At 51.4% G+C, this 122,899-nt stretch overlaps 1 protein-coding gene across 4 annotated transcripts; it reads right to left on the bottom strand.

The window, feature by feature from the left end:
• Positions 1 to 9,303: 9,303 nt before the first annotated feature.
• BICRA (BRD4 interacting chromatin remodeling complex associated protein) lies at positions 9,304 to 107,246 on the bottom strand. Of its 4 annotated transcripts, none has more exons than XM_003316479.5 (15): positions 107,066 to 107,246; positions 41,787 to 41,888; positions 38,878 to 38,923; positions 38,731 to 38,773; positions 36,576 to 36,641; positions 31,222 to 33,177; positions 30,347 to 30,523; positions 17,781 to 18,392; positions 17,427 to 17,607; positions 17,033 to 17,142; positions 15,995 to 16,056; positions 13,725 to 13,873; positions 13,448 to 13,542; positions 13,098 to 13,200; positions 9,304 to 11,252 (listed from the first exon to the last, which is right to left on the bottom strand). In XM_003316479.5, exons 3-15 carry the CDS (start codon positions 38,916 to 38,918, stop codon positions 10,165 to 10,167), a joined length of 4,683 nt encoding a protein of 1,560 aa, XP_003316527.1. In that variant the 5' UTR covers positions 38,919 to 38,923; positions 41,787 to 41,888; positions 107,066 to 107,246; the 3' UTR covers positions 9,304 to 10,164. The 4 variants fall into 4 exon arrangements, with proteins under 4 accessions (XP_003316527.1, XP_009434213.1, XP_009434215.1 ...); XM_009435938.5 differs by lacking the exon at positions 107,066 to 107,246 and adding an exon at positions 106,185 to 106,368; XM_009435940.4 differs by lacking the exons at positions 36,576 to 36,641; positions 107,066 to 107,246 and adding an exon at positions 106,185 to 106,369.
• Positions 107,247 to 122,899: the final 15,653 nt, after the last annotated feature.

The following is a 122,899-nucleotide window of genomic DNA, read 5'->3' as shown; positions in this document are numbered from 1 at the left end:
AGACTCCATCTCAAAAATAAATAAATAAACAAAAATTAGCTGGATGCAGGCACGCACCTGTAGTCCTAGCTACTTGGGAGGCTGAGGCTCCCAAGTTCCAGAATCACTGGAACCCAGGAGGCAGAGGTTGCAGTGAGCCAAGATCACGCCACTGCACTCCAGCCTGGGTGACAGAGTGAGAATCCATCGCAAATAAATAAATAAATATAATATTAATATTAAAACTTAAGGGAGTTGATGAAACTTCTCAGCTGACAACCCTCCCTGGCTCTCCTCTCTCTCAGAGTAAAAGCCGAAGTCCACACCAAGGCCCACAAAGCCTAGCATGATCCACCTACATCTCCCCTGTCCCCCTTCCTCAGGTGGCTCCAACCACCGTGGCCTCCTCACCATTCTTCAGACACACCCCCAACCCTCCAAGTTCATGGCCTTTGCACTTGCTGACTCCTCTCCATGGAGTACTTTCCCCATAGGGATCTGAATGCCTCACTCTCTCCCCTCCTTCAGGTCCCTGCTCAAATGTCACCTCCTCAGAGAAGTCCTCCAGGATCACCCTGGCTAAGGTAGAACCCACTCTCTACCTCTTATCACTGCCCTATTTTTCTCCACAGCCCTCCCAACCACTCTGCATATTCCACATTTCTCTGCCTAAGGGACTGTCTTTGCCCGGAGAACATAAGCCCCGTGAGGGCTTTGCACAATGCCCAACTCCCTGCAGGGGCTCAGTAAACATTTGTAGAAACAATCCCTAATGTTGACTGAGCCATTCCTATGTGCAGGCACCGCTCTGAGCTCTTTGCATGCATGTATTAGCTCATCGAACCCTCATCATATCTCCAAGAAACAGGAGTTTTGGGGTTTTTGTTTTTGTTTTTGAGACAGTCTTACTCTATCGCCCAGGCTGGAGTGCAGTGGCACGATCTCAGCTCACTGCAACCTCCGCCTCCTGGGTTCAAACTATTCTCCTCCCTCAATCTCCCCAGTAGCTGGGATTACAGGTGCATGCCACCACACTTGGCTAATTTTTTTTTGTTTTGTTTTTTTGAGTCAGAGTCTCGCTCTGTCGCACAGGCTGGAGTGCAGTGGCACGATCTCGGCTCACTGCAAGCTCCGCCTCCCGGGTTCACGCCATTCTCCTGCCCCAGCCTCCCGAGTAGCTGGGATTACAGGCGCCCACCACCATTCCCGGCTAATTTTTTGTATTTTTAGTACAGACAGGGTTTCACCATGTTAGCCAAGATGGTCTCGATCTCCTGACCTCGTGATCTGCCCGCCTCGGCCTCCCAAAGTGCTGGGATTATAGGCATGAGCCACTGCGCCCGGCCTAATTTTGTGTTTTTAGCAGACAAGGGGTTTCACCATGTTGGCCTGGCTGGTCTCGAACTTCTGACGTCAAGTGATTTACCCACCTCAGCTTCCCAAAGTGCTGGGATTATAGGCATGAGCCACCATGCCCAACTGAATTGTATGCTTTAAATGGGTGAATTGCATGGCTTCTGAATTATATCTCAATAAAACTGATATTATATATTATATTATTATAATATAATTATAACATATTATTTATTTTTATTTATTTTTTCTATTTTTTTTGGAGGTAGACTCTTGCTCTGTCACCCAGGCTGGAGTGCAGTGGCGCGATCTTGGCTCACTGCAACCTCTGCCTCCGGGGCTCAAGCGATTCTCATGCCTCAGCCTCCCGAGTAGCTGGGATTACAGGCATGCACCAGCAGGCCCAGCCAATAACATGTTACTATAATATTACTATTATATATATAATATATAAAAGGTCTGGAGCTTAATGATAACTTACGTTAATGTTGTTACTGCTAGGAGACAGGCCCTGTTCCAAAAGCATCACCTAAATCATCTCCCTTCCCCCAGAAGGGCAAGTCCTGTTATTATTGTTATTATTATTATTATTGCTATGTCTCAGATGGGAAAGTTGAAATACAAGGAAGTAAAGTCTCAGAGCTGGGTGCAGTGGCTCATGCCTGTAATCCCAGAACTTTGGGAGGCTGGGGCAGGGGATTGCTTGAGGCTAGGAGTTCAAGACCAGCCTGGGCAACATAGTGAGACCCCATCTCTGCAAGATAAAAAAAATCTAAAAATTAGCCAAGTGTGGTGGTGCACACCTGTGGTCCCAGCTACTCGGGAGGCTGAGGTGGGAGGATTACTGGAGCCTAGGAGGCCGAGGCTGCAGTGAGCTGTGATCACGCCACTGCATTCCAGCCTGGGTGAAAGAAGAAGACCCTGTCTCAAAAAAAAAGAAAGTAGAGTTTGGCCTGCCAAGGTGTGGAAGAACTCGGAGTTGAGCCAGAGTTGTCTGATGGGAGAGTCTTGTTTCACTTCTACCCCAGGGCTTCTCAACCTGTTGCAAAACATTCTGGAGGATCGGCTGGGCGCGGTGGCTCACACCCGTAATCTCAGCACTTTGGGAGGCCGAGGCGGGCGGATCACAAGATCAGGAGATCGAGACCATCCTGGCTAACACGGTGAAACCCTGTCTCTACTAAAAATACAAAAAAATTAGCCAGGCGTGATGGCGGGCGCCTATAGTCCCAGCTACTCTGGGGGCTGAGGCAGGAGAATGGCGTGAACCCGGGAGGCGGAGCTTGCAGTGAGCTGAGATTGTGCCACTGCACTCCAGCCTGGGCGACAGAGTGAGACTCCGTCTCAAAAAAAAAAAAAAAAAAAAAAAAAAAAAAAAAAAAAAAAATTCCAGAGGATCTGTGAACTTAGATGTTGGGGGAAAAAGACAGCTGGAGTTTTCACTAAAATTCAGAGTTTCTGTCAACCACAAATGTTAGCAGCAAAGCACAGCGTCATCAGCAGGACCTGGGTCCCCGCCACCCAGAGGCATCACTGATGCGTTCATCGGTTTGCAGTTGTGGATCTTTTTTTCTTTTTTCTTTTTTTTTTGGAAACAGAGTCTCACACTCTTTCCCAGGCTGGAGTGCAGTGGTGCGATCTCAGCTCCCTGCAACCTCTGCCTCCCAGGTTCAAGCGATTCTCATGCCTCAGCCTCCCCAGTAGCTGGGACCACAGGTGCCTACCAACAAGCCTGGCTAATTTTTTGTATTTTTTAGTAGAGACGGGGTTTCACCATGTTGCCCAGGCTGGTCTTGAACTCCTGAGCTCAGGCAATTCACCCGCCTTGGCCTCCCAAAGTGCTAGGATTACAGGCATGAGCCACCGCACCCAGCCCAGTTGTGGATATTTTCAGCGATTGTATACACTCATCGCTCACTGGCCCCACAGCCAGCTCTCTCTAATGAATGCATTGAGGCAGGTTGGCTCACAGCCCAGTCTGCCATGTACTACATCTTTGGGGCCTCAGTTTCCTCACCTGCAAGCTGGGCCTATTAGTTCCCACGCTGGGGCTGCTGTGAGGACCAGATATGCTAACCCATGCGGTTCCCTGTTTAGTAAAGGTTGGTCACTGCTGTTCTGTTCTTCCGCTCACCTGCAGGCAGTCAGCCTTGCAGAACCGAGTCCCGGAGCCCGTGGAAATTGTGGACGAGTCCTTGTGAGTAATCAGGAGGGGTCTTTCAGGAGAGTCTCTCCGAGAGTTTTGTGATCCAAGGATGTTAAGAAACAGCCATTTAGGCTGGGCGCAGTGGCTCACACTTATAATCCCAGCACTTTGGGAGGCCGAGGAGGGTGGATCGCTTGAGCCCAGGAGTTTAAGACCAGCCTGGGCAATATGGTGAAACCCTGTCTCTACCAAAAGTACAAAAAAATTAGCCAGGCGTGGTGGCGCATGCCTGTAATTCCAGCTACTTGGGAGGCTGAGGCAGGAGAATGGCTTGAACTCAGGAGGCGGAGGTTGCAGCGAGCCAAGATTGTGCCACTGCACTCCAGCCTGGGCGACAGAGTGAGACTCCATCTCAAAAAAAAATTATCTATTTATTTATTATTTATTTATTTTTTGAGACAGAGTCTCACTCCGTCGCCTAGGCTGGAGTGCAGTGGTGGGATCTCAGCTCACTGCAAGCTCCGCCTCCCGGGTTCACACCATTCTCCTGCCTCAGCCTCCTGAGTAGCTGGGACTACAGGCACCAGTCACCAAGCCCGGCTAATTTTTTTGTATTTTTAGTAGAGACGGGTTTTCACCGTGTTAGCTAGGATGGTCTCGATCTCCTGACCTCGTGATCCACCTGCCTCGGCCTCCCAAAGTGCTGGGATTACAGGCATGAGCCACCCCGCCCAGCCAAAATTTTTTTTTTTTTAAGAAACAGCTGTTTTCCTATAGTGCTTTATTTCACACGTGGAGGGAGTAGTTCTAGAGCTAGGAAAGGGGATGGTCCATCCCTCTGAGACCCCAGATATCAATTTCCCACCCACATACAACCCCAGGGGGCCCATTGCCATGGCTCATGCCTGTAATCCCACCACTTTGGGAGGCTGATGCGGGAGGACTGCTATAGGCCAGTGAGACCCCTGTCTCTACAAAAAATAAAAATAAAACAATAAAAATTCGCCAAGTGAGGTGGTATGCACCTACTCAGAAGGCTGTGCCAGGAGGATCCTTTGAGCCCAGGAGTTCGAGGCTTTAGTGAGCTGTGATTGCACCACTGCACTCCAGCCTGGGTGACCCAGTGAGACCTTCTCTCTGTCTGTCTGTCTCTCTCTCTCTCTAAGACAAGGTCTGGCTGTATCGCCCAGGCTGAAGTGCAAGCAGTGGTGCAATCTCAGCTCACTACAACCTCCATCTCCTGGGCTCAAGCAATCCTCTCATCTCAGCCTCCCCAGTAGTTGGGATCACAGACGCACACCACCACACCCAGCTAATTTTTTTTTTTTTGTAAAGACCGGATTTCGACATTTTGGCCAGGCTAGTCTCGAACTTCTGACCTTAGGTGATCCACCTGCCTCTGCCTCCCAAAGTGCTGGCATTACAGGAGCAAGCCACTGTGCTGGGCCGAGATCCTGTGTCTTAAAAACAACCAAAAAATAAACAAACAAAACACTTCCAGGGGCCTGCAGAGAAACAGGGTGCATCACCCCGGTCCAGCCGCCACAACCACCCACCTGGACTCACAGCAGTTGCCTCCTTGCTGCGCTTGGTTTCCACCCTTAGCCCTCGTCTATTCCCGCAAACAGCCACCAGAGGGTGCTGGGGAACCTAAGTTCGCTCAGGGCCCTCCTGAAGCTCCCGCCTCAGTGTAACAGCGAAATCATCCCCATGGAGGACACGGTCCCGCACGATGAGGTGCTCTTTGTTCCCCCTCGGACCTCACCTCCAGACCTCTCCCCATCACTTATGGGCTGCAGCCGCATTGGCTTTTTCGCTGTTCCTCGACACTCCAGGCAGGCTCCTGCCACAGGGCCTTTGCACTGGCGGTTCCCTCTGCCTTGGATGCTCTTCCCTGAGAGCTCTCCTGTGGCTTCCTCCCTCTTTTCCTGCATGTCTCTGCTCAAATATCACCTCCTCAAAGAATCTTTCCCTTCCCACCTGATCCCAAGGGCCCTGATGTGCAGTTGGGCAGGTTGTTCAAGGCACTCACTGAATGGGTGAGAGGGGACTGGAGCCCAGCTCACGCTCTGCTCTTCAAATTCTGGGCCCAGGAGAGAGGGATGCCCTTTTCTAGTTCACACAAAGGCATACTAGGGCCTGACAGCTGTCTTGCCCACTTGCGGAGTCCTAATTAGGGAGAGTCAGGCTGCTGAGAATGCAGGAAAGCAAAAAGATAAAGCAGCTAAGTTACAGGTCTGCCTTTCTTTACTGTCCAGGACATAGCCCTCCTATACAAATAACTCAATCTTCCTGCGCCCAAGTATCACCAGACACCTGCAAGTGAGCTCACTGTAACCCTGGCATTATCAGTACTGCACAAAGCCCTCTTCAGCACACAACATGAACTCTCCTATATGCCGGGCATGGTGGCTCATGCCTGTAATCCCAGCACTTTGGGAGGCAGAGGCAGACGGATCACTTGAGGTCAGGAGTTCGAGACCAGCCTGGCCAACATGGTGAAACCCCATCTCGACTAAAAATACAAAAATTAGCTGGGCATGGTGATGGTTGCCTGTAATCCCAGCTACTCAGGAGGCTGAGGCAGGAGAATTGCTTGAACCCGAGATGCGGAGGTTGCAGTGAGCTGAGATCATGCCACTGCACTCCAGCCTGGGTGACAGAGTGAGACTCTATCTAAAAAACAAACGAAAAAACCAACTCCATCCTATACAACCCCCAGCAAGCCTTTGTTTCCTTGCAGTCAGCTTCTCCCTGGCTGTGTTACCCATTGCAACTTTGCAATATATTTTCCTACTTTATTTCATAAATCTGCCTCTTTTTTTTTGATGGAGTCTCACTCTGTTGCCCAGGCTGGAGTGCAGTGGTGCAGTCTTGGCTCACTGTAACCTCTGCCTCCTGGGCTGAAGTGATCCTCCCAGTTCCCAAGTAGCTGAGACTACAGGTGTGCATCACCACGCCCCGCTAATTTTGTATTTTTATTTATTTATTATTTTTTTGATGGAGTTTCACTCTTGTTACCCAGGCTGGAGTGCAATGACGCGATCTCAACTCACTGCAACCTCTGCCTCCTGGGTTCAAGTGATTCTCTTGCCTCAGCCTCCTGAGTAGCTGGGATTACGGGTGCCCGCCGCCACACCTGGCTAATTTTTGTATTTTTTAGTAGAGGCAGGGTTTTGCTAAGTTGGCCAGGCTGGTCTCAAGCTCCTGACCTCAGGTCATTTACCCACCTCAGCCTCCCAAAGTGCTGGGATTACAGGCGTGAGCCACTGCACCTAGCCAATTTTTGTATTTTTAGTAGAGATGGGGTTTCACTGTTAGTCAGGCTGGTCTTGAACTCCTGACCTCAAGTGATCCGCCCACCTCCCAAAGAGTTGGGATTACAGGTGTGAGCCCATAAATCTGCTTTTTTTTTTTTTTTTTTTAACCTACCACTGTCTTGGTAAATTCTTTTACCCCGACACCACCAGCCCAGATAATTGTCACTCACTTGTGACACCCACCTCCTTACCCTGCATTACGGATTGAGTTGTTCTGTCTTCTCAAAATATAGGCTGATGTCCTAACCCTAGTGCCTGTGAATGTAATTTTATTTGGAATCAGGGTCTGTGATCTGAAGAAAGCTAGAAGGGCTGGGCGCGGTGGTTCACGCCTGTAATACCAGCACTTTGGGAGGCTGAGGCAGGTGGATCATGCCATCAGGAGATTGAGACCATCCTGGCTAACACAGTGAAACTCCGTCTCTACTAAAAATACAAAAAATCAGCTGGGCGTGGTGGCACATGCTTGTAGTCCCAGTTACTCGGGAGGCTGAGGCAGGAGAATCACTTAAACCCTGGAGGCAGAGATTGCAGTGAGCCGAGATCGTGCCACTGCACTCCAGCCTGGGCGACAGAGCAAGACTTCCGTCTCAAAAAAAGAAAAAGAAAAAGAAAGCTAGAAGAAAAAAAAAAAAAGGAATCAGGATCTTTGCAGATATGATTAAGTTATGACAAGGGCATACTGGTAGGATGGGCAAAACTCCAATATGACTGATGCCCTTAGAAGAGAAGAGATACAGTGGGAAGTCAGCCGGAGATTGGACTGATTCAGCCACAAGCCAAGGAGAACCTGGGGCCACCAGAAACTGGCAGAGACAAGGAAGGATCCTTCCCTAGCACCTCTGGAGTGGGTATGGCCCTGATGCCACCTTGTTTTCAGACTTCAAGCCTCTAGGGCTGTGGGAGAATAAATATCTGTTGTTTTAAGCTGCCCTATTTGGGGCATTTTGTTATAGCAGCTTGAGGGGACTAATACACCTAGCATGATTTTTTTTCTTCTTTTTTTTTGTTGGTGGGGGGATAGAGTCTCACTCTGTTGCCCAGGCTGGAGTGTCAGTCTCGTCTCACTGCAACCTCCATCTCCTGGGTTCAGGCGATTCTCCTGCCTCATCCTCCGAAGAAGCTGGGACTACAGGCGTGTGCCACCATGCCAGCTAATTTTTGTATATATATATATATTTTTATAAGTAGAGACGGGGTTTCACTATGTTGGCCAGGCAGGTCTCGAACTCCTGACCTCAGGTGACCCGCTCGATTTGGCCTCCCAAAGTGCTGGGATTACAGGTGTGAGCCACCGTGCCTGGCCTGATTCTTCTTTATATGGGCATCTGACACTGTATACATTTACAGTGGACCCTCACTATTTGCAAATGCCATATTTGTGCATTTATCTGCTCATCAAAACTTCTTTGTAACCCCCAAGTCAAGACTCTCAACACACACACGGCAGCAAAATATCAAGTTGCCCAACACAGACGTTCCCAGCTGAGGTTGAATAAGGCGACATTCTGCCCTCGTTTTGGCTCTTGTACCATAAACACGCGTCCTTTTCTTGGTTTATCTAGTCCCACGCTTTTCACATTTTTGTGCTTTTTGTTGGTGACTCATTGTTTAAAATGGGCCCAAGCGTACAGCTGAAGTGCGGTCTAGTGACCTTAAAGCGCCAAGAAGCTGTGATGTGCCTTTGGAGAAAAGATAAAATATATGTGTGAAATAGGCTTGCTCCAGGTTCCAGTTATAATGCTGTTGGCATGACTTCAATGTGAATGAATCAACAATATAAATGAAATAAGGTATCTTTAGGGCTGGGCGTGGTGGCTCACGTCTGTATTCCCAGCACTTTGAGAGGCCAAGGCCAGAGGATCACTCGAGCCGTGGAGTTCCAGACCAGCTTGGGCAACATAGTGAGATCCCATTGCTACAGAAAGATTAAAAAAAAAAAATAGCTAAGCGTGGTGGTGCGCCTATAATCCCAGCTACTCGGGAGGCTGAGGTGGGAGGATCACTTGAGCCTGGGAGATCAAGGCTGCAGTGAGCCACGATCGTGCCACTGCACTCCAGCCTGGGTGACAGAGTGAGCCCGTCTCAAAAATACATAAAGAAGTGTTTTTAAACAGCAACACATGTAAACTAAGGTGATGTATTGACTGAACTGTGGTGATCAGAGGCCCTTAGAAACCTAACCCTGTCTCCCTGGGGGCAATGGCTCAGTATTCACTAATTCTCAGAGCGTATGCAGAGATTATAGAACCTTACTGGAAATAAGAAGAACTGGCTTGATCTGGCTTAGCTGTTTACCACCCGCCTTCCCCACTAACAAGTCAGCTTACCGGCTTAGCAGGGACTCTTGTCTGCCTTGTTCATGTTGAACCCCCTGAGCCTAGAACGGGGCCTGGTACTCAGCAGGTGCTCAACAGATGCATGCGGAAGAAGGCCTCACAATCCCAGATCCAAACACTCCCCCACCCTCACAAACCCAAAAGCAATGGGCCAAGGGGGCATGAGTACAGTTTTAAAAAAAGGATCGGTTTTTAATTTACAAGAGTTCTAAATGTACAGAATTCTCCTTTAAAAAAATCGTTATACACAATAAATACAGTACAAAAAAATTTATCTTACAGTACTAGTTTTGTCTCCGAGATTTCAAAATCTGGCGCGGGCGGCTGGAGGCAGGAAGAACAGAGGGAAGACTAGCTGGGGAGAGGTTCGGGGGAGAGGAAGACCCCAGTTTCTTGTTTTGCTCAGATTTCAAAGTCGAGGGGTGGGCGTTCAAAATCTCTCACTCACTTGTGCACACACACACACACAGGTCACGGAGCTGGACGTGCAGATGTCACACGGGTGCCTGCGGGCACAGCACGCTGGGAGGCTGGCTCCCCCACCCCCTCTCCGGTTTTGTTTGACAGCCTGTTGGGGGCGGCGGGGAGAGGCTGAGACTGTCTGGAAGGACCCTGCCAGCTCCCAGCACCCTCCACCATCTGAGAAGCCACACAGACAAGACAGGCACCCGGAGCGTTGGCATCAACCCGGTGGCCCCATCCCTGGCAAACACACGCGCGTGTCCCCCGGACAGAGGGGCAGAGTGTGCCAGGAAACGGGAAGAAACAGGAACTGACACAGCACTTTGCCCCTCCTTTGGCAGGGGAGACGTTTTACATCACAGCCCCCTCCCCTAAATCCACGCCCACCCCCCAGCAACCCAGCTGAAGCAGGCGGCAGGGAAGGAGGCCTTTGTGACTCAAATAACTTAGGCAAGAAAAACCGTCAGGGGATCCCCGGCTCGAGTCCCCAGGAGGCTGAGGGCGGACACCCGGCTGTCCCGGCGTCTTCGGGAGGAGGGGACGGGGAAGGGGAGGCGGCCCGGTGTTATCTGGTCAACGTCCTGGCGCCGAGGCCACCGTTGTGACTGGAGGGTGGGTAGGCCTCGGGCCTGTGCAGGGGCGGCGGGGATGCGGGGGTGCCGGCCGGGGCAGCGTGGGGGTACGAGGGCGCGGGCGTCCGGCCGGGGGCCTGCTGCAGGTTCAGGATGCTGTCGATGGCGCTCTGCAGGTGCTCGGTGAGCGTGTCATCCTGCGGGCTGTCGCTGGAGAAGCTGGCCTGGTCCACGTCGGGCGACTCGGACTTGCGCCGCTTGGCAGGGGGCAGCCCGGGCGCCTCCCAGTCGGGGTCCCCGGTGCCTTGGGCGGCGCTGGCTGCGGGCTCTGGCGGGGCGCCCTTCAGCATACGCTGGTACAGCTCGTCCTCCACGGCCGCCAGCTCGCGGATGAGCCCGCTGGTGGCCTCGTCCACTTTGGCGGGCAGCGGCGCCGGGCTGCCTCCCCGCGCCCTGCCCGCGGGCGTCCCCTCCGGCGCGCCAGGGCCCCCCACGTTCTCGCGGTAGGTCTTGCGCAGTGGCAGGCGCGGGCAGTGCGGGGCGGTGCCCAGGGGCTTGCGCTCGGGGGCGGCAGGCGGCGGGTGGTCCACCGTGCCGTTCATCTGGCCCGTGGGCGGCGGTGGTGGCGGCGGCCGTGGCGGGGGCTCGGCCACCTTGAGGGCAGCGGGGGGTGGCGGGGGCTGGTGCACGGGGTCCAGGGCCGTGTTGTGCACGACCTTGCTGAGCCCGGCTTCCTGCTTGATCTTGAGCTTGAGCCCGATGCGGCTCCGGGCCTCGTAGGTCTTGATGGGCGGGCGGTTGCGGGAGGGCATGGGGCCGTCCTCGTCGGCGTCCAAGGAGGAGGCGGCAGAGGAGGAGGAGGAAGAGGAGGACAGGGAGGAGGACGCCCGGGCCCAGGTGACCGAAGGGGAGCCGCCTGCCCCGCCGTGCCGGATCACAAGCTTGGTGGGCAGGTGTGGAGGGGGCTGGGTGGAGGCCCCGGGAGCTGAAGACGACGGGGGGCCGTGGCCGGGAAGCCGATGACCCTCGGAAGAGGCTGCGATGGGGAGGCCGAGCGAGCGGGAGGAAGACACGTACTCGTCTGCAGAATCGGGGCAAGGAAAACCCGCGGGGTTAGGATGAGGCCCCGCCGACCGAGCTGGGAGGAGCTGTGTGCAGTGAGCACCTACCTGCCAGGCACCAGACTGCACCCTGGACCCTCCAATCCTCAGGATAGGCTTGGTGAGACCCTCTTCAGCAAGGCCCAAATTCCCCCAACTCTAAAACCACTGTGCCTGGCCCAGCGCCACGAGCCACGTGGGGCTCATTCAGACATAAGTAAATTAAGAGAATACAAAACAAGGCTCAGGCCTGTAATCCCAGCACTTTGGGAGGCCAAGGGAGGGGGATCGCTTGAGCCCAGGAGTTTGAGACCTGCCTGGCCACAGTAGTGAGACCCCTGTCTCTACAAACAAACAAACAAAAAAACAAATAAATAAAATATGAAGTTCTATTGGACAGCACTGCTCTAATTATATACATAACTTTTTAAAAATGGAGCTAAGGAGGTATCTAATTTCAAAATCTGGTCTGAAATGACATGAGGTTTTTTTTGTTTGTTTGTTTGTTTTTTTGAGACAGGCTCAATCTGTTGCCCAGGCTGGAGTGCAGTAGCGCCATCTCACCTCACTGCAACCTCCGCCTCCTGGGTTCAAGCGAGTCTCCTGCCTCAGCCTCCCAAGTAGCTGGGATTATAGGTGCCAGACACCACACCTGGCTAATTATTGTATTTTTAGTAGAGACAGGGTTTCGTCACGTTGCCCAGGCTGGTCTCGCACTCCTGACCACAGGTGATCGCCCGCCTCAGCCTCCCAAAGTGCTGGGATTACAGGTGTGAGCCACCACACCCGGCTACATGAGGTTATTTATGGTCATGATTTATCTCAATTACTCTGGATACCCATCGATTTCACTCCAGAAATACTAGTGTGTTTGATCACACAGTGCTTCCCCAAACCCACTGGGGGTAAATCAGAAGACAGCATTGAGGTAGCTCATTGCCTTTCTAAAAGCAAAAAGATTCCAGAACATATCAGGCCCCAAGGGTGTCAGATAAGAGATTGTAAGCTGATCATCATAACCCCCACTTTACAAAATGAGAATACAGAGACACAGAGAAGGTAAGTAACTTGCCCAAGGTCACACAGTTAGTAAGTGGCAGAGCCAGGATTTAAACCAAGACTCCAGCATCGAGCCCCTAACCACGGAACTACCCTTCCTCTCCTACCCTAGAGACTTCAGACTCGCTCCTGGCCCCTCCTTCACTATGGCCACCCCTTTGCACTCATTTAAGTACCAATGACTACTTTTTCAAAATTAAGGTCCAGAGCTCGAGGTGAAAAGCCTGGGCCTGGCAGCACAAAGCAGGGACCATGCTTTTATCCAGGGAAGCCCTGGAGTTGGAATGTGGGCAAAGGCTAAGGGAATATTCTGGAAACTCTGGCAGCTGGGATCTGCCTGTACCGTTTCCTGCAGACAGGAGACTAGAGTGAGGCCAGCGAGCCGCCTAAGGTGCAACACTTAAGGAGGTGCTCACTCTCAGGGTCCCCAAGCAAAGGACTGGCACCCAAGAGTGGGCGTTACCTTATATATTTTGCAACCTAGGCGCCTGCTCTCCTGTTTTCTGTCCCACGGGGGTGGCAGAAATATTCCCCCCATCCCAGAGTGGTGGGGGTGAAAGGGACACACAGGGATGGAGGAAGATGGATGTGGGCTATCTCGTCTGAGAGGCGGGAGGTCAGGGGAGGCACAGCTGCCAGCAGGAAGGTGGAGCTGGGGCACCGCCTAGTGGTGGAGTGAGGTAGGGCCACACACCCACTCCCCGCCCTGAATCTAACTCTTCTGCCCAGGTGGGGTGGGGGCACCTCTCCCTCCCCTCCCCTCTCACCCGGCTTCTCCTTGGCCAGCTGTTTATCCAAGGCAAGGGTGGTCTTCTCCTCCTGAATGAACATCCGGTCGATCATGACCATCTCCGCTGAGGGGCTCACCCTCTGGGGTGGGGGGAAAAGAAGACGTGCGAGTGAACCAGCAAGAAGGGGGAAGGGGCGCGAGCGAGGGGGACGATGCGTGCAAGGTCCAAACTGTCCTCCTTGTGATGGGAGCTCCCGCCTCCCTCCCAACCTCCCTCCCGGGGCTAGGAGGGGCGGGAGGCTCCACCTTGCCCAGAGCGGGTGAGGGAAAGGGGCAGTGTCCCAGCGGGGAGGAGCCCAGAGGCGAGGAAGGCGACTCTGACCCTACCCGGGACTCCTCCAGGAGCAGGAGCCGATATTTATTGAGCATGGCCTGGGTGCGTTTCAGCAGCTGCGTGGAGACCGTCTCAAACTCCTCGTCCACTGCGAGGAAGGGAAGAGAGGCAAGGGCGGAGATGTTGGGGGCGGCCGCGGATGCGCAGGAAGGAGGGCGGGGCAGGGTCAGCATAGCGCACCGTGCACCTGCGGCTCCACACTGGCGACGCCCCGCCCCACGGGCTGGGGTCCCCTGGGACATATAGGGCCGTGTCCTGGGGAGGCCTCACCTTTGTGGTAGTCATTGGGGGAGGGGAGGGCGCCCTGGTAGACATGGTAGGGCAGGAGGCGATGCAGGGCGTCCTCAAAGGAGGGGAAGGCCGTCTTGTAGTCGGGGTGCAGGACGGAGCCCTGGTGTTTGTGCAAATGCTCCAGGAAACTGCAGGTGGAAAGGGGAGAGACCACACACGGCGGAGGGTGGGGGGGACGGATGAGGGCCAGGGGAAGTCCCTGAACCCTCAGCCCCAGGCCGCAGCTGAACACGACAGCGGGAAGGGGAATACTTGGGCAGTGGTGTTCCCATGTACTGAACGTGCTTGTTCCATCTCACTGAGTCCCTGGGGCCGACCAAAGCAGTGCTATCGCTATCCCCATTTTACAGAAAGGGAAGGTGAGGTCGAGGAAGTGAAGTCACTCCTCTCCAAAGCACGTAAGGTAGGAAGAGCAGAGCAGGAGTGAGGCCAGAGCCTGGAAGCTGCTATTCTGCCTCCTGCCACCTGGAGCCAGTGTGGCTCCACCGTGCCTCCTCCAAAGTGCAGCCTTCGGGAAGAAGGGAGGGAGGCTGGATCCTGTCTTCTCACGGGCCGCTTTTGTAGCCCATGTTACAGTGGGTTTTGTCTGTTGGCCGTGTGACTGTCTCCCCCACCAGGCAGGCCCAACTCCACCCTCGGCTAAAAACCAGCAGCCTCTCTGCACTGTGGGGGCAGGGACTTTGTGTCACTTACTCCTGTGTTCCCAACATGGGGCTCAGGCCTGGGCACTGAGTGGGGACTTAATTCACACTCCTAGGCCAAGCACAGAGGCTCACGCCTGCAATCCCAGCGCTTTGCGGGGCCGAGGCAGAAGGATTGTCTGAGCCCAGGAGTTCAAGACCAGCCTGGGCAACACAGCAAGACCCTGTCTCTACAAAAATTATTTAAAAATTAGCCGAGTGTGGTGGCACGTGCCTGTAGTCCCAGCTACTCAGGAGACTGAGGTGGGAGGATCACTTGAGACTAGGAGTTTCAGACCAACCTAGGCCGGGCATGGTGGCTCACACTTGTACTCCCAGCACTTTGGGAGGCTGAGATGGGTGGGTCACCTGAGGCCAGAAGTTCAAGACCAGACTGGCCAACATAATGAAACCCCGTCTCTACTAAAAATACAAAAATTAGGCAGGTGTGGTGGCATGCACCTGTAATCTCAGCTACTCGGGAGACTGAGGTAGGAGAATCACTTGAACCCAGGAGGCAGAGGTTGCAGTGAGCCGAGATTGTACCACTGCACTCCAGCCTGGGTGACAGAATGAGACTTCATCTCCAAAAACAAAACAAAACAAAAACAAAACCAACCAGCCTGGGCAACATAGTAAGACCTTGTCTCCACAATATATATATTAAAAAAAAATTTTTTTTTGGGTGAGGGGATGCAGTCTTGCTCTGTCGCCTGGGCTGAAGTGCAATGGCATGATCTCGGCTCACTGCAACCTCTGCCCCCCGGACTTATATGTTTTTAAAAAAACACTCATGGTGGGCTGGGCATGGTAGCTCACACCTGTAATCCCAGCACCTTGGGAGGCCGAGGCAGGTGGATCACTTGAGGCCAACATGGTGAAACTCCATCTCTACTAAAAATACAAAAATTAGCCGAGCATGGAGGCGGACGCCTGTGGTCACAGCTACTTGAGAGGCTGGGGCAGGAGAATCACATGAACGGGGGAGGCGGAGGTTGCAGTGAGCCAATATTGTGCCATTGCACTCTAGCCTAGGTGACAGAGTGAGACTCTGGCTCAAAGAACCCCCCCTAAAACAAAACAAAAAACCCTGGTGGTGGAAGGAGGGCAGGAGAGAGGGCAGGCAGGCACCCAGCATTTACCCATCCATCCGCCCAGACTCCCATCCATCCATCCCCAAACACCCCCCCATCATCCTCCCAACAGCTATGTCCACCCACTCACTTCCCCCACCCATCACTTCACCCACCCAGTGGGGCTCAGCACCGACGCGGCCCAGCCGTGTGGGAGACGTGGAGGGCACAGCAACAACCAGGATGGACCAAACTGCCGCCCTCCTGAGCCCCAGCCTGGCGGAGCCACAGCCCACCCTCCCTCCACCACTCTCTGGTCACCCCATTTTCCAGAGGGGGAAACTGAGGGTCTATGAGGGAACTACATCGCTACCAAGAGGTGGAGCTGGGCTTGGCACTTGGGCCTGCCCAACTCTGCTTCTGGAGGGTGGCCCCATGCTCCCCCAGGTCTCTGGAAGGTACAGGGCAGGCATGCAAGGATGGGGTGTGGACTCACCAGGCTTCCTTGCTGGGCTGAAGCGTGGGGGGCTTCTTCAGGCCACTCAGTTTGCTCTCATACTGGGAGAAGAAAGGCGAGTGAGAGGCCTTTGCCTCCAGAAGCCTTCCCTCCCCCGACCCGCTTCCCCTCCAGCCTAGGATAAAGACGGGACAGGGGACCAGTGTCTCACCCAGGTGGGGGCCTGGCCCCAGCTGCAGGATCCCCCGCCCATCACAATGAACCCCAGGGGAAGACCTGGGCTGGGCTGGGGAGTGGACGGAGAGGGTGACAGGCAGGCTGGAGCCCTGGGCGTCCTCTGCCTGGGTTCCCTCCGTCCCCTCGCCCAGGGCTGCCTCTGTGTGACCTCCCTCCTCTGCCGGATGCCTGCTTCCCACATCACCGCCCAGCACCCAGTGCCCCTGCCTCGCACAGTCTCTCTCCCAATGTGGCTCCTGTCGTTTCGCCCCCCCGCCTCCCTTCCTGGCTTCCCCTCTTGTCCTCAGCGTCTGGCCTTCGTTCCGGCATCTCCATCTCTGTGCTTCTCCCGGCCTCTTGGGTCCTGGTCCTCCCACCTGCTCCTCTCCTTGTCTTCTGTCTCCCCCACGTCTTACATCTACAGGTGGCCTCGGCCTCAGCTGTCCCCACCCTCTCACCCTTTCATTCTCGGTCCCTGATCTGCTCCGTCTCCGGTCTGTCTCATCTAAACCCGCCTTTCCTGTCCTGAGCTCACATCTTGTCATCTCAGCCCTGTCCTTCCCGTCCTGTGTCCATATCACCTACTCTTTCCCCAGTCATAGTCCCTTACACTGTTGCCAGTAGTCTCGGTGCCGTCTCCGTCCCACCGTCTCCGTGTTTCTCCCTCATCTCTGGCTGCCTGTCTGGGTGTCATTCTGCCCTTCCTGTCCCTGCACGGCTGTTCGTGGTGTCTCAGCTGCCTGATGGTCCCAGCTTCATCCTGTCCGCGTCTTTCTGTGTCTCCCTGCCCCTGCCAGCCCCAGTTCCCAGTTCCCGAAGACTCCTGGTCCTGTCCTGACCCCTGCTCTGAGGGCCCCTTACCTGCAGCCCGGAGGGCTTCCCTGGCCCGGAGGAAGCGGCCTTGGCCACATTCAGGGTCGGGAGGTTGCTGGCAAAAGCCTTGTTCTCGGCTGGAAGCAGAGGAGGGAGGCCTGGGGGTGGGCGGGGTGGGGGAGACAGGGCCTGCGGTCACTGCATGAAGGCCCCCTCCTCAAACGGGAGCCCCACCCTGTACCCTACCGCTCTCCTCCTGGCCCTCCGGCCCTTCAAATCTGGGGCCAGCCCTGCCACCTCTGGCCTTCCTGGGTCCCTTGAGTTCTGGCTGATGCCCTGTGCTGAGTCCCATAGCCCTGCCCCAGCCCATTCTCCCTGCTCAGCCCCGCCCACCCATCTTCAGGCCCCGTCTCCCTGGGCACATAGGCGACCTCTCTCCTACCTGTGGTGGCCATAGGTGCCGGGGCGGGGGCGTGGCTGGGGGCAGTGGGGGTCCCAGATGGGGCCTGCCCACTGACCAGCACAGAAGCAGCGGGGCTGGTGAGGGGCCCCAGGCTGGTGGAGGTCTGCGGGGCGGCAGGGGCCCCCCCAGCCTTGTTCTGGAGGATGATTCCGGACGGCACCTGAGGAGGGGACAGGTGGATGAGGGGTGGGGAACATAGGCTAGGTGTAGGGGTGTCCAGACGCAGCAGGGCTGGGGAGGATCACAGAGCCGTAAGGCGGAGGGGCTCCCATCAGACTGAGGGGGTGGGATGGGATGGGGCTGATGGGGCGGGCAGTCCCTGCCTCCCGTTACCTGGTGAAATCTCTCGAGAAGAGCCTTCGGCTGGGGCAGCGCTGGGAAGGGGGTGGTCACCATCTGGAAGGTCCGAGGAGGCGGTAGGCGGGGTGCTGCCGGCTCAGGGACCAGGTGGAGAGTTGGAGGGGGAGTGGGGGACTTGTGGGGCCCCTGGCTGGGTGGGAACTGGAGCTGGAAGTCGGATGGTGTAGGGGCTGGCAACCTGGAGGACGTCTCAGAGGAGGAGGCCACAGCGGAGGAGGTGGAGGATGGAGGGAGGTGGGGGGCTGGGGGCAGCGGTCCCTCAGGCGGCTGGGATGGGGGGCGGAGAGGCGGCTGCGGCGGGCCTGGGGCAGTAGGGGCCGGGTTGCTGGCAGGCGGGGGAACGCCTAGCTGGTTTTGGATGACAAAGATGCCAGGCAGAGTTGGGGGGGCCTGGGGTGGGGGGCAAGGGTGCAAGGCTGGCTCTGAGGGAGGGCGGGACACACTCTGTGGCCGGGAGGGTGGGCGGGAAGGGGGCCGGGTGGGGTGTGGGGAGGGCAGGTGGGGGCTGTCCCCCAGAGGGGCCTGGTGAGGTAGTGACGGGGACGAAGAGGGGCCTGGGCCCTTCAGCGGAGCCGCTGCCGGGATCTGGGCAGGGGAGGGAGGGAGAGGGGAGGGGCGGGGGTCAGAACCAACCATAGCTCCTGTTGCCCCAAGACACTGGGGTCCCCAGCCATCCCCGCCAGAAGCCCCCTTCCTAGCCCACACCCATCCTGAGAGAGGAGCCCACCACGGCTGCCCTTCCCTCCCTCGCCTCTCATTCCCCACGGCACCCCCTCCACCTGCCCTCGACCTCTGTCCCCCACCCCAGCTCCTCCACATTTCTCTGGCCTCCGATCTCAACCCCCCTTCTGCCCCATTCCCCCCACCCCTCGCAGTTCCCCAGACAAAGGCGAGCCCTGCAGGGTTGGGGTGGCAGCAGCGGAGGAAGCAGAGGCAGTGGTGGCGGTGGCAGCAGGGGCACCACACCCGCTGCCCAGCAGGAGGCAGGAGGGCCGGGCGGCGAGCACAGCAGCGGGGAAGGAGGGCAGGCAGGGCAGCGTCCCAGCCGCCAGCCCCCACCAGCCCATCCAGCCAAGTCAAGGCAAAGAGACACCAGCATGATGCTGTGTACCATGGCTCGGGGTTGATGGCCACCGCATGGGGGCTGCCGAGAATACGGATGGCCACACAGGGACAGGCCTGGGTTCACAGCCACGTGTGGACCTCTGGATGCGGGCATGGGAAGGCCTGGACCCCCTTCTAAGTGTCCTGGGCACCTGCCTCTGTGTGCCTGTGTGTCCATGGCTGCAGGCCTACCTGGGTGCCACGTGAGCTTGCAGGTACAAGCGTGCGTGCGTGTGCACGATGTACCAGACTCTGATGAAGCCTGTGTCTGCAAGCACACACGATCTGGTGCTAGTTCTGTCACACGCACACAGCCACCTCGCCTAAAGCATGTGTCAGACGGAGCGCCTTGCCCTTCTGGACCCTCCTCCCAAAGAATCATAACCAGAGCAGCCACTGTGTAACCAGTGGGCACCAGCTGTGCACCCAACACTGGGCTGGCACCGTGACACTTGCTGTCACAGAATCTGCATCCTAGTAACAGCTCACGCTGATCTAACACGAATGGCCGGCCTCCCGCATCCATTTGTGTGATCTCTCCCTAGCCCTGAGGGCAGTGGTAACACTGGACCCATTTCACAGATAAGAAACTGAGGCCAAGGCTCCAAAACTGGTCCAGACTCTCCAGGCTGGTGAAGGCGGAACTGAGGCCTTTACACTGCTCAGTGACTTCTGAGCCGTTTCTCAAAGCTGACTGAGTTCAGGCTCAGAGGGCTCAGGAGATCTGCCCGAGGACAGCCAGCACCACCACACTCCAGAGCCGGGCCTCTCGGCATGACATCAGATTCACCACCAGCTTTGGCCTCTAAGTCCCAGGGCCCTTCCAGCATCCCTTCCAAGCTGGGCCCTGAGTAACTTCTGACAGTTAAAGAACCAAACCAAACCAATCAATCAATCAGTCTTCAAAAGGTTTGCCACCTCTAAGAAGAGATGAGAGGCGCAGTCCTTGGCGCTGTGTACAGCTGGTGGGACTGCCTCCTGGAAGGCAGCTTGGTCTGGGGACTTTGAAAGGGTCACGACTTTGACCTGGAAATTCCCCTCCAGGAATCTGTGATGAAGAATATTCGGCCGGGCACGGTGGCTCACGCCTGTAATCCCAGCACTTTGGGAGGCTGAGGCGGGCAGATAACCAGAGGTCAGGAGTTCGAGACCAGCCTGATCAATATGATGAAACCCTGTCTCTACTAAAAATACAAAAATAATTAGCCGGGCATGGTGGCATGCACCTGTAATCCCAGTTACTCAGGAGACTGAGGCTGGAGAATTGCTTGAACCCAGGAGGCGGAGGTTGTAGTGAACTGAGATCGCGCCACTGCACTCCAGCCTGGGCACAAGAGTGAAACTCCGTCTCAAAAAAAAAAAAAAAGAATATTCAAGTACTTGCTATGGGGTTGCCCACTTTGGGAGTATTTACAATAGAGGAAAAGGAGAAATGACTCAAATGGCCAATGGCAGGTGCGTCGCTGAGTCGGAGAAAAGAGAACTGGCCCACTCAATAGGTTCCAAGGGCTCAGGGAGGTGGCCCACACGCAGCGGCACTCCAATGCTACATGAAATAGGAGAATAATACAACATTACAGGATCCCTGGGCACCTGGTAAAGTTGGATTATGGACAGTGGATATGACAACAGTATCATGTCAATGCTGTCTGCTTTATTTCTTTGCAGTATGATGGTTAAGTAAGAGAATGTCCTTGTTCTCCAAGGCTGAAATATTATACTAAAATATTAAGGGGTAGGCTGGCCGCGGTGGCTCACGCTTGCAATCCCAGCACTTTGGGAGGCCAAGGCAGGTGGATCACTTGAGCCCAGGAGTTTGAGACCAGCCTAGTCAACATGGTGAAACCCCATCTGTACTAAAAACACAAAAATTAGCAGGGTGTGGTGTGTGCCTGTAATCCCAGCTACTCAGGAGGCTGAGGCAAGAGAATCGCTTGAACCTGGGAGGCAGAGGCTACAGTGAGCCAAGATTGTACCACTGCACTCCAGACTAGGCGAGAGAGTGAGACTCAGACTCAAAAATAAATAAATACATAAATAAATAAAATAAAATATTAAGGGGCAAACGGGTATAATGGTTGCAACTTACTCTCAACTGATTCAGAAAAAAGTGTACACAGAATGAGAATGCTAAGGTCAAGGCAGATGTAGCAAAAGGCTGACAATGGGTAGACGTGGGAGGCAGCCACCAACAATCCTCACCTCCTTGTGTTCAGTCCCCTCCCATATGCTGGTCTTTGTGGCCAATAGAATTTGGCAGAAGTGATTATATGACACTTCCAAGATTAGTTATAAAAAGCCTGCGGCTCCCATCCTGAGCATTCTGTCTGTTTCTATTGGGTCACTCACTTTGTGGGAAGCCAACCGCTGTGTGTCATGTGCTGCTCTTTGGAGAGGCCCACTGAGGAAGCAATTGAGGCCTCCTGCTAATAGCCACACAAGTGAGCGTGGGAGCAGGTTCTCCAGATCGGTGGGACCTTCAGATGACCACAACTTCATGGGAGATCCAGAGCTAGAACCTCCTAGCTAAGCTGCTTTCAGATTCCTGATGCTTAGAAACAGTGGGAGACACGTGAATACTTGTTGTTTGAAGCTGCTAAGTTTTGAGGATATTTTCCTGCATAGCAATAGATAACTAATACATCTAGTTGAGGAGTAAAGAACTCCTATGAGCTCTCTGTACTAATTCTGAAACTTTTTATGTGTTTGAAGTCATTTAAACATAAAAAGCTTAAAGATACCAAAAAATTAAAAAAATTTAATTTCATTCTCATCAAAAGTGCGCACACACACAATCCACAAATTAAGTCACATGCCAAATGACTTACTGGGGAAAACAGTTGCAACTCCAAATACAAAGTTCATCTCTCTCATATATAGATAGACTCTAGAAATCACTAAGAATTACAATTGGTGAAAAAGGGGCAAAGGATATGATCAGACAGTGCACAGAAAAGGAAAGACAAAAGGCTTAAGTATTTTCAGAGCTACTCAACCTCACTTGTAATAAGAGAAATGCACAGCAAAACGCACCCCGGGGCACTATTTTTCACCCTAGGGTACCATTTACCACCCATCGCATTAGGAATAAAGCCTATGTCTAGTAAAGATGCTTGTATATACTGCCCTTAGGGGTCTCAACTGGCACAATTTGCTACAACTCAAGAGGAACACAATTCAGCAGTAGCTATCCAAGTTATAAATGCACATTTGCTTTAGTCCAGCAAACAGGCTTCCAGGAAGTAAACAGACCTGCACACATGGGAAATAACAAGTGAACAAGTAGGCCGGGCGCGGTGGCTCACACCTGTAATCCCAGCACTTTGGGAGGCTGAGGTGGGTGAATCACCTGAGGTCAGGAGTTTGAGACCAGCCTGGCCAACATGGTGAAACCCCATCTCTATTAAAAATACAAAAATTAGCTGGGCATGGTGGTGTGCACCTGTAATCCCAGCTACTAGGGAGGCTGAGGCAGGAGAATGGCTTGAACCTGGGAGGCGGAGGTTGCAGTGAGCCAGTATCATGCCATTGCACTCCAGCCTGGGCAAAAAGAGCGAAACTCTGTCTCAAAAACAAAAACAAAAACAAAACAGGTGAACAAGTTGTTTCCTGCAGCTTCGTGTAGAACGCCAAAATCTGGATATGGTCTAAAGTGCATCAATATGGCATTTCCTGGGGAAATGAACTGTGGCTCTTCTGTACAAAGGAATACTTCAAGACTCTAACAGAAAACAAGCAAACTCTCTGTTGCTGCCACAGTAAGTACATAATGAGCTCCCTTTTGGGTACAAATGGGAGAGAAACGTAAACCATATTTGCACTAGGTTGTATATACACGAAGAACTGGAAAGGGATACAAAAATTAGGCCAGGTGGCCAGGCGTGGTGGCTCACACCTATAATCCCAGTACTTTGGGAGGCCAGGCAGGCGGATCACCTGAGGTCCAGGAGTTCAAGACCAGCCTGGCCAACATGGCGAAACCCTGTCTCTACTAAAAATACAGAAATTAGCCGGGCGGGATGGTGTGCACCTGTAATCCCAGCTACTCCGGAGGCTGAGGCAGGGAGAACTGCTTGAACCCAGCAGGCGTAGCTTGCAGTGAGCCAAGATCTTGCCACTGCACTCCAGCCTGGGCGACAGAGAGAGACTCAGTCTCAGAAAAAATAAATAAAATAAATTAGGCCAGGCTCAGTGGCTCATGCCTGTAATCCCAGCACTCTCGGAGGCCAAGGCAGGAGGACTGCTTGAGCCCAGGAGTTCAAGACCAGCCTGGGCAACAGAGCAAGACCCTGTCTCTGGAAAAAAAGAAAAAAAAGAAAAAAAAAACTTTTTGATGATCATACCATGTGAATAAAATGACTTATTTAAAAAATGTTTTAAATAAAATTGGGGTCGGGGGGTTAAACAGAAACTTCATACCAAAATATTACTTCTTCTACAATATTTATCTTAGAAAAAACAAAGCTAGGCCTGGCATAGTGGCTCACACCTGTAATCCCAGCACTTTGGGAGGCCGAGGCGGGTGGATCACTTGAGGTCAGGAGTCCAAGACCAGCCTGGCCAACATGGTGAAACCTCATCTCTCTAAAAATACAAAAATTAGCCGGGCATGGTGGCATGTGCCTGTAAATCCAAGTTACTTGGGAGGCTGAGGCAGGAGAATTGCTCCAATCCCAGAGACAGAGGTTGCCATGAACCGAGATCGCGCCACTGCACTCCAGCCTGGGCGAGAGAGAGAGAGAGACTCTGTCTCAAAAACAAAAAATAAAACAAAACAAAGAAAAAAAAATTTTTTTTTTTTTTGAGACGGAGTCTTGCTCTGTCACCCAGGCTGGAATGCAGTGGCTCAATCTCGGCTCGCTCGCTGCAACCTCCACCTCCCGGGTTCAAGCAATTCTCCTGCCTCAGCCTCCCTAGTAGCTGGGATTACAGGTGCACGCCACCATGCCCAGCTAATTTTTGTATTTTTAGTAGAGACGGGGTTTCACCATGTTGGCCAGGATGGTCTCGATATCTTGACCTTGTGATCCACACAACTCGGCTTCCCAAAATGTTGGGATTACAGGCGTGAGCCACTGTGCCTGGCCAGAAAAAAATTTTTTTTACCAACTGCTTGCACACAGTGGTATTACATGTGACTTATTTTTCTTCTTTGTTCTTTTCTGTATTTTCTACATTCTCTAAATGAGCACAAAATTATTATTATTATTTGGTCTTCAACTGCTAGCCTCAAGTGATCCCCCATCTTAGCTTCCCAAAGCAAAAAAACTAACATATGAGTGGATTGTTCACCAAGAGATTCCCTCCTTCTCTTCCTTCCATTTCTTTCTTCTTCAGAAATGAGATCTCGCTATGTTGCTCAGGCTGACCTCAAACTCCTGGGCTCAAGTGATCCTCCTGCCTCAGCCTCCCTCCTGAGTAGCTGGGACTACAGGCATGAGCCACCGCGCCCAGCTTCCAAGAGATTTCGAGAGCCCCATGTGGAGGCGGCAAGATGCTCAACTTCACACACAATTAGAGAGAAGCACAGGGGGTGTGTCACTTTCCAGCCTGGCAAAGAACAGGCCAGCTGCTAATCTCGTGTGTCGGTAAAGCTGCAGGACCAAGTGAAGCCATCACTGTCATGAACCTTTTCAAAAAGGTTTAGCACTTTCCACAAAATGGCTGGAAAGCTTATCATCTGCGTCTGGCAATTCTATTTCTAGAAATTTACCCTACAAGTACTTTCATACCTGTGTGCAAAGCATGGGTGCAAGAATTTTTTTTTTTTGAGGCAGAGTCTCACTCTGCTGCTTAGGCTAGAGTGTAGTGGCACGATCTCAGCTCACTGCAACCCTCTCTAGGCTCACTACAATCTCCGCCTCCCAGGTTCAAGGGATTCCCCTGCCTCAGCCTCCCAAGTAGCATAGCTGGGACTACAGGTGCCCGCCATCACGCCTGGCTCATTTTTGTATTTTTAGTAGAGATGGGGTTTCCCCATGTTGGCCAGGCTGGTCTCACACTCCTGACCTCAGGTGATTGCCCGCCTTGGCCTCCCAAAGTGCTGAGACTACAGGTGTGAGCCACCACGCTCAGCCAAGAATATCTTATAGGAGTTTTGTTTGTTAACAATGACAAATAAACCACCTGAAGTATTCCTGAAGAGGGGACTGAATAAAGAAATCATGGTATGTCCATATCACAAAACACAATAAAGACATCAAAAGAAAGAGGCAAACTATAGCCCAAAAGCCAAGAATAGTTTTTACAGTTTTAAACAGTTGAAGAAAAAAAATCGTAAGAATACTATTTCGTGACTTGCAAAAATTACATGAAATTCCAATTTCAGTGTCCTTAAATAAAGTTTTATTGGAACACTCCCGTGTTCATTCATTTACATACGGTCTGTGGCTGCTTTTGTGCTATAATAACAGAGACCATATGGCCCGCAAAAGCCTGAAACGTTTACTATTGCCTCTTTATAGAAAGTTGCCCAGAAAAATAAACAAATAAATGAATAAAAATCAAATAAGCAAAAAGAAAGTTTGCCTGGCTTCTTTCCCTTCATAGCTCTTTCAACATGCCCAACTCTGTTCTAAAACATTTTAATGTTAATATACATCTATTAATTTACAGATATTAGTTTATTTAACCCTCACAGCTCTACAAAGTAGCCGCTGTTCCTATCATTCTGATTCTGCAGGCAAGGACACCGTGGTACATCAGCGAGGCAAGCAGCCTGCTGAAGGTCACAGGGCCTGTAAGTGGCCAAGTCCTATTTCCTAACTCCCACATCACAGCAATCTTCCCAGATGGTAGCTTGCAAAAAAACCCCCAAAAATAAAAACACACCCCTACACATAGTAACCACTGGTAATGGCTCAAGTCATCTTAGGGAGTTGGAACCAGCACTTAAAAAGAACAGTAGAGGCTGGGCGCGGTGGCTCACGCCTGTAATCTCAGCACTTTGGGAGGCCAAGGTGGGCAGATCACCTGAGGTCAGGAGTTCGAGACCACCCTCGGCAACATGGTGAAACCTTGTCTCAACTAAAAATACAAAAATCAGCTTGGCATGGTGGGGCACTCCTGTAATCCCAGCTACTTGGGAAGCTGAGGCAGGAGAATTGCTTGAACCTGGGAGGTGGAGGTTGCAGTGAGCTGAGATAGTGCCACTACACTCCAGCCTGGGCAGCAGAGGGAGACTCCATGCCTCCCTGCTAACCCCAGAAAAAACAATGGAAACAAAATAGAAAATATTGATGTGTATCACACATTGTAATATAGGTAATATTTCATGAAACTTTTGTTTCAGTGATATGTGTATATATACAAATACATATATGTATGCATGTCCTGGGTGGTGACATAAAATGAAATTCTTGTGCCGGGCATGGTGGCTCATGCCTGTAATCCCAGGACTTTGGGAGGCCAAGGCAGACAGATCACCTGAGGTAAGGAGTTCAAGACCAGCCTGGCCAACATGGAGAAAACCTGTCTCTACTAAAAATACAAATATTAGCTGGATGCGGTGGCGTGCGCCTGTAGTCCCAGCTACTCGGGAGGCTGAGGCAGGAGAATCGCTTGAACCTGGGAGGTGAAGGTTGCAGTTAGCCAAGATCGTGCCACTGCACTCCAGCCTGGGTGACAGAGAAAAAAAAAAAAACGAATTCTTATCCCGGGTGGTGGGTCAAGGAAAAAAAAGGTCTGAAAGCCAGTGCTCCAAGATGCGTTGCTAAATAAGCAAAGCCAGATGCAGAACAGTCTTTGCATTTCTGTTTGTGTTAACACAAAGGGAAAATGTACGCATGCGCGCGCGCACACACACACACACACACGCACACACACACACACACACACACATAGAGGCTGCCAAATCCATCTGGGTAGAGAGAGCACAGAGTTCCTTCCGAGTGCAGGGGTTGGAGTTCGGACAGTAAGGGAACCACTATTCTTACAAACAGTAAGAATCACCCAGATTGGGAACTGCTATTCCGTGCATTCCTGCATATCCACAGGATAGCGGTTCCCAATCTGGATGATTCTGTCCCCACCAAGGGACACTTGGCCAATCACCCAGTCACACACCCACCCATGCCATCCATCCGTCCGTCTATTCAGCCATCCATCTGTCCATCCATTTGCTCACCCAACAAACATTCATGACCACCTTCTGTCATGCTGGGCACTGCTGCAGATACAGCTACTGCGGAGGGCCCTACCTTGTGCCGCCGAGCCTCTGTGTGTGACTAAGAATCAGCTCGTGTGCACACCTGCCTGTGCGCACTAAGCTTCCTTCTCAAAGGTCATCCGCGTGGCCAGGCACAGTGGCTCACCGCCATAATCCCAGCCCTGTGAGAAGCCAAGGTGGGAGGATTACTAAGCCTAGGAGTTCGAGACCAGCCTGGGCTGCATAGTGAGACCCCATATCTCCCCCACAAAACAAAATACAAAAAAAAAAAAAAAATTAGCTGTGCGTGGTGGCACATGCCTGTAGTCCCAGCTACTTCGGAGGCTGAGGTGGGAGGATCACTTAAGCATGGGAGGCGGAGGTTGTAGGAGTCAATATTGCACCAGTGTACTCCAGCCTGGACGACAGAACCAGACCCTGTTTCCAAAAAAATAAGTTCAGCTACAGCATCATTACTGCAACTGCTAACAGTAAGTGTCTGTTCACTGAGCGCTGGCTCTGTGCAGTGCCATCATGTCAGGTCACTGGCCTTATTCCCATTTTAGATGCAAAATCCATGCCTCAGAGAGCTCCACTAAGCAGAGCTGGATTCACACCCAGGTCTGGCTTTCTCAAGACTTCAGGTGTTTCCAGCAATAAGCCCCCAGGGTTTTTAATCCAGGCCCTACCATTTGCCAGCTGTGCAACCTTGGGCAAGCTAATTATTCTCCCTGTGCCTCTGTTTCCTCACCTGCAAAATGAGATGCTACCACCTACCTGGTGGAGGTTGTGAGGTTTAAATGAGAGTGCGCTAGGCCGGGCGCGGTGTCTCACACCTGTCATCCCAGCACTCTGGGAGGCTGAGGTGGGTGGATCACCTGAGGTCAGGAGTTTGAGACCAGCCTGGCCAACATGGCGAAACCCCATCTCTCTACTAAAAATACAGAAATTAGCCAGGCATGGTGGCGGGCGCCTGCAAATCCCAGCAATTTGGGAGGCCGAGGCAGGTGGTTCACCTGAGGTCAGGCGTTTGAGACCAGCTTGGCCAACATGGTGATACCCTATCTCTACTAAAAATATGAAAATTAGCCAAACGTGGTGGCAGGCACCTGTAATCCCAGCTACCCAGAAGCTGAGGCAGGAGAATCACTTGAACCCAGGAGGTGGAGATTGCAGCGAGCCGAGATCTTGCCACTGCACTGCAGCCTAGGCGACAGAGTGGGACTCTGTCCCCCTCAAAATAATAATAATAATAAAAGCAAACATTTATCAAGTGCTTACTTTGTGCTAAGCATATAGTAACTCGTTTACTCCACCTAAGTGCTCCCTCAGCCTGCCTAGGCACCTGCTGATGGAATGAAAAACTGGTTGCTGAAGGTTAAATGGTAAGTGGGAGAGCGTGCAAGTGAAACCATGGCTGTTCAAGGTCAAAGCCCGTGCTGACTTCTGCCATCCTGCCCTTGTCACTGTCACACTCTCCTCTTCCTACCTATCCACTGGTCTTTTTTGAATGAGTACCACATTCACTGCTCTAGAATAAGAAGGTAGGCCAGGTGCGGTGGCTCACGCCTATAATCCCAGCACTTTGGGAGGCTGAGGCGGGTGGATCACGAGGTTAGGAGATCGAAACCATCCTGGCTGACATGGTGAAACCCCGTCTCTACTAAAAATACAAAATTAGCCCAGCGTGGTAGCGGGAGCCTGTAGTCCCAGCTACTCGGGAGGCTGAGGCAGGAGAATGGCGTGAACCCGGGAGGCGGAGCTTGCAGTGAGCTGAGATCGCGCCACCGCACTCCAGCCTGGGCGACAGAGCGAGACTCCAACTCAAAAAAAAAAAAAAAAAAAAAAAAAAGAACGTAGCCCTCCCTAACCTGTTATGTTATGACTCATAAGCATAATGGTTATTACTTTAAGACAAAAGGCTAATTTTCCTAATATGTAAAGAGTTTCTACAAATCTACAGCAAAATGACAGCAACCCAGATTTTACAATGGCAAAGGCTATGAGCAATTTCATAGAACAGAAAGTACAAATGGCTCTTACTCTTATGAAAATCTGCCTGACCTCATTCACAATAAAAGAAATGCAAATGAAAACAAAACAAGATACTATTTTTCACCTATCTAGATTGGCCAAGTTCAACATACTGGTGAGGTTGCGGGGGGCGGGGGGAAAAAGGCACAACCACATATTGCTGATAAAGGTTAAACTAATTTACACTCCACAGGCGGCAATTTGGCAATGTCTGTCAGAGATAAAAATGCATATGCCTTTAGAGCCAGCAAATTCCTTTTGAAGAACTTACCCTACAAAACGACATACATACAAAGGCATTCTTTGCAGCCTTGTTCATAATAGCTAGAGATCAGAAGTGACCTAAAAACCTAACAACAATTTAGACTGGCTAAATAAATATCTGCACACCCACACAGTGGAATACTACGCAGTCATACAAGAGAATGAAGAATGGGGCCAGGCACAGTGGCCTACACATGTAATCTCAGCACTTTGGGAGGCTGAGGCGGGCGGATCACTTGAAGTCTGGAGTTCAAGACCAGCCTGGGCAACATGGTGAAACCCCGTCTCTATTAGAAATACAAAAATTAGCCCAGCATGGTGGCGGGCACCTGTAACCCCAGCTACTCGGGAGGTGGAGGCAGGAGAATCACTTAAACATGGGAGGCGGAGGTTGCAGTGAGCCAAGATCGCGCCACTGCACTCCAGCCTGGGTGATAGAGTGAGACTCCATTTAAAAAAAAAAAAAAGAGAGAGAATGAAGAATGGTCTCCAAGATCAATTTTTAAATAATAAAAGATGCAATACTGCAGGCAGAAGATGCTACCCTTTTTGTAAAAATTGAAGGAAAAGAATCCATATTTGATTCTGTTTCCCTATCCAGATAACAAATGCAAGAAACCACCTTGGGAGGACAACAGGAGGCCACGGTTCAGGAGACGGGGGCTTTCCACTATGCATCTTTTTGTACCGTTTGAAATGTGAATTATCTGAATGTATTACTTATTCAGATTTGAAAATTATAATTTTAGGAAAGAACAGATTTCCTTCCGTGTGTGTCTTGCATTCCTGCAGCGCGTGGGCTCCCCCAGGGCCGGCCCTGGTCTCAGGCATCCATGATCACTAGGAGACACTTGGGGGGTGAAGGAGAGCTCTGTGTTCCAAGTCAGCAGAACAGAGACGCAGGCAGGGCGGAGAGCGAGGAGCGGGAGAGCGGGCAGGAGGGGCGAGGCTGGGTCTGTGCTGCGGACACAGGCTGCTGGGGTCCCTCTACCTGGGGGGCCGGAGCCGGGGAAGCCTGGCTGTCGGGGGCCTGAGGGCCGAGGCCAGCTCCTTTGGCGACGGGGGTGGCTGGGGCTGGGTCTTGGGCGGGAGGCGGGGCGCTGACTATGACCGAGGCAGGCACGGAGAGGTGGGGGCCCTCTGCGGAGAGGGGCTGCTGGCTCCTCTCCTGCAACGGGCAGCCCGCACAGGATCAGAAAGCCGCCCCCACAGGCCCTCGACCTCCCCACCCGAGACCCCTGCCCCTATTGACGCTCCCAGGGTTCCAGAGAATGGGGTAGTGGGCAGCCTGGCAGGCAGGGTGCCAGGCACAGAGGCCGAAACCCAAGCAGCCTGCTCCATTCTGAGCTCCCATTGGCCCCTCTGCCAGCTCCACGTTGCCCTGCCTCTCTCCTGCCCCACCTGCCTGTCCCTCTGTCCCTGTCTCGTCCACTTTCTCTCTGAGATTCCTCTCCTTGTCTGTCAGCAGGCCAGCCAGTGCCTGCCCTTCTCTGTCCGTCAGGTAGTCCCTCTCCCTGCCGGTCCCTCTCCTCTCCATCTGTCAGCAGCCCAGCCAGTGCCTACCCTTCTGTCTGTTCGCTGGTCCCTCTCTTTGTCTGTCTGTCCGCCAGTCCCTCTCACTGCCTAACAGTTGTCCTGCCCCTCGTCTGTCAGTCAGCCAACCTGCCAATCCATCTTCCTGCCAGTTCAGCCAGGGCCCTCACCCTTCGGGCCTCCTCTTAGGGGCCACCTGTGCCATGACTGAGACCTTCCCCACCAGCTGCCACAGTGGCATCCACTTTTGGATCTTGGCGCCTCGCCCCAGGGCCCCTCTTCCTCCCAAACCCGCCTCCTCCGGTACCTGCTCCCTTGCCCCGCCCTGCTTACCTGGGGCAGGAACATCTGCAGGGAGTCCTGAGTGAGGATGGCCGTGGGGGTGGCAGAGGGCGGCTGCCCCAGGACGATCTTCTCCGGGCTAGACGCCAGGCCAGGGCTGGGCTGGGGGGTGGTGGCCTGAGGCGGGGCGGCGGCCTGTGGGGTGGGGGCCTGCGGGGGCTGCTGCGCCTGCGGCTGCTGGAGGCCCAGGGGCAGGGGTGTGCTGACCGCGGGGGGCGCCTGGGGGGCAGGCTGCACCGTGAGGACAGGCGCGGCCTCCCCGGTGGCAGCGGCAGGGGTGGCCGGCTGCACCAGGCCGTCGGGGGTGTTGAGCATGGCCACGGCGCTGGGGGGCAGGGTGACCCCCTGGAGGACAGTAGTGGCGGCCGGCCCGGCGGGCGCTGGCTGGCTCTGCGTGGGCAGGCTGCCCGCCGCCAGCGACACGGGCATCTGGAAGAGCGCAGGCTGGCCCACCTGGATGGGAGCGGCGGAGAGGATGTGCGCGCTGTGGGCCCCGGAGTGGGGGGCCAACACGGGGCCCAGGCTCAGTGGGCCCGCCAGGTTCTGGTTGGTGAGGATGGGGTTCGCGATGAGCTGTCCACCTGTGTGGGGGGCAGCGGCCGCCAGGATCTGCCCGCCCACGTTGGCCGGCAGGGCTGAGAGCTGCTGCGGGAGCTGGACCGCCGGGGCGCCAGGCAGTAGGAACTGGTTCTGGCCCGGCAGCATGTGCTGGGCGGGGATGACGATGCTGCTGCCTTGGTTCAGGAGGTGGACGCTCATGGGTTTGCTCAGGGCCCCGGGGGGCTGCGGCGGGGCCGCTCCGGTGGTGGTGGCCGGTGGCTGCTTGAAGACGTTCGCTTGCAGCGCAGGCGCGGGGAAGCCCGACAGCACCACGTTCTGGCCCGCCTTCCCCGCCGCCATGAACGTCAGGTTCTGCGGGGCCTTGGGCTGCTGCGGGAGCGCCCCCGGCTCGCCCTGGATGGTGAGCGTGGCGCCCGCGGGCGCGAACGGCTTGGGCGTCAGCTGGTAGAGCTTGGGCGGCAGCACCCCCGCGGGCTTGGGCTGGATGGGCGTGGGTGTGCGATGCAGGATCACGTTGGGCGCCGGGACCAGTGGCGACGAGCCGAGGCCTGGGGCCACCGCCAGCGGCTGTCCCGAGGGCGCCCCGGTGGGAGCCGAGGCGGCCCCCGCGCCTCCGAACACAGAGTTCCCATTGAGCGTGGTGGCCACAGCGGCCGAGAGGTTCTTCTGGATGACCAGGCCAGCCCCCTGTGGCGAGACACCGGCCGACGCCAGCGTCACGGGCTCCGAGGGGCCAGCCGCCGAGGCCAGGTAGCCGCTGACGGGCACCTGCTTGGCCAGGAGCTGGGAGGTGGGCGTGTTGAGCGCCATGACGGGCTGGCCCACCACCTGGATGGGCGCCAGGCCCAGCGTGGCCGCCGTGGCACCCCCAGGGCTGCCATTGGGCAGGCCTTGGAGGCCCGGGATGGGCTGCAGTGTCACATTGCCCAGGCCCACAGGCTGCAGGAAGGGCTGGACACTCAGGGCCTTGTTGACCACGTCCTGGGGCGGCACCAGGGCCTGGTGGGTCAGCACGGTGGGCGGGCCCTGCAGCCCCAGCAGGTCGGTGCTGCCTGGGAAGAGGGCTTGGGGCCCCGCAGCCACGGCCGCCGCCCCTCCAGCGCCCGTCGGGCCTGCCCCGCCATCCGCAGGCTGCAGGGTGGGCAGCTGGAAGGGACCCAGGTCCAGCTCAGCCTCAGCCTCCAGCGTCTGTTCCGTGATGTTGGCCTCTTGGAGACTCTGCTGGAGGATGTCACAGGGCTGGTCAGCGCCCCCACTGCCCCCGCCGCCGCCCCCTGTCGCAGGAGAGCCCAGGATGTCATCTTCCAGGAAGTCTAGGTCCACACTGGGGGCCGGCTGGTTGGGCTCTGGGTTCAGGTGGTTGCCGGAAGCTTCTTGCACATGGAGCTGCAGGCCAGGAAAGGTGGGAAGGAAAGAGCTGAGGTTAGCAAGGGGCTACGCTCAGGCCACAGCTGCCGCAAAGAATGCTGAGGTGACAGGGCAGCCACGTTCAAGAAAGAACATTCCCTCCTGGCATGGTGGTTCACGCTTGTAATCTCAGCACTTTGGGAGGCTGAGGTAGGAGGATGGATGGCTTGAGCCGAAGAGTTTGAGACCAGCCTGGGCAACGCAGTGAGAAAAAAATTTTTAAAAAGAAAAATTAGCCAGGGGTGGCAGCATGTGCCTGTGGTCTTAGCTACTTGGGAGGCTGAGGTGAGAGGATCACTGGAGCCCAGGAGTTTGAGGCTGCAGAGTGGAGCTACGAGCACTTCACTACACTCCAGCCTCGGTGACAGGGCAAGACTTTGAGAAGAAAAAAAAAAGAAGAAGAAAAAAGAAAAGAAAAAAGAACATTCCACCTGCAAGTGGCTGGACCCGGGATCAAATCCCAGCTCTGCCAAGGCTTAGCTGTGTAACCTAGGGCGTGCTTGATCTGACCTCAGATTCTTCATCTGTACCCATCAGTAAAATGTAATTTAAAAAACTACTGTTCAAGGCCACAGTGACTCACGCCTGTAATCTTAGCACTCTGGGAGCCTGAGGTGAGAGGATCTCTTAAGCCCAGGAGTTCCAGGCTACGGTGAGCTATGATTGTGTCACTGTACTCCAGCCTAAGTGACAAGAGTAAGACCCAGCGGGGCACCCTCAGGAAAGCCGCTGGTGGTGGCCCCGGGCCTCAGCTTGTCACCACTGGTCCCGGCGCCCAACGTGATCCTGCATCGCACGCCCATGCCCATCCAGCCCAAGCCCGCGGGGGTGCTGTCCCCCAATCTCTACCAGCTGACGCCCAAAAAACAAAAATAAAGTCTAGGCATGGTGGCTCACACCTGTAATCCCAGCACTTTGGGAGGCAGAGGCAGGCGGATCACTTGAGCCTAGGAGTTTGAGACCTGCCTGACCAACATGGTGAAACACCATCTCTACTAAAAATACGAAAATTAGCCAGGCGTGGTGGCATGTGCCTGCAGTCCCAGCTACTCGGGAGGCTGAGGCAGGAGAATGGCTTGAACCTGGGAGGTGGAGGCTGTAATGAGCTGAGATCCTACCACTGCACTCCAGCCTGGGTGACAGAGTGAGACTCCATCTCAAAACAAAACAAAACAAAAATAAATAAAAACAAGCAACTATTGTTTAAATAGTGATATAGGCCCACAACACTTATCTGTAATTACAAAACCCAAAAAGCTCTAAGAACTGAGACTGTTTTCATAGCTCTGTTGGCAGCAAAACCTGACCAGAACCAACATGGCACTTTAGGTGGGATCCATTTATCCACATGATGTGACATCCCAAGTTTGGCCGCCGAAAGGCAAGCGTGTGACATGACACACACCACACATATGGCACCACTTTTCCAGAATTGGAGAAATTCGAAATTCTGAAACACACCTGGCCCTAAAGGTTTCTGACAAGCAGTCGTAGTTCTGGTGGAGTAAAGCTCACATCAGCAGTGGCTCCCATTTGTGAACTTCTGTGCCAACCGCACTGTGAGTTCAATGCTTTTTGTTTCTTTGGGTTTTTTTTGAGACAGAGTTTCCACTCTTGTTGCCCAGGCTGGAGTGCAATGGTGTGATCCTGGCTCACCACAATCTCCGCCCACGGGTTCAAGCAATTCTCCTGCCTTAGCCTCCCAAGCAGCCGGGATTACAGGCGTGTGCCACCACGCCCGGCTAATTTTGTATTTTTGGTAGAGACAGGGTTTCTCCATGTTGGTCAGGCTGGTCTCGAACTCCCGACCTCAGGTGATCCGCCCACCTCGGCCTCCCAAAGTGCTGGGATTACAGGCGTGAGCCACCGTGCCCAGCCTCAATGCTTTTTAAGTGCTTTTCATGCTATCCTGGACTGCAACCCAGGACACGCATGGAAAAATATCTGCAGGCATATGTGTGGAAAGCCCCACAAACAATACCTATGATACAGATTTCCATCTCCACCAATACTGACCAGATAACCCATCAAAATCTGCAGCTTCCAGGATTCTCAGTAAATCCACATGGAGGGTTCACGGTAGCACCCGGCCCCTGGCAGGTGCTCGAGAAGCATCTATCATCATCACTCATTATTATTGTGATTCTCCATGCTGTTGTTGGTGACAGTCCCATGAGGCGGGTGCTGCTCCCTTCCTCATTTCACAGACGAGGGGACTGCCTGGGTCAACCACTGGTGAGTGGCGGGGAGTGGCAGGCAGACAGGGCTCTGGTTCAGCCTCCAACCGACTGAGGACCAGGCAGGCCACTGTAACCCCCTGAGCTCTTAACTGCCAGATGGTCACAACCAACCTGCCTCCTGGGATGCCTGTGAAAATTCACTGATGTCACGTGTGGAGAGTGTTTAGAACCTGAATGGGGATCTTAGGGTATACAAAAATGATGGTCGTGGTAAGAAGTGTGATCACAAAATAGTAACAGGATCACCACTGTTACTGGGCCTGTAAATAGACCAACGTTATATAATTACTGCATTTCCTCATCATTTATATTATGAAAGATAAGCTATTTGGAATATGATATTATAGCTGTGAGAACTAAATGAAGATGACAAGGAAGGGCTGGTCGTATATTAAGTGTTTGGTGAATGCGTGTTCTGATGATGAAGAGGGAAGGCGGGGAGGGTGAGGAGGGGGAAGGAGGAAGGGGAGGCGGGGAGGGGGGAGGCCGAAGGAAGGTGGGGGGAGGAAAAGGTGAAGGGGGGAAAGCAGCAACAGAAGAGGGAGAAGGAGGAAGGAGGTGCCCACCGTGGTGTGGACAACTGGCACTTAGTCATGGGACCGGCATAGTCAGGCACACGGTAGGTGCTCAATAAACGTCCTCTGCATTGGCCACTCTGGGCTTTTCTCAGCACCCATATTCACTGCCCAGGTGAAGACTGAAGTCTGCAGGTGAGGAGGCCCCTCCCCTAGGTCACACCCTGCCATGGCTGAGTTGGGCAGGACCCCAGGCCTCCCCCAGCCCTCTGCTCTCCAGGAGTGCCCCTGTGAACCCCACAACCCACATCCGCTTCAGCTCCCCAGAACCACTCTGCATGAGCCGCCCCAGGGCCCCAAGGCCTCGGGGACCCTCACCTCTTCCCCGAGGGGTCTGCAAGGCACAGTCAGCCTTGTCCATGTCGGCCCCCCACAGGGTTCCCCAGCTCTGCTCCCTCCTGCACTGCCAGGGTGGTCCAGCCACCCTGGGTGGCCCACCCCCGCCCTCCTCCTGTCAACAGCCCTCAGGAGATGAGCCCAAGCCTCCCCTCTTGGCTTCAGGGCCCTCCTCCCGCTGGCAGCCCCAACAGCTCAGGCAATGATCGGGAGCCACGGCACTTACCCCAGGACCTTCATAGAAGGCACTTTGGGCCTCCCCGGGATTATCCAGGAGGTCATCACTGTCAAGCTGCAACAAGACCCGCCCCATCCAAGGTCAAAAGTCAGCAGGGCAGGCCCATGCTCTGGAGCAGAAACCAATTTTGGGTCACTCAGGACAAAAAGACAAGGGTTGGGATGGGAGAGGGCTGGGGGTATGGGGGAAACTCGCCTCCGAAAAGAGGCCCCAAAGGCAGGGGCTTGGGTGCCTGCCTAAAACCCAAGGCATCCCCAGCACTGAGTCCCCGAGCCTGGCCTGCGAAGCGATCCTGCCGTGACTGCCTCGAATTCCGGAATCCTGCCTTCACGCCTCTGCCCAAGCTGCGCCCTGCCACTGCCCCCCCCAGTCTCTCCAGTAGCACAGCCTTCAGGAGTGGTCACTCGTGGTCCAATAGCTCCTGTCCCTTCTCACTAAGTACTCCTTTCCCAACGCAGCCTGAGTGCCTGGCACACCTACCATCCGGGCACCTGACAAGCCATGCGGTGCCATCTCTGGAAGGGCAGGGCATTCTCAGATGCTTAGCACCATCCTTAGTGCCCAGAACAGGCCCTGGCATCCACGTATGTGCCCAGTGAATGTATGTCCATGGCTCGGGCTTCCCTAATTTCTTGTTCCATCTGGACATCTCTCCAGAACCCCAACTTGTACATCCACCAGCACCACCTGGACTTCTGGAATCTTCCCCAAATTCCCAACTTCAGAAAATGGCACCAGAATCCACTCAGTTGCTCAAGCCAAAATCCAGGAGCCATGGTGGACACTCTCTCCCCCTCAACATCGAGTCCACCAGCAAGTCTAGTTGATGCCACCTCCCAGATAGATCCCAAATCCAGTGCCACATGCCTCCCCCACTGCCTGCACCATGGCCCAGGCTGCCATCATCCCATTGCTCATGCCTCTGCTCTATAAATTATTTGAAACCTCTCCTTTCAAGAGGTGGAGCTCAATTCCCCTCCGAGTGCTGGCCAGACTGACTGATTAGCTTCTAGTGAATACAGTGTGATGGGAGGAAGGGTGTGGGACTTTGGAGACTGGGTCATTAAGGGCACTGCGGGTTCCTCCTGTGTCCTCTCTCGGATCACTCGTTCTGGGGGAAGCCAGCTGCCATGCTGTGAAGACACTCAAGCAGCACTATGGAGAGGCCCCCGTGGTGAGGAACTGAGGCCTCCTGCCAACAGCCACAGGAATGAGTCCTGGTGGAAGCACATCTGCCAGCCCCAATCAAACCTTTGGGTGACTGCAGCCCCAGCCTACAGCTTGACTGCAACCTCATGAGAGTCCCTGAGCCTGAACCACCCAGCTAAGCTGCTCCCAGATTCCTGACCTTCAGACACTGCAAGAGCTCTAACAATTGTTGAAGGCACTGCATGCTGGGATAATCTGTTACACAGCCATAGATACTAATACAGCTGCTCAGAGCTCAACAGACTTCTACTTTTCCCCATTTTGTTCCGTTCTCTGAGAAGCAAATCAAATATGGCATTCTCATGTTTAAGGGCCCATCAGAGCTGCCTGTCACATTCAGAATAAAAATAACAACTCCTCTATCGGGCTTCCAGGCCTACATAACCTGGTGACTTTTACCTACTACAGTCTCACCTCCTACTAGTTTTCCCTTCAGTTTGGCCCCATCAGCCTCCTTCCTGTTCCTCAACCATGCCAAGCTCTCTCCCACCTTTGAACTTGCTCTTCCCTCTGCCAGGAGCACCGGGCCTGGCCACCTACCTCCCTGTGATCCTTCAGGTCTCACCTTCAATGTTACCTCCCTCGTGTGACCCTTTCTGATCACACTATCTAAAGAAGCCCCTGGGACCCATTTATTTTCTTTTAAACCTCTTTCATTGTGCAAATGACATTATTATTTTTTATCATACTCTACATGGTCCTTTTCACCATTACCTTTATTAGTGACTGGTTTCTTTGTTTCCCAAGGAGGTGTCCATGGCAGGAGGACAGGGGATTACCATGAGTTTTGCTCATGGCCGTAACTCCAGTGCCTGGCGTTAGAAGCCACAAGGCAGATGGCTACCTCATCAAAGGGACATGTCTCTCCCTGTCCCTCACTCCCAATTAGACAGCCCCCCACTCAGGGAATGCCTCTCCCTGCGCCCATGCTTACCTTCTCGGATCCATGCAAGAAGTCATTGAGGGCCTGTGGGTCACTGGAAGAGAAGAGGAAGAGACGCTGAGGAGGTAAGGAGCTGGGGAGGGGAGGGAAGGGAGGGGGTTGAGACAGAGGGCAGGGGGTGGGGAGCCCGTTACTCACCAAATCACGTCTAGTAAGCATCTCCCATCCTCATCATCCATCGCCACTGGATGGGGTGGGGTCAGGAAGAGGGCGAGGGAGACAAGGTTAGATTTTGGCAGCTTGCCTGGCCCCCTCCCTTCAGGGGAGCCCGCTAGAGGGGGTCAGAGTTTCTGTTCCCTTGAGTCCATGGGGATAGATGGGGACAAGGAATACCTCCCAGGTGCCCTCCCAGCCAGAAACCCCTGACCAGGGACAGGGTCCTTTTCCTCCCACTCCAACTCTCCCAGCACCTGATGATGATAATGATGATCTCAACCGAGACTAAGTGAGTCCTGACCATGCCTCACACACACTAAGCTAATCCTCAGGGTATCCCAGGAGGGGTCACATGGCCCGTACTTTGCAGATGAGAACTGGCGTACTTTGCAGATGAGAACTGGAGGCACCGGGAGGGTCATCCTCCGTCTCCCAGCAAGCAGGCAGCAGAGCCAGGCCTGGAACCTAGGAAGCCTGGCTCCTGAGCCCTGCTCTTCACCACCCTGCTGTCCTGCCTCCCCAGACATGAGGCGTGTGGTGGGGGTCTGTCCTACATATAAACGGGTGAAGGAGTGAGGGAGCCAGTGTAGACAAGAAGGGCTTTGTGGCTCAAGGCTCTGGGTGACCCTTGAAGATGTCTGCAATGTGTTCCCAAGGAAGGGGAGGGTGGTGGGGAAACTGAGGCAGAAGCAAGGGAGAGGGGCTCATGAGGAGGGGCGCTCTGAGTCAGAGAAGCCACCGGGGCAAGGCTGAGCCCTATGGTCTGAATGATGAGGATGAGGATGGCTAACATTTGTCAAGTGCTCGCTAGGTGCCAGGCACTGTCTGAGCACTTCAGCAATGTCAGCTTGTTCCACCCCCATAGGGAAGGGATCGTTAGTCCCAACTGACACCAGGGGAAGCAGGTGTTTTCTGTATTTATTTACCCATCCACCCTCCCATCCATCTAGCCTTCCCTCCCCTCAAACACCCCTCCAAATATTCCTCCAACCCTCCAAAACATCCCTCCCTTCCCTGCCTCCATCCATCCATCCATCCATCCACTTCTTTATCTTTCCAAACATTTCTCCAAACATCCAACCAGCCCTCAGAAACATTTAACTAGCCAACCCTCCCTCCAAAGCTTCCTCTTTCCTCCCTCTAGCCATCAGTCTCTTCCTCCCTCCATCTTTCCATCCACCTACCTACCCATCCCTCCATCCTTCCACTCATCTACTTACCCATCCTCCATCCTTCCATCCATCTACCTACCCATCCTCCATCCTTCCATCCATCTACCTACCCATCCTCCATCCTTCCATCCATCTACCTACCCATCCTCCATCCTTCCATCCATCTACCTACCCATCCCTCCATCCATCCACCCATCCCTCCATCCTTCCATCCATCTACCCACCCATCCCTCCATCCTTCCATACATCTACCTACCAATCCCTCCATCTTTCTACCCATCTACCCACCCACCCCTCCATCCTTCCATCCATCTACCCACCCATCCCTCCATCCTTCCACCCATCTACTTACCCATCTCTCCATCCATCTACCTACCCATCCCTCCATCCTTCCACTCATCTACCTACCCATCCCTCCCATCCTTCCATCCATCCACCTACTCATCCCTCCATCCATCTAGCTACCCATCCCTCCATCCTTCCATCTACTTACCCATCCCCTCCATCCTTCCATCCATCTACCCACCCATCCCTCCATCCTTCTACCCATCTACCTACCCATCCCTCCATCCTTCCATCCATCTACCTACCCATCCCTCCATCCTTCCATCCATCACCTACCCATCCCTCTATCCTTCCAAGCTTCCATCCAAGCACCCCTCCTTCCCTTCTGCCAAATACCCACACAGACCCATCCTTCCAGCCACTCATCCCTTCATTACTTCCTGCACCCTCTGCCCCCGTCTCCTCCCAATGACACACACAATACACAATGGAAAAGAAGACCTGATCCCTGAATGGTGGGAATTTACAGCTCAGGACCGTGGAGTTCCCTTACCCTCTTTTTTTGTTGGGGTAGGGGGTCCCAAACCTCACTGACGATGTGACAACTGCCACGGGTCACCATTCCCACCCAAAAACCCCACATATAAAATCTTACATGCACCCTCAGCTGGTTCACAGCCCCTCACCCTGACAGCATACTCTGAACTCCCCTAACAGGGGCCTCCTCAGTGCCACCCCCAAGTCCTCCATCCCCAGTGCTCAGTGACATTATGAAGAGCCCTGGCCAGGGACCTCCCACAGTGGGCTGGGGTGTATTTGCTGAATCAAGTTGTGAAAAATCTGATGACATACGCATGTTTCACGCCAAAACATGCATGTGGGTAAGAAATGTGACACATACTTTTCCAGGGTTCACGGATCACCCTCCCTGCAGCACAGAGACACATGCATCTCCAGAGCCCCACACGCCAATTACTCTACCTCTCAGGGGCTGGCTGTGGGGAGTGTCCCCAGGGAGGCGCCTCCCGGGCTCTCGCTGCTTAAGAAGTGGTGAGGACGTACTCTCACCACCTGCTCCACATCCCAGCCCCACCAGGCTTCCTCCCCCTGTGTCACCAGGTCCATGGCCTATGAGCCCCTTCCCTCCCCAACCCGCTCACAGAAGGCATGCAAAGGCATGGTCTGCAAAGAATCTGGAGAAAAGGGGAAAGGGGCAGAGAGAAAGATTTTGCTTGCAGCTAATGCAGAGGCAGGGTGATGGCCCAGATGACCCAGGGGGCCCAGGTGGGAGAAGAAAGAGCCAGAGATATTGCTTTGCCAGGCTCTTCCAGGAAGGAATGCTCCTTCCTCATCCAGGGGCCAAGGTGGTGCTGGGGAGGTGGAATGAGGGACGGTTGCCCCTCCAGGAATGAACAGGGATGCTTCGCTGGTTACCTGCGCTACAAACGAATCATGAAGGGAAGGAGGGGCGTGTCCACTCCAGGTCTACGCGGGGCCCCCAGCTGGGGACTTGGAAAGGGTCCTCTTGGGGGCCAGCTGTGGAGAAAATGAGAGACAGACAGTGAGTGAGAAAGTCAGAGAAAAGGAAAAAGACGTGGTCAGAGACGGACAGAGCTATGGGATGTAGGTGGGAGAGGGATGGACAAAGGAGGGGGATGGAAGAGAGACGGGAGGCTGAAAAGGCAACATTCAAGGGAAGTTTAAAAAATTTAGAATCACACAAAATGGCTGGCGCGGTGGCTCACGCCTGTAAATTCAGCACTTTGGGAAGCTGAGGCAGGAGGATCACTGGAGCTCAGGAGTTCGAGACCAGCGTGGCTAGGCAACACAGGGAGATCTTGTCTCTACAAAAAGAAAGTTTTTTGGCTGGGCATGGTCGCTTGCCTGTAGTTCCAGTTACTTGAGAGGCTGAGGCAGGAGGATCGCTTGAGCCCACGAGGTCAAGGATGCTGTGAGCTAGGATAGTGGCATTACACTCCAGCCTGGGCGACAGTGAGACGCTGTCTCAAAAATAAAAAAATCTGGCCGGGCGCGGTGGCTCACCCCTGTAATCCCAGCACTTTGGGAGGCCGAGACAGGTGGATCGCGAGGTCAGGAGATCGAGACCATCCTGGCTAACCCGGTGAAACCCGGTCTCTACTAAAAATACAAAAAATTAGCCAGGCGTGGTGGCGGGCGCCTGTAGTCCCAGCTACTCGGGAGGCTGAGGCAGGAGAATGGCGTGAACCCGGGAGGCGGAGCTTGCAGTGAGCCGAGATCGTGCCACTGCACTCCAGCCTGGGTGACAGAGTGAGACTCCATCTCAAAAAAATAAAATTAAAATAAAAATAAGAATAATTTAAATAGAACAAAACCACACTATACATACTATTATCCCATATATATACTACATATATGTAGCACATACACTATAGCATATAACATTATACTATGTCATTTACTGGCACTTCAGTATAACAAAATACAGCCAATTCTTGCTATTTGCAGTAGTGAGGTTCTAGAAAGTCACCGTGAACGCTGAGCCGCCGCTCCTGGGGAAAATACAAGGCTAGGTTCTTGCCAGGTTCTGGCCACTGTATTTTCACCCATCAATCGATACATCACCTTGACTTATATGCGTTTCTGTTTGAAGCCATCTTATTTAATCTATATTGTTGATTCATTCATATTGAACTCATGGCTAACAGGACTATAACTCCCACCTGAAGGAAGCTTCTCTAACACAGATATTTTCTCCAGAAGGCACATCACAGCCTCACTGCCCTTAGGAACACTAGATTTCTGCACCCTGCTTGTAGCCATTTTATTTTATTTTATTTTATTTATTTTTTTGTGTGTGTGAGTCTTGCTCTGTCACCCAGGCTGGAGTGCAGTGATGCGATCTCGGCTCACTGCAACCTCCGTCTCCCAGGTTCAAGTGATTTTCCTGCCTCAGCCTCCCGAGTAGCTGGGATAAGGCACCTGCCACTATACCCGGCTAAGTAGAGACAAGGTTTCACCATATTGGCCAGGCTGGTCTCAAATTCCTGACTTCAAGTGATCCACCCACCTCGGCCTCCCAGAGTGTTGGGATTACAGGAGTGAGCCACTGCGCCTGGCCTAGGAGCCATTTTAAACAGAGAAATCACCAATAAGAAGCACAAAGACAGCCGGGCGCGGTGGCTCATGCCTGTATCCTGGCACTTTGGGATGCTGAGGCGGGCAAATCACTTGAGGCCAGGAGTTCGAGACCAGCCTGGCCAACGTGGCAAAACCCTTTAGTCTCTACTAAAAATAGAAAAAATTGGCCAGGCCTGGTGGCGGGTGCCTGTAGTCGTGCCTACTCAGGAGACTGAGGCACGAAAATCATTTGAACACAGGAGGCGGAGCTTGCAGTGAGCCGAGATCGCACCACTTGCACTTCAGCCTTGGTGACAGAGCTAGACTCCGTCTCAAAAAAAAAAAAAAAAAGACTCACAAAGATGTGAAAAATGTGGCACTAAACAGATTGCAAAAACGACACTGCTTTGCAATCTGAGCTGAAACAAGACATCAGGCCCCACCTCAGCTGGGAACCTGCATGTCAGGCAGCTCAATTTTTTTGGCCACTCTACCCACTTCTGCAAATGATCAGCACCGTTTTGGGGTTACCAGTGTTCGCAAGTAGGTGAATTCGCAAATACGGGATCTGTGAAGAACAAGGACCGACTATGACAATGATAAACCACGCTGACTGCGGGCCCGCTATGTGCTGGGTGCTGGTTTAGGTACCCCACATGTACAACTCATTTGCCTTCCCTAAATCCCGAAAGGCAGGTGCTTCTGTGATCCCTACTCAGTAGATGAGGAAATAAGCTCAGCGAGGTTACTCATCTGGCCGAAATCCTGTAGCTGGTAAGGGGTCAGGCTGGGAAATTTTTTTTTTTTTTTTTTTTTTTTTTGCTTTTGTTGCCCAGACTGGAGTGCAATGACGCGATCTCGGCTCACTGCAACCTCTGCTTCCCAGGTTCAAGCGATTCTCCTACCTCAGCCTCCGGAGTAGCTGGGATTACAGGCATGCACCACCACGCCCAGCTAAATTTTTATATTTTTAGTAAAGACAGAGTTTCACTATGTCAGCCAGGCTGGTCTGAACTCCTGACCTCAGGTGATCTGTGCCCCCTTGGCCTCCCAAAGTGCTGGGATTACAGGCATGAGCCACCGCACCCCACCCAGGCTGGGATTTCAGCCCAGGCAGGCTCACTGCAGAGGCCTCGCCCTTCACCACTACCCGACAGGCGACCCTCTCCTGCTACTTCTCTCGTAGGATCTGAAACAAATACAGCAGAATGTTCAGGCACTATCGCGGGGCTGGGTGACGGGGGTGTGCGTCTCTGTTATCATTTTATGAATGCCTGGGATGCTTCGGATTGGAAAAGGAGACAAAGGGACTGGCATGGAAGGAGGAGGAAGGAACAGGAGTGGCGAGTGGCTTTCTCTCTTCCTCTCAGGTCCCAATCCCAGAAAGAGCTAGAAAGCAGATGTCGCAAGACCCTGGAACACAGGATTCTTTTCCTCTGGAATGCGGGTGCCCTGTTCCTGCCTGGCCTGAAGGTGTGCACGAGCTCCCAAGATGAAGGGTTCACGTCTGTTCATGCCTCCTCCCTGGCTCTGGTAGGTGTGGCCCAAGCTCTGTGCACGACCTACCTACCAGCAGAATTAGAGACAGGAGGGGATGCAGCTCCCGTGAGGCTTCTGCAAACCAGTCCCGAGGGTGAATTTCAAAGTGGAGGCTGCAGAGCTGTCTCTGAGGATTTTGTATTCATGTGCTTTCATTCCAATGACAACACTAAAGACATGAATAGGGCCAGGCGCTGTGGCTCACGCCTGTAATCCCAGCACTTTGGGAGGCCAAGGCAGGCGGATCACAAGGTCAGGAGATCGAGACCATTGTGTGAATGGTGAAACCCCGTCTCTACTAAAAATACAAAAAATTAGCCCGGCGTGGTGGTGGGCGCCTGTAGTCCTAGCTACTCGGGAGGCTGAGGCAGGAGAATGGCGTGAACCCGGGAGGCGGAGGTTGCAGTGAGCCGAGATCGTGCCACTGCACTCCAGCCTGGGCGACAGAGCGAGACTCCGTCTCAAAAAAAAAAAAGACATGAACGGGAACTTCCTGGGGAGAGGGAAACGGTCCGTGTTGTGACCAAGGTGTGGTTATGTGAGTGTTCAGAATTTAACAGCTCGGATTTGTGTGTTTCAACACAGGAAAATTTTACTTCAAAGAAGTAAAAAGGAGGGAGGCATGGTTAGCTCACACCTGTAATCCCAGCCAAGGCAGGGAAACTGAGGCAGGAGGATGGCTTAAACTCAGGAGTTGGAGAACCAGCCTGGGCAACACAGCAAGATCTCATCTGTACAAAAAATTTTTAAATTAGCCAGGGGGTGGTGGTGGGCACCTGTGGTCCAATCTACTCGGGAGGCTGAGGTGGGAGAATCACTTGAGCTACAGAGGCCAAGGCTGCAGTGAACCAAGATTGCACCACCACACTCCAGCCTGGGCGACAGAGTGAGACTCCATTTCAAAAAGAAAAGAAGGCCGGGCGTGGTGGCTCACACCTGTAATGCCAGCACTTTGGGAGGCCGGGGTGGGAGGATCAACTGAGGTCAGGAGTTCAAGACCAGCCTGGTCAACATGATGAAACCTTGTCTCTACTAAAATACAAAACAGCTGGGTGTGGTGGCACATGCCTGTAATCCCAGTTACTCCGCAGGCTGAGGCAGGAGAATTGCTTGAACCCAGGAGGCAGAGGCTGCAGTGAGCTGAGATTGCGCCACTGCACTCCAGCCTGGATGACAGAGCTCAAAAAAAAAAGAAGAAAAAGAAAAAGAAAAAAAGAAATTGGGCAAGGGGCTGGGGTTACTACCTGCGCATGCTCACAGCAGGAATCAAGTGCACCTTGACTGATTCTGAGGCTCCCATCCCTGGGCTGCCACTTCCCGTTCCCAGCCGTGTACCCTAAGACAAGTTACTTATCCCCTCTGTGCCTCCATTTGGGGAGGATAACACTACGTCCTCCATGGGACTGTTACATAGGAACACCTCTAATCCATGTCCTAAAGTACTTTGTAAGCAGTGTGTACGCTAGTTGTGATCATTTTAATTGCCACTGTTGATGCTATCTAATGGGGCGACTCCCAGAGCTTTTGGGCCACAGCCCAGTGAGGCTGGACAGAAGTCCCCGGCCCCACTTTGGTGCTGTTTGCCGCACATGGCCTGTGTGTGTATCTGGAAGGGTTAACAGATCTCCTGCTTCAGCCAGGTACCAGGGTTCTTTGAATCCTTCCAAACACCCTGGTATTACCCCCATTTTCCAGATGAGATAAACGCAGTGGAAAAGAGCAGTTTTGGGGGCGCTGCGGCACCTGCACTGTGTGCACCCTCACCAGGCCAGCTAGGTGTCTTGCTGCTCTCAACCCAGCAGGCAGGGGAAGCCTTTCAAGACACACATGAAGATTAAAAAAAACAAAACAACCAGCCAGACATGGTGTTGCACACCGGTAATCCCAGCTACTCAGGAGACTGAGGCAGGAGAATTGCTTGAACCCAGGAGTTCGAGGCTGCAGTGAGCTGTGATCGTGCCACTGCACTCCAGCCTGGGCAAGACAGCGAGACCCCATCCCAAAAAAAACAAAACCAAAACTTTAACATCAAATATCATACATCCGTCTGAGGGTTTGGTTGTTTACTGTGTGTCTCCTCTACCGAAATGTCCCCCAGGACAGGAACTTTTGCTTGTTTTGTCCCCTGCAAGATCCCTGGGGCTGGCACATTATGTGGCATACATTAGGAGCTCAATAAATATCTGTGGGATGAATGAATGAATTTGCAGAGGAAATTAAACAAATCCTTTCATTTATTCAAGAGGCAACCTGCTGAAATGTACATTTAGTAGGCACCTACTGTGTGTCTGGTGGGGGGTGCTGAGGACAGCAAAAGGGCAGAAGCAGACCCCATCCCTGGCTTGGGGAGCACAGCCGGTGGTTCTCAGCCAGGGAGGGTGCTGGAGACCTCTCCCCTACCCCCCACACTCAGAAACTTTTGAAACAGTGACTGAGGTTGCAGGGTGGGGAGGCGGGGGGGTGGGGGTTGAAAACTAGTATGCAGGGTTGCGGACCCAAAATTGTCACCAGCACCCTGGAGACAAGCCCTGGTGTGGCACACTGGCTTTTTAACCATCTGTCCGCTGCCCCCCACCCAGTGGGCCTGCTCCTACGGAAAGATTCTCCTTCCATGAGATGGAGTGGGCGCACTGTGTCTGTTCAGAGCAGAAGCTTCAAGAGCCATCACATAGTTCCCCTGAGTTCCAGAACAGGGCGGACATGTGGCCAGAGCCACAGCCAACCCCCAGCGGGCACACACACGAGCGAGAAGCCAGCCTCTGCCACCACGGACCACTGCGAACCGGGCCCACTCATCACTGCGGCATCACGCAGCCGAAGCTGCCTGGCACACCCTGAAGAGCCCGCATTGCCTAAGTGCTTCCGGGTACCAGCCCCTGTGCTTACTCCATACCCACCGATCCCTCCCCATCCCCACGGAAGCACTGCTGATGCACATCTTACAGGAAAAGGAGACTCGGAGGTGGTCAGGACACTTGCCCCAGATCGCACCATGGGACCAGAATTTGAACTCAGACCCTGTGATTCTGAAGACCTCACTCTTCACCACCACACTATAAAAAGCAGGAAAGGCCGGGCCTGAAAACCACAACCAGCTCCAGAGAACAGCCATGACGCAACAATGACACAGTGTCCTTCCAGAAAATTGTGTGAATTCCTCCTCCACTTGTAATGCAATCGGAGTTTTGCGCTGTCATCAGGAGCTGTGCAGAAGCCAGGCTGCTAGCAGGATACGGAATTAAAAGGGCCAGCTAAGCTCCACAAACAGGCAAATTTTAATTTCCTAATATAAATTGGAGTAACCTCAGGTTGCCTGCCAGTAATACAAAGTCTCCAGAACGATATCATTTGCTGATAAGAAGTGCAAATGATGTGGCAAAGTCTATCTGTTGCTTTTCAAAACACCATTTCCCCACCTCTCCTCCTCCGCTCGCAGAAGCCTGACTCTGTGCAGGGTTAACACTTGCCAACGCTAAGATGTAAACAAAGACTGTTCTAGGCCAGTCTTTCTCAAACTATGGGTCATGCCTTTGAAGGTTGTGAAATCAAATTAGCAGGTTGTGACCAGGAACTGCTTTAAATAATTAAAATGCATGGAATGGAATGCAATGGAAGACATTAACGTGTATCGTACATGGTAAGAGTGAGTATTTGAGAAATTGGTTTCAATAATGTGTGTGTGTGTGTGTGTGTGTGTGTGTGTACTGCGACACAAAGAAACATATTTTGGACTGTGAGTTGTGGTCAAAATAGCCTTAAAATAATTGAACTAAGCCAGAGGCATTCCTATCTCCTTTATCAGACACTCACTTTCCCAGCCTTTCTTGCAGTTAGAGTAACCACAGTTGTGCAAATAGTAAAAACCGAAGTGTACAGACAGGTTCTGCTCAGTGAGACTTTCAGGGAAAGTTTTCCTTCCAGAATACAAAGACAGAGTTTCTCCAGAAAGACAGTCTTTTGCTCCTGCTTCCAGTTTTGAATACAGTTGAGATGACTAGAGCTGTGGCAGCCATTTTGCAACCATGGGACAACAAACCTGAGGCTGAAAAGCCCACCAGCAGAGGATGGTTGATGGGAGCTGACAAAAAGACCGTGTTCTTTTTTTTCTTTTGAGACGGAGTCTCGCTCTGTCGCCCAGGCTGGAGTGCAGTGGCGCAATCTTGACTCACTGCAACCTCTGCCTCCCAGGTTCAAGTGACTCCTGCCTCAGCCTCCTGAGTAGCTGGGATTAGAGGCACGCGCCACCACACCCGGCTAATTTTTGTATTTTTAGTAGAGACAGGGTTCACCACGTTAGCCAGGCTGGTCTTGAACTCCTGACCTCTAGTGATCCACCCGCCTCAGCCTCCCAAAGTGCTGGGATTTCAGGCGTGAGCCATCGCGCCGGCCTGACTGTACTCTTCATAACTCTTCATGGGCTGCCCGCCTCCAAACTTGTTAATCCTTATGGTTTAAGCCACTATGTGGTTTCCCATTATTTGCAGACAAATACAACCTGACGCAAAAAGAGCTCCCATTTCTGGATTTTCTTTGCAACCCATGACAAGGCCTCTCACATGGGTCAAGGGCTGTTCTTTGTGGGTCACTGATTAAGAAGAGAGGTCAAACAAAATGTGAGAGGGCTGGTGGAAAGGGGATCTGAAACAAAGGCCACTGTGGTTGATTGCAAAGTGGCCAGAAATTCTCCTCCCTCGTCCCACACTCTTTGCAGCTCCTCCTATTAAGAAGTGGGGTCTATGAGTTCAGCCCTTGACCCTGGGCTGGCTTCTTGACTTGCTTTGGCCAACAGAATGTGGTGAAAGTGATGGTGTGTGATTCTTTTTTTGAGATGGAGTCTTGCTCTTGTTGCCCAGGCTGGAGTGCAGTGGCATGATCTCGGCTCACTGCAACCTCCACCTCCCGGGTTCAAGCGATTCTCCTGCCTCAGCCTCCTGAGTAGCTGGGATTACAGGTGCGTGCCACCACACCCGGCTAATTTTTGTATTTTTAGTAGAGACGGGGTTTCACCATGTTGGTCAGGCTGGTCTTGAACTGACCTCGTGATCTGCCCGCCTCGGCCTCCCAAAGTGCTGAGATTACAGGCATGAGCCAAGGAGCCTGGCCGATGGTGTGTGATTCTGAGCCTGGCACACTTCCAGTCTTTGCCCAGCTGCCAGGTGAAGAAGCCCAGGCTGGCCTGCAAGAGGATGAGAGCCACGTGCCCATCACCCCATCACCCCAGCTAACAGCCAGCCAAGCCCTAGACGCAGTCACCAGCTGTCCAACAGCTGACTACAGACACCCAGCCCAGGCCAGAAGCACCTAGCTACGCCCAGTCCAAATTCTAACCGTTGGGATCATGGTTTTCTTTTTTCTGTTTATTATTATTTTGATTTTCTGAGACAGGGTCTCGCTCTGTTGGCCAGGATGGACTGCAGTGGTGTAATCACAGCTCACTGCAGCCTTGACTTCCTGGGCTCCAGGGATCCTCCCACCTTAGTTTCCTGAAGAGCTGGGACTACAGGCGCACGCCACCACATCTGGTTAATTCTTTGCAGAGACGGGGTCCCACTATGTTGCCCAGACAGGTCTCAAATGCCTGGGCTCAAGCGATCCTCCCATCTTGACCTCCCAAAGTGCTGGGATTACAGACATGAGCCACTGTGCCCAGCCAGGGCTGTGTGTTATGTAGCGACAGCTCACTGATACAGCTCTCTCTGGGGACTTAGGAACCAAGTTTGACCCCATATCTGACTCATCCAAGTTTTATCCATCCCACCTCCCAAATCTCTCCAGTCAGTGCCCTCCTGTCCATGACCACTATTCTGGCCCAAATGTAGTAAATGTATTTCTCTCATCACCCAGCCTGGGTTCACATTTGGCTTATTCACATCTGGCTGCTCCTGCCATTAAAATACTCAAAAGCTGACCTACCGATTGGTAAATAAATGCTGCCCAAGCAGCCTCAGCTCCTCCTATATGCCTGCCCCACACTGGACACCGAGATGCCATGTGTAAACGACCATAGAAAGCCCTCCTCCCCGGCCCGGCTCCCTCTGGCCTCTGCTCCTCCCCGCAAACCCCCTTCCTCGCTGGCCACCGACTGGACCTGCCCCAACTACGAGTCCAACCTCTGCCTGGGCCACGTGGCTATGAGCCCTGGTGTTTGGGAGTCTGGGCATTTGATGGGTCAGATTCTGTCCCATGAGCCCTTGGCTACGGCCACCTCCGACTTCATCATCTTCGTCACCCCAGCCAAGGTTGCTGAATGCTTACTAAGTACTTCGTCTTTTTTTTTTTTTTTTTTTTTTTTTTGAGACGGAGTCTCGCTCAGTCACCCAGGCTGGTGTGCAGTGGCGTGATTTCAGCTCACTGCAAGCTCTGCCTCCCGGGTTCACGCCATTCTCCAGCCTCAGCCTCCTGAGTAGCTGGGACTACAGGCGCCACAACCACGCCCAGCTAATTTTTTGTTTTTGTATTTTTAGTAGAGACGGGGTTTCACTGTGTTAGCCAGGATAGTCTCAATCTCTTGACCTCGTGATCTGCCCGCCTCGGCCTCCCAAAGTGCTGGGATTAGAGGCGTGAGCCACCACGCCCGGCAAAGTGCTTCATCTTACTTCATTTCATTCTCACAGCAACACTATAAGGCAGATGCCATTATCCTCATGCCCATTACACAAATGAGGAGACTGAGGCCAAAAAGGGTTGGGTACTTGCCCAAGGTCACCCAAGAGCCAGGATTTGAACCCAGCTGAGACTCCTAAGCCTGTGGGAACTACATGATGATGCCAGCCTGGCCTTCTCTCCCTCCACCCCCCACAGCACAGGTGTACTACAACAGGTTCCCCACCTCTGCCAGTCACCTGGCCAGGTCCTCTATCCCTTTAGTTGTCCTGAAATGCCTCGAATGAGTCATTCCCGTGAACCTTGGTCAGACAGACAAATGAGGTGATGTGTTCACCTGGTACGTGGACTTAACATGCTATGACGCCTAGAAGTTAAGCTCTTAGGATGTATTTCCAAGGCCTTTGTAGTGAGTTGAATGGTGGCTCCCACCACAAAAAATATGTAAACATCCCAGAACCTGTGGATGTGGCCATCCTTATTTGGAAAAAAGGGTCTTTGTAGACATAATTAGATTAACAATGTTGAGATGAGACTGTCCTGGATTATCTGGGTAGGCTCAAAATCCTATGATAAATGTCCTCTTAACAGCAAAGGAGAAGTCACAGAAGAGCAGAAGGCCACGTGAAGAAGGAGGCAAAGCTTAATGTCACGTGGCTACGAGCCAAGGACCACCTAGAGCTCCGGGGGCTGGACCAGGCGAAGAAGGCTCTAGGCTCTTCCCTAGAGCCTCCCGAGGCAGCACAGCTCTGACAACCCCAGTGGCCCTGCTAACACCCTGATTTTGGACTTAGGGCCTCTGGAACTATACGAGAATAGTTTTCTGTTTTAAGATCCTGCATCTGTGGTATTTGTTACAGCGACAATGGGAAACTAATGTACATGTAAGTTTCTAAGACAGAGACGCATATAATACGTACAGAGTATAGAAGATATATATGTAGCCTGGGCAACACAGTGAGACCCCATCTCTACAAAAAATTTTACAAATTAGCCAGGTATGCTAGTGTGCACCTGTGGTCCCAGCTACTTGGGAAGCTGAGGTGTGAGGATTGCTTGAGCCTGGGAGGCTGAGGCTGTGGTGAGCCAAGATCATGCCACTGCACCACAGCCTGGGTGACAGAGGGAGACCCTGTCTCAAAAAAGAAAAAGAAAGAGAGAAGAGAAGAGAACGTGTGTGTGTGTGTGTGTGTGTGTGTGTGTGTGTGTGTGTATGCACCACCATGTACAGCTGCACAGGTTGTTCACTGCACAAAGGAATCCAGACAAAGGGGCAAGTGGGGCATCAAATCCAGTCCAGGTTCTGCTCACACCTATGAGCCCCAGAGAAGGGTGGCATCCACATGGAGAAAGGAGTCCCCTTTCCCAATTCATACAAAGGACACACCACAGAGTCATGCCCTCTCGGACAAAGCACCATTTTCAATTGCATGAAAAAGCCCCGTAAGAGCTGGCTGGGCCCTGGATATGTAGCCACTTGCATGATGTGTCTATTTTAAAGCTAGAAAAGGAAAACAGGGAAAAAAATGTTGATTCTTCACCCACCTCCACCCCTGTTGGGAAAGACAGAGAAAGAGCAATTTGAAGAGCAATTAAAATCTACACCATCTTTATTTTTAGTGACCTGTAGAGCTCTAAAATCATTGAATTAGTTTAACCAAATAAAGTGGGCCCCATAAAGCTTAGACTGCTCATAAAGCGACTGATGTCTAGCTCTTAAAAGCCTATTTTATACAGGTAGTTACAAACTAGAAATGTTTTGTGCGTCTTCTCTTTTCCCTTTTCACCATTTGACGCTGTTCTAAATACAGCTATAAAGCTGCAGTCTTGCCAAGAAAACCAGGTATCTCAAAAGGGTTTGGATTTTTCTCAATGCTGGCTTATGAGAAACAGGAAAAACCCTGGGAGAGGGTAAAGTACAGGCATTCGGGGTGGGTGGCGGAAATACAAAAGAAATGATTATGTTCACCGGACACAGGGACTCACACGTCATCAGGCAATGAAGCAGGCTTCGAATTCAGGGGAAAAAATGCAGCTAAGGGAAGCAAAGGGGAAAACAAACGTTCCCCAAGACGTGCACACGGGTTTGTAGACCACTGGTTCCTAATACAGATTTGAGAATCTGGGAATCAGCAGGTCCCGGTGCGGCCTGAGACTCTGCATTTCTAATGAGTTCCCAGGTGATGCTGATGCTGCTGGCACAGACCACACTCTGCGAACCACTGTTCTAGAAGCTGCTGCTGCTTTTTTTTTTTTTTTTTGAGATGAAGTCTCATTCTGTCACCCAGGCTGCAGTGCAGTGGCATGATTTCAGCTCACTGCAAACTCTGCCTCCCCGGTTCAAGCAATCCTCCCGCCTTAGCCTCAGGAGTAACTGGGATTATAGGCACTTGCCACCACGCCTGGCGAACTCCTGACCTCAAGTCATCTGCCCGCCTCAGCCTCCCAAAGTGTTGGGATTACAGGCATGAGCCACCACGCCCAGCCTAGAAGCTTCTGTCTCTTTAGTTTTCCTTCTGGGGTTCTTGTTCTTGTATCAAACACAAGCCACCAGTTCCTGGTCAAGGTCCAGGCCCCTGACCAAGTGGTCCCACTGAGTCTTCTCTGAGGCTCAGGAAGGCTAATTTAGAAGTTGCCCAGGGTCTGATAAACACTTCCAGCCCCAACATCCTGGTCAACAGAGGACAGACCATAGTGAGTGCAGACCCCTGCTCCTTGGCCAGAAACTTTCTTCCTCAGACTCCCTTGCAGCTCAGAATGGATATGGGAAAGTTTTCACATTTGGCTAAAAAGGCAGAATCTTGTCTTGGGAAGACTGTTTGCTCCCTCTCCTTCTTTTTGCTTGAAAGACTGCTGTGAATATAATGACAATGACTGGTGCCGCAGCAGCCATTATGCATTCCTGAGGGGAAGGTCAAGAGAATCAGAGGTTCCCTAGCAAAACAGACTCAGGGAAAAAAAAAAAACGAGAGAGAGAGAGTATAAGAGGGACACTGACCTACTGGCCTGACAATCCTCAGCTGCCAAACATCCCTGGAATGGCCTTCTCCTAGACATCTTGTCCCAGAAGAGAATTAAAGCCTGGATTAAGTAAAGTTAAATATATACCAACTCTATGACCCAACAATGTCACGCCAAGGTATTTACTCAAGGGAGGTGAAAAGTATGTCCACAAAAGCACCTGTACAAAAATTTTCACAGCAGCTGGGCATGGTGGCTCATGCCTGTAATCCCAGCACTTTGGGAGGCCGAGGCGGGCGGATCACAAGGTCAGGAGATCGAGACCATCCTGGCTAACACAGTGAAACTCCGTCTTTACTAAAAGTACAAAATATTAGCCGGGAGTGGTGGTGGGTACCTGTAGTCCCAGCTACTTGGGAGGCTGAGGCAGGAGAATGCCATGAACCTGGGAGGCAGAGCTTGCAGTGAGCCGAAATCATGCCACTGCACTCCAGCCTGGGCGACAGAGCAAGACTCCATCTCAAAAAAAAAAAAAAAAAATTTCACAGCAGCCTTATTCATAAAAGCCCCTAACTGTAAATGGCACAGACAGCCATCAACAGGTAAATGAATACACTGTTACATCCACAGGACAGAATACAGTTTGGCAGTAAAAGGGAATGAAGGACTTCTACAGCAACAATACAAATGAGTCTTAAATGGATCATGCTGAGCAAAGGAAGCCTGGCACAAAAGTCTACACACTGTGTGAGTCCATTTGTGCAAAGATCTAGAACATGGGCCTGGCGCAGTGGCTCACGCCTGTAATCCCAGCACTTTGGGAGGCCAAGGCAGGCGGATCACTAGGTTGGGAGATCGAGACCATCCTGGCTCTACTAAACTCTGTCTCTACTAAAAATACAAAAAATTAGCTGGGCGTGGTGGTGGGCACCTGTAGTCCCAGCTACTCGGGAGGCTGAGGCAGGAGAATTTCTTGAACCCGGGAGGTGGAGGTTGCAGTGAGCCGAGATCGCCGCACTGCACTCCAGCCTGGGCGACAGAGCAAGACTCCGTCTTAAAAAAAAAACCAAACAAATCTACAATATCCAGAACTGATTTATAGTGGGGGAAAAATATCAGACGTGTGGCCGCTTCAAGGGAGGGATGCAGGAATGACTGGGAAAGGCTATAAGGGAGCCTGCTCAGATGATGGACGTGTTCTCTAGCTAGAGCTGAGTGATGCTTACACAGGTAGTATTTGTCAGAACTCATCAAGCTGCGCACTTCAGTTTTGTGCATTTTACTGCACATAAATTAGAACCCAGTAAAGCACCCCTAGCATGTAGAAAAAAAACCCCTGTGCAATTGATTGTTATTCCAGGTGGCTGTGTTCTATATATTACAGAATCTAAAAAGTGACTGTGAACATTGGATTAGCAAATACTTAGACATTAACCATGTCTCCTGGGGGAAATACAAAGTTAGGTTCCTGAAAGCCTCTGGCCACAATGCTTTCACCAACCAATATAAAACCTTGGCTTATGTGTGTTTCTGTTTGAAGACACCTTATTTAATGTATAGTTTTGATTCATTAACACTGAGCCTCACATCAGCAGCACCCTAACTTGTGCTGAATGCAGTTTCTCTAATACGTGTATTTTCTCTGAAAGGCACGTCACAGCCTTCTCATTGTTTTTTTGAGATAGGGTCTCACTGTTGCCCAGGCTGGGGTGCAGTGGTATGAAAAGAACTCACGGCAGCCTTGGCCTTCCAGGCTCATGTGGTCCTCCTAGGTGTGCGCCATCACGCTTGGCTAATTCTAAAATTTACTTATTTATTCAGAGTGTGTGTGTGTGTGTGTGTGTGTGTGTGTGTGTGTGTCGAGACAGGATCTCACCATGTTCCCCAGGCTGGTCTCGACCTCCTGGGTTCAAGCGATTCTCCCACCTTGGCCTCCCAAAGTGCTGGGCTTACAGGCGTGAGCTACCATGCCCAGCCTCACATTATAGCTTTCTTGAGCTTAGAAACATCAGACAGCACTTCAGCACTAAACTGGGGACTTTTTTTTTTTTTTTTTTTTTGAGATGGAGTCTCGCTCTGTCACCCAGACTGGAGTGCAGTGCAGCGATCTCGGCTCACTGCAACCTCCGCCTCCCAGGTTCAAGCGAATCTCCTGCCTCAACCTCCCAAGTAACTGGAACTACAGGCATGCACCACCATGCCCGGCTAATTTTGTATTTTTAGTAGACCCAGGGTTTCGCCATGTTGGCCAGGCTGGTCTCGAACTCCTGATCTCAGGTGATCCACCTGCTTCGGCCTCCCAAAGTGCTGGGATTACAGGCGAGAGCCACCACGCCCGGCCAAACTGGGGACATTTTAAACAGCAAAATCACAAAGCACAAAAATATAGAAAACATGGCACTAACTAGACCACAAAAAGGACACTTGTTTATAGTAAGAGAATAAGAAAGCAGGGTGTGGCGTTGCTTGACTGCAGCTGGAGATGTGTGCACCAGGTGACTCAAATTTTTTGCTATTCTGTGAGTGTCCATAAATGATGGGAAAAGCATTGTGTGTTATTGATTTTGGGGTTATGAGTAAGCGTTGGCGATTAGATGAATCTGCAAATATGATATCTTGGAATAATGAGGACCCCCTGCACATGACAATACCCACCAAGATCAAGACGCATTCACCCTCTGCCTGGCTACTTCACTTATGGGAACATATCCTGCAGGTACCATTGACACGACCAAAATTATACAGTTAGGGGCTTTTACAGGTGTGTTGTTTTGTGATTTTTTTTTTTTCATAGAGATGGAGTCTTGCTATGTTGCCCAGGCTGGTCTTGAATTCCTGGGCTCAAGTAATCTTCCCACCTCAGCTTCCCAAAGTGCTGGGATTACAGGCATAAGCCACCATGCCCTGGCCTTACAGTTAAGTTTCTATTAATAATAGCAATATGGTAGCAGGTGTCTGTAGTCCCAGCTACTCGGGAGGCTGAGGCAGGAGAATGGCGTGAAACCGGGAGGCAAAGCTTGCAGTGAGCTGAGATCGTGCCACTGCACTCCAGCCTGGGTGACAGAACGAGACTCCGTCTCAAAAAATAATAATAATAATAATAGCAAGATACTGGGAACAACCCACTGGCCATCAGTAGTAAACAGGTTGATTTTTTTTTTTTTTTAATTTCTTGGGCAGGACTATTGCAGTAGTAAACGGGTTAAATCAACTACAGTTTCTCTAAACAGGGGAATAGTATGCAGCTGTACAAAAAAGAAAGAGGTATACAAATGGCCATGACAAGATACTCAACATCATTAGCCACCAGGGAAGTGCACATCAGAACCACAGGATACCATTTCGCAGCCATTAGGATAGCTCAAATCAAAGAGACAGACAAGGGCAAGTGTTCGTGAGGGTGTGGCGGAACACGAATGCTCACTCACTGTCGGTAGGACTGTAAAAGGTTGCAGCTGCTGTGGAAATCCGCCTGGCAGTTCCTCCAAAAGTTAAACATAGAGTTGCCACGTGACCCAGCAATTCCACTCCTACTTATAGACCCAAGAGAGACGAAAACATATGTCCACACAAAAACTGGCCCAAGGCTGGGTGCGGTGGCTCACGCTTGTAATCCCAGCTACTCGGGAGGCTGAGGCAGGAGAGTCACTTGAACCTGGGAGGCACAGGTTGCAGTGAGCTGAGATTGCGCCACTGCACTCCAGCCTGGGCAACAAGAGCGAAACTCCGTTTCAAAAAAACAAAACAAAACAAAGGCTGGCCTGTGAACATCCGCAGCACCTTTACTTTCAAGAAGCAAAAGGTAGAACCCAAATGCCCGTCTGTGGATGAACGGATCAATAGATGTGGTATATCCATATCACGGACTATTACTCCGCCATAAGAAGGAAGGAACACTGGCACACGCTCCAACATGCATGAACCTGGAACGCATGACACCAAGTGAAGGGAGCCAGGCACAAAGGCCATATATTCCATGATTCCATTTATGCAAAATGTCCAGAATAGGCAAACCCAGAGAGACCGAAAGTAGATGCGTGGTTGCTAAGGACTGCGGGGAGGGAGAAATTCAAAGCGGCTGCTCATGAGTACGGTTTCTTTTTGAGATGATGAAAATGTTCTAAAATGGATTGTGGTGATGTCTGCACAACTCTGTGAATATACTGAAAACCACTGAATTGGTACACTTTAGATGGGTGGATTTTATGGTATGTGAATATGTCAGTAAAGATGTCCTTGAAAAAAAAAAAAATAGAATGAGGCCAGGCACAGTGGCTCATGCCTATAATCCCAGCACTTTGGGAGGCCGAGGCAGGCGGATCACTTGAGGTCAGGAGTTTGAGACCAGCCTGGCCAACATGATGAAACCCCATCTCTACTAAAATACAAAAATTAGCCAGGTGTGGTGGTGAGCACCTGTAATCCCAGCTACTCTGGAGTCTGAGGTCGGAGGATCGCTTGAGCCAGTGAGGGTGGAGGTTGCAGTGAGCTGAGAACGTGCCACTGCACTCCAGCCTGGCGGACGGCGCGAGACCCCGTCTCAGAAAAAAAAAAAAAAAAAAAAAGAATGAGGATGTTCTTTGTGTACTGATAGGGAAAGATCACCCAGACTACTGCTACATGGAAAAGTAAAATGTAGAATGGTGTGTGTAAAACGTTACCATCTGCTTAAGAAAAGGGTGAAGGAGACATGATACATATTCTGAATGCTTTTCAATGCCTAAAGAACTTCAGGAAGGGTGTATATGACACTAAACACAATGACTAACTATGAAGGGACCTGGCAGATCGGAACAGGAATAGGAGGTGTTCCACTGCATAGTTTTCAAAATAATTTTTGCTTTTTCAGCTTTGTGAATTAGCCATCTCAAAAACTAAATTTAGAAATATTTGTTGAAAAAAATAAGAGAGTATTTAAGCCATCAGTGGTCAAGTCAACTGTTACGAATGCACACAAGCTAAAAAGCCACGAGTAGTAACAGGAAGCAATGAGATTAGAACCTGGGTTTCTTGGACACCAAAGCCTTGGCTGCTCTCCAAGATGCCACACTGCCTGACTGCTGATGTCTATACAGAGTCTGGACAGGCCGGGCACAGTGGCCCACACCTGTAATCCCAGCACTTTGGGAGCCAAGAGAGCAGGATCACTTGGGCCCAGGAGTTTGAGACCAGCCTGGGCAGCACAGTGAGACCCTGTTCTCTAAAAAATTTTTTTAAAAATAGCTGGGTGTGGTGGCACATGCCTCTGATTGCAACTACTCAGGAGGCTGAGGTAGGAGGATTGCTTGAGCCTGGGAGGTCGAGGCTGCAGTGAGCCATGGTCACACCATTGCACTCCAGCCTGGGTGACCTCGTCTCAAAAAAAATACTCCAGATGACCTTCCTCCCCTCCACCCTTCCATACCTGAAACAGTTTTTTACCTGGATTCTGCATGAGCCTTCCTAATCACTCCCCTATTTTTCTCACATGCCACACAGGCAAAAAAGCCTTAGAGTCCAGAGAAGTGACAGCAGGCCGACATCTGCCCAGGACCTGGCAGGGGTTTGGGCTGGCAGAGTCACAGGCCTGGGTCTTACAGCAAACACCTTCAGATGCTGACCTGGTGCGGTTCAAACGCTCCTGTCCCGGAGAAGGTCCCGGGCAAGCCATGGGTTTGCAGCCGCATCACAGCCAGGAGTGGCACCATCTGTGGGAATCAGCCAACGCTGGTTGGCTCCAAGATGCCACCATTCCTCCTGTCTCTTAAATAACTCCAGCCCACCCTTCTCTAGGTCTTGGAACCAGCATTGTCTGCCCAACCCTCTCGTGCTCGTTGCCTGGAGGGTGGCAGGGACTTCTAACTGACCTCCCATTTCTAAACTCAGTTCCCCACTTGGTGGCCAGATCGACCTATTTTATTTAAGATCGTGCTGTTCCCCTTCTTAGGGCTCCCTACTGATCCCTACTGCTCCACAAAGAGAAGTCAAACGCTTTCCCGGTGGTGCTGGGAGTGAGGAAGTCATCCCTGCTCTCCCAGAGCTCACATTCTACCGGCAGGAGTCAGACCCTGAACCAAGAGACAGCGTCCCGAGGAGAAGATGAGGGCAAGGATGCCAAGAATGGGAAGGGGAGGGCTGGGGTACATACAGGATGTGCAGGAGGTAAGGGGAGCAGCAATGTGGCCACCCCAGGAGAGCGGGCTCCAGGCAGAAGGAGGAGGACATGCAATGGTCCTGAGGCAGAATCACGTGGGCGCCTCAGGGACCACGGGCAGTGATGAGGGCGTGAGCATGAGTAGGCACGCAGGAGAGGCGAGGTCAGACAGACAACGAGGGCGAGGACTTTAGCTTTTATTCCAGGTGAGCCCAGGGCTGAGGGAGGGCTCCGGACAGGGCAGGGACATGATGTGACTTGGGTGTTCACAGGTTCCTTCTGGCTGCGGAGTGGAGAACGGACTGCAGAAGGTGATGACGGAAGCACAGAGAGGGGGCAACGGTAATGGTCCAGGCAGGAGACATGGTGACAGCGGAGGGGACAAGGCGCAGTCAAATTCTGGACATAATAGCAGAGCAAGAGGGTTTGCAGATGGATTGGCCAAGGAGTGTAAGGGAACAGCAGAGCCGAGAGCCCTCCAGCATTTGAGAAGGCCAGGCGGGCCAGGCGGATGGTGTCAAGATGGGTGGACCGGGCAGATGGTGTCAGGCTGTGCGGGCTGGGTGGATGGTGTCAGGATGTGTGGTGCACACAAGCCCTCACACATGCTCCTTCCTCTCATCCACTGCCCTCTTCAGTGAAGCCCATTTCCCTCTAATGCATTCTGCTGGTCCCAAAGCTACTGATCACCTTATTAAGAGAAGAGACGACCCCAACCCAGGGCACAGCAGGGAGGGCTGCCCAGAGCCTCAGAGAAGGAGAAATACTGAAGTGGCAGCTATGGGCAAGAACTCCACACCTCCCTCTCAGAGCAACACCTTTTATATTGGGTTGGTGCAAAAATCATTGCACCTTTTGCCATTAAAAGTAATGGCAAAAACCGGCCGGGCACGGTGGCTCACGCCTCTAATCCCAGCACTTTGGGAAGCCAAGGTGGGAGAATCACTTGAGGTCAGGAGTTCGAGACCAGCCTAGTCAACATGGTGAAATCCCGTCTCTACTAAGAATACAAAAATTGGCCAGGTGCCGTGGCTCAGCCCTGTAATTTAGGAGGCCAAGGCGGGAGGATCACGAGGTCAGGAGTTTGAGACTAGTCTGGCCAACATAGTGAAACCCTGTCTCTATGAAAAATACAAAAAATTAGCCGGGGTGGTGGCAGGTGCCTGCAATCCCAGCTACTTGGAAGGCTGAGGCAGGAAAATCACTTGACCCTGGGTGGTGGAGGGTTGCAGTGAGCCGAGATTGCACCACTGGACTCCATCCTAGGTGACAGAGCAAGACTCCACCTCAAAAAACAAACAAACAAAAAAAAAAAATTAGCCAGGCATGGTGGCATGCACCTGTAATCCCAGCTACTCAGGAAGCTGAGGCAGGATAATCATTTGAGCCCTGGAGGTGGAGGTGGCAGTGAGCTGATATTGTGCCACTGTACTCCAGCTCGGGCGACAGAGACTCTGTCTCAAAAAAAAAAAGTAATGGCAAAAACTGCAATTACTTTTGCACTTAATGGCAAAAAATCTAATTACTTTTACACTAACCTAAATCTCATTTCAGAATCTGTCCCTACCCCAAAGTCTAAGCAGCTTCCAAGTTTATATTTGACTTTGAGTACTCAATAATCTTGGGATTGGCTTTGCTGTACAGTGTGAGGTAGGGATCTGATTTCATCTCCTTCCACCTGTGGATGACCTTTTTACTTTTGATCCCTACCTCTATTTATTATGAGTCCCTTGTTTCCCCACAAATCTGACCATTGGCCCTATCGACCTCATACCATGTCTTAATGTGCCTGGTTCTCCTTCTGGACTCTCTGTTCTATTCCATTAGTAGGATATCAATTTCTACTAATTCCCTAACCTCAGAGATAAAATAGATTCTGTTGGACAGGTAATCAATACATTGACACTGAGCAGACAGTGGCAGGTGAGTGGGGAAGTGAAGTGTCTCCAGGCAGGACACAAGATCTTCGAGGCAGAGACAGTAACATTCCTTTGCTTGTCAATACGTTCCTGTTTGAATTTCTGATTATGTTGACTTATATATTATGAGATCAACTTTTAACTAAATTAATCCTCACAAAAGATACAGAGGGCACATAACAGCGCTCACAAATAAATGAAAAGATTAACAATAATATTAATAACGTACAGGCCAGGCACAGTGGCTCATGCCTGTAATCCGAGCACTTTGGGAGGCCAAGGCAGGTGGATCACTTGAGGTCAGGAGCTCGAGACCAGCCTGGCCAACATGGAGAATCCCCATTTGTACTAAAAATACAAAAATTAGGCCGGGTGCAGTGGCTCACGCCTGTAATCCCAGCACTTTGGGATGCCGAGGCAGGCAGATCACAAGGTCAGGAGATCAAGACCATCCTAGCTAACATGGTGAAACCCCGTCTGTACTAAAAATACAAAAAATTAGCCAGGTGTGGTGGCGGGTGCCTGTAGTCCCAGCTACTTGGGAGGCTGAGGCAGGAGAATGGCGTGAACCCAGGAGGCAGAACTTGCAGTCAGCCAAGATCGTGCCACTGCACTCCAGCCTGGGAAACAAAGTGAGACTCTGCCTCAAAAAAAAAAAAAAAAAAAAAAAATTAGCCCAGCGTGGTGGTGCACGCCTGTAGTCCCAGCTACTCAGGGGGCTGAGGGAGGAGAGCCCAGGGCTCACTTGAGCTCAGGAGGCAGAGGCTGCAGTGAGCCAAGATCAGCCTACTACACTCCAGCCTGGGCGGCAGAGCAAGACTCTGTCTCAAAAAAAAAAAAAAAAAAAAAAAAAAACTCCTGACCTCAGGTGATCCACCACCTCAGCCTCCCAAAGTGCTGGGATTACAGGCATGAGTCACCACTCCCAGCCATGCCCTTCCTTTTCTCGAGTGTCACCAGGGCCATCTGTAGTCACAAGCCCTCCCCCAGTCCCTCTCCTGCTTGCTTTCCTCCAGGTGCCGATCGCTATCTGACAGGCCATAAATGGGACTTATCTTAGCTCCTGCCTGGCTCCCCCAGGAGTGGTGAGCTCCAGGTTTCTTTTTGTTCGCTTTGTGTAAATATTGACTGACTGGGACTCCTGAAGGAGGATGATTCTCAGTGGCCACAGGTGACGCTGTCAGGCGCCTGACCTAGGCCTGACCGGGACACATCCACAGGCCGACCAGAAACCCCAGGGATTGGTCAGCTGGAGGCGGGAGAGGAGGTGAAAGGGCACAGGGGTGGGTTACAGCTCAGGCAGCCACTGCGGGCTCAGAGACGCCCAATCTATAGGGATGGGCAGTTCAATTGGGCATCGGCGCAGAAGGCAAGGAGGGAACGAGCAGTTCAGAGAGACAGAGAGAGGGACGGGGAGACGGGAACAGGAAAACAGGGAGACAGAGAGAAGGCAGACGCTCCACAAAGACTGATGCACCCTCCCCCTATCCCGCACACCGACCCAGGAGCAAGTTAATCCAGTAGGTCTACACCAGTAGTTCCTGCCCAGGAAATGCCAGGAGCACTCCCACCCCCAATAAACAACCCCAAATGCCAGGGCAAATACGCCAAACGGCCTCCCCTCCCCCCGCGAACTACGGTCTCCATATCTAGACACTCAAGCCCAACAGGACACCCCCCATCGTGGACAGGATCCCCATGCAGTGTGGTCAAGGACATGGCAGGGTCCTCACTAACGATGCGGACATCTTGGTCACAGGCACCGTGGAAAAGCACGTTTCTCAAGTCCACAGAGCAAGGGTTAAAGACTAAAACCAGCAACAGAGGCAGGCGATCATGGCTTCCAATCCTCACCGGGGAAGGAGGATTCTACAAGAACATGCAACGTGGGCCACACACACGTGCCAAGGAGAGAGAGGAGCCCACAGATCATTTTTACCTGTTACCTAACAGGACCTACTGTCTATGGAATCCCAACTTTATGCATAGCGGGGCAGAGGCGGACCGCAAAACACATTCTAGAATGTTCACAGCACCCCTAAACTGAAACAACCCAGATCCTATCAACAGGATAATGGATGAATCATCAAAATGATAGAGAAATCAGAGCCCTCATGCACTGCTGGGCGATATACAAGGGTGCCGCTGCCGTGGAAGAGTCTGGCTGGTCTCAGTAGGTTAACACACAGTTACCCTGTGACCCAGCAATTCCACTCCCACGTAGAAACCAGGAGAAATGGAAACAAGTGTCCACACAAAAGCCTGCACACGAACATTCATACGGCATCATTCAGAACAGTGCAAACTGGAAAAAAAAAAACCTCCAATGTCCACCAACTGAACGGATAAACAAAATGTGGCCTATCCATACAATGGAGTATTACTGAGCCATGAAAAGGGATGAGACACTGACACACACGGAGGGACCTTGACAACATCACGCTGAGTGAAAGAAGCCAGGCACAAAAGGCCACGTCATGTAAGAGTCTGTTTCCACGAAATGTCCAAAATAGGCAAATTCACAGAGCCAGAAAGTAGATTTGTGGTTGCTGGAGGCTGGGAGGGGGAGAAGGAGTGGGGATGATGGCTAAGGGATGCAGAGTTTCTTTTTGAGGTGAGGAAAATGTTCTATAATAGATTATGGTGATGGTTATAACTCTGCAAACACACTATAAACTGTGGTGAACGATTTACATGGGTGAACTGTATGGTATGTGAATTATATCTCAATAAAGCTGTTAAAAAAAAAGGAATAACTGTGTGTGAGAGTGTTACTTTATAATTGCTGGATGAAATGAGCATATTTTACACTTTTCTGTAGGAATCCTTGAGTTACTTCACCTCGCTGTGTCTCAGTTTCCACTTCTGATAGTAACAGTCTCACCTTCAAGGGACTGTCAGGAGGATTAAACGAATTAATACGGGTGAAGTGCGTGACCTGAGCTCCCAGGATGTGCTCGGGAAGTACTCTCAGGAATAGCTGTTATTCTCAAATCCCCGGGCTAAGGCTCAAAAAGTAAAACACATGGGAGAAATGTTCTTCAGCATGGTGTTTCAGCCGTGTGTGTGTGCGCGCGCGAGTGTGTCTGTGTGCGTGTGTGTGTGTCGGGCTGAGCTGATCCCTTGGACGTGATTAAAAGCCTCCACTCCAAACTCACCAGGGGCTGGTGATTTCTGGAGATTTTTGCAGGTGCTCTGGAGACATAGGGAAGTTTCCAGCAGGGACCCATCTCTGCTCCCCTGAGGACCCTGGTGTCCACACTGTGAGGCAGAAATCCCAGGTCTGGGGACACAAGCCCTCAGTGGGCAGAGCATTCCGCATGCTGGACGTACCCCTCCTCCACCCCCTGCCAGATCCCAAAATGCACCTCCCTGGCTGATGCCCCCCTGCCCTGAGTTTTCATTTTTCTTTCTACTTTTTTCTTTTTTTGGAGACAGGGTCTCACTCTGTCAACCAGGCTACAGTGCAGTGGCACAATCATGGCTCACTGCAGCCTCAACTTCCTGGGCTCAAGAGATCCTCCTGCTTTGGCCTCCAGTATAGCTGGGCCTACAGGCGCGTGCCACCACGCCTGGCTAACTTTTTTTATTTTTTATAGAGGCAGGGTCTCACTCTGTTACCCAGGCTGGTCTTGAACTCCTGGCCTCAAGCAATCTGCCTGCCTCAGCCTCCCAAAGTGCTGGGATTACAAGCGTGAGCCACTGCACCTGGAATCTCAGTCTTCAGCTCTCAAAATATGTCTCTCCTGTCAACTGTGCAAACTGAATGCCTGAGGGCAAGAGGAAGAGCCAATCAGAAGGAAGATCAGAAGGAAATATGCCCAAACATTAACATACTTGCTCTACCCCAGGAGTGACAGGATTACAAGCTACTTTTGTGTTATCTGCGTTTTTGGAACTTTGTATATTCCAGTTTCTTTTTTGCTCCCTCCCCTTTCCTCTTTTGCTCCTTCTAATGATCCTCTATGACCTTTTCATGTTAAGAGACCATTTTTCTTTAACCTTTTCTTGAAATTATATGACCCCAATATTATGAATGCAGCGGGTTGTCCAGCTGAACGCACCACCTGCCAGAACAAGGATAAGATGATGACCAGCCCTTTGGAAAGGAACCAGAATGTCCCTTTCAAAGGCAGAACCTCAGGGTGGTTAAGAACACAGGCTCTGGAAATTCCAACCAGCGATGCGTAGCCTGGATCTCACTGAGAGGAAACATCCAACAAACTGAAAATGAGAGACGTTCTACACAATAACTGGCCTGGACCCTTCTAAAATGTCAATGTCATGAAACACAAAGAAAGGCTGAGGAAACCCTCCAGAATGAAGGGACTGAAAGAGACCAGACAAGTAAATGCAACTGGTGTGATTCCAAACCTCATCCTACATCGGGGTGGGGAGGATACGGCTCTGAGGGACGTTAGTAGAACTGACAGAGCCAGAATACGGAGAGTGGCTGCATTAATGGTGTTGTATCAATCAATGTTCAACAAGTTGCGTTTGATAACTGTCCTGTGGTTACATAAGAGAATGGTTCTTTGGAAATGCACGTGCGTATCATTCCTACTCTCAAATCGTTTAGGAGAAACACAGGACAGAGAGAGAAAGAGGAAGTGTGTGTGTGTAGAGTTCAGGTGAAACTGGTTCATTTTCCTTAAGAGTAAACCGAGACCTGCAGACAGAAAACCTTTTGCTCTACTGGCCTGTAGAAATAAAAGCACATGGAATGAAATCCGGGCACGGTGGCTCACGCCTGGAATCCCGGCACTTTGGGAGGCCAAGGCAGGTGGATCACTTGAGGCCAGGAGTTTGAGACCAGCCTGGCCAACACAGCAAAACCTCATCTCTACTAAAAATACAAAACTTATCTGGGCATAGTGGCGGGCGCCTGTAATCCCAGCTGCTCTGGAGGCTGAGGCAGGAGGGTTGCTTGAACCCAAGAGGCAGAGGTTGCAGTGAGCTAAGAGTGTGCCACTGCACTCCAGCCTGAGTGACAGTGAGATTCCCTCAGAAAGAAAAAAAAGGAAGGTGAAGGGGTAGGGGAAGGGGAAGGGGTAGGGAAAGGGGAGGGGAAGGAGGGAGGGAGGGAGAAAGGGAGGGAGGGAGGAAGCAAGGAAGGAGAGAGAGAAAGAAAGAAAAGAAAAGGAAAAGCAAAGAAAATAAAAGAAAGGAAACGTGGCAAAATATTAAAAGTTGGTGAATCTGGGCCAGGTGCAGTGGCTCACACCTGTAATCCCAACACCATGAGAGCCTGAGGCAGGAGAATCACTTGAGGCTAAGGGCTAAGAGTTTGAGACCAACCTGGGCACCTAAGTCTCTGCAAAAAAAAAAAAAAGAAGAAGAAATAATTAGCTGGGCATCATGGGCACACCTGTAGTCCTAGCCACTTGGGAGACTGAGGTGGGAGGATCCCTTGAGCCCAGCAGGTAGAGGCTGCAGTGAGCCATGATTCCCCCACTGCACTCCAGCCTGGGCAAGAGAGCAAGACTCTGTCTCAAAAAATAAAGAAATAAATAAGAGGTTGGTGAATGTAGGTAAAGGTCTCTCTATATCATGCTCTGTGCCTCCTGGCTGTGCAACCTGAAGCAAGTTACTTCCCTCTCTGTTCCTCAGTTTCTAGGTCTACAAAATGGACATCGGAACAGAATTAACCCCCCCAGGTCAGTGGTGTTCCGGCTGAACACGCATGTGGTAGTCTCGCAGCCAGCCTGGGTTCTGGTGGGGCTCTGGACGCTTAAATATTCTCAGCATTGCCCATGCTTCCGGGGCCATTTCAGGATTTCGTGAGTCCAGAGCCCGATATGGCAAACAACCGATGTTAATTGTTAGGGCCACCACGAGAAAAGCAAAACCATGAAAATGTATGCCTTGTTTTCTCAGCTAACCTACAGGCTGCTCAAAGTCAGACAGTGTGGCTTCTGCTGAGCTCTTCTGTCCACAGCCACCCAGTGGGAGGCTGGTGTCCCCAGTACCTCATCACAGCCTAATGCCAGGGACCCCAGGGACAGCACCATGAGCAGCCCCGCCGTGAGAAGGGATGGTCATGGCTGGATGCCAGGGACGCTGCCAGTGTCCCAGGTGACAGATGCCCCTCCAGGGCCTGGACTGAGCCGCTAGGATGCAGAAAGAGCCACATTCAAAGCCTTCACTTTGTCAGTCAGGGGCAGCACACCAGGGCCCCAAATGTATTTGGGTTGGTTACAGAGTTACTTTTGTAGGTCAATTTTTAGCATCCAGAAAAAGGGCTGTTTAAAAGAATTCCAGACCAGGCACAGTGGTTCATGCCTGTAATCCCAGCACTTTGGAAGGCTGAGGTGGGCAGATCACTTGAGGTCAGGAGTTCGAGACCAGCTCGGCCAACATGGCGAAACCTTGTCTTTACAAAAAATACAAAAATTAGCCGGGCATGGTGGAGGGCACCTGTAATCTCAGCTACTCAGAAGGCTGAGGCAGGAGAATCGCTTGAACCCAGGAGGCAGAGGTTGCAGTGAGCCAAGATTGCACCACTGCACTCCAGCCTGGAGCGAGACTCCGTCTCAAAAGAGACAACAAACGATCCAATTTAAAATGAGCAAAAGAAGGTATGCAAACAGCCCATAAATCAATGCAATGTTCAACATCTTTAGTCATCAGGGAAATTAAAACTACAACCATAATGAGATATTACTACATACCCATTAGAACGTCTGATATTATAAAGACTGATGATGGTAAGTGGTGGGGAGGATGTGGGGCAACTGGAATGCTTATCCATTGCTGGTGGTAAACAACTGCTTTGAAAAATATTTGGCACTTTCTTTCTTTTTTCTTTTTCTTTTTTCTTTTCTTTTTGAGACAGGGTCTCACTTTGTCACCCAGGCTGGAGTGCAGTAGCACGATCTTGGCTCACTGCAACCTCCACCTCCAGGGCTCAAGAGGTCCTCCTGCCTCAGCTTCCCGAGTAGCTGGGACTACAGGCGCGTGCCACCATGCTTGGCTAATTTTTTTTGTATTTTTGGTGGAGACTGGGTTTTGCCATGTTCCTAGGCTGATCTCAAACTCCTGGGCACAAGCAGTCCTCTCGCCTCAGTCTCCCAAAGTGCTGGGACTACAGGTGTGAGCCACTGCGCCCAGCTGGGCAGTTTCTAACAAAATTAAACATACCCTTATCATCTGACCCTACTAATCCACTTCTAGGTATTTGCCCAAGAGAAATGATAGCATAGGTCCACACAAAGACTCGTACAGGCATGTTCAAGCAGCATCATCTATGGCAGCCAAACACTGGAAATAACCCAAAGGTCCATCAGCAGGTGAATGGATGAAAAAATTATATCTGCATAATGGCATATTGCCAGCAAAAGAAGGAATGAACTACTGGTACACATAACATAGATGAATTTCAAAATCACTATGCTGAGCAACAGAAGCCTGATACAAAAGAGTACATGGTGTGTGATTCTATTTATGTCAAACTCTAGAACAGACAAATTGAAATTGCAGAAAGTTGCAAAATCAACATGGAAAAATCAGTGGTGTTTCTACACACTAACAATGAACCTAACCAAAAAAGGACTTAAGAAACAATCGCATTTACAACAGCATCAAAAAGATTAAATTAAATTTAACCAAGGAAGTGAAAGATCTGAACACTGACAACTATGATACATGGATGCAAGAAATTATAGAAGACACAAATAAATGGAAAGATATCCCATGTTCATGGATTGGAATACTTAATATTGCAAGGAAAAAATATATATATATTACTCAAATTGGTCTATAGATTCAATGTAATCACTATCAAAATTCCAATGGCATTGTTCACAGGAATAGAAAAAAAATCCTAAAATTCCTATGAAACCACAAAAGACCCTGCCCTGAATAGCTGAATTTTTATTTTATTTTATATTTTTTGAAATGGGGTGTCGGTCTGTCACCCAGGCTGGAGTGCAGTGGCATGATCATAGCTCTAACTGCTGGGCTCAAATGACTGTCCCGTCTCAGCCTCCCAAGCAGCTAGGACCACAGGTGAGATTCTAAGAAAAAAGCTGGAGGCATCACACACTCCCTGAATGTGCTGATTAGAAAAGACAAGTTGAATCTATAGTTACAGAAAGCAGAGATTTTTGTATTGCCTGAGCCAGGGGGTAGGGAGGATTGATTACAAAAGGGCATTATTGATCCTTTTGGGGTAACAGAAACATTCTGTATCCTGATCGTGATGATGGTTAATAATGGTACACATTTATCAAATTGCATCCAATGATACTTTTTAAATGGGTGTGTCACACTGTACATAAATTATACCTAAGTAAAGTTTACTAAAAAAAACTGGCCAGGTGCGGTGGCTGATGTCTGTAATCCCAGAACTTTGGGAGGCCGAGGAAGGCAGATCACAAGGTCAGGAGACCGAGACCATCCTGGCTAACACAGTGAAACCCGGTCTGTACTAAAAATACAAAAAAAAAAAAAAAATTAGCCAGGCATGGTGGTGGTGGGTGCCTGTAGTGCCAGCTTACTCAGGAGGCTGAGGTAGGAGAATTGCTTGAACCCGGGAGGCGGATGTTGCAGTGAGCCAAGATCATGTCACTGCACTCCAGCCTGGGTGACAGAGTGAGACTCTGTCTCAAAAAAAAAAAAAAAAAAAAAAAAATCTGACTCTGACTCCAGACTACCCAGTTCAAACCCCAGCTCCACCACTTACTGGCTGTGCCACTGGGTAAGTGTTTTCAAATCCCTGCCTCAGGACCTTTGCACCTGCTGTTCTTGCAGCTAGGAACCCTGACAGGGCTTCACACTGATGGGGCTTGCTCCCTCGCCTCCTTCAGGTCTTTGTTCAAATGTCACCTTTTCAGCAAGGGCCGGTTACAATGACCACCCACACCGCCAGCCCTCTCCGCCCCCATTCCCTCTGTTTTCTTCCACAGCACTCAGTACAGTCTGATGAGCCCAACTTTGAGTATCCTCCACTGGCAGGTCAGCTCCCCAGAGGCAGGGATTTTTTTTTTTTTTTTCTTTTGAGACAGTCTCACTCTGTCTCCCAGACTGGAGTGCAGTGGCATGATCTCGGCTCACTGCAACCTCCGCCTCCCAGGTTCAAGTGATTCTCCTGCCTCAGCCTCCCGAGTAGCTGGGATTACAGGCACACACCATCATGCCTGGCTGATTTTTCTATTTTTAGTAGAGAGATTTTTGCCACACTGGCCAGGCCAGTCTCGAACTCCTATCCTCAAGTGATCTGCCTGCCTCAGCCTCCCAATGTGCTGGGATGACAGGCGTGAGCCATTGTGCCCAGCCAGGGATCTTTGACTTGTTCATGTCACATTCCCACTCCCAAAACTGCCAGGAATACAATACAATAGGAGCTCAGTAAATTACTGTCAAATAAGTTAACAAAGGGATAAATGTTACTCTCATTTTTGGATGTGAATCACAGAGATGCTCAATAATGTAGCCTTATGACAGAGTGAAGCTAACCTAGGTGTCCGGCAAAGCAGGACTGGCCCAGGAGGTTAGGGCCTTCCAGTGGAATACCATGCCACTGTGAAAGAGGCTGAGCCTGGTAAATTAGAGCCTCTTGATATGTTGTTAGAAAGAACAGCAGGCTGGGCATGGTGGCTCACGCCTGTAATCTCAACACTTTGGGAGGCCCAGGTGGGAGGGTTGCCTGAGACCAGGAATTTGAGACCAGCCTGGGCATCATAGCTAGACCCCATCTCTACAAAAAAAATTTTAAATTAGGTGGGCGTGGTGGTGCACACCTGTAGTCCCAGTGACTTAGGAGACTGAAGGCAGGAGGATTCCTTGAGCCCAGGAGGTCAAGGTTGCAATGAGTCATGATGGTGCCACACTGTACTCCAACCAGGGCGACACAGAGAAACCCTGTCTCTTAAAAAAAAAAAAAATTGGCTGGCCGCGGTGGCTCACGCCTGTAATCCCAGCACTTTGGGAGGCCAAGACGGGCGATCACGAGGTCAGGAGATCGAGACCATCCTAGCTAACACGGTGAAACCCCGTCTCTACTAAAAATACAAAAAAATTAGCCGGGTGGGTAGTAGTGGGCGCCTGTAGTCCCAGCTACTCGGGAGGCTGAGGCAGAAGAATGGCGTCAACCCGGGAGGTGGAGCTTGCAGTAAGCCAAGATCGCACCACTGGACTCCAGCCTGGGAGACAGAGCGAGACTCCGTCTCAAAAAAAAAAAAAAAAAAAATGCAGGGTGGGGTGCCAGGCATCATGGCTCACACTTATAATCGCAGCACTTTGGGAGGCAGAGAGGGGTGGACTGCTTGAGGTCAGGAGTTCAAGGCCAGCCTGGGCAACATGATGAAACCTCATCTCTACAAAAAAATATGAAAAAAAATTAGTCAGGTATGGTGCTGCACACCTGTAGTCCCAGCTACTCAGGAGGCTGAGATGGGAGGATCACTTGAGCCCAGGAGGTGGAGGTTGTAGTGAGCTGTGATCACACCACTGCACTCCAGTCTGGGAAACAGAGCGAGACCCTGTCTCAAAAACATTAAAACATTTTTGAAAAGGAAAAACAAAGGCCAGAATGGTATTAATGTAACCTGCTGTTGGCAGGGCATGATGGCTCCCGCCTATAATCCTGGAACTTTGGGAGGCCAGGGCAAGCAGGTCACTTGAGCTCAGGAGTTCGAGACCAGCCTGGCCAACATGGTGAAACCCTGTTTCTAGTGAAAATACAAATACTAGCCGGGCATGGTGGCAGCCACCTGTAATCCCAGCTACTTGGGAGGCTGAGGCAGGAGAATCACTTGAACCAGGGAGTGGGGGTTGCAGTGAGCCGAGATTGCACCACTGCACTCCAGCCTGGGCAACAGAGCGAGACTCCGTCTCAAAAACAAAACAAAACAAAACAAACCTGCCTTAAAAAGTGTGTGTGTGTGTGTGTGTGTGTGTGTGAGAGAGAGAGAGAGAGAGAAACAGAGAGCGAGTGAGAGAGATGCTTACACATGCACAGAACATCTCTTTGAAAGGAGGCCCAAAAATCCTAACCATGTTGCCTCTGGGAAGAGGACGTGGGTATAGGTGGCTGGGAGTTGGGGGAGGGAGGAGACTTGTCACTAGAAATCCTTGGTACCATCTGAGTTTTATACTTGAGCATGTGTTCCCTATTCCAAAAAAAATCAAATAAATGCACACAATTTTTAAAGCCCAGAAAAAAGCTGTTTCCCAGGCTTGGCCCTCTCCCTATGCCTTTCCGGGAGCTGAAGAAGCAGCAGGCTGTCCCTTCTGTCCCTCCCCTGGGGCCAGTGTTCAGGGCAGGCTGAGGCCTCCCTGAAGGGGGAGCAGAGCTGCCTCAGGGCCTACCCCGGGCTCCCTGGAAATTACTTCCAGACTCACTCTCTCTTGGCTGAGGCTGGGGGAGGGGGAGATACACAAAGAAAGAGCAGGAGGAGGAGGGAAGAGAGGAAAAGAGGGAGGAGGGAGGAAGAGACCCGTGGGTGCCGAGAGAGCACAGTGGAAGAGCAGCCCCGGGCAGAGAGGGGCTGGAAATGCCACCTTCCACCTGGCTAAAGAAACAGCCACCAAGCAGCTTCTGTAATAGCCAAAGGGGAATGGACCCAATGTCCATCCACAGATGAATGGATCAACAAAATCTGGTCCATCCATCCAGTGGAATATTATTCAGCCATAAAAAGGAATGAGGCATCGCCGCAGCAGGGGTGGACCTGGAAAACATGACGCAGAGAGAAAGACACCAGACACAAAAAGATCGGCTAGTGTACGATCATGTTTATGTGAATTACCCACAACAGGCAAATCCATGGAGACAGGAAGCGAAATAAAGGCTGCTGGGGCTGGGAGGAGCAGGGGATGGGGAGTGGCTTCGTAGTGGGTATGAGGTTTCCTTTTAGGGTGAGAAAAAATGTTCTCAAACTAGACAGAGATGACCGTTGCACAACTCTGTGGAGATACTAAAAACCACTGCATTGTACCCTTTACATGGCTGGATTTTATGATATGTGAATTATGTGTCTCAACAAAACTGTTTTAAAAAGTTAAGCAAGAGAAAATAAAGTCACCAGGCGGCTGACCCCAACACCCTTACCTCAACTCTTAACTCCAACCTGCATTTCCCAGCAGCAAATTCACTCAGAGCATCCTCCCTCAGCACAGGCCCCATGGGCCACCCCCCAACTCCCAAACACAGAAGTCTGATCAACAGGCAGAACCAGGCCCAGCCTCCAGTCTTGGCTGCACTGCCTGGGTCCCCCACGTGATTCCCGTGGGCCCCCGTTCACCCCGGTTCCCTCCCTTCAGCATGCGCAAGGGGAGGAGGGCGGCCAGCTCGGCTTCACGTTCCCCCCACCACACTGCCCACCCCCACCCCAAGCCAAAAATGAGCCCAACAAGAAGACATAGAAACCACAATATGCTGGGTGTGCAGAATTTCCTAAGTGATGTAAAGTGCTGACTTCAGAAGCACAGACACCTTTATACTTCAAAAAACGAAACCCAAGATGTAGAAACCTTTACACATCCATAAAAACATACACACACACAAACACACACACACACTCACACACACACACACACACAGAGAAATCCACACTGGAGGGGTTAAGGGAAAGGCTCAGTGGGGGCCCTGACCTGGGCTTTGTGGTCCCTTAGGAGGCTACATTGATCAAGTGAGATTTAGGACTAATATTAAGCAGGGAGGAGAGAAAAACCCAAGGTGTTCCTAAGCAATATATATATATTTTTTGAGACTGAGTCTCATTCTGTCACCAGGCTGGAGTGCAGTGGTGCGATCTCAGCTCACTGCAACCTCTACCTCCCAGGTTCAAGCGATTCTCCTGCCTCAGCCTCCTGAGTAGCTGGGACTACAGGTGCGCACCACCACGCCCAGCTAATTTTTGTATTTTTAGTAGAGACGGGGTTTCACCATGTTGGCCAGGATGGTCTCAATCTCTTGAGCTGGTAATCCTCCCGCCTCGGCCTCCTAAAGTGCTGGGATTAGAAGAGTGAGCCACTGCACCCAGCCAGCAATTCTTTTATGAAATAATAATCCTGGCCGGGCACGGTGGCTCACTCCTGTAATCCCAGCACTCTGGGAGGCCAAGGCGGGTGGATCACCTGAGGTCAGGAGTTCGAGACCAGCCTGGCCAACACAGTGAAACCCCATCTCTAGAAAAAATAAAAAATTAGCTGGGCGTAGTGGTGCATGCTTATAGGCCCAGCTACTTGGGAAGCTGAGGCAGGAGAATCTCTTGAACCCGGGAGGCGGAGGTTGCAGTGAGCTGAGATCGTGACACTTCACTCCAGCCTGGGTGACAGAGTGAGACTCCGTCTCAAAAAAAAAAAAAAAAAAAAGAAAGAAATAATAATCCTGACCAGGCGTGGTGGCTCACGCCTGTAATCCCAACACTTTGGGAGGCCGAGGCGGATCACCTAAGGTCAGGAGTTCAAGACCAGCCTGGGCAACATGGTGAGAACCCCATCTTTAAAACAACAAAAACAAAAATAAAATGAAATAATAATCTACAAACATATGTTTTTGCTTTCAAGCAACCAAGCTATTGATTCCATAGAATTCCTGGGAAGGGACTTCCCGGCTCCAGCTTCTCTTGCTCCCATGCCACCCTGACCCAGCCCCTCCAAGACAACACCCCTGTACAATTCACCTTCCCAAAATGCTGACTGGTGGAAATTGCTTTCCAAGTGGACAAGGGAAAAAACAAAAAACTTTGATTCATTCATTCAACAAATATTTAGTGCTGCACCTACTAGGCCCCAGGCCTTAAGAAAACCCTCATGGAGCTAAATTCTTCTGAAAGCAGCACACACAAATCAGGAAACAAATTAATCTTGAATGTAACATTGTCTAGTGGTGAGTGGCTTATAAACCCCCATGCCCATAAATGAGGAACTGGGCTGAGCCCTTTAATCATCTTTTCAGGACAACCCTGCATAGTAGGTTCTTTATCCCCATCTTGCAGATGAGGATAACTGAGGACTACGGCAGCTACCCTGACGATGAGAACTGCCATTCACTATGGGCCTGCCAGGTGTTTCAGTGCTTAATTCACACGTCAGCCCCTGGAAGTGGGAGTCTAGAACTGAAACCCAATGGGGGCAGGAACGATGCCCACCACACCTGCCACAGTGCCTGGTACATGGAAAGTAGGCAATCGATAGTTGTTGAATCAATGAACCTACAGACACTTTTTTCCCTTTTTACAGATGAGGCCGTGAGGATCAGAGAGGGCAGGTCACTGACTCGAGGTCACCCAGGAAGCAGTGACAGAGCTGGACTGCAGGCATGGTCTGGCCCCCAAGCACTCCCCCGCCTACTCAGCCAGCCTATCCTCGGAGCCCTCGCACCCACCTAAAGCCAGACTGGCCCCAGCTTTCAAGCCTCTGGGCGTTTTTTGGAGATGTTCCTAACTCTTCCCACCCCTCCGCTCCCAATGCTCTTTCCTTTGGTTCACTCAAATCGTCCGAAGTTCCTCATTCAATAAATAGTCACATACTCAGCAATGAAGGACAGAGGTGCATGCTACGTGTGGGCTCTGCTCTAGATGCTGAGGGACAGTGATGTAGAAAACAAAGATCTTCCTGAGCTTAGGGCTCACATTCCTGAGGACAGTAAGGGTGAAGACAGGAAAGAACAATAATATAACATATTAAATATTTAATTTACATGTATATGATTTATAGCCACTGAATACAAAAGTTACATATTTATGATTTATATTTATATTAAAATACAAATGATATCTATGTAAAAGTTATTTTACAAATATTAGAAATACTTATGGCTGGCACTGTGGCTCATGCCTATAATCCCAACACTTCTGGGAGGCCAAAGCAGGAGGATCGCTTAAGCCCAGGAGTCTGAGACCAGCCTGGACCACATCTCAAGACCCTATCTGTACAAAAAAAAAATTATGAAAAAATAAATAAAACTATTTATAAATATTACAAAATATGGCTATATATAAAATCAAGGCAAGGCACAGTGGCTCATGCTTGTAATCCCATTACTTTGGGAGGCCAAGGTGGGTGGATCACCTGAGGTCAGGAGTTCAAGGCCAGCCTGACCAATACGGTGAAACTTCGTCCCTACTAAAAATACAAAAATTAGCCAGGCATGGTGGCATGCGCCTGTAATCCCAGCTACTCAGGAGGCTGAGGCAGGAGAATCACTTGAACCCAGCAGGCAGAGGTTGTAGTGAGCTGAGATTGCACCAATGCACTCCAGCCTGAGCAACAGAGCAAGACTCTGTCTCAAAAAATAAAAATAGGCCGGACGCAGTGGCTCACGCCTGTAATCCCAACACTTTGGGAGGCTGAGGTGGGCGGATCACAAGGTCAAGAGACTGAGACCATCCTGGCTAACACGGTGAAACCCGGTCTCTACTAAAAATGCAAAAAATTAGCTGGGTGTGGTGGCGGGCGCCTGTAGTCCCAGCTGCTTGGGAGGCTGAGGCAGGAGGATGGCGTGAACCCAGGAGGTGAAGCTTTCAGTGAGCCGAGATTGCACCACTGCACTCCAACCTGGGCGACAGAGCGAGACTCCCTCCCAAAAATAAATAAATAAATAAATAAATAAAAACAAAATCAATGTAAAATAGATGGCATGTCAAAAATGAAGTGCTATGAAGAATAAGCAGTGAGAGAGACGCGCAAAGGAGTTGCAATTTTAAACAGGGTGATAAAAGCAGGCTTGACTAAGGAGGGGAAGGAGGGCCCCACAGCAGGAGAACAACAAGTTCAAAGGCCCTGGGGTAAGACTCATGCCTGCCTTGAAGGAAGAGGTTGGTGTGGCTGAAGTGAGTGAACGAAGAGGACTCAGTGGGAGGTGAGGTTACAGGGAGAAATTCAGAAGCCAGGTTGCATATTAAATACAGTAATACAGGCTGGGTGCAGTGGCTCATGCCTGTAATCCCAGCACTTTGGGAGGCCAAGATGGGAGGATCACCTGAGGTCGGGAATTCAAGTCCAGCCTGGCCAACATGGTGAAATACCATCTCTACTAAAAATAGAAAAATTAGCTGGGTGTGGTGGTGCACGCCTATAATCCTAGCCACTCAGGTGGTGGAGGCAGGAGAATCGCTGGAACCTGGGAGGCAGAGGTTGCACTGAGCTGAGATCACACCACTGAACTCCAGCCTGGGTGACAGAGACTCCATCTCAATAATATTAATAATACAGGCTGGGCGCAGTAGCTCACATCTGTAATCCCAGTACCACTTTGGGAGGCCCAGGCAGGAGGATCACTTGAGCTCAAGAGTTGGAGACCAGCCTGGGCAACAAAGCAAGATCCCAAATCTACAAAAAAATTTTAAAGATTAGCTGGGCATGGTGGCACATGCCTGTAGTCCCAGATCCTCAGGAGGCTGAGGAGGAAGGATCACTTGAGCCCAGGAGGTCAAGGATGCAGTGAGCTATGATTATACCACTGCACTCCAGACTGGGCAATAGAGCAACGCTCTGTCTCAAAATAATAATACAGGTTGAGCGTCCCTTAACCTGAAATAATTGGGACCAGAAGTGCTCCAGGTTTCAGATTTTGTAGGAGTTTTGAAATATTTGCATATACATAATGAGCTGTCTTGGGGATGGGAACTGAGTATAAACATAAAATTCATTTATGTTTCATATACACTTTATACACACAGTCTGAAGGTAATATTATAAAATAATTTTAATAATTTTGTGCATGAAAAAGTTTGTGTACACTGAACCATCAGAAAGCAAAGGCTTCATGCTGGTGATCAAAAAGTTTCAGATTTTGGGGCATTTTGGATTTTTAGATTGGGGATGCTCAACTTGTAGTTAAAAGGTGGAAACAATCCAAGTTTATCCATTTCAGCAGAAAAGTGGGTAAACAAACTGTGGTATATCTGCACAATGGAGTATTACCCAGCCTTAGAAAGGGATGAATTCTGATATGTGCTATAGCATGTATGAGCCTTTACTGTGTTAAATAAAATAAACCAGACACAAAGGGACAAATATCACATGATTCCACTTAGATGAGGTGCCTAGAGTAGGGAATTCAATGAGACAGAAAGCAGAAGAGTTTTGCAGGGGCTGGGGGCCAGGGAGAATGGAGAGTTATTGTTCAACAGGTATCGAGCTTCTGTTTGAAAAAAATCCTAGAAATAGAAACAGGTGCGGTGGCTCATGCCTGCAATCCCAGCACTTTGGGAGGCCAAGGCAGGGGGATAGCTTGAGCCCAGGAGTTCAAGACCAGCCTGGGCAACATAGTGAGACCCTGTCTCTACAAAAAGTAAAAAAAAAAAATTAGCCACGTGTGGTGGCACGCTCCTGTAGTCCCGCCTACTTGATAGAGTGAGGTGGGAGGATCACTTGAGCCCAGGAGGCGGAGGTTGCAGTGAGCCGAGATCCAGCCACTGCACTCCAGCCTGGGCGACAGAGCCAGACCCAGTCTCAAAAAAAAAAAAAAAAATTCCTAGAAATGGACAGTAGTGATGATTGTACAACATTATGAAGGTACTTAGTGCCACCAAATTGTATACTTAAAAATGGTTCAATTTTATGTTATGTATATTGTACCACAATAAAATTATAATAACAGCAGCTAACATTTATGTTGCTTTTGATGTATCAGGCATTATTCTAAAAGCTTTACGTATGTGGCCAGGAGCGGTGGCTCACGCCTGTAATCCCAGCACTTTGGAAGGCCGAGGCGGGCGGATAACGAGGTCAGGAGATCGAGACCATCTTGGCTAACACAGTGAAACCCCGTCTCTACTAAAAATACAAAAAATTAACCAGGCATGGTGGCGGGTGCCTGTAGTCCCAGCTACTCAGGAGGCTGAGGGAGGAGAATGGCGTAAACCCGGGAAGCAGAGCTTGCAGTGAGCCGAGATCGCGCCACTGCACTCCAGCCTGGGTGACAGAGCGAGACTCTGTCTCCAAAAAAAAAAAAAAAAAATTTAATTTTAAAAGAGAGAGAGAAGAGAGTTGAGGATGGCACCAAAGTATCTGGCCCAGGTGGTTGGGAGCTCGGAGCTGCCATTTACTGAGATGGTGCCGTTTACTGAGATGGAGAGAAGCAGGCTTTGTTTGTTTGTTTTGGATTTTATGGGTTTTTTCCTGGGGAGGAGAACCGTATCAGGAGCATGGTGTTGAACACATTAAGTCTGAGGTGTCTCTCGACAACCTAGTGAGTTTCGCAAAGTGGTACAGGCTGCAGACAGCGTGCCAGTGATCAAGGGGGAGAGAAAGTGAGTGAAACCCCTTCTGGCGCACTCTTTCTGAATTCCTTCCTCTACCTGGCCACTTTCAAGGCTCGGCCTCCTTCCTGGTTCCCACCAAAGTGGGCACAGCCAACATGGCCTCCTCCTGGTCCCACAAGGCAGATCCCATGTCGAGGGCAGGCCCGAGTTAGTCCATGATGCCATTCCCCCTTCCTCCCTCATCCCAGCCATGGCCTCGCTCTGGGCTCCAGGCTCTGAGCCTTCAGAGAATGGGTTCCAGAAGCCGCACTGCCCACTCCTCCCGCCCACCCTGCAGAGCCTGTCAAGGCCTGACGCCACTGCTCATTCTCACTCGTCTGGCAAGGACTGGAGAGCTGAGTGGTAAATACAATAAAACACAGGGCTGGGAGATGCCAAACGGTGTGTGCAGTATGCAGCCTGGGATGTATGAAGAGGGGGAAACGGAATTTACATTCACATGGCTCCACGATCTTTCAGTGGAAACCTCTGGAGTGAGACGTGTTCTGAAATGAGGGGTTTTTCAGGCTTTGGAGGGGGACAGGGTGAACGCACAGAACACCCCTCGGCGGGTTCTGAGACACCCAGCAATCCATTCTTAATATTTCTGAGCCAAACATATGAATATTCAGATGGAGCTCAATAAAGACGGGTTATAAATAGCCTGGCTTCAGGTCAGGGCTTGTCACCCGATGACTCACTACAGGTGAGGTACCATTAGCATGATTAATACCATTGGTGGTGTTTTCATATCATGTCTTGTTCACTGTCCATTATAACAGGAGAAGAGACTTTGCTCCCTAAACCTGGAAGCTCTCCAGAAATGGGGAAACCCTGGGTCAGAGGAACCCAGCTTCCAATCTCTACTCTATTATTTCCTGACCCTGAGCAACTGCCCCACACCTCTGGGGCTTTAGTCCTAGAGGAAGACTAAGGGTCTGGCTGTTGCCTATTAGGCCTTAAATTTAAAATAATGACTGGCCAGGCAAGGTGGCTCACGCCTGTAATTACAGTACTTTGGGAGGCTGAGGGGAGGAATACTGGAGCCCAGAGTTCAAGACCAGCCTGGAAAACATAGGGAGATCCCATCTTGGAAAAATAGGCCGGGGCATGGTGGCTTAGGTCTGTGATCCCAGCACTTTGGGAGGCCAAGGCAGGCGGATCACTTGAGGTCAGGAGTTCAAGACCAGCCTGACCAACATGGTGAAACCCCATCTCTACTAAAAATAAAAAAATTAGTCGGGCGTGGTGGCGGGCACCTATAATCCCAGCTACTTGGAGACTGAGGCAGGAAAACTGCTTGAATCTTAGAGGTGGAGGTTGCAGTGAGCTGAGATCGCACCACCACACTCTGGCCTGGGTGACAGAGTGAGACTGTCTCAAAAAAAAAAAAAAGAAATAAAATCGAATAAAATTAATGACAGCAACAAAATGACAGCAATATTAATAAGAGCCGCTAAGCTTTATCAACCCTTACTGTGGTCCAGGACGGATACTGAACTCTTTGGTGCTATCATCTCACTGAGCCGAACCCTTGCACCACTTCGGGAGGCAGACTCTGCTGTCATTTAACCTCGTCTAACAGAGGAGAACTTGCCTGAGAAGGAGACAGCTGGGGATCCGAGCCCAAGTTCTTCTGACACAAGCCTTAAACACTGTCCAAAACTTGAGTCACGCCTTTCCCTAGGCTGAGTGGGCCTGTGCCTGAAGGTGGTCCCCTCCCACCGTGCTGATCATTTGGTCAAATGACAACCCGGATCCTTAAGTTCTGACTGTGTGCTCTCTGCTCTCTCACTGAATCCTCCCAAACAAGTCCCATGAGGGAGGTACTATTATTTGACCCCTCAACTGCACCCCAACATGGCACACAGTGATGGGAGCCCACACGTGTGGTTCCCAGTCCAATACACTCCACCTCCTGGTCACGCTCCCTGCGGTGGGACCATCGGATGCAGCCAGCTCTCCCATCACCTGGGATGTGCCAGGCTGCCTTCAGCCACCCACAATCATCTCTTGCTTCTCCTTTTTATGGCCCCTCTGAAACCCTCACCTTTTCTTGAGATCGGAGGTAGGACTCGAGGACTGAGAATTAGGAAGCAGCCAGCCCCGGGCTGACTCCTGCCAAGGTCCCCAGAGTCCGGCACAGGCCTGGCATGGAACAGCCACTAAAAAGCTCCGGCTGCTGTTTGCCAGCAGTGAAAATGGTGAAGCCTTTCTGGAATGCAACTTGGCGGGGCCACCAAAGTCTAAATGCTCGCTCCCTTTTGCCTCAGCAATTCCTTTTCCAGGAATCTGGCCGGTGGAAACACTCTTGCATAAGCAACCCAAGGTATGGATATAAAAATGTCAGGTCGGGTCACTCCCCAGCTCAAAGCCCTCCCATGGCTCCCATCTCACTCAGATTCAAAGCCAAAGTCCTAGTCAAAGACAGAGAATGGAAACTCTAGAGCAATAAAGAGGTAGCGCTACCAGGCTAAAAGCGGAGATAAAATGGAACACTAAAATATTCCATTTAAAAGAAGCAGGGAAAGGCTGGGCACAGTAGCTCATGCCTCTAATCCCAGCACTTTGGGAGGGTGAAGCGGGTGGATCACCTGAGGTCACGACTTTGAGACCAGCCTGGCCAATATGGCGAAACCCCGTCTCTACTAAGCATACAAAAATTAGCCAGGCGTGGTAGCGTGCACCTGTAGTCCCAGCTACTTGGGAGGCTGAGTCAGGAGAATTGCTTGAACCCAAGAGGCAGAGGCTGCCATGAGCCGGGATCATACCACTGCCCTCCAGCCATACCAATAATTATAATAAACATAAATCGGCCGAGTGCGGTGGCTCACATCTGTAATCCCGGAACTTTGGGAGGCCAAGGCAAAAAGATCACTTGAGGCCAGGAGTTTGAGACCAACCTGGGCAACATAGTGAGTTCCTGCCTCTACAAAAAATTTTTAAAATTAGGCTGGATGTGGTGGCTCATGCCTATAATCCCAGATCTTTGGGAGGCTGAGGAGGGCAGATCACCTGAGGTCAGGAGTTCGAGACCAGCCTGACCAATATGGTGAAACCCTGTCTTTACTAAAAATACAAAAATTAGCCGGGTGTGGTGGCGTGCGCCTGTAATCCCAGCTACTGAGAAGGCTGAGGCAGGAGCATTGCTTGAACCCAGGAGGCGGAGGTTGCAGTGAGCCAAGATTGCGCCACTGCACTCCAGCCTGGGTGACAGAGTATGACTCAGTCTCAAAAAAATAAAATAAAATAAAAAATTAGCCAGATGGGGTGGTGCACATCTGTAGTCCCAGCTATCAGGAGGCTGAGGTGAAAGAATCGCTTGAACCCAGGAGTTCAAGGTTACAGTAAGCCTTGATGACTGCACTCCAGAATGGGCAAAAGAGTCAGACTCTGTCTCAAAAAAAACCCCAAAAACATAAATCAACTAAACTTGTGCTTTCCACTATGAGCAGCTTCACGTGACATTTGAGCACTTGAAATATGTCGAGTCCCAACTGAGATGTGCTGTGAGTGTAAAATACACACCAGATTTTGAAAACTTCGTGTGGGGAAAAAAAATAAAAGACTACAACAAGTGTTGGCAAGGATGTGGAGAAACTGGAACCATGTGCACTGCAGGTGGAAATGTGAAATGATGTAGCCACTGCTCCTCCAAAAGTTAGAACAGATCATTACCATACAACCCAGCAATTCCACTCCTAGATATAAACCCAAACAAACTGAAGGCAAAAAGTCAAACAGATACTTAGAGCCTATGTTCACAGCAGCATCGTTCACAATAGCAAAAAGGGGACATGACCCAAGAGTCCATCGATGGCAGAATAGGTAAACCAAATGTGGTCTATCCATCCAATGGAAGATGACTTAGCCACAAAAAAAGAAAAGAATTCTGATACATGCTACAACAGGGATGAACCATGAAGACATGTAAAGTGAAATCAACACAAAAGGACAAATACTGGATGATTCCATTTACATGAGGTACCTAGAATTGGCCAATATAGGCCGGGCGCAGTGGCTCACACCTGTAATCCCAGCACTCTGGGAGGCCGAAGCGGGCGGATCACGAGGTCAGGAGATGGAGACCATCCTGGCTAACAAAGTGAAACCCCGTCTCTACTAAAAAAAAAAACAAAAAAACAAAAAAATTAGCCAGGCGTGGTGGCGGGCGCCTATAGTCCCAGCTACTCAGGAGGCTGAGGCAGGAGAATGGCGTGAACCCAGGAGGCGGAGCTTGCAGTGAGCCGAGATTGCGCCACTGCACTCCAGCCTAGGCGACAGAGTGAGACTCCATCTCAAAAAAAAAAAAAAAAAAGAATTGGCCAATATATAGAGAGTAGAATAGAGGTAAAGAGGTGCTGAGGGAAGGGAGGATAGAGAGTTACTCTTTAATAGGTACAGAGTTTCTATTTGGAATGATGAACAGGTTCTGGTAATGGATAATGGTGACAGTTACACAATATTAAAGTACTTAATGCCACTGAATTATACACTTAAAAATAGCTAAAATGGGTGGCCGGGCGCCATGGCTCATGCCTGTAATCCCAGCATTTTGAGAAGAGGCCACAGCGGGTGGATCACCTGAGGTCAGGAGTTAGAGACCAGGCTGGCCAACATGGCGAAACCCCATCTCTATTAAAAATACAAAAATTAGCTGGGTGTGGTGGTGGGTGTCTGTAATCCCAGCTACCCAGGAAGCTGAGGCAGAGGAATCACTTGAACCTGTGAGGCAGGGGTTGCAGTGAGTCGAGATCGCACCACTGTACTCCAGCCTGGGCAACAGAGCGAGACTCCGTCTCAAAAAAAAACACAAAAAAAATAGATATTTGCATAATCATGTTCAAAGCAGCATTATTCGCAATAGCCAAGAGAAGTAAGCAACTCGTGTTCATCGACAGATAAAATGGATAGGCAAAATGTGGTCTATTCATGCAACGGAATATTATTCAACCTTAAAGAGGAGAGAAATCCTGTCACATGCCACACCACGAATAAGCCTTCAGGACAATACAATAAGTGAAATAAGCCAGTGACAGTATGACAAATACTACAGGAGTCCACTTAAATTTGGCACTTAAAGTCAAATTCATAGAGACAGAAAGTTGAATGGAGGCTACTAGGGACTGGGGATGGGGGGAGTTGTTGAATGCGTATAAAGTTTCAGTTGGACGCCGGGTGTGGTGGCTCACGCCTGTAATCCCAGCACTTTGGGAGGCCGAGGCGGGTGGATCATGAGGTCAGGAGATTGAGACTATCCTGGCTAACACGGTGAAACCCCGTCTCTACTAAAAATACAAAAAAAAATTAGCCGGGCGCGGTGGTGGGCACCTGTAGTCTCAGCTACTTGGGAGGCTGAGGCAGGAGAATGGTTTGAACCCGGGAAGCGGAGCTTGCAGTGAGCCGAGATCGTGCCACTGCACTCCAGCCTGGGCAACACAGCGAGACTGCGTCTCAAAAAAATAAATAAATAAAGTTTCAGTTGGGCAAGATGAAAAAGCTCTGGAGATCTGTTACACAATAAAAGTACATTTAACACTACTGAACTGCACATTTAAAAATGATTAAGGCCAGGTGCGGTGGCTCACACCTGTAATCCCAGTACTTTCGGAGGCCAAGGCAGGAGGATCACTTGAGCCCAGGAGTTTGAGACCAGCCTGGGCAACATGGCAAAACCCTGTGTCTACAAAAAAAAATACAAAAATTAGCTGGGTGTGGTGGCATGTGCCTGTAGCCCCAGCTACTCAGGAGGCTAAGGTGGAAGGATCACCTGAACCCAGGATGTTGAGACTGCAATGAACTATGATCATGCCACTGCACTCCAGCCTGGACAACAGAGAGAGACCATGAGCCCCAAACTCCCCACAGAGGTCACCTTTGGAAAAGGAAAGAAGAGGAGATGGTGCAAAGACTTTCGTCGTGTTATATGACTTTTTTCCATATGTAATGATTAACACAGACCTGGCTGCAAATTGGCAAACCCCAAAGCTAAGAGCTAAGGAATCTTATTTTGACCCTGGCATCCAATGCCTCCCCTCCATTTGCAGAATCCTTGAAAGTAACTCAGAAACGCCTGGAAAACCACTGGACACCTTACTACTCAGAGGGCAGGCCCCTGACCACAGCAGCCTCACCTGGGAGTTAGAAATGCAAAGTGTCTGCACCAGCTGACTCAGAACTCACGTGGTAACAGGATTCCCCAGGAACTGGTGTGCAAGTCTAGAAAACTGTGGATCTGCATCACAGCCCAATGTGTCTGCACCAGCCCATACAGACCGAAGAGGGGTTAGTAATAATAATAGCAACAACAGTCAATAGTAATAGCAACCAGCAATGACAAAGTCCTTGTTATGTGCCAGTCACTCCACAACATATCATCTCAATTAAACCCCACACCCTGGCCAGGCGCGGTGGCTCACACCTGTAATCCCTTCGAGGGATTACTTCGAGGAGCTGACATGAGTGGATCGTGAGGTCAGGAGTTCGAGACCAGCCTGGCCAACATGAAGAAATCCCGTCTCTACTAAAAATACAGAAATTAGCCAGACATAGTGGCATGTGCCTGTAATCCCAGCTACTTGGGAGGCTGAGGCAGAAGAATCGCTTGAACCCGGGAGGTGGAGGTTGCAGTGAGCCGAGATCGTGCCACTGCACTCCAGCCTGGGCAACAGAGCAAGACTCTGTCTCAAAAAACAAAACAAAACAAAACAAACAAACAAAAAACCCACTCATCCTACTCGGTAGGCATTTTAGGTCTGTGGCCCCCTAATCTGCAATTCCAACCTCCAAAAATCTCTAAAGCCATCCTTTTCTTTTTTCCTGGCTCATTGTGGGGCAAAGCGGAACTGCAATGGCTGTCCTTAGATCTCCCTCTTAGTATCAACAGCAGCAGATCTATTTGCTGCAGAAATCTTTGCAGAAGTGCTAGCATATGTGCTGATGGGGAGCTGCCTGCCTTGCTGGGGGTGTCCCACATCATCCTGTGTGCACTCTGGTCTGAAACAGCCTGAATTTTGAAACACCTACAAGGTCAGTTACTGCCATAAATGCAGCATTTCCGTTGACCTATGAATGTCATCTATGTAACCTCCAAGGAGGAAGTAGGCCTCTCTAGCTATTAGGGAAACTGAGGCTGAACAAGGTAGGGGCCTTGTTCCAGTGCCACAGTTGGCTCTAGACCTACACCACACCCCCCAAATCCTGACTCCAGCTGGTCACCCATGCTCTCTAGCTCAGGAACATATTGCTCTCTGAAAGAAGCTGAGGTGGCCATGATTATGTTAAAGAAGACATCAGGAAGCGTAAAAGGAGAAAGAGAGGCTGTGCCTCAGCCTGCAATGGCTCAGCAGCAACCCAGGTTGGCTCTCGGGGCAAGAGGAAAGGAGCTTCCCAGCTGTGGTCTTGGCCCCTGTACCAAGGGGGCAGCGAGGCTTGATGAATAAAAACCCAGGGTGGACCAAGCACGGTGGCTCATGCCTGTAATCCCAGCACTCTGGGAGGCCAAGACGGGCGGATCACTTGAGGACAGGAGTTCAAGACGAGCCTGACCGACATGGTGAAACCCCATCTCTACTAAAAATACAAAAATTAGCTGGGTGTGGTGGTGGTTGCCTGTAATCCCAGCTACTCCAGAGGCTAAGGCAGGAGAGTTGCTTGAACCCGGGGGGTGGAGGTTGCAGTGAGCTGAGATCGTGCCATTGCACTCCAGCCTGGGTGATCGAGCGAGACTCTGTCTCAGAAAAAAAAAAAAAAAACCCAGGATGCAGCTGGACGTGGTAGCTCATGCCTGTAATCTCACTGCTTTGGGAGGCCAAGGCAGGCAGATCACCTGAGCCCAGGAGTTCAAGACCAGCCTGGGCAACATGGCAAGACCCCGTCTCTAAAAAAAAAAAAAAAAAAAAAAACCAAAAAATTAGCGGGGCATGGTGGCACACGACTGTAGTCCCAGCTACTCGGGCGGCTGAGGAAGGAAGATTGCTTGAGCCTGGGAGATCGAGAGGTCGGGGCTGCAGCAAGCCAAGATCACACTACTGCACTCCAGCCTGGGAGACAGAGTCTCACTCTGTCTCCAAAACAAAACAAAACAGAAACAGGCTCCATCCAGGAAGCAGACCATCCAGGGAAGAGAGTGGGGGCTCTGCCACTTAGCAGCTGTCGGGCTCTGGGCAAGTCACTTAATCGCTCTGTGCCTCAGTTTACTCGTGTAAAATCGGGGTGCTCCCTGCACCTACCTCCTCCAGTCCTTCTGTGAGTGAAGGAGCTGATGCTTGTAAGTGGCCTAGAGCAGAACCGAGCTGGGGCGAGCCAAGGTAAGTGCTGGCTGTGATTATCATGGTTATTGCCATCGCAATCCGTGAACAGCTCTTAACTGGCTCCCCACCCCTCCTGAAACCCTTTGCCAAACTTTGGGATACAGAGTCAAGTGTGTGTTTCTCTGGGGAAAAGTCTGCGGCCTCTGAGCAGATTCCTAAAAGGACTGGAGCTCCCTCTTACCCCAAATTAAGAACCACCATTTGCTCATAAGACCCAGGGGCCAAGAAACAAAAGGCGCCTCTCCATGTCGAGCAAGGCAGCTGCCAGAGCTCTCCCTAACTACCAGCTCCCCGTGCCCCCGGCACCCACACAGCCCCACGGCCTCCCTCTCCTCCTGTGTCTCTCAGCCCATCCATGCTGGCCTCCTGAAGGCTTTCCCAATTGTACACACAACCTCTGCTTTCACACCCTCTCCACTTCGCAAACTGTGAGCAAACTTCACTTCTGAGCCCAACCCAGTACCACCTCCTCCAGGCTCTTCCAGAACCTTCCCTCACCTTCTTTCCTTTTCTCTCCTAAGCCTCCAACTCAGCTCAGAAACTCAAAAACCCAATCCAAACCCAACTTAATCTCCTCAAGATCTGTGTAAAGGTCACCTGGCCCCTCAATCATTCAGTATCAGTTAGGGGTTTATTCAGTCCTTGTCAGACCCTGGGAATGTCACCTAACATGGAAATAAGCTCAGTGAAGTGAAGGAAATTGGACGAGAGAGTCAAAGAGGGCTTCTCCGAGGAGGGAGCATTTAAGCAGAGACCTGCGAGATGTGACCCCAAAAGAGTTGGAGGCCACAGTGAACCACAATCATGCCACCGCAATCCAGCCTGGGCACCAGTGAGACCCTGTCTCTTAAAAAAAAAAAAAAAAAAGGCCAGGTTGGTGGCTCACACCTGTAATCTCAACACTTTGGGAGGCTGAGGAGGGCAGATCATTGGAGGTCAGGAGTTCGAGACCAGCCTGGCCAACATGGTGAAACCCTGTCTCTACTAAAAATACAAAAATTAGCCGGGCGTGGTGGCTCACGCCTGTAATCCCAGCTACTCAGGAGGCTGAGGCAGGAGAACTACTTGAACCCAGGAGGTGGAGGTTGCAGTGAGCCGAGATCACGTCACTGCACTTCACCCTGGGCAACAGAGTAAGACTGTCTCAAAAAAAAAAAAAAAAAAAAAAAAGCCAGGTGCAGTGGCTCATGTCTGTAATCCCAGCACTGTGGGAGGCTGAGTCAGGAGGATCACTTGAGCCCGGGAGTTCAAGGCCAGCCTGGGCAACATAGTGAAACCTCATCTCTGCAAAAACTTAAAAAATCAGCCAGGTGTGGTGGCACATGCCTGCGGTCCCAACTACTCGGGTAGCTGAGGTTGGAGGAACGCTTGAGCCTGGGAGGTCAAGACAGGAGTGAGTATGATCACACCACTGCATTCCAGCCTGGGCGACAGAATGAGACCCTATCTCCCAAAGAAAAAAAAAAAGTCAGGGCGTGGCGGTGGGAGGTACAGGCATAACTTGTTACTACACTTCAAAGACACAGCATTTTTTTACGAACTGAAGGTTTCTGGCAACCCTTTGTCCAGTGAGTCTGTCTGCATCATTTTCCCAGTCACAAGCTCACTTCATGTCAGTATCAGCATATTTTAGCAATAAAGCAATTTTTAATTTATGTACACTGGTTTTTTTAGACATGATGTTATTGCACACTTAACAGATTGCAGTATCGTATAAACATAACTTTTGTATCCACTGGAGAATCAAAAAACGTGTGTGGCTCGCTCTATTGTGATACTCACTTTACTGCACTGTCTAGAACCTAACCTGCCTGCTCTCTGGGGTATGCTTGTAGCAGGCGAAGATGACTCTGGGCAGAGTACAGTGCAGGCCGAGGTGGGGAGGCGGGAACCAGCTTGGTGAGTGAAAGGCAAGATGAAAAGGGTAGGAGATAAGCCAGGCCAGATCAGAAAGCCTTTGTACGGAGCTGAAGAGGTTTTACCTGAGGGCACTAGGGAGTCACAATCGGTGGGGCATGTTGGCTCACGCCTGTAATTCCAGCACTTTGGGAGGCAGAGGTGGGTGGATCATCTGAGGTCGGGAGTTCAAGACCAGCCTGGCCAACATGGAGAAACCCCGACTCTACTAAAAACACAAAATTAGCCGGGCGCGGTGGTGCATGCCTGTAATCCCAGCTACTCGGGGAGCTGAGGCACGAGAATCTCTTGAACGCCGAAGGCAGAGGTTGCAGTGAGCCAAGATCGCGCCACTGCACTCCAGCCTGGGCAACAAGAACTAAACTCGGTCTCAGTCTCAAAAAAAAAAAAAAAAGAGAGAGAGAGAAAGAACACTTCCTTCCACCCAGCTGCTCAGGGCAATGACCTTGGATCATGCTAGATTCCCTGTTTTTCTTACCCTACCCCCAAGCCCCAAAGCCTGCCCTAGAAGCTCCCTCCTCCAGGAAGCCTACCCTGATGCCTCCCCGCCTGACCTCCCCAGGCTCAGCTGGCAATCCTCAGACACTGATCTGGCTTTGCAGGGGAATGGGTGTGTTCCTGCCTCATCGCTCTCCCCAGTCCCTGAAGGCACAGCACCGGCTGTTTGTGCTGGAGGTGAGAACATGGGCCACAGTCCAAGCAGTAGGAAGCCTGAGTGTGAGTCTGAATTAACCAGGAGGACGAAAATCCCAGCTCAGGCAGCAGCTCCCTGTGTGACCTTGGGAAGTCATTTTACCTCTGTGCCTCTGTGACAGGGAGATGGTGAACACCTGGGGGTCTGACCCTCATGAGGATTTGAAGTGAACTGTACTACCTGCAGCCCATGGAGCACACAGCAGGGAGGAGCAGCAGGGAGGGACAGGTAACCAACAAGGCGACCCTCTAAACACAGCACTGGGAGGAAAAGCAGCAGGAGGAGAAACAGAAGCAGTATCCTTTCTGTAAAGCAAAAATCCATCGCACAAAGCAAGCAATTCACTCCAGCACAGGAGGTCACTGACAGGGAGGGGAATGAAAATAAAAGGGAACTTTATAAATAGGAGTATATATTTTTATATATAATAATGTATAGTTTTATATTTCTATTATATATTATGTAATGTCTAATATATGAGAGTACACACACACACACTTTTTTTTTTTTTGAGATGGCCTCTCGTTCTGTCACCCAGGCTGGAGTGCAGTGGCACTATCTCGGCTCATTGCAACCTCCGCCTCCTGGGCTCAAACAATTCTCTGCCTCAGCCTCCTGAGTAGCTAGGATTACAGGTGCCTGCCACCATGCCCAGCTAATTTTTGTATTTTTAGTAGAGATGGGGCTTCACCATGTTGCCCAGGCTGGTCTTGAACTCCTGACCTCGTGATCCACCCACCTTGGCCTCCCAAAGTGCTAGGATTACAGGCGTGAGCCACCGCACCCGGCCCACTCCTAAATGTTTTTGTTTTTTTTTTTTTTTTGAGATGGAGTCTCACTCTGTCACCCAGGCTGGAGTGCAGTGGCACAATCTCGGCTCACTGCAAGCTCCGCCTCCCGGCTTCACACCATTCTCCTGCCTCAGTCTCCCGAGTAGCTGGGACTACAGGCGCCCGCCACTACGTCCAGCTAATTTTTTGTATTTTTAGTAGAGACAGGGTTTCACCGCGTTAGCCAGGATGGTCTCGATCTCCTGACCTCGTGATCTGCCCGCCTCAGCCTCCCAAAGTGCTGGGATTACAGGCGTGAGCCACCATGCCCGGCCCACTCCTACATATTTTTAAGCAGACTTTTGTTAGAAACCAAGTTACACTCAGGCGTGGTGGCTCATGCCTGTAATCCCAGCACTCTGGGAGGCCAAGGTGAGAGGATCACCTGAGGTCAGGAGTTCGAGACTAGCCTGGCCAACATGACGGCAAAACCCCATCTCTACTAAAAAAGTATGGCCGGGAGTGGTGGCTGACACCTCTAATTCCAGCACTTTGGGAGGCCATGGCGGGCAGATCACGAGGTGAGGAGTTCGAGACCAGCCTGGCCAACACAGTAAAACCTGTCTCTACTAAAAATACAAAAATTAGCTGGGCGTGGTGGTGCAGGCCTGTAGTCCCAGCTACTCGGGAGGCTGAGGCAGGAGAACTGCTTGAACCCGGGAGGTAGAGGTTGCAGTGGGCCAAAATCGCACCACTGCACTCGGCCAAAATCGCACCACTGCACTCCAGCTTAGGCAACAGAGTGAGACTTCATCTCAAAAAAAATAATAATAAAGTACAAAAATTAGCTGGGCATGGTGGTGCACGCCTGTAACACCAGCTACTTGAGAAGCCAAGGCAGGAGAATTGCTTGAACCTGGGAGGTGGAGGTTGCAGTGAGCCAAGATCGCACTATTGCACTCCAGCCTGGGCGACAGAGCAAGGCTCCATCTTGAAAATAAAAAGAAACTGAGTTAAAGAAGTCTCTCAATTCAGGCCGGGTGCAGTGGCTCACGCCTGTAATCCCAGCACTTTGGGAGGCGGACGCCAGTGATCAACTGAGGTCAGGAGTTCAAAACCAGCCTGACATGGTGAAACCCCCTCTCTACTAAAAATACAAAAATCAGCCGGGTGTGGTGGCATGTGCCTGTAATCCCAGCTACTCAGGAGGCTGAGGCAGGAGAATTGCTTGAACCCGGGAGGCGGAGGTTGCAGTGAGCCAAGATAGCACCATTGCACTCCAGCCTGGGCAACAAGAGCAAAATTCCATCTCGAATTTAAAAAAAAAAAAAAAAAAGACTAAAAAATTTTAAATACAAAAGCAGGACCATGGAAGAGGACATGCTTGAGAAGGTACAAAGCACTGGGCAGACATCAGGGGATTTTGTTCCTTTGGCTAACGAGACAGAAATTTAACAGAAAAAGACAACCCTGCACAAAACAGCCTTGAGACAGCGGGCAAACTGCAGGGTGGGACAGGACTTTTCCTGAGTTTTATCAACTCCAAGATGCGCATTTTTCACACTTTTGTCTCTGAAAAGGAAGCCGCATCTTACAACTGATGGCTGCTTAGCCCAGGAAATATCCTGTCTGGCTTCCACTCCCAGGTGAACTGCAGGAGAAACACCAGAACTCATGGAGCCTCGGTTTCCCCCCTAAGCAGTGGGGAGGTCAACAATCCTGACCTACCTCCCAGGTTCCCATTCATTCCCTCTTTGAACAGCACTTAGGGAGTGAGTACAGGACTCCAGGCTCACACAGAGGCACCAGGGAGGCAGCCAGGGTCAGGACAAGCAATGACCGTAGACAGAGATCGAGTGGGGCTCCAAGACCCACGGCCGCCTTGACAGGATGACAGGCCTGCTGGGGAGCTCTGCTGCTGCCGGAAGAGGCCTAGGATTTAGGGCTGGGCTACCTGTGCAAAAGAACTGCTCAGAGACAGGGCTTGATGAAAATGCTGTTTCCTGGACGCCACTCATCGGGATTCCCAGGAGTTTGGTCTGCGTGGAGCCCAGGGATGGTCATTTTTCACAAGCATCCCTGGTCATTTGGAAGCAGGTGGGTTTTGTTCTTGTTTTTTGTTTTTTTTTTTTTTGAGACAGTCTCACTCTGTCGCCCAAGTTAAAGTGCAGTGGTATGATCACAGCTAACTGGAGCCTCGACCTTCTGGGCTCAAGTGATCCTCCCACCTCTCAGCCTCCCAAGTTGCTGGGACTACAAGCATGCACCACCATGCTCGGCTACTTTTTGTATTTTTTTGTAGAGACGGGGTTTCACCATGTTGCCCAAGCTGGTCTCAAACTCCCGACCTCAGGTGATCCACCTGCCCTGACCTCCCAAAGTGCTGAGATTAGAGGTGTGAGCCACTGCGCCCTGGCCAGTGGGACACTTTTTGAGAAACACACAGGAACTCCAAAGACAGGGTCTCTGCTCCCCTTTCTCCATCCCCGGGACATGCCTGTCATCCACCCATCCATTCATTCAATAAGCATCTACAGAGCACCTACTGCACACCAGGAGCTGAGAACACAGGAAACACAGCCCTCCCTTCTCATCTTCTGCAGTTTGGAGCCTCATGAGAAAGCCAGGCTTGAAGAAATACTCACAGGAAAGAATTTCTTAAAGGAAGACACTCCCGATACACACACACCAACATCCCTGCATCTCAAAAGGATCATGCTGAGCCGAAGATGCTCAACCCAACGGACTCCACAGGGCAGGACTCCCCCTCTGTGAAATTCTAGAAGAGGCAAGGCTGACCCACAATGACAAGGCAAGCCAGTGACTGCTTCTGGGAGCAGGTACTGACCAGGAAGGGGCAAAGGGCAACTTTCTGGCAGTGACGACAATGTGCTGTATCTTGATAGGGGTTAGGACTCATGGAAAGGCATGCTTAAGCTATGTGCATTTTAATGAATGGCTCTCTGCAGCCTCAGCCTCCTGGACTCAAGCAATTCTCCTACCTCAGCCTCCAGATTAGCTCCAGGCAGGGGCCACCACAACTGGCTAAGGTCTTTATTTGTTTTTTGGAGAGATAGGGTCTTATTGTGTTGCCTAGGCTGGTCTCGGACTCCCGGCCTCAAGTGATCCTCCCACCTCGCCCTCCCAAAAAGTGCTGGGATTACAGGTGTGAGCCACCGTGCCTGGCCCCTCTGCGGATTTTACTGTATACGAATTACACTTCAATGAAAAAGGATTGGGAGAGGCTGGGACCAGTGGCTCATACCTGTAATCCCAGCACTTCGGGAGGCCAAAGCAGGCAGATCACCTGAGGTCAGGAGTTCGAGACCAGCCTGGCCAACATGGTGAAACCTCATCTCTACTAAAAATACAAAAACTAACCGGGCGTGGTGGCGGGCGCCTATAATCCCAGCTACTCGGAAGGCTGAGGCAGGGAGAATGTCTTGAACCCGGGAGGCGGAGGTTGCAATGAGCCGAGATAGTGCCACTGCACTCCGGCCTAGGCGACAGAGCGAAACAGCGAGACCCCATCTCAAACACACACACACAAAAAAAAGGAAAAAAAAAAGGGGTTGGGAAAAAAAATGTGTATATATATATATATATATATATATACACATACATATATATATATACACACACACACACACACTGTCCATGAAAGAGTAAGTATACACACAAAAGTAGGAGATCACCGCGCACATTCTAGGGAGAGAAATTCCGCCAGTATAGCAAGCGCTTGCTAAGCTGTGAGCTCAGACTTCTCCCAGGGAGAACTCCCGCACCCAGGCTGGGTGCCAAGTGTCTGAGGTCAATGAGACACTATGCATGCCAGGTGATGGAGGTTATAGTCCAGCTAACTGTCACAGCCACCCTGTGAGGCAGGCACTGTGGACATCTGCCCGCCCAGCCTCACACAGTGGACAAGAGTTGGCATCCAGCCTCTGGAAAGGTGGCTCCGGGGAGCTTCACCTGCAGGTGTCCCTGGACACTGGGCCATCCTCTGCCTCCAGGCAGCAGAGGCCACCAGGCGCTCCCTCAAGGACCCCAGGGGTCTTTAGCAAGGGTCTCACAGCCTCAGACAGATATTCCCGCTCACTCCGTTCCCAAGGTTACCAGGCTGGGACACAGAGGACATAAGAGGCTGAGAGGGGCCACGCTGAAGTTGGCAGCCCCCTAAACAGGCAAGCACTTCAAAGGGAGAGTGCAGAGGGACAGGGTGGGCATGGCAAGGGAATGAAGGTAGCGAGGCCGGGCTGGGGGGTCCAGGGGCATCAACCCTTCCTCTGCAATCCTAGAAACAGCATTTTTGTCCCCAACCTCAAGAGTATACACAGAAGCAATAACAACACTAACAATAGTGACCGTTTACTCTGAGCCAGGCACTTGCAAAACATCTTTTCCACGCTAGACCTTATTTAACAATAAGGTCATCCAAATAAGTATTTATTATCTCTCCCGTACTTCCAGTTCTCTAACCTGGACTAAAGGAGGGAAATAGCTTGCCACCAAGTCACAGGGTTAGAAGGAGCAGAAACAGGACTTTAACCCACACAGCTGACCCAGCTGCCCATCACCTCCAGGGTCATCCTAGGGGTCCATCCCCTGCTGCCAGCCCCACTTCAACTCTTCCTTTATGAGGACGATTTCTGCACAGAGTAACAGAACCTGTACCCCACACTGCATGCACCCAGGTGTGACCCCCAAACCTGTGTAATCAGAAACAACCCACAGGGTTTGAGGCTTGGTGTGGCCAAGACAGGGAATTCACCACAGTCCCAAAAAGGGGATCACAGAAAAAGGACAACCTGATCAAAGCCCACTCCCTGCTGCCTCAGTTTCCCAACCTATGAAATGGGCCTAATGCCACTTTCTTCATAGAACAGGACAGACTCTGGAGGTGCTGAAACAAATTCTGGATCCCAGAAATAACACCACCATTAATAACAATACAATGGAAATGATATGATATCTGGAATTTGCTTTAAAATACCTTGGCAAAAAAGAAAAAATATATGTGCACAGTAGGTAATGGCCAAAAAAAAAAAAAACCAGATCAGCAGAAAATTTTTGCAGAAGCTGGTGATGGTTACACAGGGGTGGTTGTGCTATTTTCTCAACTCTCAGTGAGTGCTTTAAAATTTCCTTAACAAAAAGTTAAAAAGGCCGGGTGCATGGCTCATGCTTGTAATCCCAGCACTTTGGGGGGCCTAGGTGGGCAGATCACCTGAGTTCAGGAGTTCGAGACCAGCCTGGCCAACATGGTGAAACCCCTTCTCTACTAAAAATACAACAATTAGCCGTGTGTGGTGGCAGGCACCTGTAATTCCAGCTACTCGGGAGACTGAGGCACGAGAATTGCTGGAGCCTGGGAGGCGGAGGTTGCAGTGAGCCGATATGGCGCCACTACACTCCAGTCTGGGTGACACAGTGAGAGCCTGTCTCAAAAAAATAAAAAATATAAGTTAAAATAACAATAAATAAATCTGCCAAGCCGAGTCTAGATGGCAAAAAAAAAGAAAAAAGAAAACAAAATAATAATAAGCAAAGACGGCCAGGTGCAGTTGCTCATGCCTATAATCCCAGGACTTTGGGAGGCCAAAGTCGGAGGACTGTTGAGCCCAGAAGTTGGAGACCAGTCTGAGCAATATAGCAAGACCTTGTCTCTATAAAATAAAATAAAATATTTAAAAATAATAGGCCTGGTATGGTGGCTCATGTTTGTAATCCCAGCACTTTGGGAAGCTGAGGCGGGTGGATTGCTTGAGTCCAGGAGTTCGAGACTAGCCTGGCCAACATGGCCAAACACCAGCTCTACAAAAAATACAAAATTAGCTGGGTATCGTGGCCCACATCTGTAGCCATAGCTACTCGGGAGGCTGAGACATAAGAATCACTTGAACCCGGGAGGCGGAGGTTGCAGTGAGCTGAGATCACACCACTGTACTCCAGCCTGGGCGCAGAGAGAGACTCTTGTCTCAAAAAAAAAAAAAAAAAACTTAATAAAAATAAAAAATAATAAGAATCAAAGTGAAGCTTCACTGAGCATTCCTGAGAGCCAGGTCCTATCTTTAAAAGCTTTCCAAGTCTTCACTCATTGAAGCTTCACAACACCCAAAGCGGGGAAGCTCTGTTAAAGAAGAGGAAATTGTGGCCCAGTGGGTATCTGGGCATTGTCTTCCTTTTTTTTTTTTGAGACAGAGTCTTGCTCTGTCGCCCTGGCTGGAGTGCAATGGTGCGATCTCAGCTCACTGCAACCTCCGCCTCCCAGTTTCAAGCGATTCTCATGCCTCAGCCTCCTGAGTAGCTGGGATTACAAGCATGCACCACCACGCCTGGCTAATTTTTTTGTATTTTTAGTAGAGACAGGGCTTCACCATGTTGGCCAGGCTGGTCTCGAACTCCTGACCTCAGGTGATCCATCTGCCTTGGCCTCCCAAAGTGCTGGGATTACAGGCATGAGCCACCAATGCCAGCCCTGTGCCTTCCATTTAAAATGCCAACACTGATTGCCTAGGGTTTGGGGGAAAGGCCATAGCGACTTGGGTATCTAATCCTATGGGAGACTCTGCTACTTAATAATAATTATTCCAATCACAGCCACTCACATTTTTTGGGCGCTTGCTATACCCCAGGCACTGTGCTGAACACTAAGCATGCCTGAGGTGGGTTTCCTCTCATGCCCACTCTTCCAGTTGGGGAAACTGAGGCACGGTACAGGGAAGCCCTGTGTGCCTCATGCCGGAGCAGCCTGCTGCGTGCCCTCTGCTGCCATGCAGTTTAGAATGCCAACATTGTTCCTCGTGTGCCTTTCAGGAAGACAATGGGGACCTTTCAGAGCGGAGGAGTCAGCATGAGTCCCGCAGGAGAACAGTAATCATAGTGAAAACAACAGCAGCATCATTTGCTAGTTCCTGAAAGCGACTGCCTGCCCAGCTTGGCAGAACATTGCTTCGTTCAGCCTCACAGCAGACCCTACGAGGGAGGCATCATGGGCCCATTTTATAGACAAGGAAACTGAGGCCATGCAAAGGAATTGCTTGCCCAGGGTCACACTGCAATTAAGCAGAGAAGCCAGCATTCCATCCAACGCCTGCCAATTAAGGGGGTCACACTCCCCAGGAGAAATAAACTGCCTAAGAATGACAGGTGACACCGACACTGACTGACAAGGCTACCTTGGCACTTTATGGGTGTTTGGGGACCCTCACAAGAGCCTTACCAAGTAGGTACTGGTATGAACCCACTTAATAGAGGGGAAAACCAAGGCCCCAAGCAAGCCCCCTGTCCACAGCCATTCAGCCAGCAAATAGCAGAACTGGGATTAGAACCAACAGACAGGGCCCAGAGCCCACGCTCCTGACCTCCACACCAGGTGGCAAGCACATGACGCAGGCCATAAGCAGGAGGAAGAGGCAAGAGGTCATCAGACGCAAGGAGGTCACCTGAGGCAAAGACACGTGCAGCCTGGAGACACTGCCTGGGCGACAGGTGGGATCACATTGAACAGGAGAGAAAGAGAACAACTTTCTTCAAGGTGCAGCATGAGGGGCCGGGCACGGTGGCTCACGCCTGTAATCCCAGCACATTGGGAGGCCAAGGCGGGAGGAGTGCTTGAACAGGAATTCAAGACCAGCCTGGGCAACACAGTGAGACCTCGTCTTTACCAAAAATACTAAAACTCCCTGGGCGTGGTGGCGTGCACCTGTAGTCCCAGCTACTGGGGAGGCTGAGATGCGAGGCTCACTTGAGCCCAGGAAGGATAATGCTGCAGTGAAAAGTGATGGCGCCACTGCACTCCAGCCTGGGTGACACAGCAAGATTCTGTCTCAAAAAAATAAAAAAAGATGCAATGTGCAACATCAAAGGTGCTCCGTAAGAGCTACCAAAAGACAAATCATTGGCCCTTGATCTAGCAATCCCACTTCCAGGAGTCCATCCCACAGGCGTACTCATTTCCCTGTAACGTGTGGACGTATGCCTTCCCACGCTTCACACAGAAACGTTTGGAAACACCTCCACGTCCATAACAGTAAAGGAGGATTCACCCACACAGAGGAATACCATGCAGCCAAGAAAAAGACAGAGGAAGACCTACATTGGTAGGGTCTCCCAGGGAGATGAAGCGTGGAAAAAAAGCAATGGATAGACCAGACTACCATCTGTGTAAGATGAATAGTTTTTTGTTTGTCTGTTTGTTTTAGATAGAGTCTCGCTGTGTCGCCCAGGCTGGAGTGGAGTGCAGTGCTGCCGCAATCTCGGCTCACCACAACCTCCGCCTCCTGCGTTCAAGCAATTCCCCTGCCTCAGGCTCCTGAGTAGCTGGGATTACAGCCATGCACCACCATGCCCAGCTAATTTTTGTATTTTTAGGAGAGATGGGGTTTCACCATGTTGGCCAGGCTGGTCTTGAACTCCTGACCGCAGGTGATCTGCCCACTTCAGCCTCCCAAAGTGCTGGGATTACAGGCGTGAGCCACCATGCCCGGCCTGAATAGTTTTAAACACATAACATCCATATATAAAAGTACATGCACAGAACATCAGAATGGAGGTGCTGTCTCTGGGGAAGAGAGCTATGGGACCAGGGACTCTGGAGAGGTTAGAGGGAGAGACATCATCTTTAGTGTTCTGAATTTGCCCCGTGTGTGTATCACTTAGAACAAAAGGAACAAAAGGCAGACAGAGAAAAAGATGATGTCTCAGACCACCCAGACAGAATGAATGAAACCCCACAGCGGCTAATCCAACCGTTCTCTCTCTTCCTCCTGGACTGTGTCCCAAGGTCTTAACTGATCCCCAGGGCCCTGTCACACAGTAGGCCCTCAGGAAGTTTAATTGGGAACAATTAAAGAAACAAAGGCCTTCTCTGCTTTTGCCAACACTCCTTTCCCCCTCCCCCCAATGAATACATACACTCATACACAAAACTAATTGTCACCAAACTAGAAATGCCTTAGAAAACTCTCCCTCTCCACTGGGGAAACTTGCGTGTCACTGAGACACAAAAGCTTCAGTCAACTGGGACAAAACTCTACTGGTGGTACTCCAGGCGGAGGAGAATGCGAGGGACGGAACCAGGAGACACTCCCTGGGGACCCCTCAACCAAACGCTCCCCATGCGTCTCTAGTGTGGCATAAGGTGCATCCTACCAGGGAGCTAGCTCAGACAAGACAGGTGACAAAAAACCAGAGGGATATGAAGGGGTGAGTAAGGAGGGGGCAATTCTTCTGCTGGGGGAGCAGGCAGCAGTTGTCATCGTGGACACGGCACGGGTGACTGCTCTTGTTTCTACTAAGTGAGGGTGCCTGGTGGGGGAAGAAAGCTCAAATATGACCAGGGCAAGATAACCATACTCCCCACCCCTCTCCCCTGCAGGGCGGGAGAGGGGAAATGGCAGCCCCTCTGCCTTCCAAGCCCAGGCGGCCTGGAAAGGAATGCCATGTTTTCCTGTTTCCAATTAACTTCCCCTACCAGCAGCCTTCTGCATTCTTGAGACCTGGAGTCAAGGCAGCCTGGCGGGTGGGGGTTGAGAGCTGGCGGGGGAACTGGGCTGCTGGCTAGACCTGGGCTACAAGGTGGCCCACGGGAACCTGGGGAGCCCTATACACCCCCAGGAACTCCCCCTTCATAGGCCTCTGGGTGCTGATCCCCTGGCCCTTCCACAGCCTGGGGCACACCCCACCTCCTGAAGGAAGGTTAGGGAAGGGCCAGAGGCCTCTGGGAAGGAAGTCAGCCGGGAGACCCTCTAGGGCCTCACTCGGACTTCTCCCACCAGCCCCCCAAAAAGATCAGTTCCTACATTCAGCCAGCACTCAATCTTGAGAGATCTGGGTGTCCCCACAGCCCCTCTCCTCCTGCCCACCTCCCCCGAGAATTCTTATTACTTATGCCTGTCATCTCGCCAAGGGAAATAACTGCACTTAAAGGAGGGGACAGTGGCTGCGGGGATAAGGGGTCCCTTAAAGCTCCTGGGATCAGACCCCATGAAGCACCATCTCCCCAGTTCTATTGACAAATACGGAATCCCCACCACTAGTCTCTGCCGTCTGGCTTGGAGTCCCAGCTCGGCCGTGGAACATGCTTCCCCTGGCCTCAGTTTCCCCATCTGTAAAATGGCAAGATCACCTGTTATTACCTCCTACACCGGGTGAGCTGGGTCCAGCCCCTCTCCGTCAGCCCCCCAGCCCCTCTCCCTCAGCCCCCCAGCCCCTCTCCCTCAGCCCCCCAGCCCCTACAGCTAAGCATGTATTCCGCATGGGTAAAGTGCTGAAGGGGTAGGGGCCTAGTCCCCAAAGCGCTCAGAGGGTGGGTGTCACTGAAGGGGAATTGTTCGTTTGCAGTTGGCCTTCCCAGACCACAGGGAATTCTTCTGGGGCAAAGGTGTTCTGCTATTCACCTTTACATTTTTTATTTTATTTATTTATTTATTTTTTTTTTGAGACAGGGTCTCACTCTTGCCCAGGCTTGAGAGCAGTGGCACAATCACGGCTCACCCCAGCTTCAAACTCCTAGGCTCAAGCAATCCTCCCACCTCAGCACCCCCAAGTAGCTAGGACCACAGGCGAGTGCCACCATGCCCAACTAATTTTTTCATTTTTTGTAGACACAGGGTCTCACCGTGTTGCCTAGGCTGGTCTTAAAATCCAGGGCTCAAGCAATCCTCCAGCCTCGGTCTCCCCAAGTGTTGGGTTACAGGTGTGAGCCATGGCACCCGGCCTTAAATTTAAATGCCAGTCAGATTACCTGAGGTCAGGACCTCAAGACCAGCCTGGCCAACATGGCGAAATCCCGTCTTTACTAAATAGACAAAATTTAGCCAGGTGTGGTGGTGGGTGCCTGTAATCCCAGCTACTCCGGACGCTGAGGCAGGACAATCGCTTGAACCTGGGAGGCAGAGGTTGCAGTGAACCAAGATCAGGCCATTGCACTCCAGCCTGGGCAACACAGCGAGACTCTGTCTCAAAAAAAAAAAAAAAAAAATTAAATGCCACCAGTTGACATTCCTCCCCTGTGCCCACACTGCGTACCCGGCCTGCTGAATGATAAAGATGAATGACACGTTTGGATAATACTTTTACCCACCTCCAGGTCACTTAAAGGAACTATAATTACCCCCACTTGCAGATGAGAAAACAGGACCAGCAGTTAAATGACCTGCCTAAGGTTACAGAGTGGATCATGCCAAGGAGAACAGGCAAGAAAGTTCTCCGCTAGCTGCATCAAAGGGCCATGGTGTGGCAAAGCGACAGTGGGTCACAGGGCATAGGAACAACCAGACATCAACAGTCCCAAACAGTTCAGCTTCTCTCTTCTCTACTTCAGGGCTGAGTAGCAGCAAATGGGGCCAAGTCCCCCGCTCAGGTAGAGAAGGGAGAAGATGACAGTGGGGCCAGCTCCCAGGTACCCCGAGCCCATCACTGGCCAGGCCTGGGGCTCCCCCTCCCCCACTCCTCACACACCTTCAGTTCTCAGTTCCTGCAGGCAAGTCTCCATTCCAGCCACAAGTGAAATGATCCTGCCCTCAGCCCAACTTCGAGATGCATCTTACCCCTTCTCAAAACCAGCTCCTAGGGAAAAAAAAAATCTGGCCGCTTCTTCTAAGTATTATCTACATTTCCGAACCAGGTCCACTGAAGTCAGGGGGACAAAATGCCAAAGGGTGGGACAGAAGAAGAGCTTAACAGTTTTGAGCTAAGCTGGAAAAACTCCAGGAGGTTACAAATTGGGGCTCTGTGTGACCCAGGGCTGTGTGACCCTGGGCAAGCTTCTTAACCTCTCTGAGCCTCCATGAACCTGTCTGGAAAACGAGAATAATGTCTGTCCCGTCTCTATTTCCTCCTTGGACTGTGGCCAGCGTGTAATGTACTTAGCAGCAGTGGAATAAAGCTCCCTAGTTTGATATTGTTATTAATATTTCCATCTTGAGCGGGGAGCTATGAGGGAAGGCAAGGGATGTCAACATGTCCCAAAAGTCCTACCAGTGCATGGGAAGGGGGTGCTTCCTGAGTTGTCCTCCCGTTTTCTCATGACCCAGGGCAGGTCAGAGTTGACAAAGCCCCCCACACCCACCCCAGGTGCTGGGAGAGGTTAAAAGCACAGAGAGCTTATCATGAATCTCAGGCCTTGATGCCTTGGATGTTTCTAGTTTCCCTTTCAAGTGCCCTCCGTAAAGAGGTGTAAGAGAAAGGCACCCCTAGATCTGTATTATACTATGGGGTGGGTAGGTAGGTGTGTGTGTGGGGGGGGGGGTGACAAAAGGGGACGATGGTCAGGGCATGGGCCCGGGCACAGACTGCAGCCCACCAGGATGGGGACACCAGAGAGCTAGGACCTGTCACCTGGGCCTCCCCGGGAGAGCTGACACCGCGGCCTCTGACCCCACCTCCCGGGAAGTTCAGCTGCTCAGAACCACAAAGCAAAACAAAGGGGCGCGGAGAGGAAGAAGCCGCAGTGCCTCCCAATCACCGCCGGCGCCCGAGCCCGAGCCTAGCCCTCCCGCGGCTCCTTGCCCGGTCCTCCCGGCTGGCCGCGCACCAAGGCCCAAGCAGCCCCTGGTCCCTCGTCTCCCCGCGGCCGCCCGTGACAGGAGTCGGGGAAGCAGACGAGGGGCAGCCGGGGATGGGAAAACCAGATGGCTCCATCCCTCCTCCCTCCTCCTCCATCCCTCCCTCCGGGTGCCCGCGGCCTGGCTGCCCTCCGCAGGGGCCCGGGGAGGCCGCAGGCCCAGCTCGTCCGGGCTCACCCCGGGGAAAGGGCTGCCTTTGTCTAAAGGTCACCACCCGAGCGCGGTGCCCCGGCCGGGCCTGGTGCCTCCCGTTCCCAGGCCGAGGGGGAGGAGATGGGGGGCCGCCCCGAACCTCGGGAAGTGACAGGAGGCGCTCACCCCCCCACCCCCGTAACGGCCCCCTCCGGGATGAGCCTCAGCTGGGGGTGGGGGAGGGGGTCACCTCCCTCTACTGCCGGGGGCTGGGGGTCAAGTCAACTCCTTTCATTGTTTAGGGGCGGTGCGGAGGGGGGAGCCCCGGTGGCCTCCTTCCCCATCCATCCCTCCCCAGCTTTCCAGGGCCCCCCACTGTCCGCGACACCCACGGGAGGGATTTGGGGAGGGGGCGCAGGGGCCGAGCGAGGCGGGGAGATGCAGGCTCTCCGCCTCCGGCCGGGAGATCACCGCCCGCTGCCCGGTGGCCTTCGCCTTCCCCGAAAGGCGGGGAGCGGGGCGAGGGGAGGGGGCCGGGCCGGGGAGGGGGTCTCCGCGCCCCTCCCCCCGTGGAACGTTAAGTCTCCTCTCTCCGCCGCTCCATTGTATCCCCGGCAGCCGGCGGGAGGGCCGGGGAGGCACTGGGCGCCGGGTCTGGGCAGGGAAGCCGGTTGGGGGGGGGGTCCCCGTAGGATCGGGGCGGCGGCGGTGGTGGAAGAGACGCGGGGCTGGGGGTGCCGGTGGCGGTGGGCGCCGAGCAGGGAAAAAAAAAAAAAAAAAAAGGAGGCAGCGGGCGCTGCGCCCCGGCTGGGGGGCTGAGTGTGTGAGTGTCGCGGGGGTGGGTTCGGCCCAGGCTCCGGCTCCCCCCACACACACCCTCGCCGCCAACCCCCACTCCCCCCTCGCTTTTGCGCCCTGTCACAGCCCCGACTCGCAGGTAGAGAGAGTTAAGAGATTTAAAGAGAAATTGCTACATTGTGAGAAACTCACCCTGATGTTTGAGCAGCCGTCGGCGCGGGGTCTCCGAGACGGCCCCGCACGGGCTGCAAAGGGAGGACCCAGAAGGGGCCGGCCGGCCGGGCCGGTCAGCGCACTGCCTGATCGCATGGCGGCCGCTCGGCAGCCGCTGCCGGGCCCCCGCCGCCGCCCCGCGCCCAGGCCCGCGCGCCCCGGGCCCGCGCCCGTTCCGGGGAGCGCCCCTCGGGTATGCAAAAAAAAAAAATTTTTTTTAATTAAATGCAAACGGAAAAAAAAAAAAAACCTCTCAGGTTTTGTGTTCCGCCCCCCCTCCTCTTCCTCCTCCTCCTCCTCCTCCTCTTCCCTCCGCCCTCGCCGGAGGAGGGGCTTCAGGAATCCCCGCCCCGCGTCCGGGCGGACCAGCCCCGGCCCCGCCAGGCCGAGCGGCGGGCCCCGGAGCCAATGGGAGGCTGCGGACGTCCGGGGACTGGGCCCTCCGCGCCGGCGCCGCCCCCGCCCCCAGCCCCAGTCCCGGGGGTTCAGGGGCGCGCCTGCTCGAGCTCGGGTGTAGTTTGTCGACTGCCTCGAGCCGTGATCTGGATGCTGGGGCGCGGGGGAGCTGAAGGGATCCGCGCTCCCAGACCGCCGGTCCGGCTGGGGAGGGGGCGCCGTGCGTCCTGGGCGCGTCCCCCTAGGCGGAGGACGGTCGTCCGGCGGGAGGACGCGTCCAGGGGGAGCGCCGCAGGTTCGAAAAGATAGCGGGAGTCGAGGATGAAGGAAATGGAGGGGATGGAGAGGAGTTCCCCCCGGAGGTGGGACCGCGCCGGAGCCCGGAGTTGGAGCCTGACAGGGTGGAAGGCGGCGGGGACTTCGGGGTGACAGGCCGGGACCCCAGGCCTGGCTCGATCACTCACCCTAGCTGGTCTCCGTCGAGCCACGGCGGCGCCGGGGAGGCGGGTCGGGCCTGCCTCGGAGCCTGTCCCCGGCCGCTCTGGCCGCGCTGATGGGATTCCCAGAAGCCCCAGGACGCCGCGGTGGTGTCGGGTCCGTTTCCGCCCCACCAGGCCGTAAACGCCCTGCTGGCGGGACACGGATTCACGCGTTGCCCTTAGCGAGCGCTTGGTGAGCGCCCACTGTGTGCGCTGCGCGGTGCTGGGGGCCCAGTGGGGACACAGAGCCCCCGGACCTGCCCTCCGGAGGCTTGCAGCCCAGGGAGATTTATACTTTGTTTTAGTCCCTTCTGCCTCCCCAGTGCTCTAGAAAAGCTCGTGCACACAGTAGGTGAATTCGGGTTGAATAAATGAGTAATCGAGACAGATTGTGATTTTGTTGTTGTGTTATATTTTGTTTTGTTTTGAGACGGAGTTTCGCTCTTTCGCCCAGGCTGGAGTGCAGTGGCACGATCTAGGCTCACCGCAACCTCCGTCCCCTGGGTTCAAGCTATTCTCGGCCTCCCAAAGTGCCCGGCCTCTGTTTTTTTAAGCCTTAACATGTGTTCTAGTATCTTGGCGGTACTACCCATAATATTTACTTCAACGTATTTTTTTTTTAATAATTTATCGGCCAGGCGCAGTGGCTCACACCTGTAATCCCAACACTTTGGGAGGCCGAGGAGGGTAGATCACCTGAGGTCAGGAGTTCGAGACCAGCCTGGCCAACATGGTGAAACCCCTTCTCTACTAATAATACAAAACTTAGCTGGGCGTGGTGGTGCACGCTTCTAATCCCAGCTGCTTGGGAGGCTGAGGCAGGAGAATCGCTTGAATCCGGAAGGCAGAGGTTGCAGTGAGCCGAGATCACACCATTGCACTCCAGCCTGGGCGACAAGAGGGAAACTCTGTCTCAAAAATAGTAATAATAATAATAATTTATCCAGCCTGGGCAACATAGCGAGACCCTGTCCAAACAAAAATTAGCCCAGCATGGTGGTGTGTGCTTGTAGTCCCAGCTACTTGGGAGGCTGAGGCAGGAGGATCGCTTGAGTCCAGGAAGTCGAGGTTGTAGTTCCCCATAGTCATGCCACTGCACTCCAGTCTGGGAGACAGCAAGACCCTGTCTCAAAAAAAAAAAAAAGAAGAAGAAGAAATTAATTGTGAGAGACCACAGAGGGTAAGGGCCCTGACTGAAACCAGTCAGCCCCTGGTTCATATCCTGCCTTTGCCACTTTCTTGCTGTGTGACAGTGGACAAATTACCTCACCTCTGTGTGTCCTCATCTTTAACATGCTGATAATAATAGGCCTCATTTCATAGGGTCATGAGGAAGAATGAGCTAGGGAGAGCTGCACCTGAGAGGAAGTGCCATATAAATGCTGGCCATTATCATTAGTAAGTAAAAAGGAAGTTATCAGTTCCACAAGTGAATACCTTATGCAATGTCCCAAACATAAAAGCATGATAGATCTATAACTTAGTACAGTGGTGTTCACCGCAACACTATTTACAATAGCAAAGACATGGAATCAACTCAGGTGCCCATCAACAGTGGATTGGATAAAGAAAATGTGATAAATGTACACCATGGAATACTATGCAGTCATAAAAAAAGAATGAAGCCTGGTGCGATGGCTCACACCTGTAATTCCAGCACTTTGGGAGGCCGAGGCAGGTGGATCACTTGAGGTCAGGAGTTGGAGACCAGCCTGGCCAACAAAGGGAAACCCCATCTCTACTGAAAATACAAAAATTATCTGGGTGTGGTGGCGGGCACCTGTAGTCCCAGCTACTCGGGAGGCTGAGGCAGGGGAATTACTTGAGCCTGGGAGGCGGAGGTTGCAGTGAGCCGAGATAGCGCCGTTGCACTCCAGGCTGGGCAACAGAGCAAGACTGTCTCAAAAATAAATAAATAAATAAATAATGAAATAATGTCCTGTGCAGCAACACAGATGCAGCTGGAGGTCATTATCCTAAGCAAATTGACACAGGAACAGATAACCAAATACCTCATCTTCTCACTTATAAGTGGGAGCTAAACATTGGGTATGCATGGACATGAAGATGGGACAGATAAACACTGGGGACTACCAGAGTGGGGACGTAGGGATAGGAGACAAATGTTGAAAAACTAACTTTCGGGGGCGGGCATGGTGGCTCATGCCTGTAATCCCAGCCCTTTGGGAGGCCGAGGCAGGAGGAACACGAGATCAGGAGTTCAAGACCAGCCTCGCCAACATAGTGAAACCCTGTCTCTACTAAAAATACAAAACTTAGCCCGGCATGGTGGCACATGCCTGTAGTCCCAGCTACTTGGGAGGCTGAAGTGGGAGAATCGCTTGAACCCGGGACACAGAGGTTGCAGTGAGCCGAGACCATGCCATTGCACTCCAGCCTGGCCGACAGAGTGAGACTCTGTCTCAAAAAAAAAGACAAAACAAAACTAACTTTCAGGTACTATGCTCAGTACCTGGGTGACGGGCTCATTCGTACCCCAAACCTAGGCATCATGCAATAAAAGAAAAAAAAAGCCTCCATGGCCCAGGTGTGTAGGGGCTCACACCCATAATCCCAGCACTTTGGGAGGCCAAGGCAGGCAGATCACTTGAGGTGAGGGGTTCCAGAGCATCTTGTTCAACGCAGCGAAAATACAAAAATTACAAAATCTAATGTATTAAAAATACAAAAATTAGCCCGGCATGGTGGTGTATGCTGAGGCACGAGAATTGCTTGAACACCAGAGGTCGAGGCTGCAGTGAGCCAAGATTGCGCCACTGCACTCCAGCCTGGGCAACAGAGCAAGAGTCTGTCTCAAAACAAACAAACAAACAAACAAACAAACAGGCCGGGCACGGTGGCTCATGCCTGTAATCCCAGCATTTTGGGAGGCCGAGGCAGGTGGATCACCTGAAGTCAGGAGTTCGAGACCAGCCTGGCCAACATGGTGAAACCCCGTCTCTACTAAAAATACCAAAATTAGCCAGGCGTGGTGGCATGTGCCTGTGTTCCCAGCTACTCAGGAGGCTGAGGCAGGAGAATCACTTGAACCCGGGAGGTGGTGGTTGCAGTGAGCTCAGATTGCGCCACTGCACTCCCGCCTGGCAACACCCCAAGACTGTCTCAAAAAAATAATAATAATAACACAAAAGAAATTAGCCAGGCATGGTGGCGCACACCTATAATCCCAGCTACTCTGGAGGCTGAGGCAGGAGAATTGCTTGAACCCGGCAGGCAGAGGTTGCAGTGAGCCGGGATCACGCCACTGCACTCCAGCCTGGGCGAGAGTGAGACTCCGTCTCAAACAAAAACAAGTCCGGGCGCGGTGGCTCACGCCTGTAATCCCAGCACTTTGGGAGGCCAAGGCAGGTGGATCACCTGAAGTCAGGAGTTCGAGACCAGCCTGGCCAACATGGTGAAACCCCCCCCCCATCTCTACAAAAATACAAAAAGTAGCTGGGCGTGGTAGAAGACGCCTGTAATCCCAGCTACTGGGGAGGCTGAGGCAGGAGAATCGCTTGAACCTGGGAGGCGGAGGTTGCAGTGAGCCGAGATCACGCCATTGCACTCCAGCCTGGGCAACAAAAGTGAGACTCCATCTCAAAAACAAAACAAACAAGCAAACAAAAAAACAAAAACAAGCAGTGATCATCCACCACCCACTGGAGGTGTGTGGACCCTCTGAGAAGCAGCAGTATACACTTTTTTTACTTTATGTTTGTATAGTCTGAGTCTTCCTAACTCTGTACTTCCACAGCCACTGATGGAGCTACACTTTTAGAGTGTTAACTGGGTGGTGAACACAGTTTCTGATGAGAACTGCCCACAGGGGAGAGACCTTTAGTTACCCCCATCATACAGTGTAGAAAACTCAATTGGCTCCGAGAAGGGAAGTGTTTTGCCCAGTCACGCACCCACTAAGTGAGACGCAGCCCTCATCTGAAGCCTTCACTGTACACTGGGACCTGAAGTGTAGCACTTGTGTTTCTGTCATAGCTGCCAGCCCCGGGGGACTCAGAACTAGGGGACTCACTGGAGACTTCGTCAGAGTTTATTCATTCATATTTTTTTAGTATCTAGTGTGTCAAGGATCCTGTGGTGACCAACACCACCCGGGTTCCTGCCTCCCACACAACTCACAATCTATTTGCCTCCCACACAACTCACAATCTATTTGCCTCCCACACAACTCACAATCTATTAGGCAACACAGCCAACAAGCAAGTAAGCAAATAAGTCGCTTAATTAGCCTCGGTTTGCGGGCCTCAGTTTACCTCCCTTGGTCATGCCCTTTTTGGCAGTTCCCAGGTTCCTTTGGTACATTGTAGAATATCCACTGCCCCTAAAACAGTGCTTGGTGCTTAGTAAATGCTCAATAAAAGTTTGCTGAATAGATATTAACAACATCCACCCACCTCATACACACACCTGACCTCTTAGGGAGATGGTCTTGGGGCCATGCCACTTGGAATGGCTCTGGTAGGGTGCAGAGGACACCAACAAGAAGCCAGCCCTGGCCCCGTGCAGTGGCTTACGCCCGTAACCCTAGCACTTTGGGAGGCTGAGGTGGGCAGATTGCCAGAGCTCAGGAGTTCGAGACCAGCCTGGGCAACACGGCGAAACCCCATCTCTACAAAAACAGAAAAAATTAGCTGGGCGTGGTGGTGCGCACCTGTAGTACCAGCTACTTGGAAGGCTGAGGGAGGAGAATCGCTTGAACCCGAAAGAGGGAGGTTGCAGTGAGCTGAGATCGCGCCACTGCACTCTAGCCTGGGTGACAGAGGGAGATTCCGTCTCAAAAAACCAAAAAAACTCAGGCCGGGCACGGTGTCTCATGCCTGTAATCCCAACACTTTGGGATGCTGAGGCAGGTGGACCACCCGAAGTCGGGAGTTTGAGACCAGCCTGACCAACATGGAGAAACCCCATCTCTACCAAAAATACAAAATTAGCTGGGCATCGTGGCACATGCCCGTAATCCCAGCTAATCAGGAGGCTGAGGACAGAGAATTGTTTGAATCCGGAAGCCGGAGGTTGCAGTGAGCCGAGATCGCGCCATAGCACTCCAGCCTGGGCAACGAGAGCGAAACTCCATCTCAAAAAAAGATAAAAAGAGGCCAGCCCCATGCCTAGCCATGGCTGATAGCCATTAGTCCCCACCCTGCCTGAGTGACCCTGGGACAAGTCGCTGAACCTGTCTGGGTCTGACTGCTCAGCTCAGTTACTTCTTTCTTTTTCTTTTTTCTTTTCTTTTCTTCTCTTTCTTTCTCTTTTTCTCTCCTTTTTCTTTCTCTCTTTCCTCCTTCCTTCCTTCCCTTCTCTCTCTATCCTCTCTTCTTTTTTTCTGAGATGGAGTTTCACTCTTGTTGCCCAGGCTGGAGTGCAATGGCGCGATCTCGGCTCACTGCAACCTCCGCCTCCCAGGTTCAAGCAATTCTCCTGCCTCAGCCTCCCAAGTAGCTGGGATTATAGGTGTGCACCACCATGCCCAGCAAATGTTTATTTTTATTTTTTTCAGTACAGACAGAGTTTCACCATGTTGGTCAGGCTGGTTTTGAACTCCTGACCTCAAGTGATCCACCTGCCTTCAGCCTCCCAAAGTCCTGGGATTACAAGCATGAGCCACCGTGCCCAGCCCTTTCTCTCTCTCTCTCTCTCTCTCTCTCTCTCGTTCTTTCTTTTTTTAGATGATGGAGTCTTGCTCTGTCGCCCAGGATGGAATGCAGTGGCTCAATCTTGACTCACTGCAACCTCCATCTCCCAGGTTCAAGCAATTCTCCTGCCTCAGCCTCCCAAGTAGCTGGGACTACAGATGCGCGCATACCACCACGCCCAGCGAATTTTTTGTATTTTTAGTAGAGACGGGTTTTCACCATATTGGTCAGGCTGGTGTTGAACTCCTGACCTTGTCATCTGCCCGCCTTGGCCTCCCAAAGTTCTGGGATTACAGGCATGAGCCACCTCACCCTTCCTTCCTTCCTTTCTCTTTCTCTCTCTATCTTTCTTTCTCTTTCTTTGTTTCTTGACAGTCACACAAGCTGGAGTGCAGTGGCGCAATCTCAGCTCACTGCAACGCGCGCCTCCAAGGGTTGAAGCGATTCCAAGCAGCTGGGATTACAGGCACCCGCCACCATGCCCAGCTAGTTTTTGTATTTTTAGTAGAGACAGGGTTTCATCATATTGGCCAGGCTGGTCTCGAACTCTTGGCTTCAAGTGATCCCCCCATCTTGGCCTCCCAAAGTGGTGGGATTACAGGCACCAACTCAGTTCTTAATGGGGGACTCATAACTTGCATATGATTCTCAAATGGAATTCTTTACACGATCCCTTGGTACAGCATCTGGGTTTTAGCTACCAGGCAGTGGAACTAAGGGGGTGGATCAAAGGGCATTGATTCCCTGGCAATCCCTGCCCTGGGAGAGCAAACGTCTGTTTTTCCTGCTCTGTCCTGTCTGTCCCCTGGCATCCTGGAAAGCCTGTCCAAGTTTCAGAGTTAATGAGTGAGTGTGGTCCACACTGTTCTAGAATCAGTGGGGAAGGTCAGAGACAGCCAAAGGGATGACCAAAGACCAGTGTTGGGGATCAATATGGGCCCAGATCGAAAGAGACCTGCTGTCCTTCGGGAGTGACACGCCCCTTCTATTTGAGAATCAGGCGCAAGTTATGAGTCCTAGGTTAAGCACTGAGTTAGGCAGTCAGACCCAGACAGGTTCAGCGACTTGTCCCCAAGGCCAGCCAGGCAGGGTGGGGACTAAATCAGTACACCCAGGTGTTCTGTGGCTGAGTCACCAGATGAACCTAGGGCAAGTCACTTCTCCAGCTCCTCCATTTTCTCATCTCTTCAATGGGAGTGTATTGTCAGGCACCCAAATCTGCCCCTGTCCCCAAACATTTTATTATGAAAATGTTCAGGCCAGGCGCGGTAGCTCACTTCTGTAATCCCAGCACTTTGGGAGGCCAAGGCGGGAGGATCACCTGAGGTCGGGAGTTCAAGACCAGCCTGACCAACATGGAGAAACCCCGTCTCTACTAGAAATACAAAAATTAGCAAGGCGTGGTGGCGCATGCCTGTAATCCCAGCTACTCGGGAGGCTGAGACAGGAGAATCGCTTGAACCCGGGAGGCGGAGGTTGTGGGTGAGCCGAGATCGCGCCATTGCACTCCAGCTTGGGCGACAAGAGCGAAACTCCGTCTCAAAAAAAGAAAGAAAGAAAGAAAGAAAAGCAAAGAAACGAAAAGAAAATTTCTCCAATCCAAGTTGTTTCTCGACCTGGGAGGCTGCTGGTGCCACATGGAGTTTTAGTTTTCTGTAGAGCGGCGCACAAGATACGTGCATTTTCCCGTATGCATGTAAGAACCAGAGGAAAGAAATGAAAAGCCTTGCCCAATCCAAAAACACCCCTGCGTCCCCTCCAGGTTCTGTTAAATAAGGGCGAGGGCAACAAGTTTCCATTGGAGACGTTTCCGGGTCCGGATTTTAGCAGCTAGGCGGTGGAAATAAAGAGGGGGATGAGAGGGCATTGATGCCGGGGCGATCTCCGCCCTCTGACCGCTCCCTTCAAATGCGGCTGGGACCGCGGAGTGCGCCGCCCCAGCTCCTGGCCCTGCCCGCCCGCGCCGAGCGCCCGGAGCGCCCAGACTGCGAGCCGCCGCGAAATCAGGCAACTGCGCGCCCAGCCCTGCCTCGGGTCCTCAGCGCGGCAAGTGCCGGGGGCGGAGCCCAGCCGCCTATTGGCCCAGGTCTGGGGGCGGAGCCACGACTCCATCACCGTCCCAACCCCAACCCCCCATCGGGTTAAATGGGCCTCTCGCCGGTCGGGGGATTATTCGTCGGGAGGCGGGGCCTGGGTTTGTTTACACACTATCATTGGCCAGATTTGAATCGGGCCTACTGCGGGCGGGCCACGGGGCGGGGCTACAGCGGGCCACGGCCGCCGCCTGACAGCTTCTGGGAGGCAGGGCCAGCCCTGGACGCGCGGTCCCTGAGCACCGCGATCCCTGGAGCTGGGGTACCCTCGGCGGATGCGGAGAGTCGGGCGTTGGGGGGCGCAGGTTGGGGCTTCTGCCTGTCCGTTTTTTGACAAACACTAACCAAGGGGTGAGGTTGAGTAGCATTGTTTTTTTTGTTGTTGTTCTCGTAAAAATTTGTGGAAAAAAAAAAAAAAAAAGACCAGAAACAACCTAGTTGTCCATCGATGGGGGACTCAGATAAGCAGTGGTGCGGCCCGCAATGGGATGCGGAGTCACCGTAAAACGAGGAAGGGATACTTGAACTGACACGGTATGAGCTATGTAGCCTGACAAGGTAGGAGAGGAGAAAAAAAAAGGTATAAAAATGTAAAAGGTGGAGATGAAAAAATACAAGCTTTTGCTTGTTAAATACACAGAATATCTTGAAAAGCAGAAGCAAACTGCGGCAGGGTGCGGTGGCTCACGCCTGTAATCCCAGCTCTTTGGGAGGCCGAGGCGGGCGGATCACATGAGGTCAGGAGTTCGAGACCAGACTGGCCAACATGGCAAAACCCCATTTCTACTAAAAATACAAAAAATTAGCCGGACATGGTGGCGCGCGCCTGTAATCCCAGCTACTCGGGAGGCTGAGCAAGGAGAATCGCTTGATCCTGGGAGGCGGAGGTTGCGGTGAGCCGCTACTGCACTCCAGCCTGGGTGACAGAGCGAGACTTTGTCTAGGGAGAAAAAAAAAAAAAGCAAACTGGTCACAGCAGTTTTCCGTGGGGAAACAGGGGTGGATGGATGTTAGGTCTTTTTCTACCTTTGTAAAGTTTGAGCCTAGTGTCACCTATTCAAAAAAATACACACAAAATATTCAAATACGTGCACACACAAAAAAATCAAATACACAAAAACATTCAAAGAAATACACACAAAAAATCCAATAAATACACAAATTCTGAGAATTTCCCGTTTTCATCCACATGTCCCTTTGCTCCTGCTCTTGCCCTAGAGCTCCTGCGGTAGAGGCTGTGGACCTCCCACCTGCAGCCCCCGCAGCCCCTGCACCCCGCAGCGTTTGGGGGATAGAGAACACGCTAAGATTGTGTCTTCATTTATCGGGTATTGTTACTCATGCACCACCAAATAAAATATTCTGACTCAAGAGAGTGGCTTTATTTATTTGTTGCTTTAAGCCTTGTAGTCATCACTGAGATATTTAACATTCCAACTATGTGGGAGGGGCCGCTTCCTTGGCTATGCTTGGGGGAGGGTGACAGGAGAAACGCACCAGGCCATCTTAGGAAAGAGAAGAGAAAGTCGAAACTAGGAAAGGCCCCTTTAAGAAGGGAAGCGGCCTCTGCTGGTCAACACCACTGACAGAGGAAGAGCTGGCTGGGTTTTTATTTTTATTATTACTCTGTTCCCGAAGATCTGGAGGAGAGAATGAGTAGACCGCTTGCAGCAATGAGACTAAGTCGAGATTTGGAGTCTGTTAACAGATCTCGGCTGAGTGCGGTGGCTCACACCCGTAATCCTGCACTTTGAGGGGCCGAGACAGGCGGATCATCCCCTTTTTACTACAGGGTTTGTGAAACATTGTTCAGATGGCTATAAAAGTCACCCATGGCTAGAGGGGGATTTACAATGTAGTTATAAGTAATGCTTAACCGAGCTTCTTTCTGTACTTGGATGCTCTCATTGAATGCCTCCAACAATCCTAGCAGGTAGGATATGCTAATATCACCTCCTGCTGATATGGAAACTGAGTCATAGAGAAGTTGCAAAATTGTCAGAGTCAGGGGGCACAGGGATTTGCAGCCCTGTTCCAAAATTTATACTTTTTTTTTTCGAGCAGGGATCTCGCTGACTGGAGTGCAACAACGTGTTCACCACTTGACTTCCTGGGTCCAAGTGATCCTCCAACCTCAGCCTCCACAGTGGCTGGGACCACAGGTGCCACCACCATGCTTGGCTAATCTATTTTTATTTTTCTGTAGAGATGAGGTCTTGTCCTGTTTCCCAGACTGGTCTCGAACACATGGGCTCAAGAGATCCTCCTGCCTTGGCCTCCCAAAGTACTGGGATTACAGATGTGAGCCACTGCACCTGCTCCAAAATTCATACTCTTAATCACCACATTACACTGTGCCATGTAAACATTTTCTGTCTTTAGATGTATTGTTTTAAAAGCTAAAGATATAAGAATCTTAAGCAGATTCTGTTTATTCTTTTTTTTTTTTTTTTTTTTTGAGACAGAGTCTTACTCTGTCGCCAGGCTGGAGTGCCGTGGTGTGATCTCAGCTCACTGCAACCTCCGCCTCCTGGTTTCAAGTTATTCTCCTGCCTCAGCCTCCCAAGTAGCTGGGAGTACAGGTGTGTGCCACCACACCCAGCTAATTTTTGTATTTTTAGTAGAGACGGGGTTTCACCATGTTGGCCAGGATGGTCTTGATCTCTTGAACTTGTTATCCACCCACCTCAGCCTCCCAAAGTGCTGGGATTACAGGCATGAGCCACCGCACCTGGCTTCAGCCCACAGATTTTTTTTTTTTTTTTTTTTGAGACAGAGTCTCACTCTGTGGCCCAGGCTGGAGTGCAGTGGCACGATCTCAGCTCACTGCAAGCTCTGCCTCCCGGGTTTACGCCATTCTCCTGCCTCAGCCTCCGGAGTAGCTGGGACTACAGGCGCCCATCACCACACCTGGCTAATTTTTTGTGTTTTTAGTAGAGACGGGGTTTCACTGTGCTAGCCAGGATGGTCTGTATCTCCTGACCTCATGATCCGCCTGCCTTAGCCTCCCAAAGTGCTGGGATTACAGGCATGAGCCACTGCGCCTGGCCGACCCGCAGATTCTGAATGAAAGTGAACAATTTTCACATCCGATTTCTGCAACGGAGTTTGTTTTTGTTTTGAATTTCTGGTGACTTTTCCTAAAATTATTTATTTATTTTTATTATTTTGAGACAGAGTCTCACTGTCGCCATGCTGGAGTGCAGTGACGCAATCTTGGCTCACTGCAACCTCCGCCTCCTGGGTTCAAGCAATTCTCCTGCCTCAGCTTCCAGAGTAGCTGGGACTACAGGCATGCGCCACCACACCCAGCTAATTTTTGTATTTTCGGTAGAGACAGGGTTTCACCATGTTGGCCAGGATGGTCTCGATCTTCTGACCTTGTGATCTCCCCAACTCAGCCTCCTAAAGTGCTGGCATTACAGGCGTGAGCCACCACGCCTGGCCTATTTATTTATATTTTTGAGACAGAGTCTCCGTCTGTCACCCAGGCTGGAGTGCAGTGGCGCGATCTCAGCTCACTGCAACCTCCACCTCCCAGGTTCCATAAATTCTCCTGCCTCAGTCTCCCGAGTAGCTGGGACTACAGGCAATCATAGTTCACTGCAGCCTCAACCCCTTGGCCTCAAGCAATCCTCCTACCTCAGCCTCCTGGCTAGCTGGGAATAAAGGCACACACCACCACACCTGACTAATTTTTGTATTTTTTGTAGAGACAGTGTTTCACCATGTTGCCCAGACTGGACTCAAACTCCTGGGCTCCAATGATGCACCTGCCTGGGCCTTCCAACACTTCTTTTTTTTTGAGACGGAGTCTTGGTCTGTTGCCAAGGCTGGAGTGCAGTGGCACGATCTTCGATCACTGCAACCTGCACCTCCCAGGTTCAAGCAATTCTCTGCCTCAGCCTCCCGAGTAGCTGGGATTACAGGCGCCCGCCACCACGCCCGGCTAATTTTTTGTATTTTTAGTAGAGACGGGGTTTCACCATCTTGGCCAGGCTGGTCTTGAACTCCTGACCTCATGATCCACCCGCCTCGGCCTCCCAAAGTGCTGGAATTACAGGCGTGAGCCACCGCGCCTGGCCAAGGCCTCCCAACACTTCTAAGCCCTTTACATACATTAGCTGATGGAATCTTCACAGCAACCTTGAAGTAGGAGCTGTTGTCATCTTCATTTCACAGATGAAGAACCGAGGCACAGAGAAGTTAACTAACTGGCCTAAGTTCTTACATTTCTCTCCAGAAAAGGAAGACGAAGACCAAGAATGGCTGGCGAGGGAGGAAGTGTCCAAAGTTGCTGAGAGAGAAAAGAAGGGAAATTAAGATAAACCACTGGACTGGTGAAGGTGGAAATGATGGTTCAGTGAGGTGGTGAGGGCTGAGGTCAGCTTGCAAAAGGTGGTGAGGAAATGGCCAAGAAACACCGGAAAGGATGCTCAGTCATCAGTATTAGGGAAATGGAAGTCAAAACCACAATGAGATACAACCTCACACCCACTAGAATCATCACGATCAAAAGAGGAAAAAATAGGCCGGGCTCGGTGGCTCATAGTTGGAATCCCAGCCCTTTGGGAGGCCAAGGTGAGTGGATCGCCTGAGGTCAGGAGTTCAAGACCAGCCTGGCCAACATGGTGAAACCCTGTCTCTACTAAAAATGCAAAAATTAGCCAGGTGTGGTGGCAGGCGCCTGTAATCTCAGCTACTCGGGAGGGTGAGGCAGGCAGAGGTTGCAGTGAGCTGAGATCGCGCCATTGCACTCCAGCCCAGGCCGACAACAGCAAGACTCCATCTGAAATAAAATAAAATTGAATTTTAAAAAATGCTTAAGGGTTTTTTTAAAGCAAAGGTGTTGAGTATATATGATTTTTAAAAATTGGTTGGGCTCAGTAGCTCACGCCTGTTATCCCAGCACTTTGGATGGCAGAGGCAGGCAGATCACGGGGTCAGGAGTTCGAGACCAGCCTGGCCAACATGGTGAAACCCCGTCTCTACTAAAAATACAAAAATTAGCTGGGCCTGGTAGCACATGCCTGTAATCCCAGCTCCTCGGGAGGCTGAGGCAGGAGAATTGCTTGAACCCAGGAGGCGGAGTTTGCAGTGAGTCGAGATGTTGCCACTGCACTCTAGCCTGGGCGACAGAGCAAGACTCTGTCTCGGCGGGGGGAATAAGGCTGGGTGTGATGGCTCACACCTGTAATCCCAGCACTTTGGGAGGCCGAGGCGGGTGGATCACCTGAAGTCAGGAGTTGGATACCACCCTGACCCACATGATGAAACCCCATCTCTACTAAAAATACAAAATTAGCCGATCGTGGTGGTGCATCCCTGTAATCCCAGCTACTTGGGAGGCTGAGGCAGGAGAATTGCTTGAACCTGGGAGGCGAAGGTTGTGGTGAGCCAAGATCACACCATTGCACTCCAGCCTGGGTAACAAGAGTGAAACTTCATCTCAAAAACAAATAATAATAATTAAATAAATAAAAATAAAAAATAATACAGACCAGGCACGGTGGCTCACACCTATAATCCCAGCACTTTGGGAGGCTGAGACAGGTGGATCACTTGAGATCAGGAGATCGAGACCATACTTGCTAACACAGTGAAACCCCGTCTCTACTAAAAATATAAAACAAAATTAGCCAGGCGTGGTGGCAGGCGCCTGTAGTCCCAGCTACTTGGGAGGCTGAGGCAGGAGAATGGTGTGAACCTGGGAGGTGGAGCTTGCAGTGAGCCGAGATCACACCACTGCACTCCAGTGTGGGCAGCAGAGCAAGACTCCGTCTCAACAACAACAACAAAAAAAAGAGAGAGAAACAAATTAGCTGGGCGTGGTGGTGTGCGCCTGTAGTCTCAGCTATTGGGGAGGCTGAGGCAGGAGAATCACTTGAACCTGGGAGGCGAAGGTTGCAGTGAGCCAAGATGGCCCCACTGCATTCCAGCCTAGGTGACAGAGTAAGACTCCACCTTAAATAAATAAATTAAATTAAATTAAGTAAAATAAAAAATCACACATATGGCAGCAGCATAGGCAAGGAGAAGAGCCAAAAATGGTTGGTGAGGGGCTGGTGGAAGGCAAGAACCGAGAGGTCTGGGGAGATGGTGGTGGAGTGAGGTTAGGTCAATGCAATGAGTGTTTGTCAGTATCTGCTCTGTGGCGGTTACTGGGAGACCCTGGGGTCTACCTCGTGGAACTCTCGGGTCTGTGGAGGTTACAGACTTCTCCCTAAAGTGGATAGGGGGAGTGAGTCCTGGGGATGTGGGAGCTCAGAGCAGGCACCTGACCCAGCCTGGGGTTTGGGAAGGCTTCCTGGAGGAGGAGGAGGATAAAGAGGAATTGTTAGGAAAAGACAGTGCAGGGAATTCTGAGAATAGAGGAATACACAAACAGTTTGTCCCACGACACTCTCACAACACGCTCTGTCACTAGATATAAGGGGGATCTTCTCCCCCCAGGGGACACCAGCCTGTCCTCTAATTCAATTCACTTCTGACACTATCTACCTGGAGACAGCATCAGATCCCACAGGTTGAAGGCTGAGTCCCACAAGATTGCCCCCCACTTCTTTTTTTTTTTTTTGAGACAGAGTCTCGCTCTGTCTCAAAAGAGTTGCCCAGGCTGGAGTGCTATGGCACAATCTCGGCTCACTGCAACCTCTGCCTCCCGGGTTCAAGCGATTCTTCTGCCTCAGTCTCCCAGGTAGCTGGGATTACAGGCGCCCGCCACCACGACCAAGTCATTTTTGTATTTTTAGTAGAGATGGGGTTTCGCCGTGTTGGCCAGGCTGGTCTGGAACTCTTGACCTCAGGTCATCTGCCCGCCTTGGCCTCCCAAAGTGCTGGGATTATAGGCCTGAGCTACTGAGCTTTTTTTTTTTTTTTTTTTTTTTTTTTGAGATGGAGTCTCCCTGTGTCACCCAGGCTGGAGTGCAGTGGTGTGATTTCTGCTCACTGCAACCTCCGCTTCCGGGGTTCAAGTGATTCTCATGCCTCAGCCTCCCTCCCAAGTAGCTGGGATTACAGGCACCCACCACCACACCTGGCTAATTTTTTGTATTTTTAGTAGAGACAGTTTCACCATTTTGGCCAAGCTGGTCTTGAACTCTGAAGCTCAAATGATCCGTCCCCCTTGGCCTCCCAAAGTGCTGGGATGGGATTACAGGTGTAAGCCGCTGAGCCAAGCCTGTTCCCTACTTCCAGTGCCGATCTCAAGCTCCAGGTTGTTTAATTTTTTTTTTTTTTTTTGAGACGGAGTCTCGCTCTGTTGCCCAGGCTGGAGTGCAGTGGCGCTATCTTGGCTCACTGCAAACTCCACCTCTCGGGTTCACACCATTCTCCTGCCTCAGCCTCCCGAGTAGCTGGGATTACAGGTGCCTGCCACAACGCCCAGCTAATTTTTGTATCTTTAGTAGAGACCATGTTGGCCAGGCTGGTCTTGAACTCCTGACCTCAAGTGAACTGACCACTTTGGCCTCCCAAAGTGCTGAGATTACAGACATGAGCCATCACACCTGGCCTAATTTAATTTTAATTTTAATTTTGAGACAGAGTCCCAGTCTGTCGCCCAGGCTGGAGTGTAGTGGTATGATCATGGTTCACTGCAGCCTTGACTTCCTGGGCTTAGGTGATCCTCCCACTTCAGCCTCCCGAATAACTGGGACTACAGATGCGTGCCACCATACCTGGCTAAGTTTTTTGTATGTTTTGTAGAGATGGGGTTTCACCATGTTGCCCAGGCTGGTCTTGAACTCCTGGGCTCAAGCAACCCTCTGGTCTTGGCCTCCTGAAGTGTTGGAATTACAGGTGTGAGCCTCCGCTCCTGGCCAGTCAGCTAAGACTTGTGAGATGAATAGAGTTGTCAGATGAGGGTGGAAGGGAAGAGGAGATGCAAAGGCCTAGCACTGGGGAAAGAGGAAAGGCAGGTGGCTAGAAAGTCAGCAGTTTGGCTGAGATGGTCTGAGGGACAGGGCAGACTTGCAGGTACACCAGGGATTTGGGGTTTGACCCCAGAGGTAATCTACAGTCATTAAAGTGTTTGCTGTTTTTTTAAATTGTTACATAATTCGGCCATGTGC

This window comes from Pan troglodytes, chromosome 20 (assembly GCF_028858775.2).
Source record: "Pan troglodytes isolate AG18354 chromosome 20, NHGRI_mPanTro3-v2.0_pri, whole genome shotgun sequence".
NCBI classification, from domain to species: Eukaryota; Metazoa; Chordata; class Mammalia; order Primates; family Hominidae; genus Pan; species Pan troglodytes.
Note: the sequence above shows the minus strand (reverse complement) of the source record. Positions and strands in the feature narration are given on the sequence as shown.

Bases quoted from the DNA above. Each gene is read 5' to 3' on its own strand.
- BICRA (XM_003316479.5), bottom strand. From the start codon at position 38,918: ATGGATGATGAGGATGGGAGATGCTTACTAGACGTGATTTG. The intron at 30,524-31,221 runs GTAAGCAGGGCG...TGCCCGTTGCAG, and splicing joins TGCAGATGTTCCTGCCCCAG to GAGAGGAGCCAGCAGCCCCT. The intron at 17,608-17,780 runs GTAACGGGAGGC...TCCCCTCCTCAG, and splicing joins TTCTCGAGAGATTTCACCAG to GTGCCGTCCGGAATCATCCT.